The sequence below is a fragment of the Carassius auratus genome, chromosome 37 (assembly GCF_003368295.1).
Source record: "Carassius auratus strain Wakin chromosome 37, ASM336829v1, whole genome shotgun sequence".
NCBI lineage: Eukaryota > Metazoa > Chordata > Actinopteri > Cypriniformes > Cyprinidae > Carassius > Carassius auratus.
Window position 1 is genome coordinate 1 of NC_039279.1, and position 117500 is coordinate 117500.

The following is a 117500-nucleotide window of genomic DNA, read 5'->3' on the forward strand; positions in this document are numbered from 1 at the left end:
GTGTCAGTTGTGCTCTCAGCTGTTGTGGTACCTGTAGTGGTTTTTCTGGAGTTTGTACCTGTAGTGCGTGCTTCCTTTGTTTGTTGGATGCCTTTAGTTGTGCTCTCTAGTTTGTAGTGTGTTGGTGTATATGCTGTTGTGGTGCCTGTGGTGCTCTTTCTGTTGTCTTAATATTTGTTGTGTCTCGGTTGTTGGTACCTGTAGGTGGTACTTTCTGGAGTTGTTGTGACTGTTGTGGTCTCAATTGTTGTGCTTTCTGGTGTTGTAGTAGCTGTAGTGCTGCTTTCTGGTGTTGTAGTGTCTGTTGTGATCTCAGTTTTGGTTCTTTCTGTTGTTGTGATACCTGGAGTGGTGCTTTCTATTGTTGCAGTGTCTATTGTAGTCTCAACTGCTGTGGTACCTGTTGTTGTGCTTTCTGTTGTCATAGCGTCTGTTTTGGTCTCAGAAGTTGTGGTACCTTTAGTGGTGCTATCTGTTGATGTGTTACCTGTGGTGGTGCTTTCTGTTGTTCTAGTGTCTGTTGTGGTCTCGGCTGTTGTGGTACCTGTAGTGGTACTTTCTTGAGTTGTTGTGTCTGTTGTGGTCTCGGTTGTGGTGCTTTCTGTTGTTGTCATACCTTTTGTGGTGCTTTTTGGTGTTGAAGTGTCTGTTGTGGTCTTGGTTGTGGTGCTTTCTGTTGTTGTGGTACCTGTGGTAGTGCTTTCTGGTGATGTAGTGTCTCTTGTTGCCTCAGTTGATGTGCTCTCTGGAGTTGTGGTACCCATTGTGGTGCTTCCTGTTTTTGTGGTCTCTATTATGGTCTCGGTTGTGGTGCTTTCTGAAGCTGTGATACCATAAGTGGTACTTTCTGGTGTAGAGCTTTCTGTTGTTGTCAACTCTGTTGTCGTAGTATCTGGAGTGGTTTTGCCAGTGTTTGTACTTTCTGTCACTGTGGTACCAGTTGGGGTGCTTTCTGTTCTTGTGGTCTCTTTTGAAGTCTCGGTTGTTGTGGTTTCTGGTGCTGTGGTACCTTCTGTTGATGTAATGCTGGTTAGTGTGTTTTCTGTAGTTGTGTTCTCATTTGTGAAACTTTCTGGATTTGTGGTGTCAGTGGTAATGCTTTCTGTTGTTTTTGGTTCTGTGGTAGTATTTTCTGCATTCCCAGTGACCATGACTGAAGTTTCTATGAATGTGGTTTCTATGTTTGATGTTGTTTCTATCATTGTAGTAGTATAGGAAATGTTTTTGTTCCCGATATCTGAAAGTAAATAAATAAATAAATAAAAACATATAGATTTATATAGAACTTCTTAAATGGGTAGCAGTAATTGCAAATGTATTTAGCCATGTATTTAGCTCTCCATGTAATAAATCCTACAGATTTCAACTTAGCACAGTACATTACCAGTATAGTCCAAGTTTGTAGTGGCTGTTGTTGAGGTTTTCTTTGGTGTGACAGTTGTATAGGTAGTGTTGAAAACAGCTACATATGAAAAAATATATTGATATATTTTACATCAACAATGATCTAATTATGACTTAGGTAAACAAAGTTCAAATGTAAATGTATTTACCTGCGCAGTATGCCAAAGAGCAAAAAGCTGGTTTCACAAACTCATAAACAAAATAATTGCCTGAACAGGCTTTGACTTTAATGGGATTGGATTGGAAATAGCAGCAGTCATTGTCCCAGTGACCACAGACATCTCGAGTGACCACTCCATCCTCAACTGTTGGATGTCCTCCAGTCAGCCACAGTGGAGCATGAGTGCCACAACTTAACATATCAACACATGTGTCTGGCATCTGAACGCTCTGATCCTGAATGAAGAGACGGTACCAGCCATCCCAGCTAACTTCACAGTCACACATTATTTCAGAGGTATATTGATTGTTGGTGGCTCTCCATGGATCATCTAGCACATTGTAGTTATAGCAGGGGTCAACAGGAGGAACTGCTGTTAAGAAAAAAAATCAATAATATTTTTGTAAGAGTTTATTTTCACAACTTTTTACTGTAGAAGAGTTGTAGTATAAAAACAACTATTTTCAAAAATGTAAATTATTTTATTTGTGTCAAAAGGGTATAAGCAGCAAACCTGGAGTTTATAATTGAAAGATGATTACTATTAGTTTAACTTTGGTAAGAATGCTTTCACTACTTTCACAACTTATTAGAGTAACCTGGTCTGTAAGCCCATTTGCCTTTTTTAATCATTCACAGTATGCATACATTGGTCATAAAGTTTTAAATGTATTCGAACACTGAACTAAAGAAGGATTTTTTTGTTTGTTTGTTTGTTTGTTTGTTTGTGTGTTTTCTGAACACTGATGAACAGACAAAGAAAAACTGTAAAATTGTATTGGTCAAAATTTATCACAAATATAAAAAATAAATCTGTATTTACCCCAATTTGAGTTGGTATTAAGTAGGTGAACCAATAACAACATTACAGCATTGTGTGGGTAGGTTGTGTCAGGTTCCATGGAGATTGGGAGTTGACTGACTTTTTAAGACCACGCATGAATTCTACTGTAGGTTGACTTTGACATCTAACCTCTGATTTGGTCACTCCAGTATATTAATATTGTTTTTTTTTTCTCCCCAGCCATTTCTGTGTAGTTTTGGCTTTTTCAATGCCTTGTGTGCTTTTAAATTAGATTTAGCAATGCTTCAAGGCTCTTTTTTTCTTTATTATGTAAACTGTGCCAATAATACAGCTACAATCATATATATATATATATATATATATTTTTTTTTTTTTTTTTTTAAGCATTAAACATTTTTAATACTCCTCTTTAAATTTGAATTTCATTCCATTTTTAAAAGGCTATAAATACTTCAACTCCAATTAATTTCCTTTAAATATTTTGTGACTGTAAATCAAGGAATATACTGCAGCTGCAAATATATTCTGCAATCAGCTAAGTGATACTAATGGCACAAATCATTAGTATTAGTATTAACTGCACATTTCACACACTGTTATTATTGACATAAAATCACAAACATTAATCTGATCTGCCTCTTGCAAAACAATAGTCCTCCACACTGTAAAACATTACATTACCAGTCATAAATTGTAGTTGTGACAGTATAAGTGGAGTTGATGTTCGTTACATCTATAAAAAAAACAGAGAGAGGGAGAAAGAGATTAAAATCAAATCAACAAAGATAAAATTATGACTTACATAAAAAAAGGGAAAATATAAAGATGTTTACCTGCACAATATGCTAAAAAGCAGAAAGCTGGTTTCACAAACTTCATAGACATAATAATCTTCCTGGACAAGCTTTGACGTTAAATGGGATTGGACAGAAAAGAGCAGCAGTTATTGTCATAGTGACCGCAGACATCTCGAGTGACCATTCCATCCTCAACTGTTGGATGTCCTCCTTTCAGCCACAGTGGAGCATCAGTGCCACAACTATACTCCTCAACACATGTGTCTGGCATCTGAACGCTCTGATCCTGAATGAAGAGACGGTACCAGCCGTTCCAGTTGACCTCACAGTCACACATTATTTCAGAGGAATATTTATTGTTGGTGGCTCTTCGTGGATCATCCAGCACAGTGTAGTTGTAGCAGGATCATCTGTTATGGAACATATTAACTTTTATACTATTACATACTATTTAAAATGAGATTAGAAAATAGTTTCCTTAAGCTACCTTTTTTAAGTTACTGAAATCTAAAGATTGCAGCATTATTTTCCTTTAGCAGTGACAATGAGGATATTAACAGTCTTACATGCTTTACTTTTGTAGGGTAGTGCAAATTAAATAAAATGAGGAATTATGAAAGAAGGTTGTGGAAAATATAAAGGGAATGTGAAGCTTCAGGATGTCAGCTGTGACAGAATGAGTGATACGGTGGTTTTAAAGGTGGCAGGATGCATAGGCGGAAAAACCCAGGGGGGGCCGGGAAGGGGTCAACCCCCCCCCCCATCTAAGGGTTTATCACCCCCTAAAAATATGATTAAAAACCACAGTGTATTGTAAATAAAAATGGGTTTTAAGTTTAGAACATTTTGAAATCCCCCTCCCTTGCCTCACAGTGCTATGATCCAAATGCTTTCGTCTTTTACATCATTGAGTGTTGCCAAGTCTATGGTTTCCCATGGAATAGGGCTACTTTAACTCTGTTGCCGCAGGTTGTTTTTCATTTCCACAAGCTGAAGTGTCACTAACATGATATTTTTTATCTCCAGGATTGCAAATTTTACATGTGGATCCCCACCGTAAAATGTCTATGCTACCCACCGGAACATAATTTTTACTGGGGAACCCCTGTCAAATTTGACCAGGCTAGTTTTGGAGTGGGATTTTTTATTTATTTATTATTTATTATATATATATATATATATATATATATATATATATATATATATATATATATATATATATATATATATTATATATATATATATATATATATATATATATATATATGTATGTATGTATGTATGTATGTATGTATGTATGTATGTATGTATGTATGTATGTATATGTATATATATATATATATTTTTTTTCAAACCTGGAAACCCTGCATCACCTACACACAGAAGTCCAGTGAGTGAGAAAAAAGTCAGTAGTTGTGGAACTCCAGTATGTATGGCTGTCAGGGTTATTTTATTCACAACATCAGATGAGAATTGTGAGTTCATATTAACGGTCCATGTTTGCAAAACAGAAATATATAGCTTATATTTGCTAATGTCTTATCAGTACAGACTGCATGATAGTGACACAGCATATGGTAGACATTGATGGGGGCTAATCTCCCCAATAATTAGAAATCGCTAACCATTTTCTCAAATATTGCCTATTCGAGAGAGAGAGAGAGAGAGAGAGAGAGAGATAGAGAGAGAGAGTGAGAGAGAGAGAAATGGAAGTTGTGTGTATTCGTGTCTGTGTGTTTATCTTTTTAGAGTGAGTTTACTTAAAAACATGATTGTATCCTCTCGTCACTGGAAAATATAATGTAGCGATTCAGTATTTAAACTGTATTTGATAAAAGTCGTAAGGAAGCAGTTGACAAGTTTATTTACTCCTGCATGTGTGAGCTGCACAGTTTCCGATATCTGTGTGTCAGTAAGCAGCTCATTAATACAGAAAGATAATTAAAGGGCTCTAATGCACACCAGTATATTTGTATATTGTAAGAGGCTAGACATGTGATTACATGTGATGGCATAGTAGTGGTGTCCCAATCCTTAGGGGAATATTTATCCCCTACCCCTTGACACTTTGTTCCAAGGGACAAGGGGAAGGCGGAAGGGTAGGGGAAGGGGTATAAAATAGAATTGGGATTGGGCCATAGTAATGTCTACAATGGACAGGACCACTTGAATACAGCTTGAAGTTGTCTAATTTGGCATGGTCACCCTGCTACAGGCTTGAATCTGTGTATACTTATCCTTACGAGTACAATTTTGTCTGTATTATCTGTGTCCATTTTAAAAATCGCTCTTGAAAAATGTTGCTCATTGTCCCCGCCTACTGTTAGATGAAATTTATGCCCTGGCAGGATGCACACACCTACAACATGGTTTTTAAGATGAAATTCCATGACGTACTAGTACATTCCATTAGTTGCATACACTATTGTGACATGCTCAAAAATATGTAGGCAAATTTTTTAAACACGAAAAGTACATACTTTTAGGGTGAATTCTGGCACACCACAAACTTTTCACAATCCGTCTAGTTTGAGTAACTTAGTACGGTTTGTTAAAGAACAATCTCTAATTGCTATCAGTATGGAATGGGAATGCTAGAGACTTTCATGCCATGAAATCACAGAGAGCAAAGTTGAATTCTTAAATGACTGCACTTTTTAATAAACTAAGTAATTGTGATTGCATTAATAGTTCTCCACACTCATTCAAAATAATTAATACAATGATCAAAACAGACTCTTAATTTAGCCAGCAATTTCAATGCATAATGAAGTACTGCATACAATTCAGCTAATACAACTATCAAAAGCAAATACTGATTTTAGAACTAGTTATGTTTCTCTATACTATTGAAATAACCTGTTTATCATAAAGGGAGAAGATACTTTTTTTTCTTAATAATTTTGTTTGTCTGATTGAAAGCTAGAGTTTGAAATGCGAAACACTGCGGTTGATGGGAAAGTTTTATTTTAAATGTTATTATTATGCTCTTTTACAAGGGCTAGATCTTGTTTTGGAAGTGTACTAGAACAGGCTCCTATACTAGGTTGTTCGAAAAACATATGTTTTTCACGTATTTTACATTATTACAACATCTCTCACAGTCTGGCATGAACGGCAGGAATATTTCCTGCATCAAATTAAGGCCTGCCTTCTGAAATACAGAATGCACTGTGATTGGTTAGCTGGGCCAGTGTATGTTGTGATTGACAGCACTCGGCACCTGCTCAGGAAATGTCATGCTCCTTAGGTTGTCAATATTGTGTCAAAAACAAATAAATTTTAGCGTGATATAAACCCGGATTATTGTAACCACTCAAAGCTCATCTGTTTTGGGAAAGTTAGCGCGTCTCCGACATACTGATAATTCTCGCTGCCTTCTCTAGTGCAGCTCAACCAGGTCTCATCCCATTCGTCGATCTTTGTGATATCACAAATCGCGGAAATTATGCGTTGTAGTCCAAACGAGTTGTTCGTTGTAGTTTTTGAAAAAAAAAATTTATTAAATAAAATATCTCCTTTTGAATTTGACTTTGAGCTTTGTAACTTTGCAGATCTTTTTATGCTCAAACAGAAACATTACAGACTAACTAAAGTTGAAAAAGTGTAAAAGCATAATGGCACCCTATTGTATTGTTATTAGCAGATGAATGTAAAAAAAATTACCTGTTGTTTGTCCATCAGTTATTTCACCTTTAAAACAAAAGAATATAAGAATAATGGTTTAATTTCAGTTCACTTATTTGAATACATAACATTATTCCAGTGTTTTTTTGGCTACAGGTGTATTTTTAAATATGTATAAAACACTCACCATACAGTAGCAGTATTGAAACACACAATGAGAATATGAACCTCATTGTGAATAAAAGCACCTCCTACTCCTGCACACACACATCATATACATGTGAAAATGTGTTTCTATAGTTATTGCAGTAAATTTAGTTTAATGTGTTGTCAACAGTTAGAAAAACAGCAGTTGTGTACCATTTACAGATACAAGATACAAAATGTTATGACATATATTACAAAACAATATGTTACAAAATGATTTAGGTTTGTCAAAAGCAGTTTACTAAAAGCGTGATAAGAGCTCAGTGGGTTAAAATGAGGCAAACTGACTTTACCTGAGACAAAATGTAGTTACACAGTACACTCCAAAACACAGTAATGCTTAATCCAATTACTGAATACAATGAAGAAAATCTTCAGCTGCCGTTGTCTTGTCTGTGACTGTACTAATAAATGTGGGTGGACCTTTTCTAAAACCTGGGTTGGGTTAAGTTGGCAACAAAACAATTACACCACCTCTAACAATAATTAAAACCAGTTTTAACCCCCTTCTTTTTTTCATGTCACATGACGCCAGTAATTCTTTGTACACCTGCCATTGAGAAAAGCATTTTTTAGCCTTGAATAGATGAACGTAGGACAGTAGATGACAATCAGATTTACCTGTACTTTGAATATACGCATTCCCCAAACCATTACAATCTCACAGACTATTACTGTTGCTTTAACACATTCAATTTAACTAATCTGTAGTTATCTAAGCCATCTGAACAGTTCATAATTTTCTTAAATGTACTGTAAATGATTCATGATGAATTGATACAATTACATACAACAGTTTTAATACACTACACACAAACATCTCTGATGCAAGGTTCAAGTGTTAACACAGACAACTACAGTTATTACTTTCAGAAAGCAAAGTTTACTAAATGTTCATTCATTATTTATGACTTTTCTATGCATAAATATGTTAATAAAAGAGGAAGAATAGAATAAATAGCAGGAAAAGGAGAGGTGATAAGAGGAAGAGTGATGGAGGTAGAAACAGATGATGGGATAAACGTAGGAGAGGATATATGAAGAGGAGAGAATACGAGTGGAGGTCTCTTAAAGAGACAGATGGGATATATAAAAAGGACACAAGGGAACCTTAACCTGGCTCCATTGTTTTTGAGGTCATTGGGCTTAGTTTAGACAATTTATGCAAAATCAGTGTTATGAATCAATGATGACGTAAATAGCAAGTACCTGTCTATTTAAACCACATTACGCAGGCTAGTTGACCAGTGTATTCTTAAGAATCTTGGGTGGATCTGTGCCCTCTGGCCCTTTTATGGCCTCACCCATAATATAGACAGCAGCAACATTGACGTGCAAGTATGTGTATGTGTGTTATGAGCATTTTTGTGTGTGTGTGTGTCAAAATGCAGTGTATTTTTATTTTCAAACTATTCTTATGTACTGACTGAGAACAAACAATCAATCAGGGTGGATCAAAGCTTTATGCAGCCTCACCTGTGTGAACAATCAGTATGATAACAATACACAAATCATTTTGGAGATGTACGAAATAACTGAACCTCTCCCTATCTGACCTTGTATAAAGAGAATTTCAACCGGCGCTGCAACATTCTTCAGGTCCTTTAGAAATTATGATATATTGCTACACACAATTGACGCAAACAAGTATCAGTATCATCACTATGGGAAATTAAAACAATTGCACAGATGGTATTTAAATATCAATATCACAGCTATCTCAATATATTAATCTGTAACACTTCATAATAAATTAATTAATAATGTATTAATTAATTCTTAATAAATCATTAACAAACATTATGTAATCTTAACAAATCATTAGTTTGTGTATGTATATATATATATATATATATATATATATATATATATATATATATATATATATATATATATATATATATATATATATATATATATATGTAAATATATATATATGTATATATGTATACACGTGTGTGTGTGTGTGTGTGTGTGTGTGTGTGTGTGTGTGTGTGTGTGAAATAATGGCCTTGTTAATGTATACTAATTAATGTGTTAAACATTACCTAATTATTACAATTAAAAATGCTAACAGATGTCATTAAACATTCATATGGGGTCAGGAATCAACATTCATATGATCATATATATCTTGAAAATCAACAAATGATTTTAACAGATGTTATATGATTAAAAGCTTTTGTTAATGCACAAGCCCTTAGCTGTTTATTGTTTATATTGCATTGTTTTGATAAATGTATTTTCTTGAAAATTAGATTATTAGTTAATTAAAATATTAACATTAATAGTTTGTGAAGTGCCTATAAGCTATATTTTCACAATTATTGTAAATGTAAAAATATCCATTAGATAATATATGGACTGAAGTTTAATACCATTTGTAAGCATTGAAAAGTACATTAACAAATAAGCTTGTAAATATTGAATAATCTCTGTAAAAAATAATTTAGTCATATGAACTGACAGTTTGATGACATTTATAAGCATTTTAATTTACATTAAATAATGTAAATATAAATAATGTTTAATTTAATAATGGAACTAAATAATGATGTAAAGAAACTCATAGTTGCCACCATGTGGTTAGGATGCTCACGCGCTGATCAGAACAGTGGCATGTGCGAGCAAGCTGCAACAAAAACATTCCGAACAGGTTTTCTGACAGCAACTGCTTTCTCTCTGACTTACTACCAAGGCAGCTGTTTTATATCACTTACTGCCAAAGCTTGTTTTTATCAACACATAATAATCATTTAGCGATTTAGACATAATAATAGCATTATGTTGGTGAATAATACAGTATGATATAGTCTACCTTGAACGTGTTGCTTAAGGGAAGTAGTTCTACTATACTATATTGGATATACCATATCAGCATACCTGACAACTACAGTATATGCAGAGCATGAACAGTATGTATAATATAAATGAAGTATATAGTATTTTTTTATGCAGTATTTTTTTCCTCCTGTCTGTTTATTTCATATTCTGTAATAGTTTAAGTTAAATAGCCAATTTTATTAAACTCATTAAATGCATTATTATGCTTCTTCTTCTTTTCCTCTTCTTCTTCTTCGTATCTATTTTTCTAGCTAACTATCGAGCTCATTGAATGTCTTTTCTAAGGTAAATGTAACATTACATGACATTGATTACAAGCCGTTTTAATGATGCTTTTCTGCTGAAAGTTGTACTTTCAACATTCTTTCATTAACGAAAGAAAAAAGGATCTATTATGCAACGTTAAAGAGAGTCAAGTGGTATTTATTGTTTGAAATTTATAGCAGAATTTTAAAGCTGAGAGTTTGTTTAAAAAATAAAAAAAACTAGCCCTAACATTATTTTTTAAACAGTCTCTCTCTCTCTCTCTCTCTCTCTCTCTCTCTCTCTCTAAAATGTAAATAATTGTGAGAATATATATATATATATATATATATATATATATATATATATATATATATATATATATATATATATATATATAGTAAAGACCAAAAGTTTGGAAACATTAATATTTTTAATGTTTTTGAAAGAAGTTTCTTCTGCTCATCAAGCCTGCATTTATTTGTGCATTCATTTAATGCATTTAATGCATTCATTATACTTTATATAATTTATTTCTGTAATGCAATGCTGAATTTTTAGTATCATTATCACATGATCCTTTATAAATTATTCTAATATGATGATTCATTATCAAAGTTGGAAACAGTTCTGCTGCTCAATATTTTTGATGAATAAAAAGTAAAAAAAAGAAACTATGTTTTTAAAATATATATATTTTGTAATAATATACACTACTGGTCAGTAATTTGGGGTATTTTTTTTCTTTCTTTTTTTTTATAAAATCAATAATTTTATTCAGCAAGGATGTGTTAAATTGATAAAAAGTGATTAGAATATATATTATTAGAAATTTCTTTTTTTAAATAAATGCAGTTCTTTTTAACCTTTTATTCATCAAATATATTACACTCATAATAAATCAGAATATTAGAATGATTTCTAAATGATCATGTGATCGACTGATGTTACATGTGACACTGAAGGCTGGAGGAATGATGCTGAAAATTCAGCTTTGCATCACAGGAATATTTTTTTTAAAGTATATTCAAATAAAAAAACTGTTATTGTAAGTTGTAATAATATTTCACAATATAACTGTTTTTCTGTATTTTTGATCAAATAAATGCAGGCTTGATGAACAAAAGAAACTGCTTTCAAAAACATTAAAAGTAGTAATTCAATTAAATTCAGTTTATTTGCCAGACTCATGTCCAAAAGCCACGCAAGACAGGACAGATAAAAACAAACAAAACAAACAAACAACAGTCAGTAAGAAAAAAAAAAAAAAAAAGCAAATACAATAATTAAAATACATACAGACATTTCAGCCAATGCACTCTCAGTCTGGATGTGTACCTGTAGCAACTCACTAAGGGATTCGAGAGTGCCACCATGATACTGTTAGTAGACTCATGCAGACGTTGCATAAATTTAAACATCAAATGTCTTAAAAGTGCTTTCAGTGTGGTTACTCCTACAGATACAAACATCTGACTAGCACTCCCTCCTCTGGGAACCTTGAGTAACATCCTCAGTGCATCATTGTAGGCAACTTGTAACTTCTGCATGGTAGATTTTTTGTAAGAAGACCACAGATGGGCTAGAGAGGTGTACAGTAAGCTTTGAACAGAGCCACTTTAACTCGAGTAGAACAGTAACTAAACGTACGTGCTATGGTGTTTGCCTGTGCATATAATTTATAACACTGTCTGTATATGTCATCATCATCATTCATATCATCTGCAATACAATGACCAAGGTATTTAATCTTTTTGCAGACCTCAAAACAATTGTTGGCTAGCATGAACACAGGAAAATTAAGCAATTTATCCTGTTTCGTTCTGCATATTAAAACAGCACTTTTGCTGGAATGGTATTTTATATCAAATTCCACCCCATAATCAGAGCATATATTAAGAAGCTCCTGCTACCCAGCACTACTCGGACTAAAAGTAACAAGGTCATCTGCATACAAGATGATTCACCAGCATGCCACCAATCATACAGCCATAGTAATGTTTCCAAACTTTTGGTATGTACTATATATATACATATTAAGTCTATATTAAGTCTATATTCTGGGGAAGCAGTCAATGATCAGATACTAAATACTAATTAATACTACAAGACAATGTCACAAGACACTTTACTTTTTTGCACCACTGGTCAGGACAATCTGTGCCCTCTGTCCCATCTGGCCCTTTTATGGCCTCACCCATAATGTAGACAGCAACAACATAATGACGTGCAAGTATGTGTATATGTGTGTGTGTGTGTGTGTGTGTGTGTGTGTGTGTGTGTGTGTGTGTGTGTGTGTGTGTGTGTGTGTGTGTGTGTTTCAAAATGCAGTCTTTTATATTTCCAAACCATTCTTATATATTGATCTCACCAAAGTAAAAAATAAAAGACAGATGACAGATAAGTTTGTCGCTGTATAATAGCCAGAATCTGCATCGCAGCAGACAGCAAGCATGGAAAGCAACAGTTCAACAAGCGTCAGTTTTTCCACTCCACATGGTAAGCCATAATATTTACTCTCGCTTGAAAACATTCTCCCGAGCCAACATACACTGGTGACGTGTCCTCATTTCACCTCACAGGTGCAGGAGGCCTCACCTCCATTTCCACCATTAACTGACTCACTCCACACATTCCATTAAAAGTGAAAGTGAAAGCAAACATTGCGCACTGCCATGTAGTTTACTGCACTGCCACAGGGGTCAGGAATCTCATCAGACGAGCAAGTAACAGCATCAGAGAACCACACAGACAAGATACCTCCACTTCCTCCTGATCCACTCATCTGTGAACAAGGGATATAATGCAATGCAGTGAATTTGATTCACAGCAGAAATAATCAAAAACCTTCATTAACAAATGATTGAAAACCTTCAGACAACATCATAGGATCCAGGGATATGGAAGCAATGACATGGAAGTCCAGAGACCTGCGCTCTCTCCAGGAAACCCGTGTTAAATATCAATGAACAAACATGAAAATACACAAAGTGTACAAAGTCTCCAGAAGAGGGCAGCAAAAAACAGTTTTCCCAGCTCTGAACATTTAAGGAAGCAAAAAGATTCATAGACTCCTCCTCTAAATTGCTTTCAATTATGTGACTGTTTTTTTTTTTTTGTTGTTGTTGTTGTTGTTTTTTTTGTAAGGAATTTAAAAAGCATTAGCTAGTTAAAATATGCTTTTTCCATTAAGCAATGATACATGTTAAATGACCCAGTAGACAGAGAAATTTACTCGTAATACTGACATAAATGTATGTCAGTTTTCAATATGTCTCTCCTATAGTCATCAAGAGTTATATTCATTGCATGGTTTAAAGCTTGAAGTTGCAGATTCTGAGAAAATTAAGAAAACAAGCAGCTCACTTATTCATAAGGTGACAAAAACGAGAACATGTAAACCTCGAACATCTCTGTCTGAATGAAAGACAAGACTGAGGATGGATTTAAAAACCTGAATGTTTAGGAATTGTATTGATATTTATTTCAAGCTGTTTGAATGAATCCAGGGAAATGTATGATTATCCTCAGATAGTTAAAGAGTGTGATTCTGTACTGTATGAACAGTTCAAAATAAAACTTCAATTACAGTACAAAAGGACAAATAAGGGTTTGTCAAATCATGCTTTTTCTCATTCAGACTGCAAACCTTCGATTTGCATTCAACGAGCAAATTCGTTTTTTTTTTATTGATGCTGATCTCCAGGTCTTATGATATCATCAGTGCCTTTAATAACTGTGGGTGGATCATTACTGGAAACAATTGCAATTTCTCAAAAATTGCTTACGTTTTTTGTTATTTTAATATCGCATCAATATATATATATATAAAAATATGTTTAAATGATTGTTTCCTTGTGTGCACCTGCATCCAGAAACACATACTTTCACCCTGTGCTTGAATAGAAGTGAATGCAGATGGAATGACGGTGGGTCAGTTTGATTTGTTTTGCACTTTTTCCAAGGAAACTCATAAAAGGCAACTTACAAAAAAAGGCTAAAACTCCCAGAGAGTGACACAAATGTGACTCGAAGGGTTCATGCTATTAATGATGTTAATTACTTATAATAAATAATGATTACTTTAAATACTTTAAAGCATATCCCTGGAAGGTTGCAGGCATTGGTCTAAAAAGATGTGGTTTCTGAAATATACAAACTAGCAAGATCACCACAGGAATGGAGAAATGCATATCATCATATTTATTTTGAATGCGATTAACACATCAACCTTAAAGTAAGCTGTTATATCTTTTAAAACACTTTAGAAATGTTATACATCCCTAGCCTGCAGACACTGGACAAGTAGCTCATTGCTTAAACTAAATAGATAGAATCTTATCAGTTTTCAATTGTGCAATGCTTTGAATGTGCACATCAAGAGGTTTTGATAAGTGATCAATAATTTACAAATTTATAAACATTGTCATGATTTTATAATGTCATTTATACAATGCCTTGTCATGTTAAATAACATGAACTGAGCATTGTCAACACTGTTACAGGATTTTACCTGCTCCAGGTTTGGCCTGGGGGGGGATGAAGTTATAGCAGGAGAATCACACGTGAAGTACTTTGTGTTTCCTTGTTTGTTCTGTCAAACCTGATAATCAGGTTTACTGCCTGTTTTTTTTTTCCCCTTCATTCTTTCTTTTAAGATACCACCATGATGAATTCCACACAGTGAATGATTCTTATCAAGTTACCAGTAATTGTTACAAATCCAGTTGGTCAAGTTTCCCCCAGAAAAAAAAAAAAAAATCTTACCATCTATAGAGATTGTTCTATGAATGTAGAGCATGAAAACTGAACATTATAAGGTTCTGATCATATCCATTGCTCTCAGTGAAGCTCAAACCTCATGTATAGAGGAGACACACAACAGAAGACAAATAGTCTCTAATTCTTCACTAAAACACTGTTATTTGCATCTCACTGAACTGAAATTGAGACCGAGTTGTTCATTATAAGCTTGCTGAAGTGTGTTTAAGGCAAATGGATTTGCAATAAAAACACTTTCACACATTTTATACTGAATATTCATGACATACCACTCAAAAGAGTCTTTCGCATGGGGAGCATGTTAACCCTTAGAGAACAGTTGGAACACAATAAATATTTGCATACTTTATCTAATATTTATATATTTATCTTAACATGTCTGGCAGAAACATATCTGCAATCTAAATTACACAATTTGCTGAATGTTAACGATAAAATGTAGAAAATGAATGTAGAAAATTTTATCTGAGTTTCAGTTTCTCTTCACCATTCATAACTAAAAACTAGAACAATATTGGAACATTTTTGATAATGTGACCACTGACTTGACTAATATGACCAACTTGCCTTCTAAGAAAGAACTGTACATTCTTCATAATGTGAGTTGAAAGTAAAACAGCATGATGATGATCATTAATCTTTCTTATATTTTTACTGAAAGACAAAATTATATTCATATATACTGGATGACATACTAAACATAATTTTTAAGAAATGCGAGACATGTTAGATTCCTACTATCATATCACATATTTTAGTTGCACTAGTGTGAAAATCAGCCCTTTATAGAAGTTAAATAATCAAAAAAGAACCCCAGAACAGGAATATCCCAATTATGTTTTGGAATGATTTAAATAAACAAACTGATTGTTGTTGCAATGCATGCAGTATGCATAACAATTGATGTATTGTTAAATAGCAATTCATTCGGAACATAAAATAACAGTTACGAAATAAAGAAACCACAAAACCAGGGTGCCGTTAGTTCTACAGTAATTAAATTGGCAATATATGTGTAAAATGTTGCACCTTTTGAGTTTAACTAAAAGAGGTTCAGGGAACTCATCAGAGGAGCAAGTAACAGCATCAGAGAAGCACACAGACGAGAAGCCTCCGATGCCTTCACTTGCTCTAGGATCCATTTTTCTGTGAACAGGAAATATAATGCAGTAAAATGTAAAGTATTCATGACAGAAATATTCATAAACCATCATTACAAATAATTAAAACAAACTTAATGTTTCACCTGTGCTTCCTTCAGACAACATCAGAGGACCCAGGGATATGGAAGCACTGTCATGGAAGTCCAGAGACCTGCGCTCTCTCCACTGATGTTCAGAGTTACAGTCCTAAAAGAGAAAAGGGGAAAATCCAGCTGTGTGAATCCTCGACAAATATCACTGAGCAAATATATAACTTAGCCAAAACAAGTCATTTATCAGCCTTGAACATTAAACGTTAACACCAACCTTTCTTATTGTTTGATCAGCAAGAGTTTATCAACTACAGATTCATAAACCTCCACATTTAATCACATTTTACTACAGAAATGTAATATATACAAACAGACAGAGACACTGCATAATAATTGCTAAATTTAATTGATGTTAACATAAATATGAGAGATTTTTGTAAACTCACCGTTGAGCAGCGATTGCTTGACAGAAGGCACAGGTGAACAGCGCAGTGCAGGTAAAGTTTAGTGGAGTTTGCAGTGAAGATGAACATCCTGAAGGAGAAACGGCTGGATGTCGAGACGCCGTTCTGCAGCAGCTCCACTGTGTCATCATTTGGATTGGGACACCTGAGAATATTAACAATGACAATCAACAAATCAAATTATTACACAAAAGATATTAAATTAAAAATGGTGATCCTGTAAATCTTCAAACATTTGTTTTCTTCAAAGCATAGGACCTTGTGCTTTAGCTCTGAAAGATACAAATCTGAGACAATGCTAAAAGATAAATGGATTATTATTTATTCAATCCACCAAAAGTTCAAAAGTTGTATTTAAAACATGTTGAAGTTACATTTAAGACTGAGCTTTAAGGAATAGAAACAAGCTTTACTCTGTGAGGATGAGATCCCAGCGGAGACTGTAATCAGGATCATTCTCAGGTGTAGCCCAACACGTGTCCATCACCAGAGCAAACTGACGGCTGTCAACCCCCTCGACACGCACTTCCACATTCATCTTCTGGTCCAGCTCTGCATCCACTCTACCAGTGAAGGGCCGAGTAAACTCATCATCCTCATATGGAATCATCCGAACCTGATATCTGCCTTCTCCAGCGGGAAGAGTCTTGTGCACAATGCTGGTGAAATGTTCAAGATTCATTAAAAAACAAAACAGGATTTCCAATAAATATATATATATAAATGTAGATGTTGTAATAGTATTCATTATTATCGACTCAGTTGCACAGACAACTGTCTTTAAATGAAAATTGACTGTTTACCATTGCCCTCTTTTTAAAACTGCTTTACAACAGAATTATATGATATGATATATGACACACTATTTTCCTGTTTAACACTGTGAAGCTGTTTTCACAATATGCATTGTACAAAGTGCTGTATAAACAACAGTGAAGACCATAGCATACAGTACATATTTTCTTAGAAAAAATATTTACACATTTTTCTACTGTGCATTATTTTTCCTGCTTAAAGATTCCCACCTCTCCAGTGGATTGATTTCCACATTCATGGAAAGTGTTTGTGTTTGAGGATAAGCACAGCTGAAAGAAAGCTTGAGGATTTTCTCTCTGCTGATGAGACCTTCTGACCTCGGTGTCCCCAGAATATAGTTACTGTAGATGAAGTGGGTGCCGTTGGCCTGTCGACAACATATGTACGATTTTGAAATTTAGCTTAAATGAATTTCTAAATAATTATTTTATTTATTTATTTTATAGTTGTATAGTTATAGTTATGGTAATTTTTTTATTAAAGCAACATTAAAAACTGCAAAAATTATGCAAAATGTTGCATCCAACAAGTGAAATAATGTTGGAGAATGACAAAAATCTCAACAAAAATCTCTTTAGTGGCATGGTGCTGGGCATCCTTCCCCACTGAATCTCTTTGAGACTTTAAAATGAACCTTACTGAAGAAATAATCTGTAACAAAAGGAATGGCACAAACTGACCTCCCCAGAGATTTCTCAAAGTTTCAAAGAAATTCTTCAGGTGGTCAAATCAAACTCTATTGTTTTTATCAAACACTACAAATGTTTGGATGGTGTTTTTGAATAGATTAGACATAATATATCCTACCAGAAGATTTGTGCCACAGATATGTTCATCATTATCAAAATGGAATTCCACTCTGCCATTCCGGACTGTTCCTCTGCAGCTGGGATCATTGAGGTGTAAGACGTCAGCTGGAAAACCAGCCTCAAAGAGCTGACAGCGAGACACAGACATGGAGCCAGAGCTGCTTTCACAGCTCTCTGAGAAGTCTGAGACAAAACAGCTATTTAGACAGTTGAAAAACATTTCAAAATTTGTTGTGGAATGATACCAACCAAAAGAGTCAGATTGTGGTCTAGGTAAGTCGTCATTACATAAACAGCCATAGACACCATTTTTCTTCCCACACCACTCATCCTCTGAGCAGTTGAGTTCAGAACAATCTTCCAAATCTAAGAGAAGAACAGACAAAGAATACAAAACAAGACATGCACTGTATGCCACAAAACTCCAGCTCCCTGTGTAAATTATTCAATGCTGAAGACAGTTTGTCTTGGGTTTAACACGTCTAGTCTATTTTTTAACATCCCCTTTGCAACTAACCACAGAAGATGACAACTAACAACATTGAGAAGAATTTTTTTTTTTTTTTTTACTTTTGTTCAATCTCAGTTGTTTTCATTCTACTTTGTAATCTGTATTGTGTTTTAATATTATTGTATTTGGAGAAATGTTCTACAAATACATTTAATAATGTAAAAGTGGGATACAAAACAACAAGTATGAAACTCTAATGAAAATGCATGTAAAAAAAGATGCACATAAGGGTTCATAAAGGAGTCGACGATACTTTACCAGTGTTAGTGATGGGCAGAGTTAAGGAATCTATGGGTGGGATTGTCTCTGTTGTAGATGTCTCATTAAGACCTGTGGTATCTAGTATTAGAAATATATATATAAATATCAATCATTTTTAAGTAAAATCCACAAAAATTAAAGACTGTAGTGCATAGATAAATTCTCACCTACACAGTAAACTGAGCAAAACATTGGTTTGACAAACTCATAAACATTGTAATTTCCAGGACAGGCTTTGACTCTTATAGGGTGGGATGTGTAACCACAACAACCACTCCACGTGGAAGCACAGACCTGACGGAGGACCACTCCATCTTCCAGCTGTGGGTGAGAGTCATTGAGCCACAGTGGGGATTGCGTCCCACACATGCCTTGATTAACACATGATTCTGGCATCCGAGTGCTCTGACCATTGTAGAACATCCTGTACCAGCCATTCCACTCCACATTATAATCACACACGCCTGTGTTAGAATAATCAGTGGCTCTCCAAGGCTCATCCAGACTGGTGTAGGTGTAGCAGGGGTCAACACTTAGGGTGGTGAAAGGTACTAAAATTTTAAACAGAACATTATATAACGAAGATTAAATGTATCAAAGCATTCATTCACTTGTAACATGTTTGCACTGGCAGGTGGGGTGAGGAGTGCTAATGACTCTAAACTAACCCACTGCCTGATACAAGGCAATGTTGTACACAAAGGGAAACACCACACACACACACAGGTAAACTCAACAACAATCTGGCACAGGACAGGGTGCACAGGAAGAAAAACAGGGAATGAAATAAGGGTGATGAGGGAGACTGAGATAGCAAGGGGCAGGGATGAGGTATTAGACAGAAGAGTATATGGCACATAGAAACAAACATGACAACATAAGAGCAAATGTACATTCACAAGCCATGTGCTTAAAAAACGACAACACACAAGACTAAACAAGAGCAGCCACATGCTTACATAAAGACAAACATGGAGTATGAGTGATACTGAACCAAAACCAAACTGGACAGAAGATTTAACCAGGATTTAGACAACAAGTCCCAAACACACAACACACCACACTGACGAGAGAACACAAGACCAGAGAACAACCTGAAGCCACCAGCTCATGGACACAAGACAACACCACATTAATAAGAACCACCAAAGAGAGACAGAACCCTGACATGCATAGCTGGTGGCCATATGGAAATATTTTTTGATAATCACGTAATATACAAAGATGTATAGATGTACCTGCACAGTATTTAGGAGCTGGGATTGAAACAGTTGGTCTGGTAAATTTGTAGACATAATAATTTCCAGGACAAGCTTTGACTTGGATTGGTTCAGATCTGTAGTAACTGCACTGATCATAGCGAGAGCCGTAAACTTCACGAGTAACAACACCATCTTCCAGACGAGGATGAGATCCACCAAGCCACAGACCACTAAAACCTCCACATGACATAAATGATGCACACCACTCAGGCATCTCAGTACTCAAGCCATTCATGAAGAGTCGATACCAGCCGTCCCATTCTATAAGAATGTCATCAAGTGCACTTCCAGGTCCAAACATATGCCAGTAAATAAGTGTGCTTCTCCCGTTGTCGAGTATGTTGTAGTTATTGCACGGGTCATAATCTGTGTTAGTGAGAGACCAAAACAGACCTGTTTATTAATAACCCTTAAAAAATTGTGCACAAATGTAGTGCAATACAAAATTAAAGTGTGTTATTAGCATACCTCTTTTATTCTAAAAAATAAGTGTACTTTAGTCTCCTTTTTATGCACTTTTCAGAAATATGTTATAAAATAACACATACTGTAAATATACTCCACTCATACTGACAGAAAAGTCTAAGTATATTTGTCCTTTACATGTTCTAAATCTTTTGATCAATAAATAATTAAAAGCTTGTAGTTTACACAATTGACTGAGCAGTCTAATAAATACTTTCTTCACAATGTTTAAATATTGTCTTATAATTCAAGTTTATATAATAAATCCCTTTGGAGTAAATAACACATGCATGGAACTGAACTTGTATCTATAATGTTTGATTTAAACTACAAATGAAACTGGATACTTAAATCAATTAATAAATGTGTTTATTATCACCTAAAGTTGCATATCCCCTACTCATTTTAGAACAAATATTGGAAACACCATAGACATAAGTGGTATAGTTGCCAGTGTTTGATTGAAATTATTTACAAATCGAAATGTTCTTAAGCTTCTATTTTAATGAATATAGCATGTTAAGCTAATTTGAAATGCATAGAAATACATTTTATTAGACCAAAAAAAAAAAAAAAAAACACATACCCACAGACCCACATACTGTTAGATCTGTTTTGTCTACATTTTATATGTTGCATAATTTTATCATTAGGTAATAACAAAAAATTAACAAGTTGTTATTGTTGTATTGTTAAATTTGAGTGTCATTGTTATGTTTTGGCATCCAATACAATAGATTTATTTTTGAAAAGTTTTATATATATAGATATTTAGGGTTTGTTTTTGTAAATTCTATATTTGTTCTTTTATGCCAATTATTTGGCTTTTTGATATTGTCAAGAAAAATTGAGTACACTGTAACTAGTACACTTTTATTTACTACATAAAGTGTATTTTAAAATATACGTGAACTTTACTTAAGCATATTGAGTAGAATTAGCTTTTTATTTGTAAAGGTATATATTCAATCATATCATGAACAACTTACTTAATGTGAGGCTGGATTCAGTGATTATAACTGGACTTTCAGTAGAAACCGCCTGTGAAATGGTGTTAACATCTAAAAATAAGAAAATTTAAAACATGACTAAAATAATTGTAAAAGGTTTGAATGACTTTGTTAAAAAGTAAGGCTAAGCCTTGTACCTGTGCAGTATCCTGAACAACCAAATATTGGATTTACAAGTTCATAGACATAATAATTGCCTGGGCATGCTTTCACTCTGATGGGTTTTGACTTGTAAAGACAGCAACCTTTCAAATAAGCTTCCCCACAGACCTCTCTGGTCACCACTCCATCCTCTATCTGAGGGTGAGAACCATTGAGGGACAGAGAGATGCCTGCGTTACAGTATGTTGTACTAACACAGGTCTCTGGCATCTGGATGTTCATTCCATAGTAGAAAAGCCGGTACCAACCACCCCAGGCAAGAGTTTCATCACAAATGTAATCTCCACTTTCATTGTTGGCTCTCCAGGGACGATCCAGATGCTGATAGTTGTAGCAGGGATCACTGCTGAGGCTTTGGAAAGCAACTGTCACAGAGTTTGTAAAAGAATGGTTAAAATACTGCATTTAAATGGAAGCCTATTTAGAGCAGTGCATCTTAATTCTGTCCTGTCCTACTTAATAAACACTATATAAATTGCCATACGTTCATTTAATATGCATCCATATGTAATACATCAAAAGTGCATTTATATAAATATTAAGTTACAACAAATTTCATTAAAGTCTGTGTAAAGTCAATTCAGAGAATTGTTTCTAAACACATAAGATAACATGTTAGAAATGTAGCCTGAAAACTTTACTGAAAACACATGAGAGGAAAGGACATAATTGTTCAACAGATTGCATTTGTTTAATAGGTTATATGAATTGCACACTTGCGTGAACATCAGAGTACAGTGAGAGCTATAGAGAGCAGATAGCTCCTTATGCTTTCGAGTCACTCTCGCGGTACTTTGATGTCAAACGCTGATCGTTCTACTCAGCGCCGCTTCAAGTTGAACATGGTTAAGGCTAGATGGCATACAGCGAAGACTACTGGCCATGCGCACCTCAATATTGCTTAATTTTAGTGTGCTGAACCAAGGTCATTCATGGCAGACCACAAGATTTTTGTCTAAATTGTAGCCGAAGAAGTGGATGCGATAGTTACTTTTAAAATTTTATTGTGTAGCTATAGGACATTTTTCAAATAAAGTTCTCAAAAAGTTAAACAGAATGTTTTCTTCCAAATACAGTAAGAATATATATATTTACTAGATAGCCTATTCGTATATTTTGTTAATGTTTTGTGTGTTTTGTTTGATTGTCAGATATTCAATATCAAGATTGGTTAAATACAGAAACTTGTCTAAGAAAAAGCACGCAACACATCGTCCTGGTCTTTGCAGAATCTGACCAATGAGAATAAAGTGTGTCGTCATCAAGGCTTTCACAGCAGATTTGAGCAACTGCAGCACTTGACCTAAGCAGCTGTTATCGTTTTGCCCTCTACATACTTTAAAGGGAAATGTGATCATAAGGCGGCTGCCGCACCAATCAAAGTCGGACAAATTTTCTAACCAGAATGCATTGCTTTTGTCAGATGGCAGGCGATCTTTGTGGCGCCGTAATAAGTCGAAAAAGCCTAATAACTAGCTCACTGGAATCTGTGTTTAATGTCATTAGCACTAGTTACTACAGCCTACAGTTTGCTAGCTAGCTTTGCTTTCGTCAAGTAAATGCTTGATTACAATCATTTACAAAACAGCTCGGTCTCCTTATTTAAATGAAGCCGTTACAGGAAGCACCATTCAGGTGGTAGCGGTGTTTGACAGTTGAGAGGCGGCAGCTTTTCTGCGAGTGGGCGTGGTTTTTGCACTGATAGGGGACATGCCCCCAGCCTTTTGTCACGATTTTGATATGTTATATTGTTTACTTGCTTTTTTACAATTCAAATTTGGCTGGGTGGTCAACACCACATTATTTTGTGGTGTGACAAACTGAGAACACAAATGTAATATTGCTTAATATTAATATTACACAGATTTTAATATAAATTGTCAGTGTGGTAAATATCTGTTTCTAAACATGATAAATGTTTATTTTTTCTGATAAGCCAGGACCAGATTTGAGAATCACTGATTTTGCATATTACATCCTAAAAGCACAATAATAGTTAACTTTAAGCAATTATTTTCTAGCCAATGGTCTGCACTCTGCAGAACAGGACAGAGCAACATCTGGAGTGGGGCTAGATGTGTTGATATGCCCCATAACTACTTTCATAGATGTGATTGGTATAGCATTACATAAACTTAAATATATATATATATATATTGTGTTGCAAATGGATGTTAAAACTTTGAGGAATTTTGTTAAAAGTAACATGAGTGCTAGGGAAGTTCTATTGGCAGAGAAAAATAAATAAATAATACTGCACCTGCACAGTATGTTGGCCTGGGGATTGATACATTGGGTTGGACAAACTCATAGACATAATAGTTTCCTGAACAAGCTTTAATTCGAATGGGTGTGGAACTGTAGCTCTCACTCTTAGAAGACAACCACCACCACAATAAATAAGTTCCCGAAACCTCCCGGGTCACAACTCCATCATCAAGTGTTGGATGAGAACCACTGAGATACAGTCCAGTTTCACCACCACATCCCACATGACTCACACACCACTCAGACATCTGAGCACTTTCTCCATTCAGATACAGCCGATACCAGCCACTCCATTCTACAAGAGTGTCATCCTGTCCATAGTCTTGATATGAACGTAGGTGTATGTCTCTCCAGTAATCATCAATAATGCTATAATCATAGCATGGATCAGAGATAGAAGTTGTAGGATCTGAGAGAGCTGTCAAAGAAACCAAAGACAGTGGTAATTTCACAGTAGGCATACACACAGGTGCGAAAGACTCGTTCTCGCCCCCTACAGTGCAATTTGGCTAGGTATACATCCGAGCTAAAATATCAAGGTGAAAGTCATCATAGCTTGCTTAGTATAGACCCAGCTTCCTACCCAACTTTGAGAATAGATTAACGGCGATATTTTTTTTATCGGCCAATAAGAGTGTCACGTTAACGCCGCGGCACGTTGACACCAATAACAGCCCACCATTAATATATATATATATATTTTTTAGACCACTACGCCCATGGGTGCACAAATGGGTGCAAATGCATTTGCTAATTAAACGACATGGCACTGGATGGGAAAATCTGAATTGCACTGGACTGAAACTAGCAAACACACTTGCACTGCGCCTTGCATCGCATTGCGCTGGGTGTAGCTATTATATATATATATATATATATATATATATATATATGCATATTTGAACAAAGCTGTGATTTACATATTACATGTATGCATGCATGTACTGGCTTAAATAGCATTTTTTAGCTTCAACAAAGATCCTTTTGACAACGTTGTACTCTTTTTAGTACATTGTTGTCAAGTAAATGTACCCTTAATAATTGTGCAAATCCTTGATACTATGTGTTTTATTTAACAAGAGCATTGGGGGATGGTTGGCACATAGAGTGCTTTAATTAAGATTAACAAATCAACTGCAGCTCATTTGAACAGTGGTCTACAGCAGCCAATGAGCCACACATAATTAAATTGAAAGCTTCTCAATCCACGTTTAGTAATAATAGAACACTAAAACAACATAATTTCAACCTTGTTTTACTTTCTTCTAACAGTGTACAAGAAGAAAAAAAAACACTTTGACCATGTGAACTATTTCTATTTATTAGGGTTGTGAATCTTTGGGTAAACTTCGATTCGATTCACGGTTCATAGTTTTTCGATTTGATTCAATAACGATTTTTGCAAATTTAGAATGATTCAATTTGATTTGATTCACAATTAAATTTGTTTCGATTCCATTATAACGATTTTGTCACTGTTTTTGTATCCATTGTTAGATGCTAGTTTAATGATGCTATGGCATGACATGCCATATGTAGAAATGTATGTAAGACAAGATTTTTTAAAAAGAGCTTTAAAAGTATTATTTAACAGCTAACATTTCGTCATGCCAGGGGCATAGCCACCATTTCCAAAGTGACAGAAATGTAAAATACAATAATTCTACGTATTTATTTATTAGTAAAACTATTATTATAATTATTTTTATTTATTTTTACAAGGAATTGTTATTTTCTTAACTATTACTTTGAATTTGCTATAAGAAATCAAATCAGTGCTGGAAAATAATCTATCATTTGTAATCTATCATTTGACATTATACTAATGGCAATTGTATGATTGTTTTATATACAACAAACAATTGTTTAAATTTTCCGCACAGAATTAGGTAGAAAATATACTTTATACTTTATGTATCTGTACTATTATGTGTCAAACAGAATTGCGTCATTCATAAAATGAATTTATTTATTTATTGTGTTTTTTAACGTTTCAATTAATTCTGCTTTTTAAAAATATGTATAAAAAATCAGTATTGAGACGAGTGACTGGCAGTAAATAGTAGACCGCATGAAGGAGAGATAAGATGCATGAACATGGTTCAAGGTCTCCATTAATTTGTGCTTGGAGTAATTTAATGTGTATATATTTTGAAAGCATTCAATCGCTATAGAAATCCCGATTCATTTGATTTTTAGCGTTTTAAATCAATTACTGTCCGAGATCGGCGATTCACGTTTTAAACGTTTTAATATCGATGTATAGCCTAGGCTACTCATCGTCAGGGTTTGTAATCGATGCATCGATAAAAGAAGTACCTCCTATTTATAGCCTACACTTGTAATGGAAAAGACCAGATGGTAAGAGGAAGAAGTGAAGATTAAATAATGTGAAAAAACTTACCTGAAGTTTGTCCATCGATTATTTTGCCTAATAAATACATACCATAAGCATGATGAGTTAATATCAGGAAAAGCTTCAGTCCTTTCACATAACAGATTATCAATCACTCACCATTGATCAAAAGTAGTGACAGTATGATTAGAAACCTCATTGTGAAAAACGACACCTCTTGCTCCTGCATACACATATATGACATACAGACAGAGAGATAAAAATGTTTCTTATATTTGTTCAATTTTGCTTGCTTTGCACATAAAACATATTAAATGATAACACATGCAATGCTCAAACATTACATAAAAAGATTTACCTGAGATTCTCTCTTCAGCAGCTGAATACAGTGATGCTGATCTGCAGCTCTCTTGATTGCATCAGTGTCTTTGTTAATAACTGTGGGTGGATCGTTACTGGAACCAGAAGATAGCCTAGCTAAACCTGTTATCATGTAACATTGAGGAATTTGTTATCTGAAGTGAATGTTTTTGACCTCCTGCAGAAACACACTCTGTGCTCTGAATAAAACATTTCCATGAATCACAAAAAAAAAAAAAACCTTGTGATACACATTAATCTATTAATTCTACTTAGAGGAAAATACTTATTGTAATAGTACAGTATTTATTAATCAAGCTTACTGTTACATATACATAATAATACATTTTGTAGCATTCAGTTAAATGAAAATTAATGTATTAAGAAAAATGAACAACTTACCGATAGTTTCGAGTTGTTAGTTAGACTAAAAGAATTTAAGTTTAAAACAACATTATTGCTCAACCAGTCTACATAGTGTAAATATTCTAAAATATTCTAAGGTAGGCTAAATGGATAAATCATGACATGACTATAAAAAGCTACTGTTAGGGAAAACAATGTTGGTCAGCTTTTCTATAATAGAGGCCATGATGTCTGATTAGAGAACATATTACTTCAGTTACAGATTTAAGGGGACTAAATACATTATTTTTATAAAAGAGCAAGCATGGGCAGCCAATTACCCTTGTCTAATGACCAAGACTGGTGAGTTTTTGACCATCGTTGCCTGATGATTTCAGAATTACAAATTCAGAGTATGGGACACCATACTTGGCTTCATGTCACTTTCACTTCACTCACTTTACTTTCACTTCACGTACATGGCCAGAACGAGTACAGTATGAAGCAAAGTGTTCAGTACAATAATAAAATGTCTAGATAAATTATTATTTAAACGACCATTGACTAAATTTAATATTGTTTTAAAATTAAGTCAGCTAAGTAGTTATCTAAAAGTAAATTACTTTGCGATTTCTTATTTTATTTTTTTCTGATTTTGATGTTTCTGTTAAAGTCCTTAGCTCCAGAAACAAACTCCCAATGTCATTCCACACCATTCAGAATTTGTTAGAAATTAATGAGCGAATAAATTATATAAATTACAACGCAATTGGAGATGAAAAATAATACCAAGAAGATGTACTCTTAGACATATTAATTATTCATACTATAATTAGATTTCTACACTTTTCATGTAAAACAAAGGATGGAAAGAGGAAGAAGTGAAGATTCAATAAAAGGAAAGAATGACTGTAGGCCTACTCGTTGTTTGTCTATTGTTTATTTCACCTGATATAAAACAATATAAGTATTAAACAGCCATGAAAAAAGGATAAAGTGTATCTGTCACAATCAAAAACCTGTTATAAAGATTTAATATATATTTAATACATGAGGTTCAGCTCCAGCCCAGAGTCTTTAATTACTTAACTTGTAATATTTAGTTGTCAAATCCAAACATGGATTTTTTTATGCTAATTTCTGTCTCACAATGAATGTACTCCAACCTATCCAGATCCTCACCATCAATCTCTCGAGTAAGCAAAAAACAATACAAGAACATTTATGTTAATCTGGTCAGTGATCGAAACTCAAGCATGAATTTCTCTGAAAGAACAATTCAACCAGTGCAGCAACATTCTACAAAGCATTTAGAATTGAAAGTAAAATAGCAGAATGAGTCTCATGCATATTATCAAAGCAAAAAAAATCATCCTTGTTCAGTTTAAATAGTGTCTGTGCATTTATTTGCAATCAAGTCAACGATATAGATGTAGATGAAGTGACCCCAACTAAGCAAGCCAGAGGTGACAGCGGCAAGGAACCGAAACTCCATTGGTGTCAGAATGGAGGAAGTTCTTCTCTGACCAGACGAAACCAGCAGTTCAATTCCAGGCTGCAGCAAAGTCAGATTGTGCAGAAGAATCATCTGTTTCCTGTGGTCTTGTCCTGGTGGTCGTCTGAGATAAGGTCTGTACAGGCAATCTGTATCTGGGGCTCTAGTTGTCCTGGTCTCTGCTGTATTTCAGGGCAGTAGAGGTCCTTCAAATACTGAGGTGCTAAACCATTCAGGGCTTTATAAGTAATAAGCAATATTTTAAAATCTATACGATGTTTGATAGGGAGCCAGTGCAACGTTGACAGGACCGGGCTAATATGGTCATACTTCCTGGTTCTAGTAAGAACTCTTTCTGCTGCATTTTGGACTAGCTGTAGTTTGTTTACTAAGCGTACAGAACAATCACCCAATAAAGCATTAGAATTATCGACTGTGCATTTCATTAGTTTTTCAAATTGGTGTGTTTCACCAGGCTGCGAGGAAATATAGAGCTGTGTATCATCAGCATAACAGTGAAAGCTAACACCATGTTTCCTGATGATATCTCCCAAGAGTAACATATAAAGCATGAAGAGTAGTGGCCCTAGTACTGAGCCTTGAGGTACTCCATACTGCACTTGTGATTGATATGATACCTCTTCATTCACTGCTATGAATTGATGGCAGTCATATAAGTAGGATTTAAACAATGCTAATGCACTTCCATTAATGCCAACAAAGTGTTCAAGTCTATGCAAAATAATTTTGTGGTAAGTTGTGTCAAACTTTACCTTCTAGATAATTTCAACAGCATTTTGTGTCCCTATAATATATGCCTTATAATAAATTCAGTAAACACATTTCTATATCGTTTTTACCTTCTTCTTACAGACATGAGTTATGCTGTTCAAAGTATATTAAATCACTTGACTCTCTATCATGATTCAAATATGGCATACATTTTAGTCAGATATTGTACTTCCCAACTCTGTTTGTCATGCTTTGCCTGTTTGGGTTTTGTTTAGTTCTTTTGTAATTTTAAAATAATTAGAAAGTGATCTGGAACAGGTTGTTTGTCAAATTTTATAAAAAGTTGGATGATTAAAAAAGCAACTGCAGACCAGGTATTACTTTTTAATAATTTTGCATGATTAAGCAAGAAAAAACAAGAATCTGATTGTCTCTGGTAATGTAGTACAAGTAAAATAAAATTCATTTAGTACAGAACAATTAATGTAAAACTGAATATGGAACAAAAAAATACATTTATGACAAGAAGACATTTACCCTCCGATATTCATCAAAATGCCATTAGAAATTAAGCATGTAAAATATAACATTATATTTGAAGGAAAACATTAAAACAAGTTCAGGAATCCAAACAGAGGAACAAGTAAAAGCATCAGAGAAGCACACAGACGAGAAGCCTCGGAAACCTTCACTTGCTGTGGGACCCACTTATCTGTGGACAGGGAACAAATGCAGTAAAATGTAATGTATTGAGAGCAGAAATCAACAGAAACCTTTATTTGTAAAATACATAAATAAATATTTAATTTAAAGTTTAATGATCACCTGTGCTTCCTTCAGACAACATCAGAGGACCCAAGGATATGGAAGCACTGTCATGGAAGTCCAGAGACCTGCGCTCTCTCCACTGATGTTCAGAGTTACAGTCCTAAAAGAGAAATGCAAAAACCCAGTTGCGTGAATGCAAATATCATTGCACAAACATGAAAAGGCATGCACAACGTCTCCAGCAGAAGACAAGCTTTACCGCCATAGAGATTAAGGGTAAAATTTTCCTTCCAATTTTTAATGTTTGATCAACAGGGTTTTATAAGTGGTAAATTCTTAAACCCTTACAATTTAACCATTACATCCTATACACAGAAATATATTAATAATTCTGAGAGGTTTTGTAAACTCACCGTTGAGCAGCGATTGCTTGACAGAAGGCACAGGTGAACAGCGCAGTGCAGGTAAAGTTTAGTGGAGTTTGCAGTGAAGATGAACATCCTGAAGGAGAAACGGCTGGATGTCGAGACGCCGTTCTGCAGCAGCTCCACTGTGTCATCATTTGGATTGGGACACCTGAGAATATTAACAATGACAATCAACAAATCAAATTATTTTCTTTCTTTCCACTATACAAAAATAGAATCCTGTGCTTTAATCTTGAAATACTGAAAGACAAAGTTTCACAGGTTATCCTAAAACAGCACAGCTTTACTCTGTGAGGATGAGATCCCAGCGGAGACTGTAATCAGGATCATTCACAGGTGTAGCCCAACACGTGTCCATCACCAGAGCAAACTGACGGCTGTCCACCCCCTCGACACGCACTTCCACATTCATCTTCTGGTCCAGCTCTGCATCCACTCTACCAGTGAAGGGACGAGTAAACTCATCATCCTCATATGGAATCATCCGAACCTGATATCTGCCTTCTCCAGCGGGAAGAGTCTTGTGCACAATGCTGGTGAAATAATGGATAGACCTGTGTTAAAACTACTCTGCTTTATGGCTATAATTGTACTCCTTTAATAAAACAGCAAATCTGAATTTGACTCGCACCTCTCCAGTGGATTGATTTCCACATTCATGGAAAGTGTTTGTGTTTGAGGATAAGCACAGCTGAAAGAAAGCTTGAGGATTTTCTCTCTGCTGATGAGACCTTCTGACCTCGGTGTCCCCAGAATATAGTTACTGTAGATGAAGTGGGTGCCGTTGGCCTGTGGACAACATGTTTAACATTTTGACTGATTTGAAAACAATAAAAACTTTAAAAAATATAAAACCCCCAAAATTATCATCTGATTCAACTATTGGTTTTATCAAACACTACAAATGTTTGGATAGTGTTTTTGAATAGATTATACATAATATATCCTACCAGAAGATTTGTGCCACAGATATGTTCATCATTATCAAAATGGAATTCCACTCTGCCATTCCGGACTGTTCCTCTGCAGCTGGGATCATTGAGGTGTAAGACGTCAGCTGGAAAACCAGCCTCAAAGAGCTGACAGCGAGACACAGACATGGAGCCAGAGCTGCTTTCACAGCTCTCTGAGAAGTCTGAGAGAGAGAGAAAAAAAATCTAATGATTGTCAGAAATATTAAACAATTAAATGTTTAAAAAAAAAAATCATATTTGCTGTGGAATGTTACCAACCAAACGAGTCAGCTTGAGGTCTGGGTAGGTCATCGTTACACAAACAGCCATAGACACCACTTTTCTTCCCACACCACTCATCCTCAGAGCAGCTAAGCTCAGAGCAGCGATCTCTCACATCTAAGAGAAGCAGAGATAGATGAAATATAAGAGACATTAAGTCATAATAACAGAGCCAGAGCTCAACATTCTGAGCACCCTGAATAAACTTTGCTTTACATTCCTCAAGGTAATAAAAATAGATACATTTCTAACGATTTAAAGTGAATTTCAAAATGTTCAATAATTTTCCCAATGAGATACACAAATATTAGCGTGTTAGAATTTTTTGTCTGTTAGTCTATTTTAACTGAGATTTTATAAATTTATTTTTAAATGATCTATATAAACACCCTATACATGTCTAAGTCTATGTTAGCTGTGGAATTGCAACTAAGAACTAGCAATGTCAGATTTGTTAAAGGTTAGATTAGCAAAATCAGTTCATGAATCAAAGCTCTTTCATGGACTGAATAAATTTGGAAGCAGTTTGTCAAACAATAATCTGGGTTGAATGACATGTTAACAAGACTTACCACACCGCAGAGCCGAGCGCCATTCTGGGATCTGTATCTCCAAGATGGCACAAGCTGTCTCATAGGCCTCAACAGCTGAGCATAACATGCCATTTGCACGTGTGTACAGACACAGATCATACACACAAGAATAGTAGTAAGGTGCAGGGTCAACATGAAGATGGCAGTTCTGGAAGGGGCCAGTGGTGTTGGTGATAATACTACAGAGATCAGAATATCTCTGTCTGGATGGACACTCATCAGCATTACCAGTCTGGTCTCTGGCACCACAGCTGAAGAACACATGAAAAAATGAAAGTCAGTTAAATGGTTACACTATTTCATCTCTTGGACAAACAAAGAGTTCACAGGTGAACAACAAACATTATTCTCAACTTGTTTTTAGGCAATAAATTTGCATGAGATATTTTAAATTGGACACTGTGTATTAACTCTATAAAATACTAAATATAGTAAACAAAAGAAAAATTAAACCTTTGGACCTTTTTCCCTGTCCAGTTTTATTATCAAAATAAACCTGAGAATGACCGACCAGGTAAAAACAGCTGTCCTAACGTCTCATGGTTCTTACCCTGGGATGCTGGTGTCTGATTGCCAGCTGTGGCCAAAGGAATCATCATCAGGAGCGGGGTCTCCACTCGGCAGCACTTTATCATCTGCAGGATTACCATTGAAATTTCCACACATTCCGCACAGAGATCCATAGAATCTTTCACTTGCTCTGACTAGAAGACTGTTATGTCCATCAAAATGGACAATGAATTCATTGAAAGCATTTAGAATTACGAATCCCTGCTCCTCACGTATCTCTACTAGATCATTGTTTTGATACGTTGGTGAGTCAATGGCGGTCCCATCAACCTAGAAGGAAATTATAAAATTTCAACATCTCAAAAGAGAGAAAGTGAAAGATAATATTTTTTTACATTGACAGCATTTGAAGTCCAACTTACTTTAACTTTCCTGTTCTGCCCAATTGTGATGTGCGTCTGTTGTCCATGCTGAGACAACCAAACATCCACTGCAGACACAAATGATACCACCATGTTCCCACGGTGCCTGTTGGTGGCCACCACACGGAACTCCAGATCATTTTCGGTCACATTACCACAGGTCTGAGCAATCTCATATGAGCAAGTTCCCTAACAGAACACAATGCACATAGTCTTCATCATTTCTTTCATTTGCAAAACAGCTGCAACTTCATACCAAGATGTTTCTTGTAAGACATTAAATAAATTCACAAATAAAATAATTTTCAGTGCCATGTAAAATATTATGCTGTATATTTAGTATATTAGTATATTTTATATATTTGTATAGTCTGTAAATATATTTGCCGTTTAGATAGTCTAACACCAATAGCCCTCCTTTGAATAAACTGGACTGTTAAAGAAGTTATCCCCTAGAATTGGGTCATAAAACAACAGTTAAGGTAATTGTCTACAAAAATAGCAGAGATTACTAATTCATACCTGAAAGTGGGCCACAGCTCCATCAAAGGTGATGTAGTGGGGGTCACCCCAGACTGTGCAGGTAGACATTGGACTGTAGCAGTCACGATGTCCATTTCTGACCGCACAATCCATGGTCGGTGGGCAGCCAGATGGAGAGCAGCGTAGATCATTTGGAGCAAAACACTGACAGCGTTGGGAACATGTTGAATCCCAGAACTGTTCACCAATCTATAAAAAAAATAATGATAATGATGCACTTTACGTGTTCATGACATAATGTCAATGAGTATATTCACCTACAAAAAAAAACCTTATAAAAAGCTGTGTGCCTCATTATCCTTTGCCCCTATGTGATAATACTTAAACGAAAACATAATACTTAAATCCTTACATTATAGTAGAATCCATCATACAAGCAGCCACATTGCTCCACTGGTATGCAGAGTCCTCCACTCCTCACAAATCCCTCATCACAGAAACAACCTTCGGAGCATGTGTGTTCACAGCTAGCATCAATGCTGCTGGCGCATGTATGGCCACAGTCTGTGCCACACACCTCATAATGGCTGTTTGGGATGTTTGAGGAGCACTCCATGACTAGAAATGCAACAACAAAGTGTATTTGTAGAATGCAATTAATATCATGTGCAATATGAAATCTTTGAAATAAAAGGGGACAACTCATTGAATAAAGAAAACAAATTCATTTGTGGTTGGTATTTTTACAAATTTTACAGACTGTACTTACCACAGGATGCACTTTCTCTCCAGGGATAGACAACAGTATTGGCAGATTGACATGCACTCACATAGGCTTGGACAGAGTGACACAAGACATCATTACTGTTCTCAGAAATGCACACATCAAACACACAGTTATCAAAGTAGGCTTGTGGATCGACAGAACCATGGCAGAAGCTAAAGGGACCCTGACTGTCCCTGATGATCTCACACAAGGCTTGTGAGATCAGAGTTGTGCTCTCATCGTGGCAATTGCCAGGATTGATGCCGCCTCCACAGTCATGATTGTATGACGTGTCATTTTCAGCCATCCATTCTGCCCCAAACTGGTCTGCTGAATGTGCCAGAACACCTGAAGGAGTGAGGAAGTCATCTTCGGGAAGGCCATTGAAGTTGCCACAAATGCCACACACAACTCCATTGTAGTCTGCTGGCACAACAATGTTTAACTGCCAGGAACCACCATAACTGACACCGAAACCAAAGTCAGTTGAGACATATACAAACTGTCCTGTGGAGTAGACAGAGACCCGACCAGAGTCAAGGTAGACTGGAAGGTTTCTGATCTCTTCATCAACCTGGTTGAGGAAAAAGTAGAGATGGTAATGAATAATGAGAACAATATAGTTTTTCATAGTACAAATACTCCATGGACATTTTCAGTGAGTTTGAACAGCTTACCTTGACAGCAGAATAACCGTTCATGTCCTGTGACATGTGCACAAGGTGCCCAGAGACGTTGACAAAAACTTCGACAGTTATTGACACTGGCCATTCATGCCACCCATCATTTTTTGCATCGACCTGGAAGTGCGGTAGACCACGAGTGTCATCACATACTTTGGCCAGAACATATCGGCATCTGCCTTGAAAGTCAAAATATGTTCCATCAAAAGACTTATAATGTGGGTCTCCTGAAGCATAACAGCTACCATGTGGATTAGGATGGCAGCCATACTCCCCATCCACCACACGGCAGATCTCCTGTTCACTGCATGATGATGGTGTGCAACGGACATTTCCAGTGATTCCATCACAGACACACAGGAACTGACACTCTTCACCATGCCAGAACTGCTCCCCAGGCTGCCGATAACGCCCATCATAGTGGCAGCCGCAGCCAGTGGGGGGAACACAGTGATCTCCATCCAGCACCAGTCCATCATTGCACTGGCAACCCCCCTGGCATGGCAGCGTGCACTGGAAGGGAAATGAGAGACTAGGGCAGGATGCAGGACAGGATGTGCCACACAATTCAAAATGGGTATTTGCTGGACAGTTCGGATCTGGGAGGTTTAAGATAAAACATGAAAATGACAATGAATGATCAGCACTTTGAAGGATATATATGGTTTTAATTCTGAAAATCATATCATATTACAAGATACTAACCACAGTGGGTGAAACTCCTCCACTCTCCAACTCCGATGCCATTCTGTTGGCAGTGCAGTGTGTAGCCTCGCAGGGCCTCACATAGAGCCTCCCTAGCACCGCCCGTCTGCTCCAGCATCTGAATGCAATCTTCAATCCGTTGCCAAGGGTCTAGTGTTCTGCTACACTCAGCAAATGGTCCATCATTCATGGCCATGATGCTGCAGTGCTCTCTGAACTCACTCCTGTTCTGATATTGACCTGGTTCCCACATGTCAGTTGGGTCCTCACAGTGGGCTGAAAGGGATCCATCACGCCAGCTGTCTGCAAAAAGCTGGGAGTCATCCATCAGGACACCATTTGGGCTGTAGAATTCATCTTCAACGTTTCCATTCAAGTTCCCACACAGACCTCCAAGTGTACCATTGTAAGTGGTTGGAGCTATGATTCGGACAATGTGTGGCCAGTCAGCTCTAACAGTCACTCCAAAGTTTGTCTCCAAAACAAAACCTCTTGCACTGCTGTGATAGATATGGATTTGACTGGAACCAACACTTATAGGTAGACCAACCATCTGTCCATCCACCTGAGGAGAAAAAAAAAAGTCTGACTTTGATCTAGCATTTGAGTTTTAGATAATGGTTAAATGCTGAAAAAAAACCATTGCCTAACCTGTACATTGCTACCTTCTCCCAATTCAATGGAAACATGTGTTCCCCCTGTCTCAAACTTCAGGAACCTGGAAAAGTCTTGAAGGCCTCTGGGTACTTTCTCAACTGTCAATACAAAGTATGGCAGTTGGGATGGCCCCATCACTCTTGCAAGGGTCAGTCCACAAGCTCCTGGGTATCTGAAAGTTTGTCCATCAAAGGTGTGGTATGAACCCAGGCTTTCAACTGAACAGGTAGCATAACTGATAGGTCTGCAACCCCTTACACCATTATGGAGTCCACACACTTCAGCTGGACCACACTGGTGTTGAGTGCACACCATTGACCTGCTATTGCAAACGCATTGCCTCCCACAGTCCTCGCCCAACACTACCGACTGTCCTTCAGAGTAATAGAAGCCCTCAAAGACACAGCCACAGTTTACTTCAGCTACACACTGCCCAGCGCTGAGGATGTACCCATCATCACAAATGCAGCTCTCCTGATTAGGCAGGGGACAGTTTATTGGGGCAAAGGGGTTGCTGCATGTGGCAGGGCAGCTTGTTCCTTGGGACTCAAAATGACTGTGCTCAGGACATTGAATCTCTGGAAATGGAGGGCAGAAGTAGGAATATGCATCAAACTCTGTGATCTTTCACACTGCACAGTTATTTCAGTTACACAAAGTTGAATGCAAAACTAAGTTCTACTGAAGACATAACAAGGCACTTACCGCAAAAGCCTGGTTGTCTCCACTGCCCTAGTTGTACACCCTGTTGTTGGCATTGAGCAGAATACACATTGAGAGCTTGGCACAAAATCGGCTGGTACCCTCCTCCTAAGCAAAGGTCATAGACACAGTTCTCTATGTAGGTCTGTGGCGAAAACACAGAGTGGCAAGATGCAAAAGGTCCCAAAACATCTCCTAGAATCCCACAGTGGTTTGTGTCACTGTAAAGGCTCATTTCATTGGCGGTACAAACCGCACAACCTAGACCTGTGCACCTGACATCATGGCATTCAGGATCTGTGTCTCCCTCTACCTTCCAAGAGTTGGCAAAGTCAATATCTGAGCTCAAGATCTCCCCAGAGATTGAACGGAAGTCATCTTCAGGATGTAGGTTATAGTTTCCACACAGACCACATGTGGCATTCTGGTAGTCATAAGGTACAGAGATGGTGACGTAGCTATATGCATCATATGTAACTAGGAGACCAAAATCTGTGCTGATGGCCAAGGAAAAACCTGACTGATAGACTTGGATGGAACCATTGTGGAGGGTGAATGGTGTTGCTATAAAGGTCCCATTAACCTTGACAATGTTGAAAAAAAGGAAATTAGGAAAATGGAAGGATGGCTGAACTCAATATTACAGCAAAACAGTGATACTTACCTTTGCTTCATGATAGTGATCTTTAACCAGTTCAATTTCTTCATTATAGACAAATACTCTGACCATTCGAGTCCATGACACATGTGTGCTACCCCGATGCTCATTTTTTCCCTCAATGCGATAGTACGGCAAACCATTTCCACAAGCCTATAAAATGTCAAAAATCAGTATCAGTAAAGAATCCCCAGTCTTGTCGAATCTATACAATAAATACAAAGTCATAGCAACATTACTAACCTCAGACAGAACATATGTGCAGGTTCCTTGAAAGTGAAAAATCTGATTGTCAAAGGTGTAGTAGTGAGGATCACCAGAGATGGTGCATGTTTGCCGCTGAATGTTCTGACAAGAGTATTGGAAAGCAGCTTGACGACAAGCTTGGGAATAAGTGCAGGGCTCAAAGCTGCACTGGAGGCCTCTTCTGGTACAGGTGCATCTTTCCTGGCAGACAGCATCACTCCAGAAAGAGTCTCCTAGCTGCACTGGCAAACCTGTAAAAGAGACTTAGGGTTTATTTATATAAAAACCTAAAATCATTTGTGTAATTACTGGAAGGACTCACATATAGTTCACTAGTATGCTACAGTTAAATTTGAATAGGTCATTCATAGTTTGGCTGCAAATAGCAAATGTGGCATGCAGTTAGGGCAGTAACATTACCATTAAATTGACAGCCCCGTGATCCATGATCGGTTCTGAAGGCCCATCTGCCTGGCACATTGACATTACTGCTGTGTGGTAGGCTGGTGATGTCATTCTGGAGTGATCCAGTAATTGAGAAATGGTGGCTTGAGTCGATAGTGTCATAACCGGCCTAATGATTGGAAGACATCCAGATGTCTGCTTATTCAGTTAATCATTGAAAATGCAATACCTATCATAGAAACTTGTCATCTTGTGCATACCTGTACATATCGTTGTGTTGGAGCAATTGCACCATAGTTCATTATAACAAATGAAAGATGGCCATTTGAAATCAAAACCACTTGGAAAGATGTTTCCTAAAAAAAAAAAAAAAAAACAGAAAAAGTCTGAATATTTTTAAAGGAAGAAAGAAAATGTTATGTGGTGTACTGATTTTTATTTGTTTGTTTGTTTGTTTATTTAGCGGAAGCGGAAGACTTCCATGGAACAAACTGGGCTACTTACAGTTCCTGAATTGTAGAAATACGCAACTCTATCCCATGTTGCAACAAAGACCCATGAAGCAGAGAAACTCAAGTCAGGGAAGTATTGGTTTATGTCTTGTGTTGCCTGTGTAAGGACACTGCCAGAGGTGTACTGTTGATATGAGATGACACCATTCCACTCATTGTCAATATCTGTCCAGAATGGAGCAATGAGGTCTTTCCCTCCATAGGCTGGGAACTGGTATGGAGAGTAGCTGTACCATGCCCCGTCAAAGGTCAAGTGTCCATTGTTGTTGACCTGAAATAGAACAGGACTTATTATTACTGTATGTGCAGAATTCTTATAGAATACAAATAATTTTTTGTCACAGAAATGTAAACTGCAGTCGTTTTTCCCCATTTACTTTTTAATTTTTAAGTTACAGACACTCAGCATTGAAAATCCTCCCATTCCAAAGTGACTTACATAAATTTGGTTGTATGTTTGTCCAAAAAATATGAATGGCTGCTGCAAGTATATAACTGATGAACTCCCATCATCACTGGGTGCATTCACTGTGTCTCCAGTTCCATATGGATAAAATGGCCCTGCAATAATAATAAAAAAATAATAATAATAATTCATATATACAATGAAATGATGAAATACAACAAAACATGAAATGATGATATATGAATGCACGTCATCATGGCTGTAATTACCTGTGGCCTTCTGCCTACTTTAATATAGCTGATAATATATTAGCTTATGTAACTTTATGAATTATTTTGAATTATTTACATGCATCACAAACATATATAACATGGATCCGATTTGCTCATGCAAAACAATAATCCTTCACATTGTAACACACTGCAATATATTACCAGTCGTATTGTCCATGGTTGTAGTTTCTATGGTTGTGGTTTCTGTGGTTGTAGTTTCAGCTGTGGTTGTATATATAGTAGTATATGTAGTGTTTATGTTGCTTGCATCTGAAACAAATTATAAATATATTTTAGAAAAATCTGCATTATCTCTTTCATAAACTAAGGGCACATGTAAATAAATATTTACCTGCACAGTATGCCAAACTGCAAGCACTTGGGTTCACAAACTCATAGACATAATACCCTCCTGGACAGGCTTTGACTTTAATGGGATTGGATTGAAAAAAGCAGCAGTTATTGTCATAGTGACCGCAGACATCTCGAGTGACCACTCCATCCTCAACTGTTGGATGTCCTCCATTCAGCCACAGTGGAGCATCAGTGCCACAACTATACTCCCCAACACATGTGTCTGGCATCTGAACGCTCTGACCCTGAATGAAGAGACGGTACCAGCCGTTCCAGCTGACCCAAATGTCACACATTATTTGAGAGGAATGTTGATTGTTGGTGGCTCTCCACAGTTCATCCAGGACAGTGTAGTTGTAGCAGGGGTCAACAGGGGGAGCTGGTGATATGGAAACATTAAAAACATAAATGTTCCTGACATAGTTAATATTATATACTTGTCTTTGTAAAACTGAAGTAGCGGTATGAAATCTTCAGAATGCTCTTTCCTGAAGCTCCCTGTTACTCTTGTGCTTTTAGTTATTCAAAGCTGAAAATAGTTTCTTTTGAGTTTGAACATATTTTATTTAGCTGTGAAAAAAAAAATTGGATTTAAGATGCCAGCAATGTGCCCTTTCACAATTAAGAAGAACAATTTAAAAACACACTTCACCTCTTATTTGCAGTGAGGGATTTGTGTGTGGTGGTCTGCATATAGACCACTTATTAGGGGTCCTATCATGGAGAGAAAAAAAAAAATCGTCTTTGTGCCAAATCAGATATGACTATAAACTCTATTAAATTCTATCAGTAAATAAACTTGAAATGTTATAATTTTCTCTATGATTTTTTTCTTTTATCCATGTTATCGTGTATACATGCTATTAAGGTTATTTCCTGCCCCTGATGGTTGTAGTCTGCAAACAATTTGAGTTTTTGAAAGGATTCTAAAGAAGTCTGAGAAACAGTGGTGATATATTTTTCATTATGAATTAAACAACACTTCAGTACTTTATTCTGATTAACCATCTGTAAAATTCTATATAAACTGTAATATATAGAGTTAGAGAAGCAACAGAATATGTCAAGTAACACAGGGAGTCTTTAGACAACTGTTGTCTTTTCCTTCTCATTTATATTGCATTCTCATTTTGTGAGCTGCATTACAATTTCTTATGTGAGTTTTACTCATATTAAGTTAATTTAACTGTAATTTTTTGTTTAATGCAACAGAAACAGAACAATTTTTTTAGAGACTGTGTGTAATGAAAATATGTGCAAAATGATACACATGAGAGTTTATAAATGAAACAAGACAAGACTTTACCAGTGGTTGTGATTAGTGGAGTAATGGATTCTATGGGTGGAATTCTCTCTGTTGTTGTAGACACTGATGGGGTGGACTGGTTTGAGGCTTCTGGTACTAAGACATTTTTTTAATCTTGGTAAATAATTTGTAAAAAAAAAAAACTGAAAAGTAAATGAATAAATTACATATGAGTAAATACTCACCTACACAGTAAGCTCCACAAAACATTGGTTTGACAAACTCATAAACATAGTAATTTCCAGGACAGGCTTTGACTCTTATAGGATGGGATCTGTAAGCACAGCAGTCATACCATTCAGAAGTACAGACCTGACGGGTGACCACTCCATCTTCCAGCTGTGGGTGAGTGCCATTGAGTGACAATGGGTTATAAGTGCCACACATGCCATAATTAACACATGATTCTGGCATCTGGGCATTTTGACCATTATAGAACATCCTGTACCAGCCATTCCACTCCACATTATAATCACACATGCCATAGTAATAATTGTTAGTATAGATATAGTTGTCAGTGGCTCTCCAAGGCTCATCCAGACTGGTGTAAGTGTAGCAGGGGTCCACACTTGGGGTGGTAAAAGGTACTATTATGAAAAGGTAGAAAGAGAACATCACATACATCAGATTTATTATATTCAAGATAGTAATATGAAAACCAACAGTACAACTGATAATAAGCATGTCAGATATAATAATGAATGAATGCACACAATACCTGCACAATATACTGGTAATGGTATTGAAAGAGTTGGTCTGGTAAATTTGTAGACGTAATAATTTCCAGGACAAGCTTTAACTTGGATTGGTTCAGACCTGTAGCGACTGCACTGATCATAGCGAGAGCCGTAAACTTCACGAGTAACAACACCATCTTCCAGACGAGGATGAGATCCACCAAGCCACAGAGAACTAATGCTTCCACATGACATGTAATAAAAACACCACTCAGGCATCTGAGCACTCGACTCATTAATGAAGAGCCGATACCAGCCGTCCCATTCTACAAGAGTGTCATCATGATCAGAGATGTATCCATACATGGACCAGGAATTGAGTGTGCTTCTCCAGTAGTTGTTGAGTACATTGTAGTTTTCACACGGGTCATAATCTGTAAAGTGTGATATCAAAACAAACAAGTTATACTTCACTGAAGAACTTCATAAGTGCAAATCTTTACCAGTAAACAATCAAGAGATTGTTAAATTTGATTATGTGTCACCCCTGAACACTAGACCCGAGGATCATAACAGTATATGTTTGAATAGGGGATCAGGATGAGGGATCAGGAATATGGTTATGCAGAATAAGGCATTTAAATGTGCTTTGTAGGTACTAGTAAACAGCCAATATGCTAGTAAGATCGAACCTAATTAGAAACTAGTTAATGGGGGAATAGTGCTCCCTAATCTCAAGTGTTACCATAAATGCATTTAAAAGTTGTAAACATAAATATATAGCTTACTCGACGTGATGCTGGATCCAGGGACTATATCTGGACTTACAGTAGAAGCCACCTGTGAAATAGTGCTGACATCTACAAAGAAGGACATTCAAGGCATGATTGAGATCATTTTAAATGGTTTAAAAGACTTTAAAAAGTGGTAAAAAAGGAAGCTACCTGTGCAGTATCCTGAACATCCGATTTGTGGTTTCACAAGTTCATAAACATAGTAATTTCCTGGACACGCTTTCACTCTGATGGGGTTTGTCTTGTAATTACAGCAGCCAGCCCAGTAAGTCCCTCCACAGACCTCTCTGGTCACCACTCCATCCTCTATCTGAGGATGAGTACCATTGAGCCACAGACTGATGCCTGTGTTACAGCTGTATGAATTAACACAGGTCTCTGGCATCTGGATGTTCATTCCATAGTAGAAAAGCCGGTACCAGCCATTCCAGGAGAAAGAGTCATCACAAACGTTATCTCCACTTTCATTGTTGGCTCTCCAGGGACGATCCAGAGACTCATAGTTGTAGCAGGGATCACTGCTGAAGCTTTGGAAAGCAACTGTCATGGTATTTGTAAAAGTACTGTTAAAATACTGTATTTACTGTACATTAAAGGCAATTCAGAGTATTACATTGTGAAAAAAATGATACGTTTAACTTTTAAAAGAAGTAATGTTATGTACAGTAAACGGGTGTATAGACTAACACACATAAATCCTAACATTTAAACAACAAAAACTGTTTGAATTAATTTTTAGGTGGAGGACAGGTCAATTATGTAGAGCTATTCATTAAGAATGGAGTAATTTAGTGATTATGTATTATAATAACATGCAAAAAACACATCACGTACAGCAGAAATGTGCTGTTATTGGTTCATCTAGAGTTGTGAAATTTGAGGAACTGTGTTACAACTAACATGAGATCTACAGTAGAGGAGTGCTATGAGAGTATAGGGAGAATTACAAAGAACCTACAGAATGTTTAATGAACTGCACTGATTCTAACTGGTTAAACCATGTTTAAATTAAATAATAAATTAAAATTCATGTTAAATTATAAAATAATCAGACAATGAACTCTTAAGTCTCAAAATTTTGAAGAGGAAAAGAGTTAAAATTTCACCTGCACAATATGAAGGTCCAGGGGCTGATATGATGGGTTTGACAAATTCATAGACATAATAATCTCCTGGACAGGCTTTGACTTGGATGGAGGTGGATGAGTAGGCTCCACACTGATTGGAATACCACCACCACCCCCACATATAACTTCCCAAAACTTCACGGGTCACCACTCCATCCTCAACTCTTGGATGAGAGCCGTTGAGATACAGCCCAGTTTCGCCACCACATCCCACAAAACTCACACACCACTCAGACATCTGAGCACTTTCTCCATTCAGATACAGCCGATACCAGCCACTCCATTCAACAAGAGTGTCATCCTGTCCAGAGTACTGATACAGGTTTTGCCGTATGTCTCTCCAGTATTCATCAAGTATGTTATAATCATAGCAGGGGTCAGAGCTGGAAGTTGTAGATTCTGAGAGAATAAAGACATAAAAAAGGACAGTCCTGTGATGATATATATACTCTCTATTTATGTGGCAAACAGTTGTGTCTTTATGACCTGATAAGATATTGGGATACTACACTAGGGAGGGGTTATATAAACTGACTGAACTTGTATCCTCAGTTTAAAACATTCTCTCACTAATTTAAAAAGATTTACTAACTAGATCTGCTTTCATTTATAGGAGCTATATTCACTTCCATCAGCTCAAATGGCTCTTAAAATCTCAAAATATATATTTATTTTGAATAGGCTGTAAAGTAAATCTGTATTGTAAATATAGTATTATATAGTATTATAGTACCACTTGTTTGCATTTGTACAGGAAACATTTATTTTCTAGAAGTACTGAAGCACTGAGGCTTTCAATAAAATCTGAAAATGTTTATTGACACCATAAAGTGAAAATAATGTATGTAATCTAAGTTGTATGCATGCAGTATGTAAAAATGTACAATTTCCTTAAAAATGTGATATAGTTGTCATGTCTACTATCCTCTCTCTCTTTCTCATTGGTTTTCAGTTCCTGCTGTTCCAGCTCTGTCCAGCAGGTGAAGTCTGGTGTTACTGTTCTGCTGTCAATCACGGATCATCTGTTGCTCCACCCACTTCACCTGTTCATCATCTTCTTATCTACATGCATATTTACCTGCTTTCTTCAGTATTGATCAGCCACATCTTTCCAACCTTATTAGTTTGTTTATAATTCAATGTGATTTCTTGTCTGATTTTGACTTCAAGGCATTTCTATAAATATGTCTTTAGCAAACCTGACATTTGAGTCTTCCTGATATATAGTGCTTTAATACAGTGAAATACACTGGAAGACCATTTCATAAATTAACACATATTAATAGATACTGTATAAATTGTCAGTTACTAAAGAATCTCATTGTTGTGAAATGTAAAGTTGGAATTATGAGAAATGAGGTCACAATTGTGAGAAATAAAATGTTCTTATAAGTCAAACCTGACTAAACATAATATTTTTGTACTTTTGTCTAAACACATTATATAGTCAATAATTAAATAATAAAATATTTTTTCATAGAAGTGATTATTTAAAAAAAAAAAAAAAAAAAATATATATATATATATATATATATATATATATATATATATATATATATATATATATATATAAAAGGAAAAAAACTGATATTAAACACAATAGAAATGTTGAAATATGAGAATTCATATCAATAATTAATCTAGTTCAATTATTCCTTTTATACGTCTTTTTACAGTTGTAAAGGAAAGCAAAGGTGGAAAAATAAGTGATTAAGTAAATAATTATTGTACCTGTAGTTTGTCCATTGATTATTTCACCTGTTGAATACACAATACAAACATAATTAATTAATATTAGGGAAAAACTACTAATTATTCTCAAGCAGATGACAGATGATAAAACTCTCACCATTAATCAGCAGCAGTAGTGACACACACAGAGAGATCAGAAACCTCATTGTGACGAAAGGCAGATCCTGCACCTGCACACACATTTACAACAAATACACATACATTCTTATATTCCTAAATTAATTATATAGTATAAGAATATTATATTCTTTTAGATTTAAGATTTTTTTAAAGGAATTTTTACTAAAAGGGTATTAACTATTATAAAGAAATAACTAAATAAACAAACATATTTTTTTAAGTAGCTCCCTAGTCTTTAGAGCCCAATGCGATGACATTTAGAGAAATATGTACCTGAGGTTAAATGCTGCTGCAGAGCAAACTCAGAGAGATTCTCTCTTCAGCAGCCGATGATGATCTCCAGCTCTCACGATCTCATCAGTGCCTTTATTAATACCAGTGGGTGGACCTTTACTGGAACCAAGAGTAATTTCTTAACAATGTCTTAAACCAGTTTTTCATGTGACATGGAGATATTTGTTATTTGAACGGATTGTTTCCTTGTGTCCACCTGCATTCACAAACACATTCTTTCACTCTGTGCTTGAATTAATCTAAATGTAGATGGAATGATGGCAAGTCAGTTTGATTTCATTTTCTTTCTTGTTTTTTCCAAAGCTGCTTTACAAAAAGAGTAATATAAAATCACCAATGAGTGAGCTAAAGGTGACTGAAAAGATGAATGGCACTTAATTTAATAATGTTATAATTCTGATTGTGAATAAAGTTTAACCATATAAATGATGGTTAATATTATATATATATTATATAATATATTTTATTAATTAAAAACCACTGGAAGGATGCAGGCAGTGGCTTTAAGATGGAGATCTTTAGAGGTGCAAAATTTTAACACAAAGAGTTACATATTTTTAAAGCAACTAAAAACTCAAACATAAACCCAAAAATTAACTAATGTCTTAAAAACAGCTGGGAAACAACATGCTAAGTAGCAGGATAACATTAGACAAATTAATGGTTATTTAATATTTGGATAAAGGGAAAAACTGAGAATAAGCATCAAATATGCATGAAATCTGATTTATAAAGATAACGTAAAATAAACAGAATTAGGCAAAACAGGCAAATGTTGGCACTTCCCCAAAGTGAGAAAAATCAATCAATCATTCAATCATTTAATTTAAAGTAAAATCAAGTCTGCAGAATAAAGTCTAATCTTGGATAATTGAGGGAAGTGAACACTATATTCAGGTGCAGAATTACACTCTTTAGGAATCTACTACATTAATCAACTGCACATTTTAGCATATCATTCAAAAAACCCACGTCTCATAAACCATGTGATGCACAATAATGTGTCTCCTTAGAAAAGAGGTACAGACTAAGGAATTAAAAAAATATATTAGTGATGTTAAATTAAATGATCAATGTGCCACTGTTAATTTAAATTTTTTAAGTTTACCTTTTTTTCCAAATGTGCAATGCTTGTAAGCTGCAAGCTTCAATTTTTTTGTAATTAAAAAAATAAAAATAAAATTAAATACATTTACAGCATTTATGAACATACTTTTACTGTTATTATTGCTTTCTTGAGACGATACACTAATACATTTTAAACAAATTAAGTAAATCATTGCATATTTTCTTATGAAGCAGCGTAATATAATACATTTAATACAATACTATTATTTATTAAAAGCAGTAAAATTAATGTTCATTAGTTACTGCATTAGGTATCATTAATTGCAATATAAACGAAAGGAATCTTGCAAGTGTGCAGGATTAAAAAAATGACAGCCGCATTGTACTAAATATGCTGCAGCAATAAGCTTTTTTTTTGTTTGTTTCCTCATTTCTTCAGTCAAACTGTATAGCTTATTGTTCTTCTTTTACATTGTAGGACATATAGAAAACCATCAGACAATAACGATGCAATCTCTCTTTATCAAGTCACTGAACTTCAGCTGTCAATCACTGAAAGTGGAATTGTTTTTCCAGAAAATTTTGTGACAAGTTGATCAAGATTCCTCAAGAAGTACTTTCAGTACGTGACTGTCACTACTGCAAGAACAGTGTTTTGTTTTTGGTTTGTTTTTTATTCTGCATTATCTGTGATAAATTCTAGTAATTTCAGTTACTGAATATTATTAGTGGCCAAATATTTATTAATATATAAATACTCCCATAAAAAAAACAGAAGATTATTAGAAGCTGATCGTATCTGTTGGTTCTGACTGAAGCACAAATCTCATAGAGACACACTACAGACGATGCATTTCCACTAAACAAAAATACTTTCTTAGTGAACTGAAATGAAGACAATTTTATCCACATGTTCATTATAAGAATGGTGTTGGTAAATGAATGCCAAATGAAATAAATTTTGGCTAAAGTGCATCTGAAAAATTAACTGTTAAATCATATTACCATCTTTTTCCAAAAACCTAACAACTTAGTTGTTAGTTAGTATACTGTACCACACCAGGTCAAAGAATCTCCCGCATGACCAGCAGGTTAATCCTCAGAAACCAACAGTAACACAATCACTACTTCTATGTGTTAAAACTACATACACAGCAGCTCATACCTCATGCTTAAGTTCATATGTATCATGAAGACACGTTTGGCAGGAACATATTTAGAGTTTAAGTTACACAGCCTGGTCATTGATGATTGACAGATCTGCTGATTACTTATGATCAAATTTAACAATCTTATAAATAAAGACTTGAATTGTACTTGTTTGTTGCATATTCCAAATATGTATATTAAAAGAAACAAAAGACAAATGCATTTAGGACCTGAATGTTGCAGAAATGCAGTCAACAATATGTAAATTGAAATATAAACAGATTTTTGCAGCATTCTAATAAAACTATCAGGGATGCATTTGAAGGGGCTTTAGTAAGATGCTGGAATATTAAAGAAGAGTGTCAGAGGACTGTACAGATATGAACTAACCTAGATATTTGTGTCACACTGAATGCACTCTGCCCTAACAACTCCTAAATTTCACTTTCTCTTCACCTTCTTTACAAACTAGAACACTAAATGAAACCTTTAAATCTAGCTAGCGACTGATCCTCACCTAATCTCACCTTTAGAGAAAGAATAATTCAACCAGCGCTGCAACATTCTTCAAAAGCTTTAGAAAGGAGCGTTTAATAGCAAGACTCCTCTCATACAAACTATTATTGAATCACTATGGAAAATAAGCAAAACGGCTGCAAACATAGCAGCACAAAGATAACATCCTGGTCATTAAACTTTATCTTACTTTTACTGAAGAAACTCTTACAAAAGGAAAACTCAATTTGATTTAATCTTCAAATGTATTTATTGTTTCTTCTCATTTATATTTTGCATTAATCCGGACTTATAATTACTGGGGCGGCAGTGGCTCAGTGGTTCATGTAGGTTGTCTACAAACCGGAAGGTTGGTGGTTCGATCCCCGGCTCCACCTGACCAAGTGTCGAGGTGTCCTTGAGCAAGACACCTAACCCCAGCTGCTCCCGACAAGCTGGATGGCGCCTTGTATGGCAGACACCGCCGTCGGTGTGTGAATGAGTGAGTGGATGGGTGAATGTGAGGCAAATTGTAAAGCGCTTTGGATGGCCATGTGGTCTGTTGAAAGCGCTATATAAATGCAGTCCATTTACCATTTACCATTATCCAGACTGCATGATCATGTCCCTATTGTTTATGTCCCATTATAAATGGCAGAATAAAATAGCAAACATAATGTAAGGAAATAAATCCAAATATTCTATCATCACAATATTGTATAATTCAGTTTGGTCCTTTTGACAAGCATTTTTTTTTTTTTTTTTATTACTTAGTTACAGAAAATAAATGGCCCTATAAATGTTTTTGCATGATTTTCAATAATCAAAAATCTGATTGTATTTGTTATTAGCACATCCCCTCAAGTACAATAGAATGATATAAGTTTTAATAATTATTTTATTAAGTCACGTTAACACATTTATGATATAAAAAACTATGTAGAAACCCACAATAGTGTATCATCATCATCAAGATGCATTTTTGAAAATCGGTTTTGACCACAGTCTCGGAGCAATTCCCAAAACACACTCACAGCCAATCAGCAGTAAGGATTGTGTCTAGTAATGATAGGGAGAAGAGAGAGTGCTCAGGATGGATATTAGCAGATCGACTATAGATAGAGAGAGATGAAAGATAAAAAAGAGGAACAAAACATTAAAAAAAAGAATTACAATCAGGCAAGAGATGTGGGCCACGTAAATATTGGAGCAGGTCTCCAGCGGTGGAGAAACTCAAGCGAAAGTGAAAGTGACATGACACACAGCCAAGTTTGGTAACCCATATTCAGAATTAATGCTTAGCATTTATCCCATCCAAAGTGCACACACACACACACACACACAAACACACACACACACACACACTGGAGCAGTGGGCAGCCTTTCTTTGCTGCGGCACCCGGGGAGCAGTTGGGGGATCGGTGCCTTTTAAGGACACTTCAGTCATGGTATTGAAGGTGGAGAGAGCGCTGTACATTCACTGCCCCCACCCACAATTCCTCCTGGTACAATGCTCGAACCTGCAACCATAGGACCTTGTCTTCTTGATAAGTGTATTACGTTGATTTTGCTTTTTAACACAACTTTTCTGTGTTGGCTTTTGCTTGAATATGCTGTGGTCGTAGGCATAGCAGATTCTGCCATTGTCACTGACAGTGTTGTGAACATTCGTGTGGGGCAGAGTTATCAAAATAGGGGCGAGATCCTTTTGGGGTATGAGCATGTTTGTTTTGGTGCTTTCAAATATCAACATCATTTGGCAAAAATCTCTTGCTGCATCTTTATTATGGAACTAGACAATATACTTGTAAAATGTAAAACATTTTCTGGAAATAAACTAAAAAAGGGTCAGGGAACTCATCAGAGGAGCAAGTAACAGCATCAGAGAAGCACACAGACGAGAAGCCTCAGATACGTTCACTTGCTGTGGGACCCACTTATCTGTGAACAGGAAATATAATGCAATGAAATGTATTTATGAAATAAATTATTAACCTTTATTTACAAATAATTAAGATAAATGAAATGATCACCTGTGTTCCCTTCAGACAACATCAGAGGACCCAGGGATATGGAAGCACTGTCATGGAAGTCCAGAGACCTGCGCTCTCTCCACTGATGTTCAGAGTTACAGTCCTAAAAGAGAAAAAAGAAGAACAACCACAGAAAACATAAATAGTAGCGCACAAAGTGTCCAGCAGAGGGAGGCCAAAACAAGTAGTTTTAACAACTCCTTAACCTCAGCACCATAAACATTAAAGGTGAAGATTGTCTGATGCTATATAGTGTTTGATCCACTTTTAAACTCACCGTTGAGCAGCGGTTGCTTGACAGAAGGCACAGGTGAACAGCGCAGTGCAGGTAAAGTTTAGTGGAGTTTGCAGTGAAGATGAACATCCTGAAGGAGAAACGGCTGGATGTCGAGACGCCGTTCTGCAGCAGCTCCACTGTGTCATCATTTGGATTGGGACACCTGAGAATATTAACAATGACAATCAACAAATCTAATCAAAGTTTCACAGGTAATCCTGAAACAGCACAGCTTTACTCTGTGAGGATGAGATCCCAGCGGAGACTGTAATCAGGATCATTCTCAGGTGTAGCCCAACACGTGTCCATCACCAGAGCAAACTGACGGCTGTCAACCCCCTCGACACGAACTTCCACATTCATCTTCTGGTCCAGCTCTGCATCCACTCTACCAGTGAAGGGCCGAGTAAACTCATCATCCTCATATGGAATCATCCGAACCTGATATCTGCCTTCTCCAGCGGGAAGAGTCTTGTGCACAATGCTGTCGAAATGTTCAAGATTCATTAAAAAACAAAACAGGATTTCCACTCAATCTATATTTAGAAATTTTTAGAATATTATCGATTCGATTGCACAGACACAGAGATTATGCACAGAGAACTGAACTGTCTTTAAAAGAAAATTGACTGTTTACCATTGCCATCATTTTAGAACTGCTTTACAACAGAATTACATTGTTACTGACACACTATTTTCATGTTTAACACTGTGAAGCTGCTTTCATAATATGCATTGTACAAAGTGCTGTATAAACAACAGTGAAGACCATAGCATACAGTACATATTTCCTTAGAAAAAATATTTACACATTTTTCTACTGTGCATTATTTTTTCTTGCTTAAAAGAGTCCCACCTCTCCAGTGGATTGATTTCCACATTCATGGAAAGTGTTTGTGTTTGAGGATAAGCACAGCTGAAAGAAAGCTTGAGGATTTTCTCTCTGCTGATGAGACCTTCTGACCTCGGTGTCCCCAGAATATAGTTACTGTAGATGAAGTGGGTGCCGTTGGCCTGTGGGCAACAGAAATAGTATTTAAACATGTCAATCTGTTTATTTTACTCCTCGACCACTATCTAAAGTGTTTGTTGATTAGAGCTTTGCCTAAAAATTTCTTTACATGCAAAATTTTACAGCAAGAGCAGCATTAGTAAATCAACATTAAGTCACAGGTATGATAAAAAGGATGTTCTTTCAGAGTTTTTTTTTTTTTTTTTTTTATCAAACGTTCAAAGAGATAATAGTACATTTAACAGGCATGTTCATAATATATCCTACCAGAAGATTTGTGCCACAGATATGTTCATCATTATCAAAATGGAATTCCACTCTGCCATTCCGGACTGTTCCTCTGCAGCTGGGATCATTGAGGTGTAAGACGTCAGCTGGAAAACCAGCCTCAAAGAGCTGACAGCGAGACACAGACATGGAGCCAGAGCTGCTTTCACAGCTTTCTGAAAAGTCTGAGAGAAAAAAATCATCCAAAACATTGTTGGAATAAACAAAACAATATATAATAATAATAATAATTACTTATAAAACTATATTTAAAAGTTTTGTAGTTGAATGATCTTCACCAAAAGAATCTGATATGGTCTGGTTCTCGTAACACAAACAGCCATAGACGCCGTTTTTCTCTCCACACCATTCATCCTCTGTGCAGTTGAGTTCAGCACAGGGCTCTGAAGGAGAGAACCAAAGAATGAATCAAATAAATTGACAGGGGTATAAACTACAATTATTCTGTTACAAATATGGCCATTGACTGCTGTTGTAGTTGATTTATTCATTAAAAAGTTTAATCCAAGAGTAAAGAATAAAGTTAATCCAAGTGTATAAAAGAGTGGAAAACTCATTTTTCTCAAAATATGAAAAGACATGTCACAAATGTATACACTACCATTCTAAAGTTTGGGATCAGTCATTTTAATATCAAACTATCACAGTTTTCACAAAATATGAAGCAGAACAGCTGTTTTAAACATTGATAATCATCAAAAATATTTCTTGAGAATCAAATAAGAATATTAGAATGAATTCTGAAGATCATGTGACACTGAAGACTGGGGTAATGATGCTGAAAATACAGCTGCGCTGCCTGCGCATCACAGAAATAAATTGCATTTTACAAATATCAGTGATTTGAGCATAACCGAACAGTACTTTACCAGTGGTTGATGTCTCATTAAGGCCTCTGACATCTGATATGAGAAAGATTTCTGTTAATGTCACTCATTTCCAAAAAAAATATCCCACAATAGTGAACAAAGTGTATGTGGTTAGATGTATCTACCTGCACAGTAAGCTCCACAAAACATTGGCTTGACAAACTCATAAACATAGTAATTTCCAGGACAGGCTTTGACTCTTATAGGGTGGGATCTGTAATCACAGCAGCCGCTCACTGATAAACAGACCTGACGGAGGACCACTCCATCTTCCAGCTGTGGATGAGGGCCGTTGAGTGACAGTGGAAAATAAGTGCCACACATGCCATAACTAACACATGATTCTGGCATCTGAGTTTTTTGACCATTGTAGAACATCCTGTACCAGCCATTCCACTCCACATTATAATCACACATCCCATAGTAATAATTGTTAGTATAGATATAGTTGTCAGTGGCTCTCCAAGGCTCATCCAGACTGGTGTAAGTGTAGCAGGGATCGATGATTATGGTAGAGAAAGGAACTATTATTTAAAAAAAAAAAAGAGAGAGAGAGAAAAAGACTATTATATACAGTGCCAAATAAATTATTCCAAGATAAAAAATAATATGAAAACCTCAATATAAAAGCATATAAAATACAAAGAACATACCTGTACAATATACAGGAGCTGGGATTGAAAGAGTTGGTCTGGTAAATTTGTAGACGTAATAATTTCCAGGACAAGCTTTAACTTGGATTGGTTCAGATCTGTAGCGACTGCACTGATCATAGCGAGAGCCGTAAACTTCACGAGTAACAACTCCATCTTCAAGACGAGGATGAGAGCCACCAAGATACAGAGAACTATAACCTCCACATGACATATAATTAAAACACCACTCAGGCATCTGAGCACTTGCTCCATTAATGAAGAGTCGATACCAGCCGTCCCATTCTACACGAGTGTCATCAAGTCCATTTGTAGAGCCATACCAATACCCGTAATTGAGTGTGCTTCTCCGGTAGTTGTCGAGTATGTTGCAGTTATTGCACGGGTCATAATCTGTGTTAGTGAGAGACCAAAACAGACCTGTTATATTTCAATGAGCAACTTTACAAGTGCAAATCTGAACTAATCAAACACATTAACAAACAAACATGTGATTTCACTTTCACTGGCAAAAAAAACAACAAAAAACAGACAGATAGATAGATAGATAGATAGATAGATAGATAGATAGATAGATAGATAGATAGATAGATAGATAGATAGATAGATAGATAGATAGATAGATCTTACTCGAGGTAATGCTGGATCCAGTAATTATATCTGGACTTACAGAGGAAATTGACCGTGAAATTGTGCTGACATCTAAAAAAAAAAAAAAGGAGAACTTTCTTGACATAAATTCAATTTACGTAATTTTAAACATTTTGAAAGACTTTGTTTAAAAGACGGAGTGAGTAAGAGAAAAAGAGGAAGAGAAAGATAGAAAAAGCACATTACCTGTGCAGTATCCTGAACATCCGATTTGTGGATTCACAAGTTCATAGACATAGTAATTTCCTGGACATGCTTTCACTCTGATGGGGTTTGTCTTGTAATTACAACAGCCACCCCAATAATATTTACCACAGACCTCTCTGGTCACCACTCCATCCTCTATCTGAGGGTGAGGACCATTGAGCCACAGACTGATGCCTGTGCTACAGCTGGATGAACTAACACAGGTCTCTGGCATCTGGATGTTCATTCCATAGTAGAAAAGCCGGTACCAGCCATTCCAGGAGAAAGATTCATCACAAACATTACCTCCACTTTCATTGTTGGCTCTCCAGGGACGATCCAGAGACTCATAGTTGTAGCAGGGATCACTGCTGGAGCTGATGAAAACAACTGTCATGGCCAAAAGAGAAATGTTAAGTTATGCATTCAAACACTTTTTGTGTAAGAGATAAATAACAAGTATAAATATCATTGCAGGTGAATTATGTATTTTTTTTTATTTATTTTTTTTAAATACGTTCCCCTATCTCACTTTAAATTCAAGTCGGCCATTCCTAGGTTGAGTTTTTCAAAACAGTCTAAACTTAATTTTAACACAACAACTTCTGGTTTAAGTAAAGTTATATTTGGAGCAAGTATATGTTTAACATGGATCTGACTGAACAGGCATGGTACAAGAATGGTCTGGGTAACATCATTATCACCAATTTTCTTTCAACAGAAATGGCACAATTCTCTTTAAAATTTAGTTTTGTAATTGTTTTTTTACCTGCACAGTATGTAGGTCCAGAGGCTGATATGTTGGGTTTGACAAATTCATAGATGTAATAATCTCCTGGACAGGCTTTGACTTGGATAGATGTGGAAGTGTAGTTGTCACACTGGCTAGACCACATATAATTTCCCAAAACTTCACGGGTTACCACTCCATCATCAAGTGTTGGATGAGAACCAGTGAGATACAGTCCAGTTTCACCACCACATCCCACATGACTCACACACCACTCAGACATCTGAGCACTTTCTCCATTCAGATACAGCCGATACCAGCCACTCCATTCAACAAGAGTGTCATCATGTCCATAGTACTGATACGCGTCTTGTCGTGTGTCTCTCCAGTATTCATCAAGAGTGTTATAATCATAGCAGGGATCAGAGCTGGAAGTTGTAGATTCTGCTTGAAGTTGTAGGTTGGATTTTGTTGTACCTGAAGTTTGTCCATTGACTATTTCACCTGTTGATGCAAAATTGAAGCATGAGTTAATATAGCTTCCAGTCAGCTGACATTTAAGAGACAGAAATCTGACAACTTTTATAAATGTACTCACCATTAACCAGCAGAAGCAGTGAAACAAAAAGTGAGATTAGAAACCTCATTATGACCAAATGACCTGTAAAAACAAAACAACCTGACTCTGAATGATCCGTTGTGGTTTTCTGCAATTAAAAACTTTTGTATAATCTGTACTAAACTTGACACTACTGTAAACTACCGTTCTTGCATTCATTGTCCCGCACTGCTTCATGCTATACTTCTTGCATAATAAAATTATTTCAGTCCAAGTCAGTTTTTCAATTTATTAGAAACTTAATTGCATCTATTCCATAAATCATACAACAAGAAGAAAAAAAGTGACAAAAATTTTGAGAAATCACTTTACCTGAGGTTAAATGCTGCTGCAGAGCACACTCAGAGAGATTGTCTCTTCAGCAGCTGAACACAGTGATGATGATCTCCAGCTCTCACGATCTCATCAGTGCCTTTATTAATACATGTGCGTTGACCTTTACTGGAACCAAGCGTAAGCTCTAAACAATAACCTAAACCAGTTTTTAATTTATTTGAAAGTTATGCAAGACTGTAGCTATGGTTTGCTTGCCATTTAATCGGGTTACTACATTGTGCAGTTCTGTTGTGTACTGGTTGCTCTGTTATTACAGTGATAACAATAATTCATATGTTTACCTAAAATCAGATCAGATTCCTGCGTGATTCTTAGCAACAAGTGTACATATTAAAAAATTAAATAACATACTTGATAACTGATATATTAAAATTAATGTTATTTTTGCAGTTGATTTGTGTTGCATATAAATATGTATTTTATCTTGTTCCAATTGCGCAAAAATATTGTGATGCATTTGAAAAAAAACTTTTCTATGAAGACCAGAGTTGCCATTGGTTAATCAACTGGTCATCAAAGAAACAAAGACAGGAAATGCTGGGTGATATTAGATACAAATTGTTTTGGAGAATAATAAACATTAAGAATGAACACATGTAAACAATTATCTATGTAAATGTAAACAAGACTGTTCCAAGTAAAGCATGTACATATTTTCTGAATGAATTTTGGATTTGAAAATGATGTGCATTTAAACAAAATTTGCTTGTAATATTTGGCCAAATATTGTCATATGAGGCAGCTTCTTTTGCCATTTTTGATATGTGAATATCTGAATTACATTTTAAAAACCCAAAATTTCACTGTAAAATGAAAGAATTAAATGAGTAATTTGCTACCAAACAATGTTAATCTTCATATGAAACAAATAAAAACATTTGTCTAATTCTTATATAATTATAATGGCAGCAGGTTTCGTGAGCTAAAAATTTAATGAGATAACATGGAATATTTGTACTTCTAAACATTATTATTAAAAAGCAATGACCAACACTGCAACATCTGGTGGTTTTTCACTTAGAATGTTAAACACCTTCAAGAAAAAATACTTCCACTGGCAAAAGAGAAAATATCATTGTGCGTTTACTGTATGTTTATACTGTACATGAATCATAGTATCTTATGCCATATCGCAGACTAATAAAGGAAACGCTTATTCTGGGGACATCGTCCATTGTATTCAATGCAGGCCGCGCCTTTAAAGAAGCAGCTTAAAGTTAATGCTTAAGGCATTCAACATCTAAAGAGTAATCCTTGAGCAAACATTTACTTTACACACCCGGAAAAAGACTTTGCTTGCATCCTGGTCATGAACAAACGATTTCTACTATGGCTAAAAGCCTTGTCTCATGAATATTCATGACGTAACGGGATGTTCTCTCAGTTGCCCAATCTGATTGGCTAACGTTTGAAACGGGCGCCATGGAAGCAGGCGAATCAACGAATCTCAAATATGAATACATTACATGATTGGATGCGTCAGCAAGGTTGACGTCAACGTCGGCGCAGCGTAATTAATATTCATGAGCTTCGCCTTCGTCGCTATAGGATTGGTAATGTGGCGTCGTTTTCACCTGCGCTACAGGTGCGCGGTGGACAGATCCGAGCGAGATGGGTAATTCAGACTCCAAACTGAACTTCAGAAAAGCGGTGATACAACTTACAACCAAAACACAGGTCGGGCTTATTTTATTTGACTTTTACGAGCCTTTGTGTAGGGTTAAACTAGTTCAGAAGCGCTGTTAAAGTGTAGCAGATGGAAAACTGTCGCCTGGTGCATTTTTTTTTTTTTTTTCAAAATAATATCTAATATTATACTAGTTTGGACATTTAAACTTTCTTTTTATATTAAATTAAGTTTGTAATCATCATTTTATTAAGATGTATCCCATGCAAGAGAGAATCAAAAACTTTAAACATGACAGCTGTGTGCATTCAAGAGTCATGATGTTTGTTCTAATTACATGCTTTTCTCGTTTCTTATTGACGTTTACATTTGATGCTCCTATTGTTAAGTTGTAGCTGACCTGCTTAATGTTTCTCAGTAAAAACGGTGTGTTTATGAGGGATTTACATTAATTAATCGCCACAATTCTGTCAACACCCTTTCCTAAAATGGTAAAAAAATAATAATAATAACAATAATATATTTTGTTAGATAATTAAGCATTTAGGACCGTAAAGAAGTTTCACATTTTTGAGAAATAATGAAAGTAGATACAGGAGAAGATGTCTATAGACTGAAGATGTCACTATCTTATCTCAATGCATTTATCCTTTTTTAATTTTGACTTTTAAAAATGCACCCTTGTGTGATTTTGTAGCCAGTAGAGGCCTCTGAGGATGTGTTCTGGGACCAGTTCTGGACTGACGTCAACCTGACTTCACAGGATATTTTTGCTCTGGTTCCTGCTGCTGAGATCCGTGCAGTGAGAGAGGAGTCTCCGTCCAATCTGGCAACCCTCTGTTACAAGGTACACACTGCCTGTGTCCCATAGTGGAGGTTAATGATGAGAAAAATATGGTTATGTGATCTCAGCACGGGAGGGGGCTTATGATGTACTACAAAATAAATGTTTTGTACTTTAATAATATGACTCTTGGGTAAACATGCATGCATTTAAGTCTGTTTTGACTTGAAAGAGATGCATAGAAAAAAGTCAGAAAAAAAATGCATTGTTATTAGTAAAGGAACCATATTTTGGAAATGTGTCTGAAATACACATCATTAATTATTTTATTTTTAGATTTAAAGAAAAATATTGACAATTTATGATTCTCATGATTCTTATTTGTTCTGTGAATTAGATTTGTCTCTAAAATACTTTTTTTTGTGCATTGTATATTTAGTCTCTTTCACGTATGTTACATTTATGTTTTGGGACTGAATTTTTTTGATAAACATGAATATGCATGCATATTGATGAACCACTGCAGCATGAAAAGTTGAACGTTTATGCAACTAAAATGAATATATTTTGCTTGGAAAACAAGTGTGTGTGTGTGTGTGTGTGTGTGTGTTTTGCAGGCGGTGGAAAGGCTTGTGTTGAATGCCGACTCAGGCTGTGTGTGTGAGAGAGACAGGCAGACAGTACTGAGCTGCATTCGTCTGTTGACTCGGATTCTGCCGTATATCTTCGAGGATCCAGACTGGCGTGGATTCTTCTGGTCCACTGTACCAAAAGTGGGCAAGACTGTGGTAAGTGGACATTTGGAAGTTCATTTTTAAAGTTCTTAGCTCTCCAAATTATTGATAATGCGAGTAAAGCATGCAATCTTTGCACGCACTCCCAGAACATCACCGCTGAAATCGAGCTGTGCAAGCAGGTTTTAAGAAAATACACAGCAAAGCTTTGCCTAGCACGAACTTAAACATGAGCAGCTTGTGTGAGAGAGCGTTTGTTCTGCTGTGCATTTTTACGGTCTCCTGTTACCGGCCTAAACACTGCTCTGATTGTGTCTCTCTCAAAGAACGACAACGTATTAAATATCCTGTGATTAGAGAGATGAAGGGAGCAGAATGAGTGTATTGATGAAGGGATTGTGTGAGTGAAACTCTTAAGAAAGCCAATAGCTTCTCAAATTCGTCACACAAGATTGAAGTCTTGAAGTTTGCACTGTTTAAAAAAAAAATGGAATGCATGAGTTTCCTGCTTTTGTGATTTAAAAACATGATTTCTTTGTTGTACGACGGACTGATTTGGTGTGTTTCTGTGTTGATGTAGGATGAAAGCGATGACGAGGGCACACGGCCGCTGGCGGAGTCTCTCCTCACAGCTATATCTGATCTGCTTTTCTGTCCTGACTTCACTGTGGAGAGCCACAGCAGGACCAGTGCGGTAACCCTCTCAATCCTCCCTAATCTGGCAGAGCTTTTGACTGATAAAATCAGATTCATATTACTTATTCTGGCCGAGAAACACCTGCTTAAGTCCATGAGAATGACGTAGAAGTGACCAGCAGTAGCTCATGTTTTAATATGTCATCTAGAACATTACATGAAACATAAAATTGGCAAAACCACCATACAGTTCATGTACATTTACATTTACATCTTATGCATTTGGCAGATATGTTTTATCCAAATCAACTTGCACTGCGTTTAGGGTAATATTTCATCAGTATGTTTGTTCCTTGTGTGATTCTGCGAACACCAGTTTGGGAAACCCTAAGCAGGAACGCAATTTCTGTCCATCTAAATGTGGGAAAATATATGAATACAGTTTATTTTATTGACATAAGTTATGTGTGTGTTCAGGATGGGCCTTCTGATATCCAGTCCATAGACAGCTGTGAGTTCATCTGGGAAGCTGGTGTTGGATTTGCTCAGACTCCGCCTCTCAATCACACCCATGACTCCAACAGGTCAGAGATCCGGCCGCTAAATACTGCCCTGTCCCTCTTATGTGCTAATTATACACTCTGACCTACTTTACAGCTGGTAGTAGTTTGCATGTGACCGCATTACATCTGTATTATAAATCTGATCTATCCTGCTGTGTCCATGACAAACATTTAGGACCGCCTACCCACCTGTCAATCAACCTCTGCTCTAAAAGTTGAAGAACTCCTCTTATTTTTTTTTATGTATTTTTTTTTTTGTGGTTGCACTTTACAAAAAAACAGTTTGGGGTCAAACTAAGTATTTTATGCTCATTAAAGTTACATTTAATGCATCAAAAACAGTACAGTAAATACAGTAAAAACAGTAATATTGGTTTTATTGGCTATTTGAGTACATTTCAAAATAATTTATTTCTTAGTAATGTATTTCTGTGATGCCCAGCAGAGTTTTCAGCTTCATTACTCCAGTCTGTAGTGTCACGAGATCCTTCAGAAATCATTTTAATATGCTGATTTTCTGCAAAAGAAACGACTTAATTATTATTCATGTTAAAAACATGTTTTAAAGTGTTAGGAACCTTGAAAGATTTTTTTTTTTTCACATTTTCTTTAACTAAAAGAAAGTTCAAAAGAACAGCGTTTGGAAAAAAAAATAGAAATCTTTTGCAACTTTATAAATGTTTTTGCTCTCAGTTTTGACCAATTTATTGCATCCTTGATTTATTTTTCTATGCCTTTCACTCTCTTTTCCTCACTCTCAGGGCAGAGTTGTTGAAGCTTTTATTGACGTGTTTCTCAGAAGAAATGTACCTGTCTCCATCTGACACACACACACTCAACCCCTGGGTCTCGTTCTTTTGCTCTAGAGAAAACCGGTAAGCACACATGCTCTCATTTGTTGTCATACGTTGATGATGCAGCAGTTAAAGTTTGCGCTCTCTCTCTCTCTCTCTCTCTCTCTCTCTCTCTCTCTCTCTCTCTGTCAGACATGCCCTGCCGCTCTTCACCTCTCTTCTTAACGTGGTATGTGCGTATGATCCGGTGGGGTACGGCGTCCCGTACAATCACCTGATGTTCTCTGACCAGAGAGGGATGCTAGCGGAGCTGGCGCTTCAGACTCTGATCGTTTCATTAGATCAAGAGCTGGTCGATAACTCCAACACCAGCCCGAACCTGAGCAACAACACTGACACCTGTTCTGCTGATTACAACAAGAACACAACTGCTGAGGGATGCCAGGTAACAAGACACAAATCTGTGCAGAATAGCATCGCAGCTTAAATAATCTAAGAATGTTTTTCTAAGATTGTTTTATTTCTGAATGTTCTCTGAACGTTTAAGTTCAGAAGTTATTTGAACATTTTGCTAATGTTTCCATTAAGTTATTTTTTTTTAATGTTATAAAAATATTTTGCAAATGTTAAGGGAACATTCTGTTTGAAACATGATGTCAGCTCTGATGAGATCCTAAAATTAATTTTTAGTTAAAAATGCAAAAACTATTTATTTACGAGATGATAACTCTAACTAAACATGCAATAATCCTGCAATGTAACATGCATGAAACTGTAAGCACGATTAATGCATAGTAAATACAAAATTTGTCCTTTTTTTGTTGAATTCAGAGCTGAATAACTGAAAAACTGAAATTTCATTAAAAAGGCTTAAAAAACAGTCATTCTTGTGTGAAAAAGTAGCATAATTTTTGTACATTTCACCTGTGTTCAGTACTATGATCGCTCAGAATTTCATGCGCTCAAGTTGAGTATCAGATTTTCCCTCATGATGTTTCAGACGACAAGAAGCGAAAACCTGTTTGTAAACTACCTGTCTCGAATTCACAGAGAAGAGGTAAGACACCCAAACACTTCACAATCGCCCCAAAACAAGGGCAACAGCCCTCGACTCTTACCTTACACATCTAATAGACCTTTAGACACTGTAAATTATCAGTATCCTCACATATTGTGTTTCTAGTAACACCCGTGTATTTCTAAAATGCATGTTTTTTGCCTGTAGGACTTTCATTTAATTTTGCGAGGAATCAGCCGGCTGCTCAATAACCCCCTGCTGCAGACATACCTGCCCCATTCCTGCAAGAAAATCCAGTTTCATCAGGAGCTGCTGGTGCTCTTCTGGAAACTCTGTGACCTCAACAAAGTGCCACTTTTTTATACAATTTATTTTATTGCATTATTGTATTTTTTAAATTAAATGTATGCATATAAAATGTTTTATTTTACAAAAAATGTATTTTGACAATTCTTACGTAATTTGTAGAAAATGAATTCTGTACTCCCATTTCTTCATCTCTGTGTTTCAGAAGTTCCTGTTCTATGTGTTGAAGAGCAGTGATGTGCTGGATATTCTGGTACCAATTCTATTCTATCTGAATGACGCTCGCACCAATCAGTGTGAGTATCTGGAGCATTCACTCCTACACGTACAAGATTAATTTATATTTATTATACGTTGAGAGACATTTGTAGTTAAATAATATGATCTGCATCTGTTTGCAGCACGTGTCGGTCTGGTGCATATCTGCGTGTTCATCTTGTTGCTGTTAAGTGGAGAGAGGAATTTTGGGGTGCGTCTGAATAAACCATACAGTGTGCGAGTGCCGATGGATATTTCGGTGTTCGCTGGGACTCATGCCGACCTGCTGATAGTGGTGAGATGAACACAAATACGTTCATGTGCCTTTGTCGCATCATATTGGAAAGCCACAAACAAAACTGAATTAAAGCTAAATTAAAGTAGTCCATATGACTTGTGCACAAAATTTCATGCATTTTGCATCCTTTTTGTAAAGAACAGACCTCAAATTTAATGTAAGTTTTCGATTTTCCAAATTGCTTAATGTTTCCTTAATTAATATTTTGCATTTATGCATTAGGAAGAAGCAACATGCTTTGCATTCAATGTGTGCATCTTTTCAGTCAATGCATTCCTGGTGAAGCTAATACGATTTAAGAATTGATTGCATGAGCATTAAAATGCAAAATATTTTTTTTGATTGACAGGTTTTCCATAAGATCATCACCAGTGGACATCAGCGACTGCAGCCCCTGTATGACTGTCTGCTCACTATTATAGTCAATGGTATGCGAGTTTCCTCACGGAAATGTACATGCGTATAAATAAATTTTCACTTCCTGATAAATCACTGCTTTTATTCTTTCAGTGTCTCCTTACCTGAAAAGCCTGTCTATGGTAGCAGCCAACAAACTACTACATCTGCTAGAGGTTTTCTCAAGCCCGTGGTTCCTGTTCTTCTCACCTGTTAACCATCACCTGGTTTTCTTTTTGCTAGAAGTTTTTAACAACATCATTCAGTACCAGTTTGATGGTAAGTAGCTTTTGAAGCTTCATCGCTGCTGTAAATACAGTCAGCACAGTCATGGTGGCAGTTCTCCCTTTAAATGTGACCCTGGACCACAAAACCAGCCTTAATTGTCTTTTTCTTTTCTTTTTTGAGATTTATACATCAACTGAAAGCTGAATAAATAACTTTGTTAGGATCAGACAATATTTGTCTGAGATATAACTATTTGAATATCTGAAATCTGAGGGAGTAAAATCATCAAAATACTGAGAAAAATCACCTTTGAAGTTGTCCAAATTAATTATTAGCAATATATATTACTAATCAAAAAGTTTTGATTATCTTAACAGTAGGAAAAAAAAATCTTCATGGAACATGATCTTTTTGGCATAAAAAAAAATCAATCATTTTGACCCATACAATGTTTTTTGTTGGCTATTGCTACAAATATACCCCAAAGATTCAAGACTGCTTTTGTGCTCCAGGGTCACAAATGACAAATAAAATAAGTAAAGACTGCACAAACATATTCAAATATTTATTGTAATTTTTATAAGCATTTGTATTCATCTCTCTCTAAAAATCAGGTAACTTTAACCTGGTGTACGGCATCATCCGCAAACGCAACCTCTTTCACCAGCTGGCTAACCTGCCTACAGACGTCAGCTCGATCCAGAAAGCCCTGCAGAGGAAAAGCAGGAGCAACAGTACCCATAATGCCGTCTTCATGGAGACCAACAACCCCTGCAACACTCCCTGTAGTGAAGCCCCATATAAAACCACACCAGTTCAAACAGGCACTCTGAACGCCAGCTTGAAGGCCATGCCACGTGCGTAACCCCCTTCAGTAGACCGTAGTCATTTAAATCCACATTTCTATGCAAATTTTGAGATATGGCATTAAAAAAGCTGGATGGAAATTATGTATCCAGTGCATAAAATCTTAAAATGTGCACAATAACACATGCACACAATTCAGGCAGATAATTTCTTCATCCAAAACAGAAACATGGGCATAAACTACTGTAGTTTGAAAACACATTTACTGAATAAATTCTGTGATGTGCAAAAAAATAAGAAAGTCATGTGACTAAAGATCATGTGATTTAAATACTGTACCTGAACCAGCCGTCTCAAATATCGTTTCAGTCATTCTGAAATGTCTGTCATCAAAATGATTTGGTATTATTACCTTTCCAAAAATCTCACCTGACTGCATGCCACACAAGATAACATGACGGTGTTTGCTTTGCATTTCATCGGCACATTCTCAGGCACAATTATTATGTAGGAAATATCAGTCGCAGTAGCTTCCCCGGTTTTAATCATTTTAATCTTAGTGATGATGATAATACTTTAAGTTTTAATAATAACAGTTTTCCAGGAAGTCCTAATTTTGGCTCCAAACAATTTGTTATATTTGGACATGTTTTATTATGGAATATTTTGCAAGATTTACTTGGATGGAAACTGCTAGTGTTGCTGGTTTTAGTCATGTCACAGCTTATTTGTTGATTTATTATCTTTCATTTTTTTCTTAATTTTTGTTATTTGCATGACTTTTAAGATTGTAAGATCACTTTAATCTTGCCATAAAAATGGCCTTGCTGTGAAATGGCATTAAAATAAATCTGTATTTGTTTGTATATGTTGTAGGCATTGATAAACTAACCGAAACCTCACAGGTTTCTGAGGATGGAACGACGCTCTCACTGCAGCAGAGTGACTCGACAAACGACCAATCAGATCACAGCTCTGAGACACGAGTCAGAGACACTGAGCCGACCTCAGGTGAAGATGAAAAGGTACAGCATCACCTGATGACCCTCACATTTAATCTACAGTACTTTGTTATGGTTATATAAAAAACTATTTATTTTCTACTTAGAAGAGTGAAACCGGAGATTGTGATGGGAGTCAGAAACGAGTGTTGTCTTCATCAGACTGGACTCCTACTCCAGACTGGGTCAGTCATAGATCCTCAAGTATAGACCAATGAGTGTGTGCACCTTATATAGACTGAAAGAAAGAAAATCACATGTATTTTCCTCTCCGAAACATCCAATCTCTGCATGCTCTCTTTCAGGTCCTCTCCTGGAAGAGTAAACTTCCTCTGCAGACTATAATGAGACTCCTGCAGGTGCTGGTGCCTCAGGTGGAGAAAATCTGCATTGACAAGTGAGATATACATATTTATCATTCAATACTGAGGAGCCTGGCTGTTTTACACATGCAACTCAACAAAAATGGCATTACCTAAACATCTGAGACCACTATTAAGAATACTTCTGTTGTGATTCAATGCAAATGGTTTAATTAAAAATTATGTAAACGATTTTTTTTTGAGAAATAGTATGATCAAAAACATGTTCCTGTTCTTCAGCATGATTTGAGGTGTGTAAAGAGCATTGTATATTTGAATAATTGCTTCGAAATCTGATATATTCATTTTATATCATTATATTAGTGAATGTCTCACAATCCTAGAAGTCTGTTAAATGCCAGGGTTAAAATATATTTTGATCCCAGGTTTTCAATGTGGTCTTACAGTTTTGAAGCCTAAAGGAAGTGTTAGACTTCTCATTTTCCCCTGACTGAGAGTGGATGCTCTTGCTGTTCTTGTAGAGGTTTGACGGACGAGTCTGAGATCCTGAAGTTTCTGCAGCACGGGACTCTGGTGGGTTTGCTGCCGGTTCCTCATCCCATCCTCATCCGCAAGTACCAGGCCAATGAGGGCACGGCTCTGTGGTTCCGCACATACATGTGGGGCATCATCTACCTGCGGTGAGTCCTGCGCTCTGTCTCCCTCTGCAGGACAATGTGGGAACTACTCAAAATTACACTGCCTGGAAAGTCACACAAATGCTTTGTATTACATCTTTTATTAGGACTTGATCAGTGTAATGTTTTACATGCATTTATAATTTGAAATGTGGCTAACATCTCATAAAACAGAATTACATTAGCTTTTTCTTCTTGTTTTAGTAACGAGGATCCTCCTGTTTGGTACGACACTGATGTCAAGCTGTTTGAGATCCAGAGAATTTAATGACACCGAGAGAATCAACTCAATAAAACGGTCTCCATCTCTCCAGACTGAACACATTCACACAGATTTAATTAAACTTGAAGCCTTCACACTAAAATGTAATGTAGTAAAATCAAAAGTTTTGTTTTTCTGACTTTTTTGTGTTGTGTTGTGTGTGTATATATAAACGAATGAATGCATCTACACTTCCCAGTCAGTTTGCCCTGTTTTTTTTTTTTTTCTGAAACATAATGCTTCATTTTCTTCTTGAGTCAGTCGATCCATGAGAACGGACACATAACCCTCAGGTCTCTGACCTCCTGAGCAGTGAGAGGAGTGTGTGTTTATAGTATTTTTGTTATTTTTACTGTAATAGTGTTCTGTGTGTGGAGGGGTGTGAATGAACTGTATATAAACTGAAGCAAAAGCTTAATCACATAAAAGCTGGAAATGCTGCATGTATAGAAAAATTATAAAAACTCTTGAATGCCATTTGTACAAAACCAATATATGTCAGAAATTTGTTAAAATCAACATGCTGTATAATCTCTGAATAGACAATGCTATGTATTATGTCTCTCTGAATACAAGAGGATATTTAATGAGAAAAATGCAGGATGAGACTTATGCTAAGAAGAGAGATTATAGGAAAATGTGAATTGCAAGGTCATTCCCTCCAAAAAATCAGAGGGAGCGATAATTATCACATTTTGATTAAAGAAGTAGTTCATGTCCAGAATAAAAATTCATGGAAATGTTCTGAACAGTTGATTTCCATAGTAGGAAAATATAAAATAAAATACTATGGAAGTCAATGGTGCCCATCAATTGTTCGTATACTAACATTTTTCAAAATATCTTCTGTGTTCAAAAGAAGAAAGAATTTCATACAAGTTTGGAAAAAAAAATGAGGGGTGAGTACATAATGACCGAATGTTCATTCTGAAAAAAAAAAACTACTTCTTTAAGGTAAAACAGCATGCACTTTTAATAGACCTTGAACAGTGTTCAACGGCTTCCTCTGATAATGCTGTGGTCAACCACGAGAGCACATCTTGGATCTGTTAGATCAGATAGAGTGAGGTTGTACTGAGGTCACAGCAGGGTTTGCCTCTGTTTGGATTGGATTAGTTTAGTGTTTGCATTGTGTATTCATTTTCTCAGCTGCAGGGAGTAGCCTATGCATGATGCCTCAACGGAGAGTAATAGAATTTTACAGGCTGAATTAATATATAAAATAGGTGATATTTATACAAATGTATATACACTTGAAGTCTCCTTTATATACAACTGGCTCTTTTTGTTTTCATTTAAATATAACGGGCATTTGTCCAAATTGTTGCATTATATCCTTGCATCAATATTTATCATTCTTGTGATATACTAGAGAGTGATTTCACCAGGATGTGTCACCGAGTTCTCATCTGTCAGGTGTGCGCTGATCGGAAGTGGGCGTGGTCGTTCCAGGACTCCTCCCATAGCAACCGCTCGAGCGTGCAAGCAGTTCCTCGAGTGGAGACGCCGGAAGCGCACGTGAAATCTTGCCGTCGCAACGCACGCCAAATGAGCGTCCGTGAGCCGGGACAGGGGTTACAGCCGCCGTCATGAACGACAAATACCACCGGGCGGCTCGAGACGGTCACCTGCACCTGCTGAAAGAGGCGATGCGCAGAGATCTGAACGCGCCGGATGAGGATGGCATGACGCCGACGCTGTGGGCCGCGCACCACGGCAACCTGGACGCGCTCAGACTGCTGGTGGCGCGAGGGTGAGTGATGCGTCAATTATTTATGTAGAATATATTTATATATATTTTTTTAAATATTTATCAATGTATTTATTCTCTAAAACAGTACTTTAAAAAAATTCCTGACACCAAATTACATAATAATAATATTATTTATTTATTAAGTCAAAGGCTAGAAGGCGGTTGTTATTGAAATTCTTCTTAAAAGAAATGTTCTTTTAAGAAATACATAGTATAGTAACAAGAACCAAGACTCCACCAAAAACACATTTATAGAAATGCATTATATATTTTGCTGGCAATGTACAATCTGAAAATCTTAGCATATGAACATTGCTTTTATTTATTTATTTGTAATGCATTTAAATGATTATTTGGTTCTACTTGAAACATATAATTTTAAGTTTAAACATTTTTTAAATGGTTAATGTGATGTACAACGCTTCTCAGTTCATGTAATGTTTTGGCATACAGTTTCATTAACATGATGGCAGTTCTGTGTTCTCCTGTATCAGATCACATCTGCATTGAGATAATTTAGCCCTCCACCCAGCCGCTCTCACTGATGGATATCTGGATTGTTTTATTTGCATATTTACTGTCCTGGGCTAGCCTCATTAAAATAAAGGTCACCCAGGAGAACAGTGCAATTTTATCTTGAGTGATGCCTTTCTGTTGCAACTGTTATTACTGCTTAAAAGTATAAGGCCTATATTAAATAATAATATAAAATACTCTGCATATAGAGGAGTTACAGATGAAGGCATGCTGTAATAATCTGCTATGTCATGGATATCTGAAGCATTCAGCTCAATCTAGCTGAACGTTGTCATTTTGTTCATGTTGTCCAAGATTATTTGCTGTTAATTTTATTTTACATATTAAAAAAACTACATCACAATTCTATAATTTTGTGCTCTTTTGAAAATATCATCATATGTGTTTGAATCATGAGGGAATATGAATAATGGCTCAGTTTTCTATTCTTCTTCTAGAACTGGCTTCAGGAGAGAGCACTAGTGTTGTATTGTTTATCAAGTCATTGGGTAATTAGATCTAAATAACCTGCCTCTTATCTCCTGAGCAGGTTAATAATGGAAGCTAAATGTTCTGCTCTGTGAACACCTTCACTGTTCTCTAATTAGTGTTCTGCATCGGTCCCTCCAGATCTCTGACTGAACCAGATCTGTTACTGAAACATGTTCACAAAGAGAGCCGACTGCAATTTGAGTCATAACTCAGCTAGTGTTTAGAGTTCATGATTCACAAAATTTGTGTTTAGGTGGGAGGATCAATTTTTTTTTTTTTTTTTTTTCATAGTTTTTATAGCTTTTATTTGGATGTCATAGAATTGACTGATTTTTTTTTTTTTCTTGTTTTTTTTTTTTTTTTTTTTTTTTTTTGCCTTTCCATATATTTTCCAAATCACTCACGGAATGGGTTTGTATTTTTAAGTCATGTTTAACTTAACACATGTTGTTTATTTCCAGCCTATTTCTGAGTAAAACTAAATATTCAGCAAGAAAAATGTATGGCAGGAACTTGATTTTATCCATCAGGGGTTGGTTTTGAATTATGGATTATGAAACATGGGCTTTAGATTATTAATGGAGTTTGGAGAGGAGAGCTACTATGTAACGCCAAGTTAAGTTATTCTGTAGCTATATATATGTATGTTGTGGCTTATATGGCTATATGTGTGTGTGTGTGTGTGTGTGTGTGTTTAAAGAGCTGAGTAATGCACTATTCTTGGTAGCTGAGAGCATAATTATTTTGCTTTACCACTACTAGGAACAATCTATAATGGGGGTGACAAACAGACTTAGCATCACCCTTTTGAGCATCACGGCTCCACTGTGTCTAGAGCACAGACACTAAGTGTTGTGCTACATTTCTAATGAGCAAAAATTTTAACTGCTGAGAGTCTTTAAAGAGAGTCCAGGGCTGCATTCCCATTAATGGAAAGGAATTTTACACATGGCCAGACAGAGAGAAAGATGGTAATGTTCACAGTGAAAGGTCAACATGATGAATTAGGGCTATTCCTCTTGCGCCTGCCTGTTTCCTTGGCTGTTGGCATTTTGTTAACTTGATTGTCAGCACCATTAAACACCTCGGGATTTCAAGTTTTTGCTCTCTGTAGTATTTTAACCATAATTTTGGTATTTTGGTAGCTTCTGCTGGTCTCTGAAAAGGATGGTTGCCATGTTTACCTTTGTAGATATTAGAATTTGAGACTAAAAGAGGACCTTATTGAGAGAAGGAAGTGTATTAAAAATAAAACACAGAGTATATACACAGCATCTTTTCAATGCATTTGTCTTAATTAAGGTCTGTTGCACTTTGGTTTGTTGATGGGCCATAGCAAACATACATAATCTTGACATAGTGCCTCAAGAATTAGACACAAATGAAATTAATTGACTGTAACCATTTGGTTGATAATGAATACTACAGGTCTCTTTCATTGAAGATGATGAATGCATTACATGGTGCACAGTTTTTAATGACATCGAGAGGTAAGCCACAATAGCAGTTTGCATAATGTGTGTGTACATGTGTGGTACAGTGGGTAAGTAGAGCTCCAAAGCATCATGTTACGTATTCAGATCAACACCTTGCCAAACAACAGAACATCAATGCATGCTCCAACAAGCACATGAGCACATACATGGATTCACACACCCTATATTTTCACTAGTGATTGATCAGTGTATTAGCAAGGCTAATTAATTAGCCATTTTGAGCACATCAGCATTGGCCAAAAAAGTGTTTTGCATAAATAAAAAAATTTGATGTTGGCAACATCTAATTTTTCATAATTCATTTGTATTATATATTGGCCATCAGCCACCCTGCTCCCTTAATATCATTACTGGTATCAGTCACTGACAAACCCTTGTCCATCGACCAATAATTTTGACCATGTAACAATGTAAATTAGATCTAACTGATCCGCTGTTGTTGCTTTTGTTCCACAGAGGAGATCCAGATAAATGTGATATTTGGGGAAACACTCCTCTTCACCTGGCAGCAGCTAATGGCCATCTCAACTGTCTGTCCTTTTTGGTGTCATTTGGTGCCAATGTGTGGTGCTTGGACAATGACTACCACACGCCACTGGACATGGCGGCCTCTAGGAGCCACATGGACTGTGTGCGATATCTGGACACTATCGCCGCCAAACAGATCACCATCAACCCCAAAGTGGTGAGCAAATTAAAGGATCGTGCCTTCCGTAATGCAGAGAAACGCATTAAGAACTGCGAAAAGCTCCAGCGTAGGCATCACGAACGCATGGAGAAGCATTTCTTGAGAGAAAGTGCTGCAATGGACACGTCAGATACGATGAGTTACAGCAGTTTCAGCAGCACCCTGAGCCGAAGGATCCCTCAGTTCAACACCATCGACTCCAACATGACATACTCACAGGTACTGTGCCTGAGCTTCACGTTGGTACTAAAGGGCAGAGAACTGGTAACACTCAACATAAAACCTATGCTTCATGGACTTAACCATTAAGTCAGTATTGACAAGCAAGTACCTATTCCTGGAAGGTCACTATCCTGCGGAGCTCCAATCTTCATAAACACACTTGAACCAGCTAATCAAGTTCTTCTTGATGGCTAGAAACTTCTTGGCAAGTGTGTTTCAGGACATTGGCCCTCCAGGATTGGACAACCCTGAATAAGAATGTAGTACTTTAGTAAGTTTTTAGGAGTTCAGGGTAGGTGACTGTCTTTATTGACAATTTTGCAAAGCCCCAGGGTGCTGGGATGTTGGAAAGCATTTGCTAAATTAAAACATGCTTCCTTGTTAGAGTAGCATAAGAGTAGCTTGTTCACTAACAGTAGTCAGTCTTCAAATAGGGTTTCTAGATGTGTGTGAAACCTTATTTGTTTGAAGTATTACAATGATAAACTTCTCTTTATAGGCAACTCTTCAGTCCACAACAAGAGGCCGGACCAAGATTCAGCGGCGACTTGAGAAGAAGAAGCAAGGTGATGGAACGTTCAAGATATCTGAAGATGGGCGAAAGAGTGTTCGCTCGCTCTCTGGTCTTCAGTTGGGCAATGACGTCATGTTCTTGAAGCAGGGAACGTACGTCGACCGACGCCAGCAGTCCAGCCCTCGGCTCAACATCCGTAACATGTTTTCTGGTAAACAGGACATCAGGCCTGATGATGATGATGATGAGGTAGACACTGTTTCCCGGGCTCTCAGTGATCCAGGACTGTATGATGCTGCATACTCCGAAATAAGTACAGACTCTGGTCGGGACTCTTTGTTCAACCGCCCAGGACTCGGTACCATGGTATTCCGTCGGAATTATGTAACGGATGGGTTGTTCCAAATGGGACGGAATGAGGGCAGTGTGGTGGGGAGTGAACCAGTGGGACGAGCCCCGAATGTCCGCTTACGGGGGAGATTGCCGCTGCGATCACCCAGTCTTGACGAGGTCAGCTTAGGCAGCTCATTGAGTCTTCAAGAGAAGAACTTGCAGGTACAAACAAAAATCAGCAGATACCATGTGGATTCCACTTGTTCCTATCGATTTCCTTTCTGAATCATTAGGTGCTAGCTTCATCTGATTAGTTTTAAGATGGCTAAGTTCCCAAGGTCTTCAGTTGATTGATTCAGGTTGGGGCCACATTCTCCAGGATGGCCCTCCAGGAGTGAGTTGGCTACCTCTGGACTAGACTCTTACTATTGGCTTTCTTGAACTTACAGTAGATCAAGGATGGGCAACTCCTGGTTGCAGTGTTTACCTCTATCCAAAGAGTCTTCAGGTTTCCTAGAAATGCATAGGCAGGTGTGTTAGATTAGGGATAGAGTTGAACTCTGCCGGACAATGGCCCTCCTGGAGTGTAGTTGCCCACGCCTGCACTAAATGGCCAAACGTGGACACCCAAAGAATCATTTAATTTCAGGACCAAGGGCATTAATAGGGAGTTGGTCCAAGCTTCCAATCTTCTGGGAAGGTTTTCCACTAGATTTTGGAACATAACTGCAGGAAATTGCTCCCAATTAGACGTGGTCTGGCACTGGACCATGCCATCAGGGTTACAGTCTGTGTTTCCAATTAATTCCCAATGTGTTCAGTGGGGTTACGACAGGGGAATTGTGAAGGCCATTGAAGTTCTTCCACACCAATAAATAATTTCTTTATTGACCTTTGTGCACAGGGACATCATACTGGAACAAAAAGGGTTCTATTTTAGTACAAATGGTTGTCCATGAAAATTACATGACTTCATGCTTGACTTCATGCACTTTTTAGTAATAAATATAGTGTCCAGATACTTTTGTACAGTAAGTTATAGAAATTAATGTAAATGTGCCAATCTGAATCAGTGTGAATCTGTTTATCTAACCCGTTTATGACACTGGATCTAGCTCTGGAAGAGTGACTTTATGATAATTGTTAATTTTTCTCATGTGGCGGCATCCTGTAGGATTTGCCATGGGAGGAAGGAGACCTGGGTTTGGAGGAGGAGGATGACGAGCTTCAGTCATCGTCGGGTCCTTTAGAAGTATTCCTGGCATCTCAGGGACTGAGTGACTTCCTTTCAATTTTCCATAGAGAGCAGATGGACCTGGAGGCGTTGCTGTTGTGTTCTGAGCAAGACCTCATTAGCATCCATATCCCACTCGGACCTCGCAAAAAACTAATTGATGCATGCAGTAGACACAACAATGCTCTGGACGATGCTGATGGCATGAAGGACACAATGTTGTAGAGTATGTGTATGTCTGTTACTGACTGTTCAAAAACCTAGTGTACTTTCTTACTGCCTGCATAAGCGGCTGTTTGGGATGTAACTGCATCCTTGTGTTTACATAGGCAGAAACTCAACAATGCCACACAAATAGTAATTCATGCAGAGTCCATGGGATACTTATCCATTTCCCCCATGTATTGGACAAGTCTTCCAGTATTTCTGTCACCTGGATGTATCTTTTTCTCTGAGCTTGTTACATTCTAAGATTGCTTTCTCTGTAAAGCATACATGCAATGCTGCCAGGGAATTTGGCCAAAACCGTAATTATGAAAAAATATAATTGTATTGTTTACTAAATGTTCATCCCCAGTCTTAAAGTATGTTTACATTATCAAAATAATAATTTAGCGACATTATACAGGCATATGTTCTTGATATTTAAAAAAAATATATGATTTGGCTTTTGTGTTTTTTTTTTTTTTTTTTTTTTTTTTTCACGGTTAAACTTTAGATTAGGAAACATTATTCATTATTAACTAGTTGCTTATTAGCATTCATATTAGCTATTTATTAGTACTTTTAGAGCACATATTACCCATGACTCTACCTAATACCTAAACATCATTACTGAAACAACTACCTTGCTTGCTATCAATAAGCAGCAAATGGTAATTTAAGGAAATAGTTATTTGTGAGTGGATATGCGTTCCTTAATATAAACCCAAAATACAGTAATTTGCTCTTCCTGTGAAGGGGCTTTGCTTTTCTGCTGACAACTGTGCAGGCTGTTCAATAACTGACAAATAGTTACGTGCACATTGTTTTATTAAACTCTCATTCATTTTAAATTCATTTTGGAATTTCACTTTTAAACCAGTCCAGTTAATAGCAGATTGATAAAATCAAATCCCACCAAACTTGTTTTCCTAAATAAATGTTGTTTCACTTTGAAATGCATGCCACTGTGGAAGTAAAACAGGTTGCAGAGTGCAATTCACATTTTTTTTTAATTCTGTCTATACCTACATTTTGAACAAAGCCTTTGTGGGTGTTTGTGCTTGAGAAAACCGTGAAACTGCAGCTCTTCAGTGGAACACATCCCTTTCCAGCCAGCAAAACAGTGAACAAAGAGGTTCTGCTTGCAAAATGAATTCTGCATGCCAATGGTTTTCGGTTATGAATGCCCTTGCAGTTTGGAGGTTAAATTCACACAAACTTTTAATTTGACCTGCTATTTACTATCTTGTGGTTCATCAAATAAATTGTGGTTCCTAATGCACTCTTATTTTTTATTTTGGACAAAGGTAATTAGAGTGATTTATAGTAAAATGTTCATCTTCAAAGCAATTTTCAACCCTAAACATTCAGACCAAGAAACAAAGCCTGGTCACATGGCATCTCAGCTTGAATCTGACGGATTTTCTAGTGGATCAAAAAATCTATATAATCAGAGCTTTAGTGTACCACATTATTGAAGATTAACATTGTTTTTTTTTTTGTATTAATTTTGCATTTAAGAATTATTCAGTCTTTTCTTGTTCATAATTGTAAATATGGAGCTTTGGACATCAATGTCCAGCCAAAAGACATTTCACTCATGTAAAGGGTAGGCAATTTACAGTTTTCATCTTTTGAATTCTGATGATTGTATGTTGACTGACTCCAGCTAAGAGGTGCTAGGAGTGTGTGTGTGTGTGTGTGTGTGTGTGTGTGTGTGTGTGTGTGTGTGTGTGTGTGTGTGTGTGTGTCGAAGCCTCTTGCTCAGTGGGTGAGATGTTTGTTCTGGGTGTCTGTTCATTTATGGGTGTAGAGGCTGACCTGCTGAAAGCTGATATAACTCTTGTTACTTTATCTGTCTATCCATCACACTCCATCTCCACACAGTTCAGCTACGCACGGCTAGCCTTTCTTACATGTACTGAATACATGACATTATATATCTGTCTGAATACAAGTGTAATGCTTTATTTGCTCCTGTGTCATAGCTCATTTATACTCATTTACAGTATTTAAAAAATGTCAATGTAAATTTTCAGTCATTGTCAAGCATAGAATTTTAAGATATTTTCTATGAAGAAAGTGTAAAACATTTTCTTATGTAAATTGTAGAGAAATATTTTAAATACAAACATTTCTGTGTAAATCATTCTTAAAACGACTCTTAATTATTTATGAGAAATTTGTTCTTCTTGTATTACTTCTGTTCATGAAGCACAGTGTTTTGTTTTCCATTCTGTGCTCTTTCCTCTTTTGTAGTCTTACATGATGCTCTAAATATTGTCTTTATATTTTACGATTGTCCTTGACCTTGATGTCAGTTCATATCTCACCCTAAAATCAAAAGAAAAAAAAAATATTACATTTTAAAATTATATATATTTTCTTTGTATTTGAGGGTTAAAAATGATCCAAGACACATGTTTTCAGGGTAGCCAAATGCCAGTGTTTTCAGTGACAAATTGTGGATAGTTGATTTAAAATGTCAATTTAATAAACTAGTCATTATTACTGACCTGTGTTTGAGTTATTTGAAGTTTATTGTTATGTTAAATAGCCTTTGTGCTGTATAGAATTGCTCAGTCCTTTTTTTCTCTCTGACACTTCATTCTTTTGCTGCAATGTTTCTATTGTCTTCTGCCAAGTAGATTAAAAGAGGGAGAGAATGGAAGGAGAACAGGGTTTGCTGAATACACGGGTGAGTCAGCAGCTGAGAGAGAAAGTAAATGTATTCTAGCTGTATGAGGAGAAAGAGAGAGAGGGGGGAGTGTGTGTGTGTGTGTGTGTGTGTGTGAGAGAGATTTTAATGTGTTGTTCTTGCAATTCAAGACACCACATGGGCCCTCGCTGCACTGTGGACCAAGGGCATCTTTGTTGGAGCAAGAAAGATGAGATTTTTTGTGTAAATAGCTTTTACATACATTGTTGCATGATTTTGTGATTTGATCGATTGTTTTAGATCATTTCCATTTGTGTCAATCGCCATCTTTCATTTATATAAATAATATACAAAAATTAAACTTTTGTCAAACAGCTTTATCAAATTTGCAACACTTTTTTTTTACTGAAAACCATAACATTTGCTGAATTTCTGTGTAAGTAAAATAAATAGTCAAATATCTGTCAATTGTTAATTAAGCCATCCTGAACAAATTTCTGTATAAATCATTCATAAAACTATTATTGCATAAATTGTGTGTGTGAGTGATTTGACAGGTTTTTGTTTATTTGTTTACACACAAATAGCAGAATTCCTGTGTAAATTATTATTATTATTTGTCTTCTTGAGCATACATTTGTTTAATTTATGCACAGTAGTTTTGCGTTAAATTGTTTAATTGGATGCAACCATTACTTTTTCTGGTTTTAAAATTAATTTATAGCTGTGTGTGTGTGTGCGCGCGCGCGTGTGTGTGTGTGTTGTTCTTGTAGGAGATGACGCAGGGCTCTTGCAGCATTGAGGACACTCCTGCCAAAGGCGTCGCCGTGGGAACGAGAAAGACCGAGTGAGCGCGTTTTTAGCGCAGTCAGCACTAAAGTCCCTCACTCTTGTTCCCCGGACCGGACGGAGAGTGCGAGCGTGCGCCATGCGTCTCTGAACTCTAGCGCCAGCATGCAGAACATTTCTGAGGAGTGGAGAGATCCCGCGTCCCGGGATGGTGAAGGACACGGGGACGGAGCGCACGGGAAGCCGCACGCGGACGCGGAGCGCGAGACGCTGATGATGGAGCTCACGCGCCTGGTGCAGAAGAGTGTGAGAGAGAGCAGCTGGTGGGAGAGGAGAGGAATAGACTGCAGCATCCTCACCGCAGCCTTCATCAGTTTACCGGCAGGTACACTCACTTTGACCACTGTTTCATTATCGACACAAAAAAACTGACTAGACACAGTCTCTTTGGGAGAATCTTGAAACAAATCAAATAAACTCAAAATAACTCCTACTTCGAGTCTGTTGTGTAGTTTACATTTTAAATTCAAATTACCCACCATATCTTTTTTCAATTTTCATTAGTGTATAATACACACACACACACACACACACACACACACATACATACATATATAAGGCTTTGAAATATAATTCCAATTTAATTTCCTTTTTTTTTTCATTCATGTCTGGGGTGAAACATTTTTGAAATAGTTTACATACATAAATTTACAAATAATGAAAAGAAATGTAAAGTATTTAAGTAGAAATACTGAAGTAGTATTTTCTAGCAACAACAACAAAAAGAAATTAAATAAAAAATCTAATAATCTGTTTTGCATAATATTTTATATTGATATATTTATTTATTAATGATGTAGGCAACATAAACGTTTATGTGTGTGCGGAAATTACTATTAACAACTGAATACAAATTTGTCTCTTGCTTTAGATAGAAAAAATTAGCATTTTGATTTAAGTTGTGAGTGTTTTCATTCCAACACATACTTGTGTGTACTTCAGTCTGTATGAGTGTGTAAAGGTGTGTAATGTACTAATGTAGAGTTTTGGATAATGTGCATTTAAAACAAATTGTTGACTTATTAAGTCACGCAGTCCAGGGGTGTGACTGTGTGTCAGCCGGTTATTGGGTGAAACTTTGCTTTAACACTGACGCAAAAAAAACAACAACTTCAGTTTTGTGCCAAATGTTCTTTGACTTTCAATCCATACAAATCAGCTTCTGTATATAGTAAAGCTTTTAAAGCTTTCAGACACGGCTACAGTTAAAGGGACAGTTCATCCCAAAAAAAGATGTCATGTTTAGTCACTTGTTTCAAACCTTTATGAATTTCTTTCTTCTGCTAAAAACAAAAGAATGAAGGCCAGACTCCCCTCATCAGAAACTGTTTGGTTTACAACAATCTTAATAATATTTTTTTTTTTTTTTTTTTTTTTTAACCATTCAATAGAATAAAGAACACCACACAGGTTTGGAACAAGTGAGTAAATGATGTCAGAATCTTAATTTCTTAGTGAACTATCCCTTTAATATCCAAATTACCAAGGCTCCTATGGGGGTGGTTGTCATGGCGACCGGTTCGATCTGAGAGCTTCCCTCCCATTGGGCGGATCCAGTTTCCTGCAGCACTCACGCCACTGACTCGTCTTTCAGAGAGAAGCCAGTGATGGAGGTCAAGACTGCTAAATAATTCGAAAAAAAGATAATTTTGTGCTGTATTGCACTAGCCAAAAAAACAGGACATAGCATAATTTAATACTTAGCATCATCTTTTTGAAATTGTGTAGCATTTTCTCCAGTCTTTGGATGAAAGAAATATTTAAGAGCGCAAAAAAAGCAAAACAAATGACACCTAGATATTTTAAAAAGGCATGAACTACAGATACTTTGTTTTAATATGTTTTTATATAATTATGTGATTATAGTACTAGTCGCTTAAGTTTAATCTTACTTTTTATTGTTTCCCATGAGAGAAAGTAGTTTACTGTATCACCAAACTATATCAGACATCACGAATAATACATTATGATACTCAAAAGCATTACATTAAATATAACCATGGGCTGATTAAACAGCTAAACAATCAGATAATCACACTCAAACTTTCCCCGTACGGAAGCATTGTTCTCCAGACATTCCCATCAAAATACCTCATTTAGTTTTAAAAAGACACCAAATTAAACATGAATTCAAAGTGACTTACATGTATTTACTTAGCAGATGCCAAAATTCACTGTATTCACTGTGAAAAATATTCAATGAATGCAAAACTTTTACTTTATTTAAGAAATATCAAATCTACCTTTAGGGGGCGTTTATGCGACACACTTTTCAACTAAAATGTTTTTAAAACTGTTTGTGTGTTTTGAAAATGGGTTTCAAAGTGCACGTTTTCTTTTAAAAACGTACACTTTGTTATCATCCGTTATCATCTCCATGTAATCTCTGAAAACGTAAACTTTAAAAATACTTTATATTTTTTTTACAAAGTGACATCACCATCAACTGGCCTTTTTAGTACCATCGTTGTCATATAAACGTCCCTTTAATGTAAAAGTTTACTGGAGCATGCTTTACAAGAAAAAACTACTTCAGTCTTTCTACATCAAAATTTCAGTTTCATTCATTGTGCTACTTGATATTTATCTGTAATTAATTGTGAAATTTAGCAATTTCTGACTAAAAATCATTTCTACCTCAATTTTTTATAGTGTTTTCTCAACTCATTTCTAAACCTGTTAATACATAAAGCAAGCATTTTGTGTCATAGCTTTGATTATGGATCATAAATGTCATGTAGATGTCCCTGCGCTGTTACACTGATGTTCTTGTGTTTGCAGGGTTCCTGTTGTTGGGTTCGTCTCAGCCGCTGTATTTCCTGTTGGGTCTGCTGATAATGGGCATTGCTCACGCTGTCATCACCGTTAAAGGGACACATCTGTCCAGTCACGGCGCGCTCAGCGAGTCTCCGGCCTGGACCGACTTCTGGGCCGTCTTCTTCATCGAAGTGAGATTTGCTGGCGATGTGAAATAATTAAACATTGCGAATCTATTGTTACAAAGTAGTAAAATAATATACTTATTACATGAAAAAGCACCAAAAGAACCATGGTTTTGCCATTTCTGAGTCTTGATACTGCCACAGTACTTTCCATTTTTACATTAATTTAATTTTAGTTTCCATTTTTACTTTAATTCCATGTGTTTTGGGTCATCAGGAGTTTTTGTACTGATGTTTAAAGCAGAGTGTGTTTCACAACATTCTCTCTGTAATATGAAAATGCAATGGAAAGAATTTAGCTGATAAAGTCTTCATTAATTAACTTCATGGATAAAGAGGATTGAGGTTCATTTACAGTTTCCATCCTCTCAAGAATGCAAGAGTCATGTTGTTGATCATATTCTATGGTAACAGTCTGAACACACAAACACAGTGGGCCCCCAAAGAGTTATTCAACTTTATAAATGTATAAGCAGTTTTTATTGCAAATTATGTTAGCTCATCAGTTTGAGTCCAATGAATCGGATTTTATTAGTATTCCTTAATTTCTCTGTAATGCTTTAAGACAGCAGCACTGAAAATATGAATGAAAAAAGCATCTTGCAAAAAGCAAGAACATCTGATTTTCCATTAAATAGTTTGCATTATTAATTATATTAATTTGTTAATTCCTTTACTGTTTTTGCTATCTACTATTTAAAATTTTCAATATTTATTATTTTTTAATTATTTTAATATTCATTAAAATATTGAATAATTAAATTAATTGATTAGCTTGATTAAATTAGTTAATAAAATATTGAATAATTGAAACAAATTAATGTATTATTTTAATTACAAAGGATACATTTGTAATAAATTGCAAAGGATAAAATGTATTGATAAAGATATGTCACTATATATATATATATATATATAACCCTAACCCTATATGTATATAGTAAATCATTTAATGTAAATATTAGAATATAAATATTTAATAATATAAATATTTAATTTAATTTAATTCATATTTTAATTCAATGATTGAAAATTTAAGTAAAAAAATGTATTCAGTCATCACATTAAATTAAAATCCATCATGATTTGAGGTGTTCTAAAGATCAGCTTGAGCTTCAGTGAAAGCTTGAACATTTGACCGTCTGTACAAAGAGTCTTGTACTTACAGTTGAATGAGTTCACAGTTCTCTATTTTACATTTTTACATCTTTTCTTTTCTGTTTTAAATGCTTCAAAATCTAAAAACTCTTAAATGAGGGTAGATGTTGATGAAATGCGGTGTCTTTTGTACCCCTGCATGCATCGTATGACTGCTGCTCCTCTCTGGTGTTTCTCAGGTGTGCGGCTCGTTCTCAGCTCGGGCTGGTGTTCATGCTCACGTCAAGATGCATCACGCTCACACTAATGTCATCGGTCTGGGAGACTCCAGCACCTGGAAAATCCCCTTCCTTCCTCGATCCATCTACCTGTTCATCGCGCCGCTGGCCATCCCATCATCACACCCATCGTTGCCATCGGTGAGGCCCTTTTTTTGCTTTGGACACCACATCAACCGAGTTCATTTAGCTCTGAGCTGATGTACATTTACATAAATTTACATTTGACTGTTGAGTGTATTCGCTGATACTAGCTTCATCATCAGTGAAACATATTCTCTCATGTGTTTCAGGTCAGCTGAAGGGTCAGTCTCCGTTCCAGATTGTGCGCACCGTCCTGTGTGTGTGTCTGGGGTTTTTCTCTCAGTATTACCTGCTCAGGTGTGTGTCAGGACTCTCGTGTATCTCTGCTTTGGTGGTCATGCTTCTGTGCAGAGCCATGTTCTCCCTGCCGTACATACACGTTAACATATTTCAGGTGAGATATACATCATAGAGAAATGCTAGATGCATTTTAATATATGATTATGATATATGTTTTTTGGTTGTGCACCTGATTTTGATTATTTTTTGGAATTGCATGCTTTCTACAATTGCTTTAGACAATTGCGTCACACAACACTAGCACAACTGTTTTTGTATGTTCAGTTGTTTTTGCATGCTCAGAAAATTTAATTAAATTATTTACACCAATTATATAAAAAATTTAGTAGTCTATGGCTGTTTTGACATTCTCAGTAAATATAAATTATATATTTTATACCACTTATAAGCAGAAATCTGTAGTTGTTTTTGCATGCTCAGAAAATTAAATCGAGAATATCACTTGATATACATATGAAAATATTGTTCTTTTACATGCTGTAATTGTTTTTACATGCTCTGAAAATATAAAAGTAATTATTTACACTACTTATCGTCAGAAAATATAAAACAGTTGTTTGCATGATCAGAAAATATACATTTACACTACTTATCTTTAGAAAATTAATTAGTAATTTGTGCATGTTCAGAAAGTGAAAACTAAATTGTTTATATGACATCTTCAGAAAATCTAAGAATAAATAATTCCAATTGGCTTTGCATTACTTAATTTTTTTTTTTTTTTTTTTTTTTTTTTTGAATTATCAGAAAATATAAAGTATTGTAAATATAGTAGTTTTTTGACTGTCATAGTGTTTTTTGCATGCTCGGAAAATATAAACTAAAGGATCTATTCCACTTTTCACTAAACATTAAAACAGTTGGTTTTGCATGCTATGGTTGCTCATATTTACACTGCTTGTCTACAGAAAATATAAAAACTGTTAAGTTAAGGTACAGTGGTGATAGTTAAAAGACTGCTAGTATTGCATTGATCCTGACTTTTAACAGAGCACCACACAGTCCACTAACAAACTCTCTGGCCGTACAGTAACACTTCAGAACTACATTATTCTGTCGTCTCTCTAAGGCTCATAAGAGTAATCATTCTGAGTGTGAACGTTCGAAGCTATTCAGTCTGCATCAGTCCATCCCTGTCTGTGTGTGTCTCTCCATCGTTTCCCGCGAGACCTGCTCAATGCGGCTTTGTTCTCCTCTGCTGCTCGCGGAGGTTCACAGGGTTCGTTTGTAGAAAAACATAAAACGGCGGAGAACAATTCACGCATGATTTTCCCAGGCAGAGCTAAGGGAGAATGTACTCTTGTATTGTGCTGATCCTCTGAGGTATTTTGGTTTGGTTTAAAGGGCAGCCGTCAGCTCTGAGACCCACAGCGATGTGTGAGACCTTTGTTTAGGAGTGAATGCTGTGTAGCTCTGTTCATAGTCGCAGTGTGTTACAGTATGTGTGTGTGATAAATGCTTGTATGTGCTATTGTGTTGTGTGTTTACATCAGTTTTGTCTAGTTTGGGCTCCTATGGTGTCAGTGGGATCTTTTTGAGCCCTGAACATGTTTGGTTTCTGTGTTTCCCCTTATGCAGCACATCGGCCTGGCAATGTTTTCTGCCTCTCAGCGTCCCAAACGCATCTTCCAGATGACACACGGAGTCCTGAACCTTCCCCGAAACCCACTGCTGGACTGGACCTTCGGCCATTCCCTCATCAGCTGCCACGTGGAGCATCACCTCTTCCCATTCCTGTCTGACAACATGTGCCTGAAGGTCAGCGTTCATACTGACAGCCACAGCAATTGCAATTTTTTTTTAATTACATTTATAAATTAACTTATTTTAATTGTTTTGATTAATTTATTATTTAATATTGATATTTTTCTAAATGTTTATGCAGCATTTTAGTTGAATAATGCAATGTGCAGGCAGGACAAGTGGAAATGCAAGGGATATATATTTACAGCTTAACGAGATAACAACCTGACAAAAATCAAGAGGAACCAATAAACAAACAGACTACAAACAAGGCACAGGAAACACTTCAACATAAAAGTCCAGGCAAGACATAGGGAACATGTAATAAGTTATTTAAATTAATAATTTATAAGATATAATTATAATAGTATATAAAATGTATATTTATTTATATAATATAAATAATATATTACATATACAATATAAAATTTTTAAATAATTGAATATTTAAAATAATTGTAAATAATTTATTAAATTAACTTAAAATGCAACTTTAACATATTAAGTATAAATAGAATTCACAAAAAGTAATAATTGAATTAATAATTGAATTAAATTCAACATTAGTCAAACAAGATTAATTAGAAAGAAAATACTAATGGATAAGGACATTCAAAAAATAAAATAAAAATAATAATAATAATAATATATATATATATAAATATATATATATATATATATATATATATATATATATATATATATGCAAGTAAAAGAAATCGGTTTAATGTACACGTTATTGATAACTTAATATTTAGATTAAAATGCAGAATAAAAAAGGGAAAAAGTATAATCATTTAAAACAATAAATCATTGCATTTGTTTCAATAAAATTAACATGCAGCATTAACAAATCAAGTAGCATTATGATTATCAAAAATGAATATATTAATGAACTAATATTAATCTAGATTAATTAAAATAATCTAATATGTGTAATAATATGTGTAATAAATATGTATAAGTAAAAATTACTAAGAATATTTAAAATATTAAAATAATTTAAATTAAAATACAGGATAAACATAGTATTAATATTAACAATACAATTCACAAAAAATAAATTAATGAAGCAACATTATTCAAACAAAATTAATTTAAAATGATAAACAAATTGTTATAAACAAATGAATATATCTACTAGTAAATGAATGTTAATAATGGATATGCATGTGTTAATCGTCTCAGGTGAAGCCTATAGTGTCTCGGTATCTGAAGGAGAAGAAGTTGCCGTATCTGGAGGACGGTTATGTCTCCCGTCTGCGTCTGTTCTTCCACAAATATCAGGAGCTGATGGTGTTTGCACCACCCATCACTGAACTGGTGGGAATCCAGTGACGGAGGAAGAGGATGAGAAGAAGAGCAGAAGATGAGAAGATTGACACTGAGATGATGGCTGGTGCATGAAGGCATTGGAATTAAAGTAAACTTGAAACTTGGCTCACAATTCATTTTACTTGCATAATATGATGCATTACTGAAAGAAACAGGGTATTTGATAAGAATAAATATGTAGGATGAGTACTTTCAGTCTTGGATGACATTTTGACGAAGGATAAAGAAATTAAACATTTGTTTTTTTCAGAATGATATGTGCTGTTGAAGGACCAGGAATGTGCATTAAGAAACAGGATCGAATCTGAATTAATCTCGTCTTTATAACAAGCAATGCTGTGCATAGAAAGCATCTTTTCATTTAAAACAAAATGCATTCAAATATTCTTAAAAGGAGGATTTCCTTCACATTGATTTTTAAGCAGTGCTTCCTATTCACTTCGCTAAATGACATTATTGAATGTAAAGATCATTGCCTAATGCACTAACTTCGGATCAGTGTTAATACAGCACTGCAGCGCTCATCATTCACGACCTCTGACCCCAGATCAGCTCCCAGCTTCAATAGACTAAAAAGATGCATACAACTTTACCTAATCTACACAGGACACGCTTTGACTTTGTTCCAAAGTTTAGTGAGCTGCCTTTGCTGTCTCTTAAAGGGACAGTTCACCTAAAAATTACAATTCTGTAATTTACTCACACTAAAGTTGATCCGAACCGGTATGAATTCCTTTCACCTGCTGAACACGCACACACACACACACACAAAAGATATTTAAAGAAGGTTTGTAATCAAATAGTTGACGGTAGCCATTGACTTCCATAGTAATATTTATGGAAGTCAGTGGGTACCAATCACTGTTTGTTGTTGTGCTCAGTTGAAGAAAGAGAATGAGTAAGTGATAGAATTGTCATTTTTGGTTGAACTTGGATGAGACTCATTTTGTTAAGCCACAACTCATCTTACAAATAGTGGTACACACAGAAGACAATCGATTCCAATGGAGTTTGCAATGCATTATGGGAATGCCTTTAAGATTTTGACCAAATGAAAGTATCTTGAAGGTAGCATCATTATTAAGATGTCTTAAATGCTAGATACGCAGCTCGCTGGGGTTCGGAACATAGTTTTTGTGTAGATTGAAACAAATAGGACTTTTTATTATTATGACGGCAGACATTTTTGAATTTGCTAACAACAATCCTATTATTTGAGTACAATATTAATACAGCACACAGTAGAGATAGGTACATGTAACTGTAATGAACATGAGAAATTCATTTATTTGACTCGAATATGATAATAATATTCACCGTATACAGTTGTAGTTATGCACTGATTTGTTTATGATTCAGTGATTTTAACCAGAATCAGTCGCCTTTGACTTGCTTCCACTGTATGTTGCAAGAGAATGCTGCTCTCCTCTTTCATTTGAAATGAAGATGATACTTTAATTATACTGACCAAATAAATTGAAATAGATATTCAACTGTTCTGATGTAGTGCTACTGTACATTTATTCGGCAAGATTTTTATACAATACAAGGCTATTTATGACTTCAAATGACTTGGAATGTGGCACACAATTCATATAGATGCTTTTCTTTATACACATAAACATTACTTTAAATGAAACACATTAATATAAACAAGCATTTAATTCAGCTTTAATAAATTCCACTATTTCTATTTACATTTTTCTGGATTATTTTTTTTTGTCTCCACTCCTTTTAATAATTTTATTCAAGTTTCTTAATCATAAAGCAAGTCTAATTAATTAAAATCATGAAACTTATACATTTTCACATCAATTTAATAAAAGTTTAGCAAAAAGTACATGTAAGGGCCCTATGAAATGTTTTATTTTTTATGACCGTCATTTTTATTGTTACCAAATTTAGTTTTAGCACATATAATTATTTGAACACTTAAAACAACTTAATATATATATTATTTATTTATTTTTATTTTATTTTTCAAATCAAGGCATGAATTGATTTTTTTTTATCAAATCAAGGCATGAAACAGTCATTTAATTTATCTTTTAATAACTGAAAATTAAGCAAACTTTTTTTGCCAAACAAAGAGGATTTACTATTAAAATTAAATTTTTATTTAGGGTATGTGACGAGGGGGGTGGGCCGAGAAACGTGGGAAGAGAGTGAGGCCGGTGGAGTGATTGTGAAATGAGTGACACCTGCTCCACTCACCGGTCTTGATTCCCACGGAGAAGATCAGAAGGATACAAAAGAGCAACAACGACAGTGAAGGACATGAGAGGACCAGGCTTGGACTTTATTTTGCGTGGGGCTTATTAAAATAATTAGCATGAATCTTTCCAGTCACCTTTGGCTCACTCCCTGGAGGGTTGGTTTGACTGTTGTTGTGAAGTTGCTTTGGAAAAAGTTGCTCATCATCATTCCATCTGCATTCATCTATCTATCAGAGTGAAGGAGTTTCTAAAGGATGCACACAAGGAAGTGATCCGTTCAAATAACTATCTTCATGTCGCATGTGTTGAGAAACTTTTAGAGAAAATACATCAGGTTTCAGTACAGGTCCACCCACAGTTCTGGGGCGCTGATGAGATTGTGAGAGCTGGAGATCATCATCACTGTGTTCAGCTGCTGAAGAGAGAATCTCCCCGAGTGTGTTCTGCAGCAGCATTTGACCTCCGGTAAAGTCATTTATTTATTTATTTGCAAATTTGCACAAAAAAAAATTTAAAGTTAATTTGAGAAAAATTTGTATAAAGTATACACAGACACACTACCAGTCAAAATTTCTGAACAGTGAGATTTTTTTTTTATGTTTTTAAGAATTCTCTTCTGCTCACCGAGCCTGAATTTATTTGATCTAAAAAACAGCAAATGCAGTAATATTGTGAAATATTTTTACTAATAAATTAACTGCTTTCTATTTGAATCTATTTTTAAAATAGAATTTATTACTGTGATTTCGAATTTTTAGCATCATTACTCCAGTCTTCATATCATATGATCTTCAGAAATCATTCTAATTTTCCGATTTGCTGCTCATTTATTATTATGTTGAAAACAGCAGAATATTTCAGGCTTTTTTGATTATCAGAAAGTTCATAAGAACAGCATTTATCTAAACTTTAAATCTGTCTTTATCATCACTTTTGATCAATTTAAAGCATCCTTGCTAAATAAAAGTATTAATTTCTATAATTTCTCTTTGAAAAAATTATATATGTGTTTGTGTGTACTCAACTGTTTTAAATATTATTAATGATAATAATAATAATAATAGTAATATTTTTGGAGCGGATTATTATAATTATTTCTGAAGATCATGACACTGAAGACTTGAGTAATGATGCTGAAAATACAGCTTTGATCACAGAAATAAATTACGTTTTAAAATATATTCTAATAGAAAGCTCTTGTTTTAAATTGTAAAAACAGTTTCACAATATTACTGCTTTTGATGTATTTTGGATCAAATGCAGGCTTGGTGAGCAGAAGAGAATTCTTAAAAAAAAAAAAAACTGAAACATATTACCATAAAAAAAACTTTTGACCGGTATAGTGTGTGTGTATATGTATATATTTGTATGTATATGTCTGTGCAGGAGTTTCCGTCGGTCACAATGAGGTTTCTGATCTTTCTGTGTGTGTCTCTTCTGCTGCTGATTAATAGTGAGAGTTTTATTCGTCATGTACTTTAATCATATTGTAAATAGGTGAACATTCTTAATATTAATTCATTATGTTTATACTGTGTATTTAACAGGCAAAATTATCAATGGACAAACTACAGGTACAATATTGTGTGTGCATATGTATAGATATATGTATATATGTGTGTGTGTGTGTGTGTGTGTGTGTGTGTGTGTGTGTGTGTGTGTGTGTGTGGTTTTTTTTTTTTTTTTTTTTTTTTTTAACTTATAATTTTTTTTAATATTTTATAATATTTCCATCTTTAGTTTTACATAAAAATAAAATGCAAAAATCAATAATTTAATAATATTGATAATAATAATTGTATTCCTTGTATTGTATTGAAACAGAGTTTTATCAGATAAACAAAGCTAAATGTCTTTGGAATTTTGGAAATTTATGAAATGCACAAACACTCAACACTTTCATTTTCATTTCATGATGCATATTCAGCAGACCATCAGTGATTAACAGTTATATTAATAATAATAATAATAATAATAATAATAATAATAATAATCATCATATCTATGTAATTAATTGTCTACATTGGCAGGAAAAGAATAGTCTGTATTTGAAAACTTACTTACTGAAAAAAAAATTGTTTTGACAAAAAGACTGTTTTAAATAAATATTATTTATATAAATATTTTCTTCAGCTTGCTGTATAATTGACTGGTTTAAAGTTGAAAAATGTCATCTGTCCAGATGCCACACATTTGTTTTTCAGTTCCAACAGTAACATTCCAACTCATCTTTGACAAATTAAATGTGTGCTGTGCAGATCATAGCGCTGATAAAGCTGTATCAGAAGAAAAGATAACTAGAAAGTAACCAGAAAGTTAAAATATAGATTGAAATGTACTGTTAATATGTCACAAAATATGTCATTTGATCAGAGTCTGTAATCTTTAGTGCTGGTGAATGTCATAAAGATATTATGAAATATCTTTAAAAAAATGTTCTTCCTCATTTCATGCATACCAATAACTGATATAAATATTAATACGATGATATATCTCAAGAATGGTTTATCGAAACCTGTTTGATTTGCTTGTGATTGTTGTTAGTAATCTCTAATAACAAGGTGCTGGGAAGTTTGTTGTAATTTTAAAATACAGCAAAAAGCACCCAATTGTAGTTTATCCACTAATATTTTAATATTCATTAGTCTGTATGATGTGTGTGCTGTAGATCTGCCCACTTCCAACCCTCTACGCTCCCACTTTTCCAGAGCTTTGAGTCTTTCTTTATTTTATATTTTTATCTGAGGTATGTGTAACAGCAAAATCTAATGTGCCCACTTTAAGCTACTGAGTTGTTTGATTCTGGAGTAGCTAGGTCGACATGCTTTCTGACTTTGATGTATTTTGTTTACTTCCTCATTCTTCTGTCTGCATCACTACGCACAATTTATTGGCTCCAAAAACCACTAATGCATAATGTCCAATTTAGTATCCAAACTAAAAGAGAGTCTTACAAACGTCCATCATCTGTCATGCTGTTGTGGTTAAAAACCTTTGGCCTTTCCGGATCAAACATCTACCTACAGCAGTGGGAAGGAAACCTGTTTACACTGAAATCTCTGGAATGTTCACATTAACACTCAATTGTCAACATGAGAATAACACATCACCTTTTTACACACATTTAGGCTCCTACGGTATGATAGACCTGTACTAAAACAGCGGGATTTCATGACATGTGTTCATGTGTTTATGAAATCATTTTTAATAATAAAATAAGCTATATAGGCAATAATATACTTAGCTAAAAATTAACTGTGTATTCCATTGCAAAAAAAAACAATCCCCATTCAGGGACTCGCATGGCAGGCAAACTATAAAAAGCCTTTATTGTAAGACAGGGCTACATGTAAAAAAAAAAAAAAAAACACCAATGTGTATCAGCCCAAGCAGGCGTTCAGCAGGGTGTTAGACAACAGAGAATGAAAACCAGTTAAACAGATACACCTGTGACTACATTTTCACAATCTAACTACTAGATGTCTCTTAGAAGTTTATAAACTTGCTCTGAATAAATACATCTGTGACTATACATTTTTAGATTCTGATCACTAGATCTATCTTGGGTATTTATAAAATATAATTTGTTGAATAAAGTCGTTATTTTTGTTTTCTTCGGAAATGAGCCTTTAAAAAAAAAAAAATAGTGCAGTGTTCCTTTAAGCAGTGAAATCAATATATATATATTTTTTTTTTTTGCTTTAAAACTTGATCATATTTTAGCCTAATGTGTTTATTTGTGACATTTGTGAAATGCACAAATTCCAAACCGTTCTGTGTTCAGTCCATTTCAGGATGCATGCAGATTCAGAAAGTATGTTTTGTTTTGACATTAAAATAGTTTTTGGACAACAGGACAAAAAAATATCTTCACCTCAAAAGTTAGGTGTTAAGGCTGCATATTTGACCGATTCAGAGTCTCACTATTGCTAAAATATAATCAACTCAGATTGAAAATCATGCCACACATTTGTTTTTCAGTCTGTGTGGGGCTCATTAAATCAGCCGCAATACACAGAGATAATCTACTGTCCAGTCAGTTGGCCATTATGAAAACATAACATCCAGATGAACAGAACAAGAAAAACTCATTAGGCGATTTTTATATCTCTGAACTTCTGAACTTATTTCTTATGATTCCAACTTTACATCTCACATCTATGACTTTCTGTAATAACTGATCATTTATACACTATATATATATATATATATATATATATATATATATATATATATATATATATATATATATATATATATATATATATATATAGGCTAGTGTTTCAATTTAGATGAGAACTGAGTCCTCTTCTATTGTCCTTTTCAAACACTTTCGGCCTTGGACACTTGAGAGCACGTGCATGCGAAAGGAAGTATTGTGGCAAAATTAAATCAACTCTCATCAGCATAAGAGACAGGCTCACTTTTGGGTTATAATTAAAAAGAAAGCTTTTATTCCTTTGCAAAGAAGGTCAGACAGTCATAGAGTAACACTGAGTTCCTGCAATCAAGGTTACAAAGTCTTAGCAGCTGTATTTTTCCATGGATAACATAAAACACACTCTCTGTGGTTTGTTTCTCACACATTTAGGACTTTGATGACCCTCTCAGGTCATTCTCAGACATCTGTTTGCCCTTCGGGTTTGTGGGTTTGCATTTTTATGATTCGGTCTACTGTCCATGTCCAGAAAGGTAAGAAAAACATCATCAAAGTAGTCCATGTGACATCAGAGGGTCCGTTAGAATGTTTTGAAGCATCGAAAACATATTTTGGTCGAAAAATAGCAAAAACTACGATTTTATTCAGCATTGTCTTCTCTTCCGTGTCTGTTGTTAGACCGTTCAAAACAAAGCAGTTGGTGATATCCTGTTCGCGAACGAAGAATTGTAACCGGATCTTTTTGAACCAGTTCACCAAATCGAACTGAATCATTTTAAACGGTTCGCATCTCCAATACGCATTAATCCGCAAATGACTTAAGCTGTTAACTTTTTTAATGTGGCTGACACTTACTCCAACATAGAAAGCTGGTTGAACACAGTTCACTCTAGTGTCTTTGCATTGAATGGAAGAAGGGATACCGGTCTGTAGTTTTCAAGAAGCGCTGGATTTAGAGATGGTTTCTTAAGCAGTGGTCTTACCCGAGCCTGCTTGAATGAAGAGAGGAGTTGATAATGTGAGTAAGCGAAGGTATGACTGAAGGAGAGATCGCTTGAAGGAGGTCAGTGGGGATCGGATCAAGTGGACAAGTAGTAGGATGATTGGACAGGAGAAGTTTGGAAACGTCCATCTTTGAGAGTGGAGTGCGATGGAGGAGGTGGTGGAGGCGGATTAAGAAGAGCAGAGGATGTTTTGGTAGTAGGATGTTTTAGCAGTGAAGACATTTGCAGAGAAGGAAGAGAGGAGAGACTGATAAACACTGAGGTTGGTAGAGTTTCTTGATTTATGCTATTTCCTCTCTGCAGCCCTGAGTTTAGAGCGATGTTCACGGAGAACCTGAGACAGCCAGGGGGCAGATGGGGTGGTGCGTGCTGGTCTAGATGACAGTGGGCAAAAGTTGTCCAAGTAATCGCATAAAGTGGAGCAAAGAGTGTCCGTAGCACTGTTCGAGTCCAGAGCTGAAGACTGAGATAGTGAAGGAAATGAGGATGAAACCACAGAAGATGGAGGGAGAGAGTGAGCGTAGGTTCCGTCGAAAGGTGACCTGCGTTGGAGTGTGTGCCGCTTCAGGAGTGAGTGCTAGGTTAGCAGTAATGAGGAAGTGGTCTGAGGTGTGCAGTGGAGCAACTGAAGAGGTGTCCACAGAGCAACAGCGCGTGTAGATGAGGTCCAGTTGGTTGCCTGATTTGTGTGTCGCTGTAGTACACTCGCTTGAGATCAAATGAGGTGAGCAGAGTGTTGAAGTCAGCAGCCTGGGGTTTATCTAGGTGGATGTTGAAGTCACCAAGCAGTACCAGAGGAGTACCATCTTCGGGAAAGTTCGATAGCAGCACATCCAACTTCTCCAAGAAGTTTCCCTATTTACCTGGGGGATGATACAATTTTAACAGGGTGGGTTATAGTAATGGCATGCGATTCAAATGAACCATTACCTGTAGGTGATGGCTGAAGATCAAATTTCCATTCCATTCCATATAAATAGCTTATCACAAAAAAAAATGCCATTAAGCCAGTTTATTTGGATTTACACTTTTGACATGCACACACTGCATGAATATCCAGGGTTTCGCACTGTTACCGCATACTGTTTTTAAAAGCACATGTGATATTTATCTAATTTGGGTCCTAATTGCGCAACAACCAGCATATGAACTGTTGTACAGAAATTTAAAAAATGAAATTGTAAATGTGCCCCTTCCCCACCCAAGTCGTCTGTTAAAGAGTCTTAAACAGGGACTGGTGGGATGTTGTGCTGCTCCACTTCATAGACACTGAGTGAAAAAGGTAGTTTTATAATGATGAGACATTATGCTATTTCTACGTCACTGCGCATAAGTAGTACTTTCCAGTTCGGTTTTCAATCCTATCAAGTGTTTACATGTCCTCTGGCTCGGATTACACCCCTTACAATCCGATCGAAATTTTATCTGATTACTGTCATGACTCTGGACCCGGTGTGTCTCCTTCTCACCACCAGAGGGCGCCATTATCCCATCTTCCGGACTCATTCACCTTCATATGGAAGCATATGGGTAGCATTATTCAATTTGGGATGTAATATGCAAAATGACATTGCAATATGTAAAATGGCAATGCATTTCTGTATATACATTTCCATTTTCCAATACATTTGTGCAACGTTTGGTGCAAAATGAAAATGAAAATTAAATTACATAATTTTCATTTGCCATTTACTACACCAGTTTTAATATGTAAAATGAATATTAATTTTAACGCTTTATAAGTTGCAAAATTAAAATGAAAATGTATTACAGAAATGATTAGATATGTCTAACATGTTAAAGCAAAAACTGTGGCAAAATGATCATTTAAATGCTATTTTTCTTAATTGCATTAACACTCACAGTCAAGACACTTACGATTGCATTTTCATTCGGTGTCCCGCAATGAATGTAGCAAAACTCAATGTGCACATTGAAAATGCATTCCGAGCCGATCACGTGTCCCCGCCCTCGCGCCACGTCAATCATTGTGTGAACAAGGCGGGGCTTGCAGAAGGTCAGAGACTCAAATCTCAAGAAGAGGATTTAATCAAGTGAGACAACATGGACAAGACAGTTGGTCCGTGTATGTTTTGATCATTTCGGTTTATGGCTTCAATATTTCATTCGCACTTGTGGGCGGAGCTGAAACGCTGCTTTCATCTGATTGGTCGAATCGGATCGGTTTTCATCTGACAGCCTTCAGCTCGGTCTTGTCATTCTTTCAGGCAGAATAAGAGTCAGTGCGAGTGAAGCACTGAAACGTCTGAAACTACGCTCACTGTTAATTAGCATAATATTTGAATCAGATGTAGCTGGGCACATAATTCGTGCTGCTGAGACCTGCAAATTATTTATAGGTTGTAGTATTGTATGAATATTGTCCCACTGATAAAAACAGTGCAAATAGTTCTGTCCCTTTGGATAACAGTGAAGTGGAAATAAATATAGTTAAATTTATGAAATAAAATTAAATAGGATTTTTTGGGAAGGTAAGTCTGGCCAGTTATACAAGCAACACGAGTCAGACGAGTCTAAAGATATGAGCTGAATTGGGTGAAACATTAAAGTTTTCGGTATAAGTTGCATCAGTCCAAAAATACGTCATGACGAGGAAAAAAACATATATAAGTCGCACTGGACTATATGTCACATTTATTCAAAACCAAGAGAAAACATTACCATCTACAGCCGCGAGAGGGCGCTCTGGGGTAGGCTACAGGAGCACTGAGCACCATAGAGCTAATTTTACTATTTTTATTTAGAAATGTAACTATATTCATTTTTACAATTATTTATTAATGTCACACACACACACACACACACACACACACATACCTAGTGCCTTATGACTTAAAAGATGAGAGTGGTAAATGTTACAGACATGGAACTGTTCAGTCTATTATTGATTTTAATTTCCACTTCACTGTTATCCAAAGGGACAGAACTATTTGCACTGTATTTATCAGTGGGACAATATTCGTACAATACTACAACCTATAAATAATTTGCAGGTCTCAGCATCAGTATTATGTGCCCAGCTACATCTGATTCAAATATTATGCTAATTAACAGTGAGCGTAGTTTCAGACGTTTCAGTGCTTCACTCGCACTGACTCTTATTCTGCCTGAAAGAATGACAAGACCGAGCTGAAGGCTGTCAGATGAAAACCGATCCGATTCGACCAATCAGATGAAAGCAGCGTTTCAGCTCCGCCCACAAGTGCGAATGAAATATTGAAGCCATAAACCGAAATGATCAAAACATACACGGACCAACTGTCTTGTCCATGTTGTCTCACTTGATTAAATCCTCTTCTTGAGATTTGAGTCTCTGACCTTCTGCAAGCCCCGCCTTGTTCACACAATGATTGACGTGGCGCGAGGGCGGGGACACGTGATCGGCTCGGAATGCATTTTCAATGTGCACATTGAATTTTGCTACATTCATTGCGGGACACCGAATGAAAATGCAATCGTAAGTGTCTTGACTGTGAGTGTTAATGCAATTAAGAAAAATAGCATTTAAATGATCATTTTGCCACAGTTTTTTGCTTTAACATGTTAGACATATCTAATCATTTCTGTAATACATTTTCATTTTAATTTTGCAACTTATAAAGCGTTAAAATTAATATTCATTTTACATATTAAAACTGGTGTAGTAAATGGCAAATGAAAATTATGTAATTACATTTTCATTTTCATTTTGCACCAAACGTTGCACAAATGTATTGGAAAATGGAAATGTATATACAGAAATGCATTGCCATTTTACATATTGCATTGTCATTTTGCATATTACATCCCAAATTGAATAATGCTACCCATATGCTTCCATACCTTCACTCCTGGTTTTCTGAGGTGTATGCGTGTTGTAGTGAAGGGAAGTTCGATTCTTTTCCGCAAACCGGTTCTTTCGGACGGTTCGATTTAATAAACCGGTTGAAAAAACAGCGGTTCTTTTACGCTCGACGTAATGACGTCATTGGCGATGATGTAATTGCGTCACGTCTATCAAACATTCAAATATATAAAGTCAGTACTCATAACTTTAGTCAGTTAAAAACCTCATAATCATGAAAAGTTTACATTTGAATTTTGCAACAACACCCAAATACAGTAACAGCAATAATGTGCATATGAGGATTTAAGTCTTGAAGATATAAAGTAAATAAATTAGGTGTCATCAGCGCAGAAACCATGATCCACTTACTAAACATAATCCATTGCGATGTATTTGTTATTAAATGAACTTACGTTTCGCCAGATTGCCCTTCATCCAAGCCCTCGAAATACCCGCGCTCATAATATTACTAGTACAGAATCAGAATCAATCACCAAAAGAATCACTTCGGTTCTGTGAGTCAGTTGGCTTCACGCTGAATCGCGCATGCGCAGTATCATCAATTCATCGGTTCTCAATTCACGAGGCTGCAAGAGTTGCAACTATGGCAGCTGAGAAGGCCATTCTTTGTGTTCTTTGTGAAGAATTTTCGGAGACATCTATTTAGCCTCACATTCTGACTTTATTTTTAGTTCATACGGTTTTAATACCCTGTATTTTCTTTCTCATTTTTAGGAAAAGCACTTAATTACCATTTGTTTATTTCTATACCAAATGTCATATACTAATAGGCCTATCCTCGGTTGTTGCGTATACCAAGCTGCAACGAACACATTTGTACATTATTTTCCTCGATTCCAGAGAAATCGTAATGCATTGTGAAAATCTAAGAATAGATTATACATCGATTTATCGTCCCAGCCGAAAGTAGGAATTATTAAGAATCAGAATCAATAAGCAGAATCGGAATCGGGATCATTACAATTCAAACAATGCCCAACCGGTTCACTCCGAACAGAAGTGATATTTTAACATTTCTGTTCCTGCATTCCTCTGATATTATTACCGTTCCGAAACTGGTATGGGTGCAATAAATACCGGTTAATAACTTTACTTTTTTAAAACAATATTATTTGCCTATAATTTGCCTAATGATAATAATATATAATAATAAAGAAGCCTACAGCGTTTACTTTACTCAAAAAGAAAAGGAAAAAATAGAGATCTAACGTTAGCCAATTACCTTGGCTAAAAAAAATCTATCAACACTTCAAACAAAAACATCAAAGTATTATTAAGATATTAAAAATGTTTAATGCATTGTTAAAAAAAAAACACTTGTAGCCTATAATATTGCATTTTGAGAGTGAAAAAAAAAAACTTAAGTCACAGCTCACCGCATTTTATTAGCCTTATTACTTTCCCGAAAATAATGAAGGCTGAAATGCCTGTAGTTTAAAGCAAAAGGTTTACAGACATTATAAAAACAGTTATTAGTTTCTCTCCAAAACAAATCCTCTAAAGTTTAGGCTAAAAAAACGGCAATCCAAAAACTAACCCAAATGTTTCCATGTTCCCGACATATCTGGATGCTAAAATAATATTTATTATATAGTGTTTACTTTTATTGACATAAAACATCATCTTTCACATCGGCTTTATCAGCACAGTGAGGTTCGGTCACGCTGAATGCAACATTTGTACAAACGGAGCAGAGTAGCTTTTTATTTGTTTCTTTAACGTTATTTATTTATTTTGATAATGAACAGGCTTTAATATAGCTAAATAATATTGTGTCAGCGCAATGGTCATAAAGCTGATTGGTTATATGCTAGGAGCAAGACATTAGCCTATTCAAAGCTTTCAGCTTTTGCAAAATAATTAAAACTATAAAGCTTTTGCTAAATAGGCCTATAAGAAACTTCTCTCTGCTATTTCGTTTTCCTTTCCGAAAACTGTGGAACGTGTCACAATGAATCGTAATTTAGCACATTTTTTCTTTCGTTTTGTTAATCTGTCGATATGATTTAAGTGAAATATATTTAGTGTATATGCCTATTCCTTTTTATGTAAGCATATAGTTTTTCTGTATTCTCTATTCACAGAAGCGCTGCAGGTGCGTGTGATCTGTTGAATTCATCTCTCACTATCCTCCTATAAACTCTAAGGGCTATGCATTGCGACTTGCCTATGATGAGTTCATTACATTTGCTTCAATAAAACTGAACGTAACTTTTTCAGAAACTATCAAAAATATGCCATTACAAAAGAAGAAAAACACAATGAAAATGAAAAAAAAAATGAACTCAGTCGCACAAAACAGAATCTTCAAATATGCTTCATTTTTTGTTAATTTTTTTTTTTCAAAGATTCGTTTTTGCTAATCGTGGATTCTGAATGCATTGCCACAGATTTCGCTTATGCTTTGCAGTTTTTCGTTTGGTGTTTTGACACAAACCTCTTGGTAACCGTGATCAATATTATTCGCATATTAAGTAGGCCTAATACAAGGCACAACGTATTGCATACAATTCACAGCGAGAGCTTTTTCTTTTTTTATTAATTCAGAGAACAAAAACATACAAAAGTATAAACATACATCACATAATATCAACCCCCCCAAAAAAAGAAGAATACAATAGAACTAAAGGAAAGAAAAAGAAACTAAAGGCCAAAATCTAAACAAAATTACAAAAGGAGATCAAAGGCAGAGCAAATTCTAACAGTCCTTAAAGCTTTCTTATTAGTAGATACTGAGATTACATTAAAATAGTTTTCCATTTATTTTAGGAAAACAGAGAAGACAGGTTTACAGTTGGAGAATTAGCATTTTTGAATGTGAAATTTGCTTAGGAATTATTATTTTTTTAAATTAATAACAAAACTGATATTTTAGTTTGTGGGGTCAGAGTCATAATACCCAGATATAATGCTTTTCATATGTACTGAGAAGCCTGGCAAAATCTTACACTTGACAAACACACCAATGTCATCCCAAAGTTTCTGAGTGTAGTGACATGACCAAAATAAGTGTACCATAGTTTCTTCAGAACTCAAGAGTGTTCTTCTTTACATGGTAGAACCTGTGCATGAGCTTAAAATAAATGTCTTTTTCTGGCATGTCATGTGGAAGCATTAGTTCTCTGTATCTTGGTGGATATCATCCTCGTATAGAATATAGAAGATGGAGTTGTTTCTCGTGAAGTTTACGGCTCTCGCTATGATCAGTGCAGTCACTACAGATCTGAACCATTCCAAGTTAAAGCTTGTCCTGGAGATTATTATGTCTACAAATTTACCAGACCAACTGTTTCAATCCCATTACCAGTATACTGTGCAGGTATTGTGTACATTCATTCATTATTATATCTGACATGCTTATCATCAGTTGTACTGTTGGTTTTTATATTATAATCTTGAATAAATTAAATCTGATGTATGTGATGTTCTCTTTCTGCCTCTTTATAATAGTACCTTTCACCACCCCAAGTGTGGACCCCTGCTATAACTACACCAGTCTGGATGAGCCTTGGAGAGCCACTGACTATTCTAATAATATCTCTTACTACAATATCATGTGTGATAATAATGTGGAGTGGAATGGCTGGTACAGGATGTTCTACAATGGTCAAAAAACTCAGATGCCAGAATCATGTGTTAGTTATGGCATGTGTGGCACTGTTTACCCAATGTCACTCAACGGCCCTCACCCACAGCTGGAAGATGGAGTGGTCCTCCGTCAGGTCTGTACTTCTGTATGGGGTGGCTGCTGTGATTACACATCTCACCCTATAAGAGTCAAAGCCTGTCCTGGAAATTACTATGTTTATGAGTTTGTCAAGCCAATGTTTTGTGGAGCTTACTGTGCAGGTGAGTATTTACTAGTATGTAATTAAATTTACTTTTCTAAGTTGTGTTTAAAAATGTTTTATACTGATATAAAAAATTATAAAATATTCATAGCAGAAGCCTCAATCCAGTCCATCCCATCAGTGTCTACAACAACAGAGAGGATTTCACCCACAGAACCCATTACTCCACCAATCACAACCACTGGTACTGTCGTTTTCTTTTTAAACCTCATGAATATCTTTTTACTCATTTATTTTTATTACAAATAGTCTCTTAAAATGTATCTTTCTGTCCCATTACAAAAGAATATAGCATATAACTATAGTTAAAGTAGTAAAACTCAGATTAAATAGAATTTGGCACAAAGAAGATACAATTTAATAAGTGTTTTATGTGCAGACCACCAAACACAAAGAAATAAGAGGCTAAATGTTTTTACAAATAGTTCTTCTCAAAGTCAAGTTATTCCATTGCAAATGTTAATTATTTGTTTTGGCAAAATAAAGGTAGATATACGAACTCAAGTCAGTTTTCAACTTAGTCTTTTATATTGCCCCAGTAAATCGACTCGAGGAAAAGGACTCTTGAATATTTTAAAAGCAACTCAAGTCTTTGATCCTTAAATATTTCTGTAACTGATTTTCATCATGTCAAGATATGATACAGTCCATTATACTATAAACAAAGTAGATTTAATATGGTGCTCATTGTGTGTTATAAATAATCATACTCTTAAAAATTATAACCACAAATATGTAAATATTATGATGTATTATAATTTTTTTATAATTATTCATGAGTTGATATACCATTATAAGTGTTTTTATATATATATATATATATATATATATATATATATATATATATATATATTTATTTGTTAGGGGTGTAACAAAATTCATGGTTCGGTTCGATATGATACACTGATGTCACAGTTCGGTTCGGTAAGGTACGTTTTAGATACAGGAAAAATTAAAAACATCTCAACTTTTCAGAATGCCGCAAGCGCACCGCGGGTCATGTGACAAGAACTAACCAATCAGCTTCATCCTTTCCCGTAACAACGTTGAGAGCTCAGCCAAGATGAAGGAACAGCTGATCATAGTTGTATATGGATTGAAATTTTGAAATAAATTTAGTAGCAGGGCTAGCCTACTGCAAGCGCTTTTTAGAGCTGCAAATCCATTTATCCTGTGCTTAAATTTCCGCGTCTTCATGGAGAGAGCACGTCATGGTTGCTTAGCAAAGACAGACGCCTCAGGGGCGCAACTGCCCGAGCGCTTTGGAAAGGAGGAGAAAGATGCGCCTAGCGTTTTCCACGCGTTTTTAGGCACGATATGTGAACAGCCCCTAAGGCGCTCGCTCACTCAGCACGCGCTGAAGGCTCGTTGCAAAATGTCTAATGCATTTAACAGACCAGAAATATAAGATCCTAAAATAACCAACAGGTCTGGTGTTTGGGTGCACTTTGGATTCCCTGTAAGCTATAATGGTGATGATAGAATGAATGGTAAATAGTAAGGTCTCATATCCGCGGCTATAACGTAAATTAAGCCTACCAATCTTTTGCCCTGTTTGAATCAGTTGGAAATGTCTGCATAAATGCTGCAGGGATAGTTTGTTGCGTGTATGTTTCTCCTTTTTTTCGTCTTTTCCCAGATACTGACACAATAAGGTGATGTCGGCGTAAATGAGTTGACATGTTTGAAGTATTCCCGCTGGTGTTTTTTTTTTTTTTTTTTTTTTTTTTTTTATTCCAGCTGGTGCCTATTGTCATGTAGATGCGACATACTGTTGTTTTTTTTATCCACCACTCTCTTGCCATCACCATTATAGCTTACAGGGAATCCAAAGTGCACCCAAACACCAGACCTGTTGGTTATTGGAGGATCTTCTATTTCTGGTCTGTTAAACGCATTGGCCACCGCGTACCGTGCATGAACTGCTCGCTCACTCAGCGCGTACTGAGTGAGCGAGCGCCTGACTGAGTAGCCTAACATAAACATATAAGTTGGTGTTTTTTTCTTCTTCGGGGGTGTCAAAGGGCGTTGCCTGTTACGTTGTTTGGGTTATTGGGCTACCTTGTTGAACGCATATCATTATATTTCACTTTCTTTCTTTTTTTTCAAATATAATTAATTAGTCCAACGAACGGTTCAATACGAATACGCCTATTGTAACACCCCTAATATATATATATAAATATATATAAGCATTATGCATTCATCATAATTGCCTTAAGAATACCCTTATAATGTGTTATAAATATGGGCTTCATAGAAACACCATTTTTCTCACTATCTATTTATCTATCTATAACTATCTATGACTCCGGCTATTCAAACCAGATCTACATATTATGGCGTGACTGTCAATCCCAGAAAGTTAATCTTTAGGCTAAGATCATTTCAAAAGAATCATGTAAGTATTATTGGGAAAATTGTTAATTGTCCAGGATAGAACTTAAACTTTGAAACTGCTAGTTAAACTTTATTTTTCTGCTTAACATGAGAAAGTTCTGATTATTATATCTACGTTGTTTTTAGTAGATACAGTAAAGATTTCAAGAAGAAATCCCTAAACAGAAGCAGTACTTTTTCTGTCACATGGCCTCGCATGTATTTAAATGTAAAAATAGAATTGGCTACATATTAAAATGTGTTTTGTTTTGTTTTGGGTTTTTTCGGCCTCTGCTTGGGATGAAAATAAAGAGGCTGCAACTCTTGGAACTTTAATTGAATACCCATTACACAGTTTTAATGCATGACATGAAGCACATTAAAATCATGTAACCTAATGCAAAACTGTGGTTTTTCCTGATTTAGACAGTCCTGTACATGAATATTAGCAACCTTGGTATTTATGTGCAAAGACGGCAAATAAATATGCATTATCTTTTCTTTCTTTCATCTTTCATCCAAAAAAAAATATATATATATATCATTATTATTATTTCATAAGGAGATTTCCCCCATTTTCAGTTGTTTTACTTTACTACTGTAACATCCACATGAGTTGGCCACCAGATGTCATCATTATTTTGGTACTAATCACAGGCAGATTCAGACATGAGCCCCATTAATCTGTGAGAAATAATGTCAGATTTATTTACTTATTTTTCTCTTGCAGGACCAGCAGTATTTTATCCATTCGGCTCAGCAGCTGGAGACACAATAAATGCTGCTGTTGATGATGGAAACTCCTCAGTTATTCAGCTGTTGAGTCCATTTCTGTTCTTTGGCCGCACATACCAGCAGATTTATGTAAGAATTTGACTCCATCTTGATTCTTAGTCTTAATGTGAGTGGGTAATGCTTTATAAACTCATCCGTGATAAGTATTTGTGACAATATCTCTCATGTTGCAGGTTAATAATAATGGACACCTCACATTCAACCAGTCTTCATCAGCATTTGTCCCCTACTCATTCCCCGCTAGAGGAAGCCAAGATATAATTGCAGGTCTCTGGACTAATCTTGACAACCGTCAGAGAGGTGTAGTTTCATATCAACAGTTCACCAGTGGAAATGTTCTCACACGGGCCAATCGGGATATAAACACACATTTCCCAAATCTGACCTTCACCGCCTCTTGGGTCTTTGTTGCAACATGGGATAAAGTCGCTTACTTCAACTTAACCAACACAGTAAGATTGATGTTCTTCTGAAATGTGACTGTTTTCACTTTGTTCATCATTCATTTTCTGAATTCTAGCTCAAATTAATAAAGTGGACCTTAAAGACTGTAACCAAGAATACAATAATAAATTGCTAAGTTTAAAGTAATTTTATCTTTTAATTTTTGCAGGAAACATCGTTTCAAGTGGTATTAATTTCAGGCGGTGATTTTTCATTTATTCTGATGAATTATGGTGACATTGCTGTAACAGGACATCCAGTGCAGGTGAAGGAAACTTGTTTTCTGTATTGAGAACAACATTTTAATATCCACTACTGTATAAAAGTTCATGTTCTCTATATATACTGTTTAAATGAATAATGTTTTACACACTTTCAGGCTGGTTATGACACGATAAACTCCACACACTATTTTGTGATTCCTGGATCGATCAATGGCAGCTTCATCTCAAACCTCAGGAACTCCAGTAATGTTGATGTTCCCGGTCGATGGGTCTTCAGGGTGGACGGTGGACCAGGAAACGGCATCGTGAAAAGTACAAATATCTACAGATTATGTTTTGATAAATTTCCTATAATCCTATTCAGTGTTTATATGATTAGTGTCAACAAATACAAATAAGTATTTTAATTGTTTGTGTGTGTTTCCCTTTAGACAATGTCGTTGGATTACGAGTGAGACTTTCCTCATTTTTAGACCTGAATCAGAATGGCAGCGCTGAAATAGTTTTACAGCAAGTACGTCACGCATACTATGAATATTTATACAGAATACAGTTCAAATAGACCACATGGGGAACTTTGTTCTGTTTGTCCATCTGTGTTTCAGGTCAAGCAGGAGCTGGTCAAGTACGGTCTGCCAAACAACATCGAACTGAAGTTAAGAAAACTGCAAAAGATAAAGCCATAATTTCCTTCTCCTTCAGGAAGAGAAGTAAAACCAGCTCGTTTAGCATCTGACAACTAATATCCCTGATGACTGATGATGTAAAAGCTTCAGTTTTTCATTAAGGTGGTTCACAAAGGATTCAGACCGGGATAAAAGTATGATAAAAGAGGTCCATTAGATCCTCCTTTTTTTCCTTTTTTCTTTCCATATCAATCATGTTTTGTGTATCAGTTTAAACTTTACTGTAAGTAAAAATCTTTGTCTCATTCACCTTCATTAGAACATCACTTATAAGGATTCAATAATTAAATTAAAATAATATAGAGTTTAATTTGAATGCAATGTACATCGCTTTGAATGAAAGAATCTGCCAAATGCCTAATTCTCTCTCATTAATACGGGCGTCTAAGTTTGTGGCTTAATAAAATATATTTTATTTGACTGTAAGTCAAGTCAAAGTCTATATGTAAGGGTTATGTTTAGTTTTCATTGTGTGTTCTGTTGACCTGTTCCTGATTAGCATTCTGTTCACCTGTGTATGATTCATTTAATCGTCAGCTCCTTAGTTTGCTTCACTTAAACTCTCAGTTCTCTCTTAGCCTCTGTCTGTTCTCATCTATGTTAAATTGGTTCTCATGCTTGTACTCTTTGTATTCGGATTTACTAAATTAAAAGACTTGTCTGTCATCTCCATCGTGATCACTTCATCTGCATCACCAACCCATGACACTATACAACAAAGCAGCTTCACAGAAATAAACAGGACAACAGCAGAACCAGTGATGAAACTTGTGCTGTATATCAGCTTTAACAAGACAGTATAGTGTCATTGTTCAGCTCAGTTCAGTTTAATGTTGATTTAGTTCAATGCAATAATTTAAATGTTGTTAAAGAAACTTACAGTACACTTATTACAGGGACAATCACCTGGTATTGAGTTACAACATGATATGAACACTTATTTTGAATATGTGGAAGCATGAATGAGTTTGATAATTGTGCCAAAAGCCAAGATATTCTACTTTTAACACAGCATCTTAAAAACAACTCACACACTGAAAAAAAAATCAGCATGAACAGCTAGAAGTTTTTAAGTCTGATTAATTTGTACACTAAACTGGTTTACAGATGAGTAAATGAACTATAAACACAAAAACAAAGATCTAAGAGAAAACTATCAGCCTAGTAACTTAAGTAATCAAATTATTACCAAAACACAGTCAGGACAGAAAACACGCCCTTCTGATCTGCATACGAACTCCGCCCACATTAGAGTGTAGCCCCGCCCTCCTCCTCTGACTGTATCAGAATGAGAAGAATTTGAGGAAATAGCTGAGTTGTTAGGGGGCGTGGCTTAGATCCAACTCACTTCTCGTAAGTTTGGGCTTGAGCTTCAACTTTAAACTGAAGTCAAAGCTCAAGACAGAAGGAGGGCAATCATGGTCGACGTGGTGCTGACAGCAGATCTGCCAGCTAGCAGCTCGAGTTCAGAAAAACTCCAGAAGAACCCAGAGGAGAGCAATCAGAAGTCCACAGAGGAGAAGATCAACGGATCTCCAGAGACAGAAAACCAGACCGCAGGAGAGAAAGAGACCAAGCCCATTGAGGAAAGCAAGATTCAGGAGGACCTGAAGGAGTCAGAGGACCCTCAGAAGCCTCAGGATGAAGAGGAGGTTCTGGGGCCGAACGATGTCACCTGTGACTCCTGCATCGACCGGCCGTGCCGCGCCACGAAGTCGTGCTTGACCTGCCTGGTGTCGTACTGCGAGGCTCACCTGAGGCCACACCTGGAGAACGTCAAGTTCCAGAGCCACCGGCTGGTGGAGCCGCTGCGGGACATCGAGAGACGCACCTGTGAGACGCACCGCTGCGCACTGGAGCTGTTCTGCTGCGCCGACGCGTGCTGCGTGTGTCAGGAGTGCGTGACGGAGGACCACCGCGGACACAGCGCCGTGCCCATCACCGAGGCGCGCAAGAAGATAGAGGTACTTCTGTTCTCGCGCTTACTTTCTAGCGCCAAATCTTGAAATGCTGCATATTTATGTAGATGTAATGAGAATTCCATGTTCGATCAATTTCTTATTATTTATTTGTGGGAAAATGCACTTAAATGCAAATTACATTATATTTTTAAAGGCCTTAAAATATAAAAAGTATGCCTATTTTGTATTTCATATACGTATTATTAATACATGTGTCTGAAATACTGCCCATCCCATCCCTGATCAAGCCCAAGCCTGCAGTTATTTGATCAAAAATACAGTAAAAATGTGATATATTTTTACAGTTTAAAAGAACTGATTTATATTTCATAATATTTTAAAATAAAATGTATTCCTGTGATGCAAAGCTGAATTTTCAGCATCATTACCCCAGTGTCACATGATCTTCAGAGATGATTCTGATATACTCTGATATATTTGCTGCTCAAGAAACATTTCTCTTTTTTCCTATTCTTTTTTTTTTTTTTTTTTTTTTTTTGTGGATACTGTGATGCATTTTATTTTTCTGGATTCCCAGATTAATAAAACTTTCAAAAGAGCAGCATTTATTTGAATTAGAAATATTGTGTAACATTATAAATGTGTTTATTGCCTCTTTTGATCAGTTTAATGCAATTAATTAATTGTTGAACTTGTGAATGGTGATGTATAACAAAAGACTTCAGTTTTAATTAAGGTGATTCAAATTCAACAGTTTATGTGAAAAGACTCCATGTTGATCTTCATATATTTTGGAACCAGAAAAGAAAATCACATTATTTATTTAAAGATAAAATATAAAATTTTTGAGTCAACAGAACAAAAACGTTATTCCTAAACACTTCTTCATCTGCCATAGTCCAGAACATTCCATTGGAACCAGTGTTGCTGTTTCGAGATGCTCAGACGAATGTAAGATTGTTATGATAGCATTCAGAATCACATACAGTGCTAGAATTCATAAGATACTGTATGTAAATATATAGCAAGAATAGCAAAAGTAGGATGCTGCTCCAAATTTCCAAATTCAACCCCAGGATTTGCACTCATTTTACTTATTTACACTTTAGCAACTTACACTTTATACCTTCAGGGATGAGTTCAGCCTCAAACATACGACCTGTTTCTTACTCTAATTAAGCTTTTCAGTGAAATATTTCCTCTGTTACGCTTTGACTACTGTTAGGGCAAACAGTACAAAACCACATCATTTCTCTCTCTGACCAAAAAAAAAAAACAGCTCACACATGAACACACATACAAAAGGCCTATATGGGATTGTGTGGTCATCTAGTGGTCATCAAGGCCGTTATTGTTGCTCATAAGTCAGGTTACATTTATTTATATAGCGCTTTTAACAATAAAGATTGTGTCAAAGCAACCGAACAGTCAGCATTAAATAGGAAAATAGTGTCAATAATGCATAAAAAATGTGTGTGGTTTGTGATGTGATTAATTTCACACAATGCACTTTAATACTTTGTTACAGAAATAAATGATTCTTTGAATTGTGAAGTTATCACTGAATCCATCAAGTATTTGGTTAGTTGTGTATTTAGGGTGTATAGAAGTTGAGTTTAATGTCAGTTTGACTCATTGGCTCTCTACTGAATCTCATTGCTCACTAAGTTTGACAAGTATGAAAGCTCTTTTATTAGTAGTTGCTCCTTTTCGGACAGGAACCTTAAGGACGTAGTGTAATCTTTAATGCATTTCTGATGAAAACACACATCTCTTTAATCTGAAACTGGTTCTACATCCGGTTGTGTACGTCAATTCATGACGTCTGTGTGAAATCCTCTCCTCGGGAATGAAAAACATCTTCTGTGGAGCATGTAGGAAATACTGACCACACTTATCAATCAGCATAAATAAGCAGAGAAAGCTTCATGGTATTTTCTAAAGAGAGGTTGCTCAGTGTGACCAGAACCAGAACCTAAACACTCTTTTTGTGATGTGGCATGTTTTCAGGGTGATGCAACACTTGTACACGTGGGTCGGTGTGTCTTTAACATGCTTTAAACACTGCTTTAAGTCTTTTCTATATGGTTTTTGCTGTGGCTGTTATGTTTTGTTATTTACAGTCAGACTCTGGCATATTTGCATGCTAAACAAATAAATGTATTTTTATTTGGTTGTGTTTGAAAGTAGGCTGCATGAGCGTGCACCACGTCACTGGCAACTAGAAGAACAAGATTTACTCAAAAATGAACACATTTTTCATGATTTACTCACCTTCGTGTCATTCCAAACCTGTGTGACTTTCTTTCTTTAATAAAGCTAATCCATGAAAGTGAAGTCACATTTATTTGATAAAAATTACAGTAATATTGTGAAATATTATCACAAGTCTTTTCCATGTGAATTTATTTTAAAATGTAATTTATTGCTTTGATCAAATATTAATTTCCAGCATCATTACTCCAGCCTTTGGTGTCAGATGATCTTCAGAAATCATTCTAATATGGTGATTTGCTTCTCAATAAACATCTGATTGTGCTGCTAATAAATTTAAATTATTATTAAATTAAAAAAATTGTGGAAACTGTGACACATTGTGTTTTTCAGGATTCACAGATGAATAGAAAGTTCAACAGAACAGCATTTATTTGAAATATAAATGTTTTGTAATGTTCTAGAAAGCTCAAATCGTTTAATCGTTTGATTATATTTCGATGCATGTAATGCCTTATGTGAAAAAAATTATTTTCTTTTTCAATTTTTAATGATTTTTCAGTGCATATTAACTTAAATTTCTGTCCAAGTTATTCATAAAACTGCTGTACGTCTTTAGAAGACAATAACATTTTAATGATACATCTACTATCTAGGCCATGCAATGTGCTTCTTTTTTTTTTGGAACTTGACAGTTAAATGAAAAACTACTCAGGACATCAGAACAATTGTTCTTTAAATACAATGTATTAAAACGATCCGCCTTGCATGTGTGCTTGTAACGTCTTCCCTGTCAGGACTGTGAGGTCAACGATTATAATGCATTGTTCTGGCGTGCAGAGCAGGGTGTGCCCGGTGCTCTTCATACATCTGAGGCATTCTCTGGGATGTTTTAGCATGAGCATTAGATAACACAACATTCATAACTCAGATCCTGCCTGACTGCGTTACTTGACAAAACCAACAGTTCAGTCCGGTTACCTTGAGCGAAACTTCCTCTCCGCTGATTAACAGAGAAGCTATGACACACACATATCTCCTTTACATATCCAGTCTAACCACTACAGTGAGCACATGACATTATTTTCTAGTGTGGATATGCATAAGGGAAGCTACCCTCATTGCATGAATGACATCAAAACAGAACCGTTAATACGCCCTTTCTATTTCAAATGCTGAGCTTGCTAACTCAGGAAGAGTGGACAAACACCGATGTGTGTGTATGTGAGACAGTGCAGGGAGGGGTTCTCATTGACATCGGTGCAGTGACACACCGTCAGGTTCAGGTTCGGCTGTTCTGGGGTTGTTGGGTGGTCAGGGTGGAGGATGTACTCACGCTTTGCTTTAATGTGAAAGTCAAAGCTCTATTGTTTGACATGTTCCCTTTAGCAAGCCTACACAGATAATAACATTGACTACTGCTCAACAGAGGACATTTTTGTCTGGACCTGTCTGTGGAATGCAAAGCAAAAGCTGAACAAAGAGACTGCTACCTATTCCTACCTACCTATACCTATTACTAATGCACAGGAATGATGGCTTTGGTTACATTAACTTTGTGTAATGCAATATAACATCTTATCATGTATAATGCACAATATAACCTCTTGATCTACTGTACACACACACACACACACACACATACACATATTTAATTCAATTTAATTCAGATTTATTTGTTTAGCAATTTTCACAATTGTTTACATTACAAAGCAGAATATAGTATAGCAGTATATATATAGAGAGAGAGATAATAGTGTACATAAATTATGCATATACATTAAATATGTATATACTTTTTTATAGATGTGTTTGTATATATTACCAGTTACTATCTATTAATAACATAGTAAATATAAGTGTGTGTGTGTGTAGTAAATAAGTGTTCATGTCTATATTAACTATCCATATGGATTTAAAAAAAATTATATGCATATACTTTTATATAAATCAATGTAAGCATACATTTTAAATTGTAAATAGTTAATTACATTAAATAATATTTTACCGGTGACTATATTAATACAGTGCATTAAACATAGTAAATGTAGGTATATTTATTTATGTAGTAAATAAGTGTGAGTCTGTATATTAACTATATATAGATATACATTTTAGTAAATATTTAAGTAAATAATTCATTACATTACAGAATGTTTTGCCTGTAACTGATTTGAATGTTTGTTTGTTTTTTTGTACAATGCATGTGTATATATAATTATATTATGCTTTTTATATATTGTGTTTTGTACAGCACTTTGGCATAACTCTGTTGCTTTTAAAAGTGCTATAGAAATAAATTTTGCCTTGACTTTTTGGAGGATATTGACACACAATATTGTGTGTGTTTACAGAGAGAGCTTCAGGACAAACAGACAGACATGATGAAGACGGTCACAGCGGCAGAAAACGCCATTAACAAGTTACAGCTCAACACGGTGTCTATAGAGGTAAAACAGCACTTTAAAGAACAAATACTACTTTATCTTCACTGTACTGTTTTACAATCAATATGAAACGCTGTGACAACAAAACAATATTAAGCTTTTGAAAGAACACCCATCTCCTCTGGTGTCTGGTACTTGTCTCTTTGACTGTGAAGTGTCTCAGTCTGTCTGTCTGTCTGTCTGCAGGCGTCTGTGAAGGAGGTGCGTGGAGTGATCGAGGAGCAGTTTAACATACTGCTGGCGGCCGTGGAGCAGGCCAAGAAGGAAGTGAGCGAGATCTTAGAGGTGGAGGAGCGACAGGCGCTGCACCAGGCCGAAGGAATCCGGGTTCATCTGGAGCAACGCTGCACTGAACTCAAGAAAACACAGAGTCAGGTCGAGAAAATCACCAAGAACAAAAATGACATCGACTTCCTGCAGGTAAGGAGGGTACTTCCTGTTTCCTGATGACCTTAACGTATCTGTAACATGATCTCAGTTAAAGGTGGTGTGTAAAGTTTAAAAGCTGCAGTGAATTGGCACAGTTAACTAAAACTATTTAAACACTTTTGTGAGTTGAAATAAAACCACTAAAAAGAACCATTAAAAGTACTAACTTTAAAAAAAAATAAAAATGAAAACTTAAATTAATTGAAATGACAAATGCACACTTGACAAAGTTACAAAAAATAAAAAATTAAAACTGAAATTATAAAAATAAACACCAATTTTAAATATTAATAAAAAACTATAATAATATATAAATCTACAAATAAATTATCTTTATATAAATAATAGTATATAAATAAAAAAGGAAAAGGCAACATATAACATTTTTATTTAGTTTAATTTAATAAACTAATTCAACTAAAAGTAAAACTGAAATGAAAATGTATTAACTAAATATAGACATATTTAAAAAAATAAATTATAATAAAACTCAAATTTTTACTAAATCATAAGCTTAAGTTAAAATAATTCTACTGGTTCAAAATAATAATAGAAAGAAAATAATAGTATATAAATCTACAAATAAATTCTCTCTATATAAACAATAGTATATAAATATAATAAGGCAACATTAATCATTTTTATTTAATTTAATTTGATATACTAATATAACTAAAAGTAAAACGATGAATAAACTTAATATAGACTTTAAAAAAAAAATAATAATAATAATAATAATTACAAAACACTCTTTTTACTAAATCCTAACCTAAAGTTAAAATAATTCCACTAATATTAATAAATTTATTAATACATTTTATTTATTAATATTAATAAAAACTATCGATGATACTAAAATAACAGTGGGTGGAATGAAAAAATTTTTGTTAATTGTTTCTGGTGTTAATTATATGAGTATTGTTTTCCAGGAGTATTCACAGTGGAAAAAGGAAGCTGTTGATGTGTCTTTACCTGGTGTTTATATCGGTCTCATGGATCGTCTGCCGTCGTTCAGTCGTGTTATCACTCAGTCCACAAAAGAGATGTGCAACAACCTGCTGAGCTCATACACCAACAAACTTAAAGACACCTGTAAAAACAGTCAGTATGCATTAAACATCTCCAAACAATGAGACGCATCTCGCTGTAAATCATCTAACCTTTGTGTTCTATGAAGGATTTACTCTCATTTACACAAAGATCTTGTTTCAATTCACAGATAACGTAGGCATAAAGACGACAGTTTATGCCGTTATTGCTGCAAGACACAACATGTCACTTCCGAACCCGAAGACCAGAGACGACTTCCTTAAATGTGAGTGTTCATCAGGGTTATTATCAGGAGTGGATCTAGGGTGAGAGGAGATCTGGGGCTTAGCCCAGAATATCCATGTATGTGACTTTTTATTTTAATAAATCAGAAAGATTTACCTAACATTTTATTTAAAGTAGTATTGAGGAAAATACATTTGCTTTTTGCAAAGAAAAATTAAGAATTGTAAAACAAATGAAACAGCGCGAAAGCAATGATTCTGCAATACATATTTTCCATGGTCATATCTATTAATTTATTTGCAACGTTGCTTTTATTTTGCGTGTCTAGTTTGAGCTTGCAATACCATTTTTCCTTTGCGCTTCACTTTTCCGCACGTTTCTCTTTGCATAGACATATAAATAGTTATTTAGTTATTTATATGTCTATGTCTCTTTGTGGCACTTTGACGTGGGGGCGGAGTCAATGGACGGGGGCGTGTACAACATGCCTCCATGGAAGTGACGTCATCGGCCCGAGACGCAGCTCACTGATCCAGGTCCTGTCATGATAGAGACCTTCGAGTGGATCCTTTATTTTTATTCAGTAGCATTAAAACATTCATGTTTTCGTTTTATTTACTTTATTAACAAATGTATGTGCATTGGGATCGCAAATCATTTGAGTCAGTTCGGGAGTTCGTAGCGGGATCGCGAATCACTTGAGTCAGTTCGGGAGTTCGGAGCGGGATCGCGAATCATTTGAGTCAATTTGGGGATCGCGAATCATTTGAATCAGTTCGGGAGTTCGTAGTGGGATCGCGAATCACTTGAGTCAGTTTGGGGATCGCGAATCATTTGAGTCAATTTGGGGATCGCGAATCATGTGAATCAGTTCGGGAGTTCGTAGTGGGATCGCGAATCACTTGAGTCAGTTTGGGGATCGCGAATCATTTGAGTCATCTGACTCCAGTTTGGGAGTTGGAGCGGGATCGCGAATCATTTGAGTCAGTTCGGGAGTTCGTAGCGGGATCGCGAATCATTTGAGTCAGTTTGAGGATCGCGAATCATTTGAGTCAGTTTGGGGTTGGCAAATCATAGCTGTATATGGATAGGCATTTTTAACTAATTTAGTAGCTAGTTATAATTACGTTTTCCACACTTGTTTAGGTGTGAAATGTGAACTCGTATTTTTTGTTTTAATGATGTGCCTTTTAACAGTATCAAGTATATTAAAAAACTAAACAAATCTTGCCTAAAAAGTGCATGCATCTAGGCTAATTTAAAGTTATATGATGAAGTCATACTAGTGCGCGTCTGCATTTTGAGTGAGTTCTTTCACTGCATTATTCAGTGTATTCAAATGCATTTATGAATGCATGTGAATGATCACAAAATTCAAGATATGAACCCTTTGTGCCAAAAGGGTTCATTCTTGTCATTATAGAACCTTTTTAGAATAAAAGGTTCTTTGTATTAAGTAAAGAACCCTATGGTTCTATATAGAACCCCAATGATCCCTTTCTTCTAACAGTTTGTTGTCATAACTAAACAGGAAGATAAATACATTTTCAACATGTTTCAAGAATAAAACGTGTAATAATTATAAATCAAGTGAACGATAAATGAACAAACCCTTCAGTATAAATCTTCAGAAATAAAGTGCTATGTTAAAAAAAAGACTGCATTTTGAAATAGCACTTAAAAAGGGATTGTAATTAAAATCTATGGGCGCAAATACTTTGTGTAATATAATAAACACTTAAATGTTAGATGAATTCTTTCCACTAGTCTGAAACAACACTTTAGAAGCCAAGTAGCCTTAAAATGAAAACCTAAAATATAAACATAATTCAAAATATTAATAAAAACTAGTATATTTTGATACCGAAATAACTGTGATGTTCAGAAACAGTCCAACTTCCCATGTTTAGCTACTTAATGCAATTGACCAGTGCTTCTCAACTGGTTTTGACTTCAGCCTTGACTTTTTCTCCTATAGACCTCACACCTCTGAGCTTTGATGCAGATACGGCTCATCAATATCTGCGTCTGACAGAAGAACGGAAGAAGGTGACAAACACCACGCCGTGGCAGCACAGCTATCCCGAGCTCCCCGAGCGCTTCCAGCACTTCAAGCAGGTGATGACGGTCGAGAGCTTCTACCTGGGACGCCACTATTTCGAGGTGGACATGAGAGGAGAAGGCACTCACGTCGGCCTGACGTACAAGAGCATCGACCGCAAGGGATCCGAGACCAACAGCTGCATCACGGGAAACAGCTTCTCCTGGTGTGTGCAGTGGAAACGGACGCAGCTTCTCCGCGTGGCACAGCGATGTAGAGACGCCACTCAGTGTCCCCAAAGCCACACGGATCGGGGTCTACGTGGATTATTCCAGCGGTGTGCTGGCTTTCTACGACGTGGAGAACAGCATGACGCTCATCCACAAGTACCAGGCTGAGTTTCTGGAGCCGCTTTACCCAGCGTTCTGGCTTCCCAAGAAGGAAAGCGTCGTGCTTTTGGATCCAGGAGCAGCATCGTCCCTCACAAACACGTCTCCTGTTTCCTCTCCCAAATAAACAATTTCTGCTCCTCACATCCACATCATTTCCATCTTACAGGGTCTCGTTTTCACCTGGTTTTGTTCACCTTACACAGACACAGGTTTAATGGTGCAAACAGGGCAATGAGAGATTTAATGTAACCTGTGACTGATCTTAAAGTTGTATGACTGCTATAAACCTACACCTATTTAAATACCTACAAATGTTTTGTGCATTGATCACGTATCACAAGATATTTATTTTTAAGTACAATTTTGTCTTACATGGATATATATATATACACACATTATTTATAACGAAATTATAAAAATGTATATATATATATATATATATATATGTATGTATATATATATATATATATATATATATATATATATATATATATATATATATATATATATATATATATATGTATTATATTTGTATTATATATATATATATATATATATATATATATATATATATAAAACAAAGATAAAAAAATGTTTTTATTTTATTTCTATATATTATATAGAACTTATGTTTACTGATATATGCATGTGTATTGACTCATTGTTTCATTAATGCTGAATATGTAAGACAAAAAAAAAAATATCTCCTATGACCAAACCCTTATGACGTAGTTGAATATTGCGGTTCATTTCACTTGGGTTGGGTTAACTGGACAGATATGGCTCTTTAATGATTCTGTATGCTGCTGTTTTCCCTCATATTTTGTATTTTGTGACTCTATCAAATGTGACAGGTGACAGTTACTTTGGCCACATAACAACATTGTCTGTCTCTGCAAATAAAAATGTGCAACTGTGAGTTGCTGGCATTTGTCCATGTGTTTTGTTAAAGTGTGACATAACTGGTTCAGCTAGTGTACAGATAGAATGTCACAAACCCTACAGGCACATATGAGCTATGTTTGACTGAAGATAGTTATTACATAACTGCTAGTTATTCTTTCTAGGTTAGAATTCATGT

The 117500-nt window shown here is 35.8% G+C and overlaps 7 protein-coding genes and 2 pseudogenes across 11 annotated transcripts; 5 read left to right on the forward strand and 4 right to left on the reverse strand.

Moving 5' to 3' along the window:
• Window positions 1–198: 198 nt before the first annotated feature.
• LOC113056564 (cell wall protein DAN4-like) lies at window positions 199–1903 on the reverse strand (the record flags this gene model as incomplete). The annotated part of the gene is made up of 3 exons (XM_026223332.1): window positions 1554–1903; window positions 1385–1462; window positions 199–1237 (listed from the first exon to the last, which is right to left on the reverse strand). Coding segments are annotated over exons 1-3 (1415 nt in total), but the record flags the coding sequence as incomplete, so codon positions are not given.
• Window positions 1904–15487: 13584 nt separating this feature from the next.
• On the reverse strand, window positions 15488–26941 carry LOC113056461 (uncharacterized). Its single transcript, XM_026223264.1, has 16 exons — window positions 26807–26941; window positions 26608–26671; window positions 26497–26523; window positions 24085–24510; window positions 21800–22189; window positions 21642–21713; window positions 20164–20553; window positions 19093–19476; window positions 18923–19003; window positions 18403–18519; window positions 18152–18336; window positions 17554–17711; window positions 16942–17187; window positions 16511–16673; window positions 16116–16218; window positions 15488–16015 (listed from the first exon to the last, which is right to left on the reverse strand). The coding sequence occupies exons 1-16, from the start codon at window positions 26939–26941 to the stop codon at window positions 15912–15914; spliced, it is 3045 nt and encodes a 1014-aa protein (XP_026079049.1). The 3' UTR covers window positions 15488–15911.
• A 2807-nt stretch (window positions 26942–29748) lies between these two features.
• Window positions 29749–46319, reverse strand: LOC113055773 (alpha-tectorin-like). Its single transcript, XM_026222121.1, has 34 exons — window positions 46235–46319; window positions 45939–46011; window positions 45821–45847; window positions 44069–44488; window positions 43113–43502; window positions 42957–43028; window positions 42210–42602; window positions 41677–42078; window positions 41492–41587; window positions 40184–40564; window positions 39994–40101; window positions 39593–39714; window positions 39146–39424; window positions 38902–38997; window positions 38657–38810; window positions 38234–38487; window positions 37997–38143; window positions 37336–37915; window positions 36625–37208; window positions 35974–36538; window positions 35263–35867; window positions 34589–35159; window positions 34232–34437; window positions 33859–34068; window positions 33337–33525; window positions 32955–33244; window positions 32384–32655; window positions 31809–31928; window positions 31527–31711; window positions 31208–31365; window positions 30864–31109; window positions 30562–30724; window positions 30206–30308; window positions 29749–30092 (listed from the first exon to the last, which is right to left on the reverse strand). Exons 2-34 carry the CDS (start codon window positions 45985–45987, stop codon window positions 29989–29991), a joined length of 8541 nt encoding a protein of 2846 aa, XP_026077906.1. The 5' UTR covers window positions 45988–46011; window positions 46235–46319; the 3' UTR covers window positions 29749–29988.
• A 4454-nt stretch (window positions 46320–50773) lies between these two features.
• Window positions 50774–56313, reverse strand: LOC113056462 (uromodulin-like). The gene is made up of 13 exons (XM_026223266.1): window positions 56265–56313; window positions 55706–56170; window positions 54937–55326; window positions 54730–54801; window positions 54100–54492; window positions 53572–53970; window positions 52856–52960; window positions 52557–52741; window positions 52134–52291; window positions 51516–51761; window positions 51278–51440; window positions 51001–51103; window positions 50774–50908 (listed from the first exon to the last, which is right to left on the reverse strand). The coding sequence occupies exons 1-13, from the start codon at window positions 56311–56313 to the stop codon at window positions 50805–50807; spliced, it is 2832 nt and encodes a 943-aa protein (XP_026079051.1). The 3' UTR covers window positions 50774–50804.
• A 1832-nt stretch (window positions 56314–58145) lies between these two features.
• LOC113055783 (protein HID1-like) lies at window positions 58146–67670 on the forward strand. Of its 3 annotated transcripts, none has more exons than XM_026222144.1 (19): window positions 58146–58298; window positions 58946–59095; window positions 59650–59820; window positions 60347–60460; window positions 60880–60986; window positions 61727–61840; window positions 61952–62204; window positions 62694–62816; window positions 62985–63125; window positions 63289–63379; window positions 63485–63636; window positions 63989–64067; window positions 64150–64314; window positions 64878–65120; window positions 65947–66095; window positions 66179–66256; window positions 66377–66468; window positions 66916–67074; window positions 67276–67670. In XM_026222144.1, the coding sequence occupies exons 1-19, from the start codon at window positions 58233–58235 to the stop codon at window positions 67337–67339; spliced, it is 2511 nt and encodes an 836-aa protein (XP_026077929.1). In that variant the 5' UTR covers window positions 58146–58232; the 3' UTR covers window positions 67340–67670. The 3 variants fall into 3 exon arrangements, with proteins under 3 accessions (XP_026077929.1, XP_026077930.1, XP_026077931.1); XM_026222145.1 differs by having other exon boundaries at window positions 66182–66256; XM_026222146.1 differs by having other exon boundaries at window positions 62760–62816.
• An 819-nt stretch (window positions 67671–68489) lies between these two features.
• Window positions 68490–75267, forward strand: LOC113055798 (Usher syndrome type-1G protein-like). The gene is made up of 4 exons (XM_026222161.1): window positions 68490–69086; window positions 72047–72497; window positions 73000–73569; window positions 74522–75267. Exons 1-4 carry the CDS (start codon window positions 68923–68925, stop codon window positions 74804–74806), a joined length of 1470 nt encoding a protein of 489 aa, XP_026077946.1. The 5' UTR covers window positions 68490–68922; the 3' UTR covers window positions 74807–75267.
• Window positions 75268–78224: 2957 nt separating this feature from the next.
• On the forward strand, window positions 78225–87571 carry LOC113055824 (fatty acid desaturase 6-like; annotated as a pseudogene).
• A 667-nt stretch (window positions 87572–88238) lies between these two features.
• Window positions 88239–106343, forward strand: LOC113055800 (nidogen-1-like). Of its 3 annotated transcripts, XM_026222164.1 has the most exons (11): window positions 88239–88754; window positions 89676–89742; window positions 89837–89863; window positions 100771–101169; window positions 101263–101355; window positions 104281–104414; window positions 104519–104797; window positions 104959–105054; window positions 105169–105325; window positions 105445–105527; window positions 105619–106343. In XM_026222164.1, the coding sequence occupies exons 2-11, from the start codon at window positions 89694–89696 to the stop codon at window positions 105697–105699; spliced, it is 1398 nt and encodes a 465-aa protein (XP_026077949.1). In that variant the 5' UTR covers window positions 88239–88754; window positions 89676–89693; the 3' UTR covers window positions 105700–106343. The 3 variants fall into 3 exon arrangements, with proteins under 3 accessions (XP_026077949.1, XP_026077950.1, XP_026077948.1); XM_026222165.1 differs by lacking the exon at window positions 88239–88754 and having other exon boundaries at window positions 89670–89742; XM_026222163.1 differs by lacking the exons at window positions 88239–88754; window positions 89676–89742; window positions 89837–89863 and having other exon boundaries at window positions 100646–101169.
• A 666-nt stretch (window positions 106344–107009) lies between these two features.
• LOC113055791 (tripartite motif-containing protein 16-like protein) lies at window positions 107010–116820 on the forward strand (annotated as a pseudogene).
• Window positions 116821–117500: the final 680 nt, after the last annotated feature.

Excerpts from the sequence above, each read along its gene's own strand:
- LOC113056461 (XM_026223264.1), bottom strand. The coding sequence starts at position 26,941 with ATGATAACAGGTTTAGCTAGGCTATCTTCTGGTTCCAGTAACGATCCA. Across the intron at positions 24,511-26,496 it reads AATCGATGGACAAACTTCAG|CTCTCTCAGATCCTACAACT; the intron begins GTAAGTTTTTTC and ends TTTCTTTGACAG. Across the intron at positions 16,674-16,941 it reads TGGGATCTCATCCTCACAGA|GTGTCCCAATCCAAATGATG; the intron begins GTAAAGCTTGTT and ends TAATATTCTCAG.
- LOC113055773 (XM_026222121.1), bottom strand. The coding sequence starts at position 45,987 with ATGAGGTTTCTGATCTCTCTGTGTGTGTCACTACTGCTGCTGATTAAT. Across the intron at positions 32,656-32,954 it reads TCAGACACCAGCATCCCAGG|CTGTGGTGCCAGAGACCAGA; the intron begins GTAAGAACCATG and ends TGTGTTCTTCAG. Across the intron at positions 31,712-31,808 it reads ACCTCAAGCTGACTCGTTTG|ACTTCTCAGAGAGCTGTGAA; the intron begins GTTGGTAACATT and ends TCTCTCTCTCAG.
- LOC113056462 (XM_026223266.1), bottom strand. The coding sequence starts at position 56,313 with ATGAGGTTTCTAATCTCACTTTTTGTTTCACTGCTTCTGCTGGTTAAT. Across the intron at positions 54,493-54,729 it reads TGGATCCAGCATTACCTCGA|ATTATGACCCGTGCAATAAC; the intron begins GTAAGATCTATC and ends TCACTAACACAG. Across the intron at positions 53,971-54,099 it reads AGCTCCTGTATATTGTACAG|TTCCTTTCTCTACCATAATC; the intron begins GTATGTTCTTTG and ends TTTAAATAATAG.
- LOC113055783 (XM_026222144.1), top strand. The coding sequence starts at position 58,233 with ATGGGTAATTCAGACTCCAAACTGAACTTCAGAAAAGCGGTGATACAA. Across the intron at positions 63,380-63,484 it reads TGACGCTCGCACCAATCAGT|CACGTGTCGGTCTGGTGCAT; the intron begins GTGAGTATCTGG and ends ATCTGTTTGCAG. Across the intron at positions 64,068-64,149 it reads GCTCACTATTATAGTCAATG|TGTCTCCTTACCTGAAAAGC; the intron begins GTATGCGAGTTT and ends TTATTCTTTCAG.
- LOC113055798 (XM_026222161.1), top strand. The coding sequence starts at position 68,923 with ATGAACGACAAATACCACCGGGCGGCTCGAGACGGTCACCTGCACCTG. Across the intron at positions 69,087-72,046 it reads AGACTGCTGGTGGCGCGAGG|AGGAGATCCAGATAAATGTG; the intron begins GTGAGTGATGCG and ends TTTGTTCCACAG. Across the intron at positions 73,570-74,521 it reads TTCAAGAGAAGAACTTGCAG|GATTTGCCATGGGAGGAAGG; the intron begins GTACAAACAAAA and ends GGCATCCTGTAG.
- LOC113055800 (XM_026222163.1), top strand. The coding sequence starts at position 100,674 with ATGCTTATCATCAGTTGTACTGTTGGTTTTTATATTATAATCTTGAAT. Across the intron at positions 101,170-101,262 it reads TTGTGGAGCTTACTGTGCAG|CAGAAGCCTCAATCCAGTCC; the intron begins GTGAGTATTTAC and ends AAATATTCATAG. Across the intron at positions 101,356-104,280 it reads TCCACCAATCACAACCACTG|GACCAGCAGTATTTTATCCA; the intron begins GTACTGTCGTTT and ends TTTCTCTTGCAG.